The sequence below is a fragment of the Sphaeramia orbicularis genome, chromosome 2, assembly GCF_902148855.1.
Source record: "Sphaeramia orbicularis chromosome 2, fSphaOr1.1, whole genome shotgun sequence".
Classification (NCBI taxonomy): Eukaryota; Metazoa; Chordata; class Actinopteri; order Kurtiformes; family Apogonidae; genus Sphaeramia; species Sphaeramia orbicularis.
In genome coordinates, this window is record NC_043958.1 from 13,133,442 (window position 1) to 13,267,412 (window position 133,971).

At 38.8% G+C, this 133,971-nt stretch overlaps 9 protein-coding genes, 1 long non-coding RNA gene, 1 other non-coding gene and 1 pseudogene across 18 annotated transcripts; 6 read left to right on the top strand and 6 right to left on the bottom strand.

Annotated features, from left to right (window-relative positions):
- Positions 1-5,186: 5,186 nt before the first annotated feature.
- On the top strand, positions 5,187-25,699 carry LOC115435820 (collagen alpha-1(VIII) chain-like). Of its 4 annotated transcripts, XM_030158441.1 has the most exons (5): positions 5,248-5,321; positions 14,099-14,187; positions 17,824-17,977; positions 21,496-21,787; positions 22,487-25,699. In XM_030158441.1, exons 4-5 carry the CDS (start codon positions 21,502-21,504, stop codon positions 24,433-24,435), a joined length of 2,235 nt encoding a protein of 744 aa, XP_030014301.1. In that variant the 5' UTR covers positions 5,248-5,321; positions 14,099-14,187; positions 17,824-17,977; positions 21,496-21,501; the 3' UTR covers positions 24,436-25,699. The 4 variants fall into 4 exon arrangements, with proteins under 4 accessions (XP_030014295.1, XP_030014311.1, XP_030014301.1 ...); XM_030158435.1 differs by lacking the exon at positions 14,099-14,187 and having other exon boundaries at positions 5,187-5,321; XM_030158451.1 differs by lacking the exon at positions 14,099-14,187 and having other exon boundaries at positions 5,187-5,321; positions 21,499-21,787.
- A 259-nt stretch (positions 25,700-25,958) lies between these two features.
- Positions 25,959-28,558, top strand: LOC115435994 (protein jagunal homolog 1-B). The gene is made up of 5 exons (XM_030158668.1): positions 25,959-26,068; positions 26,766-26,863; positions 27,228-27,300; positions 27,414-27,831; positions 28,126-28,558. The coding sequence occupies exons 2-4, from the start codon at positions 26,775-26,777 to the stop codon at positions 27,801-27,803; spliced, it is 552 nt and encodes a 183-aa protein (XP_030014528.1). The 5' UTR covers positions 25,959-26,068; positions 26,766-26,774; the 3' UTR covers positions 27,804-27,831; positions 28,126-28,558.
- An 18,563-nt stretch (positions 28,559-47,121) lies between these two features.
- On the top strand, positions 47,122-53,498 carry LOC115436423 (macrophage mannose receptor 1-like). The gene is made up of 11 exons (XM_030159299.1): positions 47,122-47,344; positions 47,655-47,673; positions 47,941-48,035; positions 48,142-48,276; positions 48,440-48,551; positions 48,659-48,724; positions 51,769-51,825; positions 52,570-52,664; positions 52,751-52,885; positions 53,049-53,160; positions 53,271-53,498. The coding sequence occupies exons 1-11, from the start codon at positions 47,246-47,248 to the stop codon at positions 53,336-53,338; spliced, it is 993 nt and encodes a 330-aa protein (XP_030015159.1). The 5' UTR covers positions 47,122-47,245; the 3' UTR covers positions 53,339-53,498.
- On the top strand, positions 51,744-52,664 carry LOC115431126 (uncharacterized). The gene is made up of 3 exons (XR_003937052.1): positions 51,744-51,825; positions 52,189-52,207; positions 52,570-52,664. It is a non-coding gene; the product is annotated as an uncharacterized LOC115431126 (long non-coding RNA).
- Positions 53,499-54,045: 547 nt separating the features above from the next.
- On the bottom strand, positions 54,046-59,891 carry nfkbiz (nuclear factor of kappa light polypeptide gene enhancer in B-cells inhibitor, zeta). 3 transcript variants are annotated; one of them, XM_030151997.1, is made up of 11 exons: positions 59,620-59,891; positions 59,206-59,294; positions 58,747-58,823; positions 58,178-58,506; positions 57,988-58,093; positions 57,764-57,910; positions 57,067-57,130; positions 56,821-56,993; positions 55,517-55,627; positions 54,977-55,144; positions 54,046-54,868 (listed from the first exon to the last, which is right to left on the bottom strand). In XM_030151997.1, the coding sequence occupies exons 2-11, from the start codon at positions 59,252-59,254 to the stop codon at positions 54,830-54,832; spliced, it is 1,263 nt and encodes a 420-aa protein (XP_030007857.1). In that variant the 5' UTR covers positions 59,255-59,294; positions 59,620-59,891; the 3' UTR covers positions 54,046-54,829. The 3 variants fall into 3 exon arrangements, with proteins under 3 accessions (XP_030007857.1, XP_030007848.1, XP_030007839.1); XM_030151988.1 differs by having other exon boundaries at positions 59,206-59,350; XM_030151979.1 differs by having other exon boundaries at positions 59,206-59,800.
- A 189-nt stretch (positions 59,892-60,080) lies between these two features.
- On the bottom strand, positions 60,081-73,906 carry LOC115431536 (glycerol kinase). 2 transcript variants are annotated; one of them, XM_030151960.1, is made up of 21 exons: positions 73,718-73,906; positions 72,385-72,458; positions 72,179-72,285; positions 71,978-72,055; positions 71,787-71,866; positions 70,546-70,683; positions 70,352-70,461; positions 68,838-68,904; positions 68,532-68,549; positions 66,922-66,957; positions 66,760-66,827; positions 66,623-66,665; positions 66,452-66,532; positions 66,096-66,174; positions 65,294-65,390; positions 65,115-65,199; positions 64,908-65,028; positions 63,160-63,303; positions 62,982-63,068; positions 61,886-61,972; positions 60,081-61,628 (listed from the first exon to the last, which is right to left on the bottom strand). In XM_030151960.1, exons 1-21 carry the CDS (start codon positions 73,808-73,810, stop codon positions 61,618-61,620), a joined length of 1,704 nt encoding a protein of 567 aa, XP_030007820.1. In that variant the 5' UTR covers positions 73,811-73,906; the 3' UTR covers positions 60,081-61,617. The 2 variants fall into 2 exon arrangements, with proteins under 2 accessions (XP_030007820.1, XP_030007827.1); XM_030151967.1 differs by lacking the exon at positions 68,532-68,549.
- Positions 73,907-74,263: 357 nt separating this feature from the next.
- On the bottom strand, positions 74,264-74,335 carry trnae-uuc (transfer RNA glutamic acid (anticodon UUC)). Its single transcript has one exon. It is a non-coding gene; the product is annotated as a tRNA-Glu (tRNA).
- A 1,056-nt stretch (positions 74,336-75,391) lies between these two features.
- On the top strand, positions 75,392-78,727 carry wbp4 (WW domain binding protein 4). Its single transcript, XM_030157759.1, has 10 exons — positions 75,392-75,532; positions 75,693-75,765; positions 75,853-75,915; positions 76,397-76,520; positions 76,609-76,821; positions 76,911-76,978; positions 77,070-77,145; positions 77,813-78,021; positions 78,101-78,333; positions 78,416-78,727. Coding segments are annotated over exons 1-10 (1,263 nt in total). The 5' UTR covers positions 75,392-75,530; the 3' UTR covers positions 78,618-78,727.
- Positions 78,728-79,317: 590 nt separating this feature from the next.
- On the bottom strand, positions 79,318-84,277 carry mtrf1 (mitochondrial translational release factor 1). Its single transcript, XM_030157749.1, has 9 exons — positions 83,786-84,277; positions 83,498-83,595; positions 83,339-83,420; positions 83,151-83,258; positions 81,599-81,771; positions 81,388-81,505; positions 80,666-80,802; positions 80,453-80,551; positions 79,318-79,654 (listed from the first exon to the last, which is right to left on the bottom strand). Exons 1-9 carry the CDS (start codon positions 84,168-84,170, stop codon positions 79,517-79,519), a joined length of 1,338 nt encoding a protein of 445 aa, XP_030013609.1. The 5' UTR covers positions 84,171-84,277; the 3' UTR covers positions 79,318-79,516.
- Positions 84,278-84,788: 511 nt separating this feature from the next.
- ccdc122 (coiled-coil domain containing 122) lies at positions 84,789-86,541 on the top strand. Its single transcript, XM_030159309.1, has 5 exons — positions 84,789-84,917; positions 85,220-85,618; positions 85,731-85,847; positions 85,926-85,999; positions 86,178-86,541. The coding sequence occupies exons 1-5, from the start codon at positions 84,789-84,791 to the stop codon at positions 86,272-86,274; spliced, it is 816 nt and encodes a 271-aa protein (XP_030015169.1). The 3' UTR covers positions 86,275-86,541.
- A 21,050-nt stretch (positions 86,542-107,591) lies between these two features.
- LOC115433921 (TSC22 domain family protein 1-like) lies at positions 107,592-115,327 on the bottom strand. 2 transcript variants are annotated; one of them, XM_030155503.1, is made up of 3 exons: positions 114,976-115,327; positions 111,017-111,068; positions 107,592-109,474 (listed from the first exon to the last, which is right to left on the bottom strand). In XM_030155503.1, the coding sequence occupies exons 1-3, from the start codon at positions 115,071-115,073 to the stop codon at positions 109,211-109,213; spliced, it is 414 nt and encodes a 137-aa protein (XP_030011363.1). In that variant the 5' UTR covers positions 115,074-115,327; the 3' UTR covers positions 107,592-109,210. The 2 variants fall into 2 exon arrangements, with proteins under 2 accessions (XP_030011363.1, XP_030011355.1); XM_030155495.1 differs by lacking the exon at positions 114,976-115,327 and adding an exon at positions 111,464-111,768.
- Positions 115,328-127,065: 11,738 nt separating this feature from the next.
- LOC115436440 (TSC22 domain family protein 1-like) lies at positions 127,066-130,349 on the bottom strand (annotated as a pseudogene).
- Positions 130,350-133,971: the final 3,622 nt, after the last annotated feature.

The following is a 133,971-nucleotide window of genomic DNA, read 5'->3' on the forward strand; positions in this document are numbered from 1 at the left end:
AAAATATCTGTAAAACAAATAATCTTCAGTAAAGACAGTAGAAGTGACAAAAATATTAATGCATTATTGTTTCAAGTCCACAGGGCAAGGACAGCACAGATATATCAACCATGTGTTGCTGGTTCTAAAAAAAAACCTGGCTTCCTTAGACTTCATGAGACAACATTAGGTTTGTGAGTTTAGTAAAGTTCTAATGTCCACACATGCATTTCTCAGTCTCTGCATTTAGATCCAATCTGATATATTTGAAGTATGTACAGCAGGAAAAACAAAAGTTTCAGGGAAAAAACAGCTTCTAGAAATCAACTTGACTGTATTTAGTGTGACCTCCCTTTGCACTTTAAGGGGTCATATTTTGCTAAACCCACTTTTATTAGTCTTTTGTACATTTATTTGTGTATTTGGGGACCCTAATAGTTCATCAAGTTTGGATTTGAACCCTCCAGGTGCTGCACAGCTATCTTTATATTCCTTTTGACAAAAATCGAGTGGATTTCTACAACCTGTTTTAATTCCTTCTTAATTTGTTACATGTTATAACTAGTTACGTCACGACATTTGCACATATAAGGTCCAGACTTCCAACGAACATTTCTCAGAGTACGCCATAATTGTTTATCAGCAGCAGCGGTTGTAGTAAAAACTGAAAATATGTCCAAACTTTGAGCCGATTACCTAAAATGTTCATTTATTGGTTGAATGGGACAGAACAGGACAGACAACAACCTGGAGGGGGTGGGGCATGAAGTGGCTCATTTGCATTTAAAGGGCCAGCGCTCAAAACGACCTTTCTGGTGTCATTATTCAGAAATGGGGTTGAAGATGGACCTGTGGAGTTGAATTAATGAAGAATTCAGACCCAAGCACAGTATTTACAGTTTATGTAGACTGCAGGGAAATATTTTAAAATGTATAATTCCATTTAAAAAAGCAAAATATCACTCCTTTAACATGTCTTTTTGTTCAGACAAAATGAGATGGGATTTATTGTATTCATTTTCTAGTGTTTTATACCAGGTTTCATTCAACACGTCAGATGTTTGTGCTGCTTCTTGTCATGGGGTCACAATGAAATATTGGCTTTAAACTTTAGAACCCGTTTAGTTCAGTTTTCTGTGTCTTTTAAGGCTGTGAATATTCTGTAGTTCCGATATATTGTTGTTGTTTGTGAAGAAAAGAGAAACAAACACGTATGCTCATTTCCACTCTGGAAAAACAATGAAGCTAAAGTCATTTGCACAGTTTTCTATTTTGAACTTCTCTCTGGTTTGTTTTGTGTTGATGTTCTCTGTTTATAGATTTTTTTTTCTCCTGATAGGTACTTTGATTGTAGTTGCAGTTGACAACTTAAAGTAAATTTCCTTTGTTGCTGAGATGCTTGATGAACTTTTCCATTTTACCAATTAAGTTTGTGTTTCACTTTAGCTCCCAGTGACCCCTCACGCTCCCACATGTTTTCCCTTTTGTCAAAATATGGTCAGTTTTATTGAGCCAAAATGACCAAAATCCAAACTATTGGTTTCAAAATATCAGCTCAAAAACCAATGGGTGGTGTCACTTTTCAAGACTCTTCTTCTATAGTAAAAAAGTGTCATAACTACTAACAGGTTATAGCCTTACCCCCTTTTTTAACCTATAAAATTAGTCCTGTTTTGAAACTTCATTATGCATTAACTTTTTAGGGTCAAGGAAGGAAGGATGGAAGTGCTAAGACTTATCACAGAATTAATTTGGCAGCTCCAAAACCTGTGATATTTTGGCCTCATTCTTCTATAACCTTGCTTTATCTATTTTCATTTTATTCTGATGAGACAGAGGTGAGAGATTCAGGAGGAGGGTATGTTTGGTTTTGTTTTTTGGTAAATGCTTGATTTTTTCATGATTTCCGCCAAGTGTGGCCTTAAATAGCAGCATAAGTAGAGTTGTGTGTTTGATGTTTTTCAGCCAGTTGAGCCGTCTCACTCTCTGACTTCACCTCTGTCATGCTGCTACTGTTAGACACAGTGAAGCGTTGAAAAGTGAGAGGGCTAAATGATTTTCTTTCACCTTGGTGCTTTTCACACAGCCTACGGGCTTTAATGAAGGGCTGAAGACAATCTGTCGTCTCCAGAACCTTTTTGTATCCGGTTTCTCTGCGCTTGGCTGTCACCCTGCCAAATACTCAGACAATCCACCAAAGATGGAGAGGAACATTTGGAATCAAAGCAGCCTCTGAGACGACTGGATTAACAGCCAGACAGAAAAATTCAGAGGTGGTTATGAGAGAGCAAACAGCTCGTCACTGCATTAAGAAACTGGTTCCAGCAGGAATCGAGGGTTTTGCTTATTTTATTGTGAGGAAGTACTGCAGACAGCTCTGATTGATGAAGAAACCATTACTTACTTATACACCACATGTATGTTGTGACTAGGAATGTACACACAGTTCTGCCTGATCACATTAGGACCATTAGCCTTCTTACCCCACAGCTGGAACTGGAATTTAGTTTGGTTCGTTTCGTGTAATGACATCATGTAACTATAGTCGGGACCTGCATCTGTAAAGTCTTTTTCTGACAAATCTTTAAAGTACTCGCAGCACAGGACAAAAAGCAGGTCTAGGGTGTAAGAAGGACCTCTGTTAACCATTTACAAATTACTGGAGGGACAAACCCACACCAGATCTGGATGTAAACCTTGTATTTTTACTTATGCAGAAAAATGGGTGGTAGGGAAGTTGAAAGATTTCACATTTCCAGCTTGGAAAGCTACTGAAAAACAAGTGACAAAAAGGAAATTCCTTCATTTAATCTTGATTTATGACTATTTGTAACATGTCGTGCTGTTAAGACTGGAAATCCAGTTAGAGCTCATAAATATCTCCACGAGGCTTTTGAGTGAATTACAGCTGTGGGTCTATATGATGGATGAGGACTGACACGTACACTATGTAGTTCCTCTCTGATGTTTCTCATGATTGTCGGACACTTTTAGGTTTTATTGCTTTTAGCGTATTAGCATTTCAAACCACCTTTTACTTGTGCTGACAAACTGGTCCTTCTATGATATCTAATTATAGTGTTTTTTGTTTTGTGTAGACAGTTTAGTGGTAAAAGGTCAGTCGAAGGTGAGGTGAGAAAATATAAATGATTTATTTATTTGTAAGAGTAAAAATGTACTTTGTGACATTACTAATTACACTCACTAACTTCCAAATAAAAGAGCCCTCTTCTTTATTTGCCAAGTTAGTGGTTACATTTTACACAAATGAAACATATTGGCCTGAAAGTGAATTCTAACACTTTTCCAATGATTTGTAACTGACTGCCAGCACCCACTTCTTTTACCACAATCAATTTCGCAAAAAAGTTACACTGACATTTTTTAACATTTCACTTTTTTATTCCCAGGTGTACATGCAGAATTATTTTTGCAGATTTTTTCATATGGTTATTTGACTTTACTTTCATGAGATGTTCTAACAAGCAGACCTTTAAAATGATTTTTTTTTTTTTCTCCAATTTTTTCCAAAAATCCTATGGGCAAGGGGTGCTTTGGCTATATTGGTGTTACTCTCAACCCATCATGTACAGCAAGAGCAATGTGCCAGGAAAATAAGCTAAATTTCATGTATTTTTTCCAGTGTCCACTTCACTATATTTGACTGTTATGTTGATTTTGGAGTATATTATTCTTCTAATTTTGGAGGATGAATTTGTGCCCACAAACAAATTCTGTTCATGGTGACAAGGTTAATCACATTACATTACAGGAGTTGTTTTATAGTTACAGTGACATTAGGGAATAGTTTGACAAGACGCTTGATGGCAGTTCAATCAAAAAATGGTTAAATTTGCTGTGGGAGTCTTGATAAATGATAAATGTCAGCAGTAACACATGCATGAGACATGCAAATTATAATCCAATTGTGCTATTGAAACTGTTGATCCACCTGTTGACATTACTCATGACTATGAGCTGCTAGTCCCGAGATGAAAGCAGCTTGATTGAGGAACAGGAAACAGGGAGTAATAATAACTGTGGCCAAGGTTTTTTGCGCTTTTCATGTTGCTGGGGCAACTTGGCCTTAGATCTAAGTCACAGGTTAATAACACGAACAGGAAGTCTGCATGCAGACAGGTATGAGGTCAGTATTTCCACACAGCTGACTGCTTGTTGTTCAGTCTGTATGCTGGGAAAACAGTTTGCTGCTGTCCAAGGATTTATGAAACTGGAAATGATAGGAGTGAGATGAAAACTGATGATCATCAATTAAAAACATGTCAGACTGATTTCACTGCTTACACTATATTCCCATGCTCATGGCAGTTTTTTTTAGTTTGAGCAGATGCATTGCAGATGACTAACAAGCACAAATTAGCCTTGTGAGGGTTAGCACGAAGAAGCTGACAGTTAAAGCCAGTCAGCGGGGAAACCAAAATGTTTTCTTTATAAGCAATACCTGCATAGGGGGAACATGTTAAAATAGCAACAAAAACATAAAGAATATTTCCTCAAATGTGAACCAGCTGTTCAGGTGTGAATTTCTTGCTTCAACTTTGCATGTCACTGCGAACTTTGTACACCAAATGCTCTGAGGAGGAGTTGTATGTGAGGACAGAACTGTTTGTGAACACCTGGGCAGGCTGAAGCAGCATTCAGCTTGGATCAGGCTCAGTTCATCAACTGTCCATTTGAGTCTCAACTTTCAGAAGAGCACAAAGTCTGACGTATCTTTTTGAATAACATTTGACTTTAAAACCCTGAAAACTGCAGTTTGCACATCTGAATTTTGTAGTCCAGTGTAGTTGCCTACATTCTATTGTATTAACTGAGAGGTGAATGTTTTGTAAAGACTTGTTTTTGCTCTTCTGTTTGTAAGCAAAAATGCCTTTCTTTGTGAAGCTGCATTCTGACCTCAGCCAGTGCTGGCTAACCAAAGTGAGACCCTGCCCTGAAAATCTTTCTGCATGCAAAGAATGCACTGAGAGATCCAAGTTAAATGAGAATCTTCCTCCATGTGATATATAGTTGTGCAGCTGATTGAGTTTCCTTTTTCTTCTTGACTGTAAAACCATCTAATGCTGCTCTTTTTTTGCAGTTCCAGTAACATTTTCTTGCTCACATAGATCGTGTTTTCCTCTCTCCTCATTTCTCTGTCATACATACACAGACCCAGCGCTGCTGCTCTCAGCTCCTGGGGCTCCACCCACCTGCAGATAAAAGCCAAACCTTCGCCAGGGCTGCTGTTCAGCGTCTGTCCCAAACTCCTCAAAGCTCTGTGATACCTCCACCCAGCAGCAGCAGCAGCAGCAGCAGCACACACACACACACACACAAAGGTAAGTGATGCGTCACCACGGGCACAGTGTGATTTGATGATGTTTTGGTTGGCAGGGCTGCTTTGTTTAGGACTCAGTGAGAGCAGCCACAACCAAAGTTTTATTTCGTTATTCCATATGTTTCTTTGCATGGTTGCACTGCTAAATCTGATTGGAGATTAGATTATTTTCTATTTTCTCTTGGAAAACCCAAACCATGCCCTGTTTCTTGGAACAACATGGTTTTTAAGGCTTGTCATTCAAAGAACGAAGTTAAGGAAAGGAACATGGAGAGCATAAAGAAACAAAAACAACAATTTTCTAGACTCTCTGACGTCCAAAATGTTTCATAAGACATGGTACATCACTGCTGCGAAGCCTTTGCTGACAGAAGCCTCGACAGATACTGCCTGACAGTTTCCAAATGCAAAGAAAGTCCAAAGGAGGCACCTGGGAAAAATAACTCAGGCTTAAGCTTGTTAAAATAAATGCAGGGTGCAGCATCTTGACAGGATTTAGCACCACTTAATGGAATATGTTGACATTTGAAAGTTTTAGTCGCATGTCTTTCAACAGTAAAGGAAAGTGTAAGCATTTTTCACCCAATGTTTGCTGAAATAGTGAATTTAGAGTTAAAGTTTATCTAGTTTTAACTATCCAGCACAAATACAAGACAAATAAGATTATAGCCAGATTTTGAAAAGAGGCTTTCTGGCAGGAATTTGGCTGAGTTAGAAATTTAGGGTTTAGGAACCGTTTTCTTCCACTTAATCATACAGCACCAAATCTTTTCAATAATGTTTCAATCTTTTGTTTATTTGCTGAACCGGGTTTTAATAAGCTGAAGTTCATGTCAAAGATGCCAAAGATGTTAAAATATCTCTATAGTGGTCTTTGGAAAAGTTCCATTTCTGACACTGCAGTACATTTTTCAGACACTCTAGAGTATCCCATTTTTAACTCTCTCTCCTCTTAGCATAACTTGATGAGAGAATATTTGGGTTTGCACCTGCCAGGAAACAGTTGGGAGCCCCAGCTCCACCCCCGACATGGATTTATCATAACGTTAAACATGTCCAAGGTGAAACTGATGGACTGTTGCAGTCAGCGGAAAAACTTGTGTTTTATAGCTGCTGTAATCTGCAGGCAAGATTGTATAGAATATCATGGAAACAGGTTTTAGTACAAAAGTGGGAAAGACGTTCAGCTTTATTATGCTTTACTAAGCCTGTGTCAGAAACCTATTTCCTGTTAGAGACAATACAAAATGAGAACATAAATCAGAGGAAAATGTAATGTAATGAAAATGAACATACATGAGAGCAGTTGATGTGAGGCTTTTAAGAAACTGTACAAATAACTCGCAAATAGTTTGCATTTAGTGAAAACCAGCGAAACAGCATCAATGACATGTTCTCATGATACTGAACAGCATTAATCTGGAAGACCCTCACTACACAAGACTGCAGGTTGAGGAGAAAAATGCTGAGGAAGTTCATGTCTGGAGTATATATGACTAGTTTTGTTGTAGGACGTATTGGACCATGGGTTATTACAGTGTTTATATTGTTTTGTTGCATTTTGTACAGATCTCATGACAGTTGCTTATTCTTACTGTTGTGGATTGGGGAATAAATCAACTCTGGTCTTCATAAATGTGTCACAGCAGTACAAATATGTTTGTTTTTAGGTGTAATTATGCATTCATGTGTCTGTCCAAGGCCCAGAGGCTAACTGGATCTGAGTTTTGGCCAAAGATAAGCTTTAAAATTCCAAAGTAAAAGACAACAATGCAAGACTACAACTCTTTATAATGAGAGTTTGGCCCTGGAGTTTAGAGTTTTTTAAAAGCTTCCTCCTTTTGAGAGTACAGTGACAAGAACACTGCTGAAAAGGTCCTGGTATGAATAGCAAGTCACTGCCAAGCTGCCAGGCCAAACGTTTTGTGGTTTTTTTTGTTGGCTGTTGGTTATGGAGGCAGGTTAATGAGACTGCATATGTGGAGGAGAGGATCAGTTTGTCTGCCAGTGGCTTTTAATACCTAGGCTGGTTCTTAATGTAGCTGTTCCTCTGTTCATGTCCTCTGACAATATTTCCCTCTGTGTCTCCTGCTCAGACTCCTTCACAGTTCTCACCTACTGAACAGGAAGTGTTTATGTAGCTCGGAGGGAATGTGTCTTTATCCTCCAGCTGCAGATTCTGTGTGCTGCTACCGTGCAGACTTCGACTACAGCCTCCAAATATGAAATATGACTCACATTTAAACTACATCTGTTGTGATTTTGTTATTTTTTTCTCCAGTTTCTCAGTGGCTTTTATTGAGCTCGGTTGTTGTGTTTTCCAGAAGTGGATATTAATATCTGTTAAAAGCTACATAACTTCAGATTTCCTCATTTTGCTTTGCTGTCAACGTGTTTAGCAAGTAGTGCCTTGGTTTAAAAACATCACTCTGTAACTACAGCTTTAAATTTTGTAGATTTATTGCAAAGTATCTCTTATCTAAACTCCTAAGTAGACAGAGTCGTAGTTCTTATTATCCCTCGTAAATACTCTACTGTAGAAACATCTGGACAGTAGGGAAAGGGAGGCTCATATTTTTCTCTGAGTGGCATATTTTATGGTGTGACTGTATAACACATTAAGCTTCTCGGGACTGTCATCATATTCCATTACTGTCACAGATCAGGCAACGAATGCATGTTGCAGCAAAACCTAGATGATCCCAGGCTATTTTATGATCTCAATAAATTGATATGTGTAAGAAAGTAGAAGCAAACCTCAGTGATCACTTGTCGAAGCGTGTGTATAGACATAGAGACTGAAAATACTCTGTGGAAGCGATCATCAAAGTGAAATCATGAGCAATAAACCCAAAGAAACCTTCTCTAAAGCAGTATATAATCACCACCCAGTTGTTTTTAATACTAATCTGCCTCCAGTTCCTGATTTTACCAATTACTTCTCCTCTCATTGGCTTAATTTTGAGATAAAATTACATTTGTGGCACTTTTTTTTCTCTTTGGATTCACTCGAAAGGTATAGAAATAGCTTTGACAGAAGATAGGAAAATGCATGCAGCCTTTAGCGCAGTGAGGATTTTCTTTTTTCATTTCCACAGTACACAAAATGTATTTATTCAGCTGCAAATGGCCGAATTCCCCAACAGAGTCTGCGGTTTAAGCACAGTATAAGTGATCAAATCTGATTATTGGCCAAACCTTGTTAGTGCCTATAAAAATAATCATTCACTAGTGGAGTGTCCCTGTGAGAGCCAGTGCAAATACGAGAGCCAGAAAAACCACATGACACTCAGGCAGCGCTTTATGAGTGTAAAATCTCTGGTAAAACAAAAGAAACTCAAGTCTGAAAGTCTTTTCCACATGAAAACTCCTGTGTTGTATAAAATAAACAGCTCTTCAGTGGGGATGTTTAGGAGTTCAACCAGCAGGATGACTGGCTGATGTTTGCAAAAACCAGAGGTGTTTCTTCTATTAAAGGCCGTCCCCTGGCGCCCAGTCGTCTGTTTTGACAGATTTCAAGCCTAACAGAAAAATAATTCTCCTCCCTGTCCGATTTCTGCCTGAAATGAAAATCGTGGCCAGACATTCGGTGACTTGTGGTTCCCAGAACTGTAGGAGAGGGGAAAATCTGTCAATGAGGCAGGGGAAAAGGTCAGACATGTGAGTGGGAGGGAGGTGCAATTATGTGCGTGTACGTATGTGCATGTCAAAGGTCAGCGGAGCGGTAAGCAAACAGTGCGGCTGCCAATTTCAAACCAATCAGCAGCAGTCACTCAGACTCTACATCCTTTTTCGTGGTCACTCGGTTATTTGGAATATCTTTCTCAAACATGTTACCACCTTAGAGGTCAGCTGACCCGCATGTGTGACCCCCCCTTCACCTTGTCATATTTCAGCCTTCACTCTGCAAAGACATCGAGTAGGTGTGAAGGAATGCTGAATAAAAGCAAAATAGGTTGGAAAGGAACGAGAGCGGGTGGAGCAGGCGTGCATGTTTCACTTCATTTTCCAATATTCTGTGAGAAATTATATTTGCTTCCCATCAAGATAAGATGAGAAGTGGGGGGGTGTTATGTGATGACTGAGAAAATATGATTTGTGGTTTATGATAATATCGCACACAGAGCAAGAGAAAGGCTCTGTGGTTTATCAATGGAACATGGCAAAAAGGATGCAACAGAGCCAATTCAACGTATTAATTACAGAAAAATAAAATCACTCACACTGGATGAACTCTGTGTTCAAGTCACACATTCATTCATCCTTTTAGATTTTGTAGCGTATGTCTTTATCCAGTCAATTCCTGCAAAACAGTAAACAACATAAACTGATGAATTAAATATCAACTTCAAAATTGGGGTTTGGCGCCCTCTATTGAACCACCTGCCTTATTACTGACTGTGTAATTGATCACTTAAGTTGATGAGTTGAGAAGCGCATATAGGTGACCATTCTATACACCTATATTTATAATATTCAGAACATAAAAAGGGCTTTATTTTCTTGTTCATTTGGTTTATTTATTGTAAGTGGTGGAAGAAATAGTCTTACTTCACTTTAAGCAGCATATGACTTTCATCACATTTTTTTTTTTTTTTTCAAATTTGTAAAACCTGAGTGATAGCCTAATTATAACTAGTCCATTTGTCTCTCTGTGCTTATGCAACTGAATTAGCCTGGCCAGCTATCTGGTTTTCTCAGTGTATTCAATACTGAGAAAACAGTCTGGAACTGGGCCAGTCACTGTGAAATATGCAGTCAAAGTCAGTTCCTTGTCTACAAGTCTCTTTACAATTGTTGTCGGTTGTTTACTTGATTCAAAAATAAGAATTGAATTACAGATTACATCCTGTATTCTTAAATTTCTTTTACAAAAGCGTTACATCAGTCTTGTCTGTGATTGGTTTATTCGGCACCTGTTAGTCCCACCTTCACATTTGAATTCAAACCCCGTGATTCCAGACAGATTTATCATTGAGAGAGACGGACGGCTGGCCAGGCTACACTTGAGTCACTTCCCTCACAGTGAACAACTTTGAAGATGACTCCATCATAAACACAGTCCACTTGTTTACATAACAAACCGAAATGTCACTCGGGCCTTTTAGGAAATTTTGTCACGAAGTGCATTATGGGAATGGCGACCAAGCAAAAGCGGTTTCTCACAGATTTGGCAAGAAAACGAGACAGATCGCTACAATGTAGAATTATCCAGTCCACCAGGGTGGTTTTAAAGAATGAGTGTAGTCGGTGGATGGAGGTAAAGACAACATTTAGGTTCAGCACTCACAAAGAGACAGCGAAATTGCTGTTGCGTGGAATTCCCAAAATTTTCTGAAAAGGCCCAAGTGACATATTGGCTTATTATTTAAACAAGTGGACTGTGTTTATGATGGAATCATCTTTGAAGTTGTTCACCATGAGGGAAGTGATTCAGGTGAGTAAGCACAGAAAGACTAATGGATTAGTGATGATTAGGCTGTCACTGGGGTTTTACAAATGTGAAAATAAAATTGTGATGAAAATCATATGCTGCTTTAAATAAATGTACTAATACAACAATGTGTAAAATCCTATTTGTGCAAATATACTATTGAAGCTTGAGTTTGGTCCATCTGACATTAATAGTGTATTTATAGAGCTGTGTGTCACATTTAAATAGTTTAAAACAGTTTTATTTACAAGTTAGGGCAGTCAAAATTTACATATTAACACCTTAATCCATCATGATCAATCTGATTAAAAATTTAATGCAATTAACCCATCTGCAGTGCGGAATGACTCTGAACGTCTCTGACAATGCATTTCAGGCAGTTTGTCAAAGTAGAGTTACCGTTGCGTATGCGCACATGGGCAGTTAGCACATGCATGTTAATCCAAAGCAGCCCTGTGATTAATCTGAGGAGAAAAAAAAAATGTATGGTACACAAATGTATTTCCAGTTTTTTAACATTTTGACTTTGTGTTAATCAGTGATATATTGCATGATTTGAGCCCCTTTTGGAGGAAAACAATGACAGAAATTTAGTGGAAAAATCACCATTAGGAGCCAAAAGGGGCTGGAAACCACTGGTTTAATCTTGAACAATGTGTAGTTTATTTTATTTTTTGTAGTGTGAAATCTTAAAAAGTAGAAAGACGAATAAAGATAGTGGTGTGGAGAGTACAACACGCTGCTCTTTAATGCAAACATGTATAAAACAAATACTTCAAGCATCAGAACAATAGTTTTTTTATCATCAATCAGTAAAAAAAAAAGTTCAGCCTTGTAAATGAAGTGGTCTGAAAAAAGAAGCACCTCCTCTAGAGTGTGTTTACAGACCTTCGGTGTACCCAGTGACCCCAGATTTTGGAAGATCATAGGTGTTTTTAGAGAAATAAGTGGGAATGTATGTCATTGACACTAATAATTACTGATTGCTTTTCTGTAGCAACAAAAAACAGTGTCAGATCACATATTTATATTTAGAGGAAGGAGGTGTGTATTCTCCCCTGATTTCTGCCACCTACATTGACTGTTATATTATTCATTTTGTAGCATTTTAGTGTTAAAAAGCTACTAGCAATGGAATTCAAATGAATATAGTGGAGCAGAAAGTAGAACATTTTGAATTGATGTGTAAAGTACAAGTGCCTCAAACTGTGCACAGTAATTGAGTAAAAGTACCAATTTACTTTTTACCCCAGTTTATTAGTCTATGAATACTAGAAAATAGTAAAAATGCTTCACTCAGAGTATATGCTGCTTTTGGCACACAAAAAAAGCAATATTATCAAAGCTTTTTGGCCTTAAGTTCTTTCAGAGTTTGTACTCCTTCCTGCAGAAACTCTGAGTGCCACGTGAGTGCAGATGGTCGCCCATGAGAATCAGTGTCAAGGTGGAGTGTTTTTCTTATAAAGGTTAGGTAATACACAGCAGCATCTCTCACACACATTCATGCAAATTGTCACAACACACACACACACACACACACACACACATACAGGTGCATTCCACAGATGTTGCCTTGGCCTTAATGCTTCCTCTGTCAGCTGATCGTGCATTCCTTTGTGTTTGTGTGTTTTTTCAACTGTCGCACTGTAGATGGATAAACCCAAATAATACATAAAAAAATGTGTTTCTTTCAGCTTTTGTGATAGTTCAGGCAGTGTGGGCCCTTACATGCTGGTATATCTACCTATATTTGCATTTGTGTCATTTTACTCTTCTTTTTGTGTTCAGCGAGTTGCTTTTCTTCCTTGTTTTGCAGTACTTTAGCTGCCCACTCTCATTAGAAAAGAAAGACCCATTGCGATCTCGCTGAAACACAAAAACCAGCCCTGACCACAAGCAATTAAGACTGGCACTCATATCTGTAAGCAACGACATACCTCTATTCCTCACTGTTTGCTTATTGAGCGGTAGAGTCCCCATCTGGAATCGGTCAAGAGAGGAACACAGAGGAGAAATGGAAATTTGATTATTTTCAAAGCCAAGCTGGAGGTGATAAAAGACTTGTGGCTCATCCCCAAGCGAAGCCGGCTGTGGTTGTAAATGTTGGCAAAGAGGTTCAGAGGAACCAGCATCTACTCTGAAGCAAGCAAACTTTGTTGCATGGGATTGTCATCAAGGGAGGGGTGTGGAGGTGTCTGCAAAGTTTTCATTAAAGCTGAGTTCAGGCAAAGGATGAAAGACTGTTAAAAAAAAAAAAATTGAGATGTTTGAGAAATGAATTCTGCTCGGACTTGTTCCTGAGATTGGGAGAGCACGCAGTGGGATTTGGGGATGTTAACGCGAGTAGATTTTTATTGTATAGCCATTCACATGCTTTTATACAATGGGATTAGATTTCTGTGCTTCATGAACATGGTGCAGCAATAAAACAAAGCTGGAGAAAAGTACCAAGAGCTATACACTTTAAAGTAAAAATTAAATGGTATGGATTGAACACATGGCAGCAGTATGGCAACTATTGAACATTAAATTAAAGTCTTTGCTTTTTAATCAAAAGAATATGCTAAATCATACACTATACAGTCATGGAAAAAAATTATTAGACCATCAAAAGTCATCAAAAACATTATGCAATCAAGTACTAACCCCTGTGAGTATCATGTGACTAAAATAGACAGAAAAGAAGTACTGTTTTTGCTCACTACAATGCCATAGCTGTTGATGTAAGAACTAAAGTGATTTTGGTTATTATCAATAAAACATGAAAAATGGCTAGATATCAGCTCTGAAATTAAGCTCTTACGAGCTATTTTTGTTGTTAACATTATATTTGTCCAAACAAATGTACCTTTAGTTGTACCAGGCATTAAAATGAACAAGAAATTAAAGAAAATATGGGTGGTCTAATCATTTTTTCCGTGACTGCATGTATACCCATCAACAAAAACAAATGCAAGCTGATATATTAATTGTGAATGTTTTCCTCGGGTCACACCTTATTGTTGATGTTGTACATATGCAGCATAAAAAAGGGCTTTTGAATCACGTTTCATGTAGACAGAAAAGTAAAAATATTAAATTGTGAATGCAATACAGAAGAAAAACAAAATATCTAATGTTTTGTCTTCATTATACAGTCTGAGCTGTGCACATTAAAGAATGAGGAACCTGTGGGACTGTTTCTCATTAAGCAGGAGTTCAATAACTTTGTAAAAGGAGTAAAATAATTGAGATGCTTCTTGTGTCTTTTTTGTGCTGAGCTATTTGAAAGGGAGTGTGTAGAGCAGTTTGGCTGATTTATAGTCATGGACCTCAGATTATTATAATGCACTGTCTTTTCTTAGATTCTGGTCTCCACTTTCACGGATGCATAAACTTCAGGTCAAGTCCCTTGTTGATATCCCTGAGTAAACTCAACAGTTTGCAACCTCTGGTAAGAATTATTTTATCAGAAACATTGGCAGTGCTGTCAAAGATCAGAGATGACATGGAATTTCAGTTGCAGAGAGATTTTACTTTAAATAGCTTCATAAGTCTTCCCCATCACATCATGTTTGTGTGGCTCAGCTGATTTGTTACAACAGATTCAGGGTGTGAAGAATCAAATTTGCTCATGTGAGCAACAAGAAAAGCAGAATTGATATTTTTTCTTTATCGAATTTATAGTATGTGAGGGAATTAGAAGTTTACTACTGCAAGGTTTCACTTGTGTCTGTTGTGTTGAAAATGTTCATGTAAAAGACTCTTCAAACATACAGACAGGCTAATGTCCAGCTAATTTAAATCCATTCACAATTTAACATAAAATGGGTCTGTGGTCCAGACACGGTCACTCCATTCCTTTCCCATTACACTGTCTGGAAACAAAAAAAAAAAAAAAAAAATGACTAATGATATGTACTTTCTGTAATCAAACCTCTCTCTTCAAAGTAATTGGTAGCTAGAATGGAGTAAATAGCATATTTGCTTTCACATGGTGGAGGAACTCAGGCGTAACGTTCCAGTGGAAATATAAAGTAGACTAGAAATGTCATGAAGTTGTTGGAGTTCCTTTTAACCACCCCCATTTCAAAATAAACAGTGTTTGTGTGTTTGAAACCACAGAAAAGATGAGATTCTTGCTGGCAGGGGATGCTAAAAGATAACAAATGTTGCAGTGTGGCTTTACATAGTGTTAATTTAGATATTTAATTGAATGTTGTAGCTTTCAAGACATGTCAGTATATCAAACCATTGTTTATGTATGTGTTTACTGTAGCTAGGAATAAGTCAGGGTTAGTTGCATGATTTGCTGATTTAATATTGTTTTTACAAAAATAAAGTATGTATGAAACATTATATATGCATCAAGACGATGAATGCATTATCCAACATGATACATAACAGCAAAATAATGATAGTTTAGACATTAAAAAGGAAGCCAAACAGAAAAATATAAGAGATGGAAAAAATGAAAGGTCATGTCCCTGCATCAGAACAGACAGTTTCTGGTTCTTAAATGATAGGGTGTGGTGTGATAGTGATTGAAAGTGAGTTTGGTTTGTGTATCTTAGTCGTATTGCGAGCGTCCTTCACCCTGCTTGTGTCTCTTAGACATGAGGTCACCCCTGATGCAGCTCTTCCCAAAGCTCTATCCAACTTCTTAAATGAGGCCTGTTACTCATGCAGCTCATCCAGTAAATGGAATAGGATGTGTTTTTGTCTGCTCCGTCTCTGTAACCGTTGAAGATTGACGGATCCTTGGAGGTCAGACCAGACATATGTTTCAAAGCACTGCTGTGTCCTTTTTGTTGTGCTGACTTATTGTTTTATGGAGGTCGTCTCATTTCCTTGCCAAGCATATGTTCCCTTTTTGCCGGTTGTGAATGGCTTGCATTGTAAAGCTATAAGGGCTTTTGACTGGCAAAATGATGACTTTAACATGTGGAATCATGTTCAATTTGGTAGATCAATACTTATAGATTAGTCCCTCACTAGTTTTATATTTGAAAAAGATGTTTTATGAATGACTCGTACCCACTCTGAGTTTCTGGAAGCCAGGGAACCAAAAAGTTTGGCCATCGAAACACTTTCACTTAAATGTCTGTGGTAGTCAGTGGACAGCTGTTTTGTATTTATGTAGAAATATATATGTAATGTTTGCCTGTGAATTCTGTACGTTTTTATACAAATACATGAAAACACATTTTATAATGACATGTATTTGTTGGCCTGTCTCCACATCTATTCCACATCATCTAAGGTTTACATTCGGTCTCACAGGTGGGCGTTGTGCAGTCTCTGTCCATGGTGCTGGATCTGTACATTATGAGTGGCATGTGACATGGATAATGAAGTCCTATTGGCATGGCTTATTGAGCTTTTGGCTGAAAAATAGGAATTGATAGAGATGACCATCATGACTGATACAGACCCACTTGCAACACACTAACTTGTTAGATAACTTATTGTCTGTGGGTGTAAAAATTCAGGAAAGCGCTTAATTAGTCCACAACTAGAGGATGCTTTTTTTTTTTTTTCCTTTTTCCCAGGTAATGAAAACTCTGAAATACCAGTAAGAATACAGAATATAATGGACTTCCACTGGTTTCTGAACTGCCCTTTTGAAGCCAGTAGTTTGTGATTTGGCCGCCACCATGTTTGTTTTTTAGAGGGAGTGACCATATTTAAACAAAAGTGGGGGAACCGTGGAAGCCTGAGGGGTTAGAAGTGAGCTAATGCTAACTGCTAGCTTACTGACTTGATAGTAGAAAAATAAGAAGAATCTTTGTATATATTTTCCATGCAGACATGCAACACACACGGAAATCGCCCCCCTGCTTTTAACTCATTATTAGCTAAATACGCAGGAACACCCAGGGGGCAAATGAGGGGTGCCTTGCTCATGGCCACATCCACCAGCAATTTCTCAGCCGATCTGTGGAATCAAACCGGTGAATGTTTGGTCTCAAGCTGGTTCTCTGACCTAAAACTGTAAACTCAAAGCATTGCATAACAAGGTTCAATTGGTGGAATCACTAAATTACAACTGCAGTAGAATTGTCTGTCTGGACAAAATTAAGTCTGACTCAGCAGCAGCAATAATAATAATAATAATAATACAACTATTAATACAATTCTAATACTGCTGCATTGGAGCCAGGGTCCTTGCCTCGTGTTCAAAACATTGTATATAAAAACATTTATATATGCATGCTTATATGCAGCATCCTTTTTCCCTTTTTTTGCTGATCAGATTTAGGGGGATTTGTGATTTATAATAAAAGTAGAATATAAAACATGTAATCTTGGAAGTTCAAAACAAATCTGCTCAATCCAGCGTGGATAAATGAACATTTTGTACATACTAATGAAAATAGAAACTAAAAATGTCTGAAATTCAGACTATTATTATATATTATATGTGCCAGTGTCTCTCCAGGTGTTTGTACTAATACTTAAAGGTTAACTGTGTATACTGTATATATGAGCTAATGCTATGTAATGTATATGTGAATTAATGCTATGTAATGTGTGGCTGTAGCCTTAATTTTTAAAATATTTCTAATTTTATGAATGCTGGCACTTTACTTCATACCCAGGAACACCAGCTGAAAAATAGCTTTTTTGCTAATACTGGCACATTTACAGAAATGTTCATCAATGTGTACTGTCCCTGATAAATAAACAAATAAATAAATAATAAATATTCACTTAATATGCATATGCTGAAAGGCCTAGGTAAGCTGGTATGGAATGACTGTCTTACACTGACAGACTGACCTTTAAAGGAGACGACATTCCTGAAAAATGCCAGGTCCACACTGTAGTACGTAGCACTTCTCTCCATGCGAAACAAGCAGTTTAACAGCAGCTGACATTTGATTATATTCAGTCCCATGAGAATTAAAACTGATGTCCAGTTAGTCTTTGTCGGCCTGCCTTCTGCGTTCCATACATACATTTGTGTCATAGTATAGTATCACGGCCTAAATACCAGTCTATCAGGTGGAGATGGCAGCTCAGTGCTACAAACCCCAGACCGCTGTGAAAGGTCAGCACCTGACATTCATATTTTCACAACACACAGGACTCCAGGTAACACCTGGCCGGATCCTGTGCATGGCCATCATCCTACTCATGTCTTGGAAAAGACCCAGAGAAGAAACCTAAAGGCAAGGGACCGAGGAGGAGCAAACCAGAGGTGGTGACAGCCTTCGTGTGTGAGGAGCAAATATTTGGAAGTAAGTGGTTGTTATTTTTGCTGGGTGGGAGCAAAAACATGTGGCTCTTAATCACCGTACAGACAGAAGAAGAAATATGCAGTGCACTAAATGAGAGTGAATAGAGAATATTATTCACTTGTCAAGTCTTGTAGATTAGGAAATGTACACTAAAAATATTTCAACATTACTCAATTTGGCTTGTTTTGTAAAATAATTGTCCATAATTTTAGCTCTCCCAACACTTTGATCATGGCTCTGTTTCAGAACTTACAAACACTGCAGTGGAGGAAAACATACATTCACCCATCTACGTTTATTTTCACACTGTGCTCTTGGCAGTGCTTAGCCAATCTCTTTAGCACAGACATGTTTAAAGGATTAAGGATTATGTTCAATACTGACCACATCCCCTGCGGGGCCTCTTAATTACATTATGTTTTAGCAGCAAGCACTGTGTATAATTCACTTCAAGGATATGAGACTTTGAGGCTTTTACGCAGTATGTTGGAATGGATGTGTAAACAAGGGGAAAGAGGGACGAGAGGGAGATTGCCCACATTCAGGCAGGAGAGGGTTTTTGTTTCTTTTCTGGTTTGACCACAGTGGACTTCAAAAAGACTGTGTTTTCACTTCATTCTGGGATGGAAGAGCACAGCCTGCTGGTCAGGAACAGTAAGTGCTCAGGGAGAATTTACTTTGTAGCAACTATTGTTTTTGACCAGATTTTATGTGCCACAGTTGTTTTTGATGATCTTATTAAGGGTGTAAGAATTAGATAAGGTCCGCACAACGTGTGAGCTCCCAAAATTTTTTTTATTAACCACAGTAGTGATGTTTCGGGCCACAGCCTTTCATCATACATGGGACAGATCATTACGTCACATGACAGGTGATGCAAATCATTTCATATAATCAGTAACTTTTAAATAAGGATAAGTGTCTTTAAATACATATTAATTCATACATGTACACAATAATCAAATTTCTTTAAATTAGTATAAATACAGTGATCAAATTACTTTAAATTCATGCAAGTTCATGAATACATTGATCAAGTTACTTTAAATTAAAGCTTATTAAGGATGTAAGAACCTATTTGGTCAGAATAAGACACTAGATTTTTACTAAGCACATTCATTTAGAAATAACCATTCTTTGTTAGTATATATTTTGTGTGGACATGCAATACACACTGAAATTGACCAGATCACTCGCTGAACATGTAGGAACACACCACACACTGCAGACTAGGAGCAGTGGGCTGCCATGTCAGGTGCCTGGAGAGAAAATGAGGAGTTAAGTGTCTTGTTTCCATCAGCCAATAATTTCTCGAGACAGCGATCCTTTATTTTGTTTATTTTATTTCATTGGTTTATTTAACAGGGACATTCTACATTAAATGCACCAGAGTTAGCCAAATGACTATTGTTCATCTACAATCCCTGTTAAAATATCACAAGCTGCCTCTCCGACCTTCTAGGCCCCGGCTGCAGTTATTTAATTTAATTTGATTTTGAATGTAATTTGTTATTTTACAATTTAATTTTATGGGTACTATATAGTCTTAAGGCCAAAATATCAGATTTGATGCAAATCAGCTTAGCTGATATACTTAATTTCCATACGTTCCCCTATGAATCTGCAGCTGTTGTGTCGATTTGTGTTGATACTTTTATTCACCCAAAGCTAGTTTTGCATATTCACACCCATTCACAACCTCCACACTTAGTTAACACGGTGCTGTAGATAGGTCTGGTTCTGTCCACTATTGTTTTAGAGTAGGGGAAAAGATATCCAGGATGTTTGGCTAGTTCTAGGTGGCACTCATGGATGGTTGCTACAACTATTGCAAAATAATGTCCGGGGTGTCGTTTTGATGGAGCATTTGAAAGTGAGGAATGACCCTAACCCTACAAAACAAAACACCACCTTAAAAGAAATTAAAAGTCTCGTCAAATTCAGGAGTTCAGAGTGTTCTCTTCTTTCAGTGCAGAGAACTTTCAAAATGGTAACACACACACACACACACACGGGTGAAAGAAGGAGAATGATAAAATCCTGACAGAAGTATTCACACTTATTTTAGTACTTCCCACAAATTAGAGGAGAAGGGAGCTTTTACTTGTAATTGCTGCTTTTGTTGGTCTTGAATGTAATAAATTATTATTAAGCTGAGTGCCTTAACCTCCTGAGACCCAGGAAAGCAAAAGTTTGATCTTTTTTTAGATTAAACAATTGCCATGATTGGAAACAGCAGTTTTTTCAGACACATTCTTTATTTTTTTATGGAATGTCCTTTGCAGTTGACAGTGTTTTATTTATTTATTTATTTATTTATTTTTATATTTTAAGTAAAGCTGTGAACCTTGTGTCCCCTACAGAGGACAAAAATGCACTGCAGCATCTCAGGAGGTTAAGGATATAGGATGAAAAATGAGCATGTTTAAACATTTAAAGCTGTAACTTACATCTCTTTGGGAGAGAGTTAATGATCTCACGAAGGCTGATGTTGGCATTGGCCTGAAGTTTTGATGGCTGCTGTGTAACAGGACCCTATGTCAGCCCCTCCTTACTGGGAACTGTAGGATCCAGTGTTTGGAACTTGGCTACATGACTTAAGAAAGGATTTCATGCAGTTATAGTGTTGGTTAAAAAAATACATTTGACAGATGTTAAAAAATGGGAAAAATGTATTGAAAGACAAACATGTACTAGTTTATGTGTACTCATAATAGGCACAACAGGTTAAATGCTGTGTGAAGGCCTTTCTATTATAAATGTAGTTCTGCCACTTCAGTGTAAACCAGAATTAAAGTATGAATTGTTGGTGTAGTTTGTCTCTTCTGTGATACTGCTGATTGGTGATTATTCACAAATACTACAGGGTGTCCCATAAGTCTCCATACATAGGAAAAATAAACGTTTCTTGACATAAACCATTTTTATTTATATAATATGCTCTATATGACTGCCATTTTGTCGGGAACACACTTCAATGCGTGTCCTCCACTGCTGAAGAACTATAAAGAAGAAATATAAAGAAATACATGTTAGAACCATATGAATTATGTCTCCTATGTATGGAGACTTATGGGACACCCTGTATTTACCATTTCTGCTCATAAAGCCCCCTATAACTTACACCCTCTAACTTACACACTTTTCCTTTAGCCAACAGTGATGAAAAACAACCTTAATTCTTTGGTTTAACATTAGCATTATCCTTACCACTTAAGACAAGTTTTAAGGAACAATTAAAACATTCTTAAACACGTGAACATCATCAGGATACTTCCCTTATTTAGCATGAGTACAGCTGTGTTTTACATGACTAGGAAGTCAATAAATGTTTCCAAAATGTTTATAAGGCACTAGACTAACTGTTTGTAGAAGGTGGCATCTGCTTGTTATAGGAAATGCACCTCAAAATAACTAGTAAAATGTCAAGGATTTTACCATAGCTTTATAATTCTGAGTGTTTTGTATTTATAACTGCTGGAATTCATTGTGCCTTTTCTTTCTGTTGTTGTCCATAGCAGAAAATGGTGGCTGTAGCGCTCCGTTCCGTCAGCGTACTCATCTCTGTGATCCAGCTGTGCCTCCTGCGTCTGGTCCACAGTGGGGCCTATTATGGACACAAACAGCCCCCTCAGCAGCATCAGCCTTTGCCGCAGTACAATGATGGTTTTCCTCAACAACAGTTTTTGGGGAATGAGATGCCACACCTGCCTTTTGGCAAAGAAACACCAGTGCTGCCTCAGTATGGAAAAGAGCTTCCTCAGCTGCCTTTGCAAATGGGCAAAGAGAGGCCGCTGCTTGAAGGCAAAGGTAATGCCCAGTTACTAAGAACCAAGTCCACAATGGTCTTGCTGGGATCAAATTCCAGTTTTCTGTCAACTGTTTTCAGATCAAACATACCAAATCTGAAGTTATTATATTAGGTCTGCTCCACTAATAAAGTCCACTGATGTCAAACTTTGGTAAGATGACAAACTATGTTTATCCTTTAGCCGTAAAGATTAGTGTTATTTTTGATGAAGACCATGTAAAGATGTGTTCATATCATCCCCATCCTGGCATTAAGACATTTTCATAATGAAGTATTTATTATGGGATGTTTATCTTCATTTTATCTGTTTTTAATTGTATTGAACTCTCAAAGTGGAGAGTATGGAGAAGGTTCAAAAGTCTTAAGTGATGAAGATGTGAGGATTTGTTTTTCTGGTGGTTCTCCCTAACCGCTACTGTAACTAGCTGAAGCTTTGGTGTCATGTTTTACAGTCAGTCCATGGTGTTAGTTCTCTGACATCACCCCACATTCTCCTAAAGTTTCCAAAGGAGTTATATTTTGGCACAACTTATTTTTTAATTTGACTGCACAGATTTCTGAGGAGATGAGTAACCCATGGATACACATGGGAAAATGAAAAACGGATAATACAGAAGTGGAGTCGTACACTTGAGTGTCCATGTTTTCCATGTGTTCTCTTTAACACTCACCACACTGACTCATTCCTCCTGTTACAGGACAGACATTTCCCAGAGGGGCTAAAGGTCCACCTCCCCCTGGTCCTGGTGGAGAAGGTCTCAGAGAAGGACCTCAAGGAATTCAGGGCCCCCCAGGACCATCAGGACCACCAGGACCACAAGGCCCCCCTGGCCTGCCAGGCCAAGGACTGCCAGGATTACCAGGAAAACCAGGGCCACCTGGTCCCCAAGGGTACCCAGGAATTGGAAAACCTGGGATGCCTGGAGTACCAGGAAAACCTGGAGGACCTGGATTACCAGGACCAAAAGGTGAACTTGGTCCTGGCGGTGGTGAAGGACCATCTGGAATTCCTGGACCTCCAGGGCTCCCAGGTCCACCCGGACTCCCTGGAATTTCCAAAGCAGGTGGTCAGGGGCTACCAGGGCTGCCAGGGCCTTCAGGGGAACCTGGCCAAAAAGGTCTACATGGGCCTCCTGGTCCTCAAGGGCCTAAAGGAGAAAAAGGACTTGGTCTACCTGGTTTACCCGGACTAAAAGGACCAAGTGGACCACCTGGTCCACCTGGACAGGCAGGGATTCCTGGAATTGGTAAACCTGGCCTAAATGGGTTTCCTGGACAGCCAGGGATACCCGGAAAACCTGGTCCCCCTGGAGAACCAGGACCAGCAGGGCCACAAGGTGAAAGGGGCCAACCAGGACCACCGGGCCTGCTCGGAATTGGAAAACCAGGAAAAGATGGCCTCAGAGGACAACCAGGGGTTCCGGGAGGAAAAGGGGAACCAGGTCCTCCAGGTTTGCCAGGAGGACCAGGAATGCCAGGTTATGGTAAATCAGGTTTTCCAGGACCTAAAGGTCACAAGGGACACGCTGGTCTTCCTGGACCTCCAGGACCAAAGGGTGACAAAGGTCATGGGGGTCTTCCAGGGGTCATTGGTTCTACTGGTCCCAGTGGAATGCCTGGTCCACCAGGTCCAATAGGACCTCCTGGTAGTATTGGATTTCCAGGGCCAAAGGGGGAGAATGGTGCTGGAGGGCTCAAAGGAAATCCTGGATTGAAGGGTGATTTAGGGCCCCCAGGCCTACCAGGACAGCCAGGTTTGTTAGGTCAGAGTGGAGAACCAGGACCAAGGGGTTTACAAGGGCCAACTGGCCCTAAAGGAGAACCTGGTCATAGGGGTCTGCCTGGTGCCCCTGGTGGTACAGGAGTGCCTGGGCCACGGGGTGAAAGTGGACAACCTGGAGAGATGGGCCACCAGGGACCACAGGGGATTCCAGGTCTTACAGGACCAGGGGGGCCAATTGGGCCTCCTGGGATGCCTGGGCCAAAAGGTGAGACCGGCCTACATGGTAAACCTGGATATCCTGGTGAAGGAAAGCCAGGACCCCCTGGTCATATTGGTCCTCAGGGTAATCCTGGTCCCAGTGGCCCCCCTGGACTTCCTGGACAACCAGGACAACCTGGACCCCCTGGTCCTCCAGGAGTGCCAGCTGTATCTCCTGACCTCGGACAGATCCTCCCTGTGACTGGCCCATACAGCGGCCATGGCTACAAAAAACCAAAGAACGGAGCAGAACTCAGTGGAGGTGGTCTGGAGATGCCTGCCTTCACAGCCAAGCTCACAAATCCATTCCCTCCTGTCGGATCTCCCGTCATCTTTGATAAACTTCTTCACAATGGAAATCAGGACTACAATCCCCAAAGGGGTCTTTTTACCTGCAGTGTACCAGGGATCTACTATTTTGCTTATCACGTCCACTGCAAAGGTGGGAATGTGTGGGTCGCCCTCATGAAGAACAATGAGCCTGTAATGTACACGTACGATGAGTACAAAAAGGGCTTACTGGATCAGGCGTCTGGGAGTGCTGTTCTGCCCTTACGACAGGGAGACACTGTGCACATACAGCTGCCATCTGACCAGGCAGCTGGACTTTATGCTGGTCAGTATGTGCACTCAACATTTTCTGGGCACTTATTGTACCCAATGTAAGAAATGTGTATAAAGGACATAATAAAGACAGATTGATGGTAGTTTGACTATGAAGATGACGATGAAACTACTTTGGACTCAAGATAACATGTGGGTGAGGTTGAATTGGTTTTTTAGGGTGGAATAATATAATTTTATAGAAACAATGTACTTCATTGAATTATTCTTTACATTATATGCATCATCTGATATTTAGATAATTGAATGAAGTTTCTAAGCCACCATGTTAACATAAAATGTCTGGTTAGTAGCTGCATTATGATGAATGAGGATGTTTCTTGTGGGGGCTCAGTATGGTGGAAAGCAGAAGTCAAAATGACTACTGAATATCTTGGTAGTCATTACTATTTTGTTTACATTGTGCAATTATTATTATTTTTTTATAACATTTACATTTGTGTCCAAGGTACAGCTGAAATCCTTTTTGGCTTCATAGAATTATGTTCACATTTTATTCAGATTAAATGTCAGGATATCTGTGTTGAATAAAGACAGTTTTGCTTTACACTTATATTGTACTGGTCACATAAGAACCTATTGGTACCACACATTTACTCACATTTATCATAACATACAGTTGACTTATATCATTGTGTTTTCATAGGGTTCATCATACAGTAACAGTTATTAAGTTATTGAAACTGTTTTTTTACTGTATTTTGAAAATGCAGTTTTTGTCACGGTACAAAATTGTTTACACCTTCATCTGACAGCAAATAAACACTTGGATTAAAACTGTATCTGAACGTAGACTTTGTTCCCCTTCATTTCATATCTCAGTCTATTGGATAATCATGTTACTCACAACACTGCAGATGAACTCCGGAGTCAATACTTACCATTTATTTGATCCTATGAGTTTATAAATTGTATTGTTTACTGAGGATTTAGGCCTTTTATCGGTATTCCTTGTAATTTATTTGCTTGACTACTGATTCTTGGATTTGTGTTAAATTTTGTGTTGAACAATAAATGAATAAAAGACACGCTGTGGTAAAATAAAAATAAAAAATCACAAAGTTTAACAATGTGTACATTTTCATACCCAGTCATTCCAGCAAATAACTAATTTTTCTTTTCAGTTCATATCTTACTTTACTATTTCTTTCTTAATTTTTGTCTTGGCATTGGGTTGCCATTTGATTTAATGTTTTCACTTTTTCTTTTATTTTGGACAATAGCGCACAGTGTAACCAATGAGATGCCTGTGTGAATTTGGATCTCTGTTTTTATTATTGAATTCCAATAAAGATATATAAACATATGTCTTGTCATTGTTATGCTGAATTAAATATGTAAATTAAATAAACTGTAGGATGCAGTTTAGGGTTGGGTACATTTATTTATTTATCTAATGTATTTAATGTATTTATGACAACACGGAACCATGATGTCTGGTCTGTGGCCGCCGCTACACTTGTAGTAAGTGAATCACACAAAAGAGGGCGATAATAGAAAAATTAGCGGTAGAAATAAAGCCATAGAAGAAGAAGTTGGCCAATCATAACGTGACACGTCACATTACTTCCTGAACTCCTCCCCCTCATACATGGCGTACAGCTAGTGGCTCTGTGTGTGTAGCACATCAGATTTATGCTTTTTATTTAACTTATCTACAATAAATTCTCAAAAAGTAAGTACTGTCACTATCCTCCCTTGTGTTTTCTCATGTTATGTTTCAGTTTTGAAGCTTTAGTCGTTTGTTTATCAAACAGTACCGTTATGTTTTGTCACCTACCTGCTAGCTCGTACACTAATGTGAACTTTCTATATGCCAGCCTTTTAATTGAACATGCTTACTGTGATATTGTTGTATGTAATACTGTAGATGTGTTGGACTGTTCTTTTCTTTGATGTGCTTATTAAAATTCCGGTGATAAGACCCTGTAATCAAGCTAATTTAACATCATAACCCAATGACTAGTCGTAGCTCCATTCAAATGTTTAAAATGGGACCTATTTTTACCTTATTGTTGATATATTGAAACTTTGCATCTTTAAAAGTCGGAATTAATCAATTTTAAGAGAGGAGATAAGCTACTTGTGTATACACGTGGGTCACCTCTTAGCATGAGTACGAAAAATCGACCATTGGGCACAGCTGTGTTGCATTTGGCAGTTTCCAATGGGAAATCTGCAGCAACAAGTAACATGTTTTGTCCAACTGGGTGGTATTTATTAGTTTTATGCAATATAAAATACTGTAATTTCGAAGTGCGTACATGTTTACAAAACTATTAACACATCTTAGTCAGAACTAGGTTAATTGTATTTTTGCTTTTAAATTGGATATGAATCCTGATTTGAGACGGGATTTTATTTCTTTCCAGATATCTGCTATGGCTTCTCGAGCAGGTCCCAGAGCAACAGGAACAGATGGTAGTGATTTTCAACATCGGGAGCGGGTCGCCTCTCACTACCAGATGAGGTCTGTGTTTAGACAGAACATCACATCCACAGGGATGTTGTTTTTATGTACATATGACCGGTAGCAGTGCAGATGTGGCTAGATGTGTTAAATGTAAACAGAGACAGTCTAGTAAAACCTGTTCCTGATTTTGTGATGTTTACATTTAGCCTGACTTTTGTGAAAGAGTGTGTTTTCACAACGCTGAGGTCAGATCATCCATAATTTAAAATCGTTCAAAAATATGTGCAGTTCTTCTTTGTTCAACTGCAATTACAGATGAACTCTGCCAACCAATGAAAGGTTGAAGGCTCCGTTTTGAATAAGCGGAAATAATAATCCAGTAAATCAACAATCATCATGATCACCCTACTTTGTTCCCCAGTGTTGCGCTAAAGTCTGAAATCCGGAAGCTCAACATTGTCCATTTGCTCATCTGGGTGCTGATGGCAGCTCAGGTAATTTGCACACCTCAAAGGTCAACACTGTTTTTTTCTCATCAAGTGAACTGATGGTGAACTGGTTGCCATAATCTGGGCTGCAATAATCTGGGCTGTGTCTTCTTTGTCAGGTGACCGTGAGCCAGCTGAGCCTGGTGTCCCACAAAGTGGTGGCCTCTCCATACCAGTGGGAGTACCCTTACCTCCTGAGCATAATTCCCACAGTCTTCAGCTTTTTGGCATTGCCTCGTAACAACATCAGCTACTTGGTCATCTCCATGATCAGCGCAGGTCTCTTCTGTGTAGCACCGCTGATCTACGGGGGCATGGAGATGTTTCCTGTGGCACAGCAGTTGTATCGACACGGCAAAGCCTATCGCTTTATCTTTGGCTTCTCTGCCGTGTCTGTCATGTATCTGGTGATTGTCATTGCTGTGCAGGTGCATGGCTGGCAGATATACTACAGCAAGAAGCTGCTAGACCAGTGGTTTACCAGTACCCAGGAAAAGAAGAAGAAATGAGCCTAGATTTGCCACTTATATGTTTTCTGTAAGTTTATTGCTAAATCTTGGACTTTTTTCCAGTTTGCAAAGGAAATGTTGCATTGACAATTAACAGGTTAAAACAAATGACTGCGACTTTTATTGGGTTTGTGATTTTTAGACTCTGCCTTTAAAGTCAGATACCCATATAACATCATAAACTGTAGCTCTTCATATCTGTGTTCTGTAATTGAAGTGTTTTGAAATGCATGGTCCTTGTAAAACTTCACATTCATCATGTGATGTTTCATTCATTAGCCTTAAGTTTCACATCTGTTTATTACTGTGGTTTTCTCCTCAGATGCCATGTTGAGACGCATACATCCGCTTTTTAGATCTTGAGGGGAGGAATCAAAAGCACATGAAGAAAACCTGGTGCTGATATTGAATTAATATCAGCTGTAAAATGAAACCAAATTTTTAAAAAACGTAAGACACTCAGAAAAATTCTTTATTTGAAACTTTCACTACCTGAAGATGTACTTAAAGTGTTTGATTTGCAGAGAAAACACTGAACTTCACAATCCATTGAGGATTTGATCCTGCTTCTGTATTTATCCCAATGAGATGTATCTAAGTTCTGTTCAGTGTTGTACTTGTATGTACTTGTTCACTGTTGAGACAAACATTTTTAAAAATCACAAATGCCTATGATTTGATCATTTTGTTAGAATGGTTGCTTTTGTCTGTATTTGTTTTAAAATAAATAAAATAATAAATCATGAGAAATGTAAGAATGAGAGACTTGGGATTTTTTCTTTGTTTTACATGACCAGATTTCACTTTTATCCACCTTTACTTATTTCCCTCCCTTTGTAAAGACATGCAGTTTGAAATTCTTACACTTCTTAATGTTTATTATTAAATGGAGACAGTTATGACTTGGACATCACATGAACCTGTGAGTACATGCATGTCATATGCCACCAAATTGTCATATTAAGTTTATTTTGACTTGGCTTGGAATAGATGGTCTTTGTCATTACACGTGTTCTCAGTAGGATGTTGAAGTAATGCCAGGTATTTGTCTCACTTGTAGATTTCCTGCCTCAGTAGGTGAAATCCTGGAAACGGAGAACCATCATTCAAACCCTCTGAAGCTGCTGGGTGAGATATTTTATCTTTATTACTTACATGCTTTTTTGAGGTCAATGAATACTCCAATTGTGTGATGTTTTTAATCTACTGAATTGGTGATTTCCTTTACAGACTTTATTAATGCTAGGGAAGTTACTCTGGTCTGACTCTGTGTTGACTGTGAGTGCTTTATGTTTATCAATGAATGTGAGTTTACTGAATAGTCTTTTTCGAATTGAGGTAATGCTGAAACAGGTCTGTAATGTGTGAAATGATGGTGATTCCCAAATTTATGAAGGGCAAGTTTTGTTTAACATGATGCGCAATGACGTAAAGTTTACAGAATGAAAACAGTTAGTGTTTGGATTACTTACTTTGCTGACTTTCTGTGTGATATAATATTAAGGAGCAACTAAACAGTGTGCATTTTTTGTTTTGTTTATGTCAAAACAAAAAATGTAGGAATTTTGCTGGCAAATTATGAGAATGACAGAACATAACACTTGTGCCAAGATTGACTGATCATTACAAACAGTAGGTGGCAGCAGGGCGACAAGCAGCGAATAAGAGTCCTTATTTAAATAACTAACAATGAAGCAGCAAAGCCAGCGAAAACAAAATGTGTTTAAGTGTCAAAACTTCTGGCCATGGCTGTTGAATACTACATTAAACTGAACTGAAAAAAAGGACATACTAGAGCAGATCTGTGTGATATTTCTTACAGGTCTCTGCTGTTGCGGGCACTTCGTACAGAACTTTTCTGTCCACATTAAATGTCTCCCTTTTTCGTCTGATTGAGTGTTCCCAAATCCTGACCACCTTTTATTGTGGCTTTTGCACATAGTCCATAATCTAATCTTGTGTAATTTGAAAATGTGTGTGTTTACGTACAGGTGTAGTCAGTGAACGCAGCACCTTAGGGACAGTGATGGAGGTGAACAGCAGTGACTCCAACATCACATGAACATGTGAGTGTTTGTACCTGTCCTATGTACAAGTCCTCACCTCATATTTGACCCTTTAATGCAGTGATTTTCAACCTTAGGGTCGCCTGAAATTTCTAGTAATTGATGATAATAAATATATATATATATATATATATATATATATATATATATTTATTTATTTTTAATGAACAATTAAAACACCACACACTTTTCTTAATAAAAATGAAAATCAAATAAAATGCAGAATATAATATCTGAGAGGGCATATCTTGAGTGACCCAATCATGTGACCGCGAGCATTACTACTCTTCAACCTGCCTGGACACAGTTGGCTTTGCCCCCTCCAGGCTTCCACATATCTGTCAGAGAGAAACAGCTGAAATTTTACATATGAATGTGAAGTGGGCTGCCAAAGATGCAGGTCAGATAAAAAAAAAAAAAGGTTTGCATACTTTTTATTCCTACTGTGTATAGTACGCAATACGTCTTCATCATCACTGTCTCCTATTTGAATGTGATGAAGTGTTCACAAATCCTGACCAACACATATTCTCATTTTTGTAGGTGCGTCCTCATCTGTCGGTGGCGACATCACAAAGTGAAGTTCACGCATGTAAGTCATGTACATAATGTCTGTTTAATAGTAAGATTATCGAGCAACATCAGCAATGTATTATGTCATGTAGGTACATAAGTGAGACAGGTTGTTTTCATTCATTTAACCTTGTGGTTCTTAATCTTTGTCTGTGGGGGCCCCCTTTGGAGGCTGTAAAATCTCCTCAATCCCAACAACTAAATAAGAAATAAAATTGAATTGAATTGTACAAATTAAAAATAACTTAGATTTTTGCTTGAATAATACAAATAAACTCAACAAGACCACTCCCTGAGACAATATTTTTCCCAATAAAAATAGGAAATAAGCAATTTTCTTAGAACTATGACTATTCTGCCCTACTAGAACGAGAAGGTGCTTGTCTAGCTTAGCAGATAGCTAACAGGTCCTCCAATAAACACCCAGGAGTCAGATGAACATTTCGGGATATTTATGAAGGCTTTCACTTTACAGCATGAATTTTAACCTGTGAAACTGGAATACAAAAATAAAGAAAATGCACAGTATAACTGAACTGACCTCATAAAATAAACAATCAGTAATCCAAAGTAAAATGCACTAACATGTGACTTAGCATTGTTCCAGTAAAAACAAGCATTACCATTTTTAGCTGTAAACATTCATTCGATGAAATACTCTTTTTTTTAAATCAACTACAGGCACACTATGTGAACATTCTATAAACATACATGAACTTAACTGACTTACAGACATATCTTTGTTCAGGTTCCAAAAGAAGAATGAACGTAAAAGGCAGAAATCAGCAGCAACTTAAAACAGCACGTCAGAGACAGTGACTCAGCAAAACTGAAGAACAGCAGCTAATTAACTAAGTAGCACCTCCCCTACATTCTTAAAGGGACAGTGCTCCATTTCAAGTGGGGCAGCACACTCCCACCTGGTATAGTAGACTATACCACTAAGTCCCTTGCAGAAGTAGAACAACTTCAGAAGTGGGTCTCGTGTATGCTTTTGGAGAGCCGCCTTTAACAACACGTACTTCCACTTTGCGGACTTTGCTATTTTTTCCAGGAAAGGTGTTCACAATAAGGCCTGTAGGCCATTCGTTCCGTCTGACCTGGTTCTCTTTTAGAAGCACAACATCTCCAACTTGTAAGCTCCGATGATCTGTCTGCCATTTTCGTCGTGGCTGTAGTGATGCAAGATACTCTTGACGCCATCTCTTCCAGAACGAATCTGCAAGATTCTGGACTTGCTTCCACTGGCTCCTGTAGGCATCCTTAAGATCAAGACCTTCTGCTGGAGCAGAAAATGTGTCTGTTTTCTGTGTTAACAGCATGGCTGGAGTAAGTATAGCCGGTGTGTCTGGATCCGATGAAACTGGCACAATTGGTCTTGCATTTATAATAGCAGCAACTTCTGCCATCAGTGTGACTAAGACCTCGTGTGTGAGACTTGGAGACTGCACCTTGAGTAGCAGACCATCCAAAATACGACGGGAAACTCCTATCAGTCTTTCCCATACTCCCCCCATATGGGTAGAATGTGGTGCATTGAAGTCCCAAGTACAACTGTTCTCTTTAAGGTAGGACTGTAGTTCTGAAGCATTTGACGGTATGCCAAGCTCCTTGCAGGCACCTATGAAATTTGTCCCTCTGTCCGATCGGAAAAGCTTCATTGGTCCTCTGATTGCAGTGAATCTCCTGAGTGCATTTATGAAGCTTGATGTTGAGAGAGATTCAATAACTTCCAAATGAACTGCTCTTGTCACCAAACAAGTAAACAAGACAGCCCAGCGTTTGCTGTTTGAGAGGCCTCCTTTGGTCCGACGAGCACAGACTGACCATGGCCCAAACACATCTAACCCCACATGCGTAAATGGAGGAGTTTGAGTTAGACGGTCCGCAGGTAAGTCAGACATTTTCTGAGTTTCCACTCCCCTTCTTAACCTCTGACAGGATACACACCTATGAATGACTCCTGACACCAACCTCTTTCCTCCCAAGATCCACAATCCTGCTGAACAGATGGCTCCTTCAGTGATATGCCTTCCTTGGTGTGCAACCCAATCATGGTAGTGGCGTACTAACAGTGTCGCTACATGGTGGTTCCGTGGGATGATTATTGGATGTTTCTCTTCCCGACAGATGTCAGCTAATGACATGCGGCCTCCAATTCTCATAATTCCATCTGTGTCCAGATAGGATTCAGCTTTCGGAGTGAACTGCTCTTTGAGATGACATCACCTTTAGACAGATTTTCAATTTCTTCTCTGAAGACTTCATTTTGGACACTTCTGATGATCACTGTCCTTGCTTGCACAAGCTCATCATTTTCTGTCTCAGTCCTCCCTGGGGCCTTTGAACAGGACCTGGCCTTCCGTATCAAAGCAGCTATTGCACAGGTAAGTCGCTTCCAGTCAGAAAAATGCTCAAATCTGTGTGAACCCAGCTGACAATCAGAAGTAGTCGATGCGGAAGTGGTAACAACAGGACGTACATCTGTATCAGAGTCTGGGTCAACAAGTTCAAAGCTTTCCTGTTGGTGAGAAGTAGATTTCCACTCTTCTCTCAAAAAAGAAGGTCCAGAAAACCAGCTTGTGTCTCCTAACAGTGATGTTTGTGTTGGACGTGTACCGTGATCCGCTGGATTACATGAGGTACTGATGAAGTTCCACTGTTCAGGATGGGTTGACTTACGGATGCGTGCTACTCTGTTGGCGACGTAGACATAGAGCCTACGGTTAGTGTTGTAGATGTAGCCTAACACCACTCTGCTATCAGTGTAGAACTTGACATGATGTATTTCAATATCTAGCTCATCCATTAGCAAGTCAGGTACTTCCACTGCCAGTACAGCTGAGCAAAGTTCCAGACGGGGCACTGTATGGGAATGGCGTGGTGCCAGCTTGGATTTCGCCATGCAGAATCCAACATGGACTTGATTGATTTCATCTACTGCTCTTAGGTAGGCTACAGCCGAGATCACTGTTGTGGATGCATCACAGAAGATGCAAAGTTCTCTGTGTTGTGTTGTGAGTAAGGACACAGGTAAGTATGATCTTGGAATCTGAAGCCTTTCAAGTGCCAGAAGTGAGTCTTTCCAGGATATCCACTGTTTCTCTTTTTCAGCAGGTAATGGACCATCCCACTCACAATTAGCAGTACAGAATTCTCTGACAAGAGCCTTTCCTTGCACTGTAAGTTACGATGTTCCTCAGCAACTTTGAAACAATAGAACATTTGTTCTATGTCGGCAGCCACGGCAACTGGCTCCTTGCGAAAGCGCATGAGTACTCCTAAGAGTGTGTTGTTAAGATCAGGGCCACTCAACAGGACGTCATTAAGAGAAATATTGTCATACTTGGCGCTGGAATCAAACACTGCACGCACTTGTCCAGGTTTGCGTGGGTGATAGACCCCGAAAATGGGAAGATACCAACATTCCTCTGACTCAGTGAGTGGTGGGGCTGGTTCTGCATGACCCGATTTGAAAATGTTCTCCATGAAGATTAACATGTGGTCCATCAAGTCTGGCTTTTTTTTTTCAACATGCGGCGGAATGCCCTGAAGCACCTGAAGGCTTGTGGTTTGTTGTTGGGAAGCTTTCGCCTGGATTGTCTGAAGGGTAATGGTGCAATCCAGCTATTAGAGTCATCCATGAACACATGTCTGTCCATAATGTCTAAGAAGGCTCTGTCCTCAACTGACATTGCGGGCTTGTCATCCTGAGGTGTCCGCTGGAAAACTCCTTCTCCAAGGCTGTCTGTTACCCTTATCAGATGATCCTCATCAGTGATTCTCAGAGACTGGTGATGTAAGGGTGGTGAACATGCTTTCTCTTTAATGTAGAATATGTTATTACAAGGATCAAACAGAGATGCACGGCCATTGCTTAGCACGTTTGTCCTGTGAACACTCACAGTGTCTGGCTTGTGCGCTCTTCCTAAGCAAACTTCTCCAATAGTGACCCATCCGAGGTTGAGACGTTGGGCATAAGGAGCATCATGCGGTCCATTGCATTGCTCACGAACCTTGTGTGCCCTTGGTATATCACGACCAAGTAGGACGAGAATGCTTGCTGCAGAGTTCAGAGCTGGAATTTTGTCGACAACCCGTTTAAGATGGGCATAGTGATTGGCGATCTCTGGAGTGGGTATATCCGACATGTCATCAGGGAGCATATCACACTCTATTAACGCAGGGAGTGACATGCAGGTTTTGCCATCTAAAGACTCCATCACAAAATTGTAGGCTCTACGACCTCTAGTCTCAGTAACCCCTGAACATGTCTTCAATGTATAGGTGATAGTGTCTTCTCTGATGCCAAAGAGATCAAAGAACTGTGTTCTTGCCAGAGATTTATTGCTCTGCTCATCCAGGACCACGTAGGTTTTGATGGCGCTCTCCCTTTGTCCAGCTGGATATACTACGACTTGGCATATTTTAGCACATGACCTTGACTTAAAGGGAGATGCACAGATGTCTGTACATTTGGACGTGACATCTGGCTGTTTATCCACTTTTGCTCCCCGCCATGATCTCTCAATGTCTCAGAGGATGCAGTGGACCATGGAGCGGGCCCTGGATGGAGCGCAGTTGGATGCCTGTCACTGTTGCAGTCTCTGCAAATAGCACTTTTGTCACAGTCTTTAGCATGATGAGAATTTGACGCGCAACATTTATAGCAAATGTTGTTTTCTTTAAGGTATGCTTTCCTCTCATCCAAGGTCTTGCTTCAGAAACCGCGGCACCTTCTTAGAGGATGTGGTTTTTGATGAAGAGGACACTGCTTATCTGGACTCACCAGTTCTTTTTCAGTCAGATTGACACTGCTAGTTCCAAAATCGGAGACCTCTGTCTTCCTTGTATAAACTTGTGTCTTCATGTTGGGTTTGGAGACTTTATCTGTCTTAACTGAAGTTGAATAGCGATTAAGCAAAGCAAAACTCGGATCATTCAATATCTTTGCTTGCTCACAGACAAACCTCACAAAGAATGAGAATGGTGGGAATGAAACTCTGTTCCATTCTTTGTACTGAGATGCTTGCAACACCCATTTGTCTTGCAGGGTATACGGCAACTTCTGAACAATTGGATTCATGCCGCGTGATGTATCTAAGTAGTTCAGACCAGGGAGAAATCCGTCGGACTTTGCTCCTTCAATCTCTCTCAGCAGATCTCCCAACTGTCAGCTTGGGATATTCTTTGTTGTTGAGTTTTGGGAAATCCTCAGCTTTCTTGAGAAGAGCATTCTCTATCACCTCAGGTGACCCATAAGATTCCTCCAACCTTCTCCACACCATGTTCACACCCACTGATGCATCATGAATGTACACAGCTCGAATCCTCCTAGCATGCTCTGAAGAGTTTGGACCGAGCCATTTGCAAAGAAGATCAAGCTCTTCCCTTGATGTCAGATTCAAGCCATCTGTAGAGCTGCGAAATGATGCCTTCCAGGCCCAGTAATTTTCTGGTTGGTCGTCGAACTTCAACAGCCCAGAGCTTACCATTTCACGGCGTATTAAGTACTTTGCCACGTCTGTCACCGCTGATGAACTTCACTCTACTCGTCTTGTAGGTGAACCTAAGTCTGGCTGACGAGGCTGAGAAGTTCAATGGGATGGACGAAATGTTGATAGACCTTGTTGGCTGTAGGCATCTCTAAAGGGACGTGATCTATAAGAGTGGTCTGGCTCGCTATGGGAGCTCCTGCGCGAGTGCTGAGTAGCGGGTTCTATGCTGATATCTTGGTGTACATCACGTTTGAAGGGTAGGTCCTGAAATTCAGGCCCACTGGTCTCACTAACCTGATCGTTAATTTTTCCAATATGGCTAGGAACTGATTCATCACCAATCACTGGTGTCTGGTACATTGGTGGAAATGTGTGTTCTGATTGCTTAGTGTTTTGGTAAGTAGGGAAGACTGGATCTTTAGTACGGATGTACTCTGGAGTTTCCTCCCTACCTCTTGCACGATCATCATTGTCATATTCTTTCTCGAGAGCAGCTTCAAGTGATTCAGCTGCTGCCACTGCAGCTGCTGCAGTGCTTACTCGTCGCAGTTTCCGGAGATTAGCTTCTACCTCAGCCTTCTTTCTTGCCGTTTCAGCTGCAACCTTTTGTTGCTCCTCTTCAATGTAAGCCTGAGCTTTGAGCAGGTCTGCCTCCTTCTGTGCAAAAGAAGCTTGTGCGCGCGCGAGCTCTTGCTGCCACGAGGCTTTTTGATGACTGCCGGCTTGAACGTGAAGAGCTGGAGCATTGTGAATGAATTTCTAATTCGTCTGGATCGATGTAACTCATTTTGTATGAGCTTTGCTTGATAGCAGACTGTTGCGTGACTCCCTGTGGATTCAGTCTTCTGTAGCAAACCCGTTAGGTCTATGTCTTTTCACTATTCTGCCCTACTAGAAAGAAAAGGTGCTTGTCTAGCTTAGCAGATAGCTAACAGGTCCTCCAATAAACACCCAGGAGTCAGATGAATGTTTCGGGATATTTATGAAGGCTTTCACTTTACAGCTTGAATTTTAACCTGTGAAACTGGAATACAAAAATAAAGAAAATGCACAGTATAACTGAACTGACCTCATAAAATAAACAATCAGTAATCCAAAGTAAAATGCACTAACGTGACTTAGCATAGTTCCAGTGAAAACAAGCATTACCATTTTTCGCTGTAAACATTCATTCAATGAAATACTCTTTTTTTTAAATCAACTACAGGCACACTATGTGAACATTCTATAAACATACATGAACTTAACTGACTTACAGACATATCTTTGTTCAGGTTCCAAAAGAAGAATGAACGTAAAAGGCAGAAATCAGCAGCAACTTAAAACAGCACATGTCAGAGACAGTGACTCAGCAAAACTGAAGAACAGCAGCTAATTAACTAAGTAGCACCTCCCCTACATTCTTAAAGGGACAGTGCACCATTTCAAGTGGGGCAGCACAATGACAATAAAGTTTTTTTTTTTTAAGACCAACAAACAAATTTTGGTGACAAAGATGAACATTTTAACAATATCAGTTGATGTGCATCCCTAAAATGAGTCCAGGGTGCTCCAACATTAAAACATTAGTTCCACCTGTTGTGTGTTCTAACCTGGAGGGGGGGAAAAAAAAACGCAACACCCCCCCCCCAAAAAATAAATAAATAAATAAATAAATAAATAAATAAAATTAAAAAATAAATAAATAAATAAAAAATTTAATAAAATAAAATGATCCCCTGCCCATACATATTTCAAGAATTTAGACTTTAGACATATTTAGTTATTTAGACTAAAGTATAGTAGAATATAGTAAAGTAGAATGTAGTCAAGTAGACTAAAGTATAGTAGAATATAGTAAAGTAGAATGTAGTCAAGTAGACTAAAGTATAGTAGAATATAGTAAAGTAGAATAAAGTAAAGTAGACTATAGTATAGTAGAATAAAGTAGAATATAGTATAGTAGAATGTAGTATAGTAAAATAAAGGATAGTAGAATATAGTAAAGTAGACTATAGTATAGTAGAATAAAGTATAGTAGAATAAAGTACAGTAGAATATAGTAAGGTAGAATAAAGTAAAGTATAGTAGAATGTAGTAAAGTAGACTAAAGTATAGTAGACTAAAGTATAGTAGAATATAGTAAAGTAGAATAAAGTAGACTATAGTAAAGTAGAATAAAGTAAAGTAGAATATAGTATAGTAAAATAAAGTATAGTAGAATAAAGTAAAGTAGACTATAGTATAGTAGAATAAAGTAAAGTAGAATAAAGTACAGTAGAATATAGTAAGGTAGAATAAAGTAAAGTAGACTATAGTATAGTAGAATAAAGTACAGTAGAATATAGTTGTACAGTTGTATTTCTGAGGTGTCTGGTAATTGTGTTGTTTTTTGTGACATTCTTGCTTGTCCTTTTAACATTAGCTAGTGCTGTTTGAGTCCGTTGCTTCGCTCATTTTACTGCTGTTTTCTATTTTGCAGAATTTGTAGTATTAGTGATGCTTGTTGTTTGTATTTTTGTTGTACCTTATTTTTACTTTAACTTTTTGTCTTGTTTCTTCCAGGTTTTGCTGGCCGTTGACTCAAGTTATGTTATTTCTTGCTCCATGTGGGTAAGAAATAACATTTCTTGGGTCTGGAGAGGGGGGGTGCAGCGCCCCCGCCCGCCCCCGCCCCCCCCCCCCCAAAAAAAAAATTTTTTATAAAAAAGTTGTAAGATCCCCAAGGTTTCTTCCAACATCATTCACCAAGTCTTGGATTTGAACTACCAGCCAGCCTCACAGTAGTCAGTTCTCTTAACACCACCAACCTTACCACTGAGCTATCTGTGAACTGCTAATAAAGTGCTTGAACTTGTATTTATTGTGTTTTTTTTGGACCTGAAAACACAGAAAAGCATGTATGTCCTCTCTGGGTATTGAACTGGTGACCTCTTGGTGCAGAGGATTAACTTTGCACCAGTTTTTAACCACAGAGCTATCTGTCTACTGATGTTACTGTGTTGGAAGTTGTATTTATTCTGTTTCTTTCCACTCTTCTATTTTTTGGGTGAAAAACACATGCTAGAGCGGGATTTGATCTTGCAACCTTCAAATCTTTAGTGAGGTTGTCACTATTGCCCAATGCTTAAACCACTGAGCTAAACCTCAGGTCAGGGTTTTAGTTTTTAATTTACATGTATAAGAAATGCACAAACCAGAAACCTGGAGCAGCGAGAATGGAATGAAATTTTGAAAAAATAGATCCCGACGTGGGATTTGAACCCACGATCTCAAAAATTGTAGGGATATGTGACATGCTCCCTTGTCCTTAACCACTGTGCTACAGCTGATTTGTTGAGTTGAGAGGTTTTTTTTGCGCATAAGACCTGTAAACTTGAACTCTGAGTCTAGACTCTGCTGTATTTCCAACCAGGGTCTGGGCCTTTGGATCTGAGACCTCAGGAAGGGGAACTGAACCAGACCATCAGTGACATGAAGTCTCTGAGACAAAAAGCTCACCACTACACCACCCATGTGAGAGTCTAGTCGACACCAGCTCTGAATGTCAAGTGTCCTGACATTACTTTTGTTAGGACTTGGTGCCAGATAAATCAAATTGGATTTGATTTGGTTCATTTGTCTGTTTCTCTCTTTTATCCATGAACACTGATGTTCACAGTGCTGTCACAGGTTTGATGTATTACCTGCATATATTTTGCAGCCTGTTTTTTGTCACTGCTTCTGTTAAGTCCTGTACCAGTTTTAGATCACTGAACTTTTTTATTAGTTATTATTAATTGATTTCTCTGCTAATTTTTGGGGGGTAAAAAATCATATGTAACCTTACAACAGGTGGATTTGATCCTGCAAGTTTGAATTGGTAAGATCAAGGCACCTGACCTGGAACTTAACCACTGAACTATCTGTGAGTTGGTGTTACTGTGCTCGAACTTGTATTTATTGTTGGGTTTTAGGCCCTGAAAACTGAAAAGTACATATACCATGTCTGGGTATTGAACTATCAACCTTCAGACTGAAGTGCTCCCTCTTAGACCACTGAACTATCTGGTTGGTACAAATATAGTGTTTGAAGTTGTATTCATTGTTTCTGTCTACGCTTCTTTTTTAAAATGTAAACTGTAAGTAGAAAAGTAAGTAGTATAGTATCTAAGTAGAAAAGTATATAGAAAAGTAAGTAGTGAAGTACGTAAGTAGAAAAGTAAGTAGTAAAGTATGTAAGTAGAAAAGTAATTAAGTTGTAAAGTAAGCAGTAAAGTATGCAAGTAGAAAAGTAATTAAGTTGTAAAGTAAGCAGTAAAGTATGCAAGTAGAAAAGGAATTAAGTAGTAAAGTAAGTAGCAAAGTATGTAAGCAGAAAAGTAGGTAAAACAAGACATAATGCAAGTAAGTTATCTGGAACAATTTTTAATCGAAGTTGAAACAGTCAGGAATTACAATTTGGAAAACTACTCGTCTATCTATCCTCACCACTGGACCACTGGAGGGCGCTGATGACCAAACCTGTTCAATTCCTTTGGAAAAACCATGTCTAATAATGGAACAAATGATGCAAACAATGTAAGGATCCTTAAGCGTCAACCGTTCCAGATAAACAGCAGTAGAAGTCACCCAGCAGCTCCAGAAGGTCTGAATGATGGTTCTCCATTTCCAGGACTTGATCTACTGAGGCAGGAAATCTACAAGTGTGACAAATAAATTGGTGGTATTACTTAAACATCCAACAGAAAACACTTCACATACATATATAATGTCACATACGAGGGGACACCAAAGAGCCACAACAAAACCTTACAACTCCCATCTACAAACTGTGTCATCTCAACAGTAAAAGTGCAAACATAACAATAGCATTACTAATACTATTGATTCTGCTATAGCTCCTACAAACAACAATACAAAACACGAGTTAAAATTGACTGACTCAAACAGTAATAGATACTCAGTGTTAAAAGGATGAGCATTATTTGATATAACGTCACATACACACAACGCATTACTCACCAAGGGGAGAGAACTAAAAGAAATTTGTTTTACATTACAACTCCATTTACAAATAATCTGCACATGCACTGAGCAACACTTTGGAGGAAACATCACCAGTCACTGGTGACTACAAAAAAAAAAAACAATCTCTCATCATCTCCTGTTCGATAACCCCTCCCTGACAGATGTGCGTCTCTACAACACTTCGAATTGATTTCAGAAAGAAGAGGTCACCTTTTCTTACCACATTCCATTTCACTGTTCAATAAACTGTTTTGCACTTTATTGTCATTTAACTGAAAAATTCCATTTTACTTTGCACATTACAGTTTATTGGTGCACCTTACTGTTTGATTGTCCAAATTTTCTACCAGTTCTCTTTCTATACTTATTATGTATAGTGTGTTTGCTCTTGTATTCTACTTTTACTGTTTGTCATGCAGCTGCACTACAATTTCCCAGTTTGGGTTTAATAAAGTCTGTTTGTCTATCGGTCTATTAAACCATCTGAGAAAAATATGACATCTAACACATTTAACAAACTGGGCATTTACATGACACAGTCTCTGAGACATTAACTCTTCTCTTCAAAACAAAAACACTTATACGGTGTATAAATCATCAGGAATGCATTTTTCTGGATACCAACAGACTGGACTATGGCAAAATTAAAAACCACATGAAAGTTGCAGAACCCTTTATAAATCTGGGAATAACCATCATTTCACACATAATAATAATAACAATAATAATTATAACAATAATAATAATAATAATAATAATAATGGATTGGATTTCTATAGCGCTTTTCTAAGCACATTACAGACCTGTTTCAGTACTACCTCACTTCTCAAAAATTCTACAAAAACTATTCAGTGATGATGATTGATGACTATTCATTGATAAAAACAAATTAATCACTTACAGTCAATACTGATTCAGTAAGTAATTTTACTAGCATTAATAACCTCAACAGAGGAAATCACCAATTCAACAGATTTAAAAACATCACACAGTTGGAGCATTCATTGACCTCAAAAAAGCTTTTCAGTAATAAAGATAAAACATCTCACCCAGCAGCTTCAGAGGGTCTGAATGATGGTTCTCCATTTCCAGGACTTCATCTACTGGGGCACAAAATTCACAAGTGTGACAAATATCTGACATCACTTCAACATCCTACTGAGAACACATGTAATGACAAAGACCATCTATTCCAAGTTGAGTTGATTCTACTCAATAAAAAGCAAAATACTCAAAACTACATTCTTTGTGACCTTCTCTTTAAAATGTTTGTCAGAGCAGAATGCATGAAAGACAAAATATCTCACCCAGCAGCATCAGTGCATAGAAGGTGTTATCAGTTCTCTGCGATGTTCCTCCATTTCCATCATCTCATCCACTGAGGCAGTAAAACTACAAGTGTGATGAATAACAGCACACTGTCCTGAGGATGTAGACATGCTCCATACTGGCACTGTGTCATTCCTTTGATTGTCCAAGTCATGTTCAGGTCTGTCATCACTGTCTGTGTGGTGCTGCATTCACACACTAACACCTCGATATCAACACACAATCTAAAATTAGACAGGGAGATTCGTTAGATTACATATATACATACATACATACGAGGGCATTCAATAAGTAATGCCCCTGACCCACTTCCCATAGCAGTAGAGCAAAGAAACTTGGCACAGTTATTAGTCTTTCTCTACATAGGAACCACCCAGAGTTATGCATTTCTCCCATCGTTTGATGCAGCTCTGGAGACCGTTTTTGTAGAACATCCCAGGTTGGTCCTCCAACCACGACGTGACTTCAGAAATCAAGGCTGCATAATCTGGGAAACGCTTTCCTTTCAAAAACAACTTCATGGCTGGGAAGAGGTGAAAGTCAGAGGGTGCAAGGTCAGGAGAGTAGGGAGGATGGGGGAGGATTTCATAGCCACACGCCCGTGCTTCTGATCTGGCGACATGCGAGTTGTGGACCGGAGCGTTGTCCTGCAGGAGGAGGATACCTTTGCTGATCTTGCCCCGCCTCTTGATTTTGATAGCTTCTCTTAATTTCCTCAAAAGTGAAGCATAATAGGCTCCTGTAATTGTGGTACCCTTTGCCAGGAAATCTGTCATCACTACTCCGTCCTGGTCCCAGAAGACTGTGAGCATGACCTTGCCAGCGGAGGGCTGCACCCTTGCCATCTTTGGAGGTGGTGAGTCCAAGTGCTTCCACTGCATTGACTGGGCTTTGGTCTCTGGATCATTGCGATAGACCCAGGTTTCACCCTGTGTAATCAGTCTTTTGAAAAACTTTGACTCATCTTCTTGGCACATCTCCAAATTCATCCTCAAGCACTCGACGCGTTCTCGCTTGGGAAGGTGTGAGCAACCTGGGAATCCATCTGGCAGACACCTTATGCATATGCAAATGGTCATGAATGATAGTTTCCACAGACCCTGTACTAATCTTGACCTCTGGGGCTATTTGGCGAATAGTAATGCGCTGATCTTCCAAAATGGCAGCCTCAACTTGACGGACAGATGCCTCATCAATGGCAGAAGGGGGGCGACCAGGTCTGGGAGCTGTTTCCACAGACTTCCGGCCATGTTTGAATTCATGATGCCAGCGTTTTACAAGGTCATATGATGGGGCATTATCACCATAAGTTTCTTTCATTTCATCAAAAGTCTCCTGTGGTGTGCGTCCTTTCAAATACAAAAACCGGATCACTGCGCGACACTCAACAGGCTCCATTTCACACCTGACTCAGTTCAAACACCTGTAAATCAGAAACCACAATTAGTTCAGAGTTGTAATTTGCCACATAACCCACAGAGATATAAATCATTGCACATGCAAAATTTCAGCTAGATCAGACAACTGGAAGTGGGTCAGGGGCATTACTTATTGAACACCCCTCGTACATACATACATATTTATTTATTTATTTATTTAATAGTCCAATTCATTGTGATTTAGAGGTTACTGTATGTAAAGTGAATCTGTGGACACAATATCCTCTCGTCTCTTACATCTCTAACTTTGTACCCGTACCAAACCTGCGTCACTTCCATAGTTACATAATTTGATACCATATGACTCATGTGGTTGTAAACAGAAACTCAGGTTTTTTCAGACATGCCTGTGTAAACACTCAGGAGGCATACAGTACACTTTATATCAGAAAAGAGGAGCAGTAATATGTATGTAAAGTGTCTGCAACATCAGAAACTTCTAGTATTACACTATTTCTAATATAATAGATCAATCTACTGTGCACACAACAGACACAGAGCAGATGCACAACATGCATTTATTTACACATCTTAGCTTTAGCCACCTTACCTTTTCTACATGAGGTGAGCTGCTCCTGAAGACACGTGTCGTCTTTAGAGTACATGTGACAAACTGTAGCTGTTCTGTTTTAATACTCATCGTTCGCATGAAAACTGGAGGTTAAAACATGGTCTGCTTCTCTCAGTAATGTTCATTTGAATTTAGCGCGGTTAGCTTGTAGCTTCCTTGTAGCTTCCAGCTGGCTACAGTCACCTGATGTTGAGGACGAGCCATTGCGCCTGCGCATAGACAAGTCTTCATCTCGCGTTAGTTTGACGAGATGTTACGTTTTTTGTTTTTTTTTTATTGAAGCACACTATTCTACAATAGAACACACAAAAACATGACTATAACAAGAACATACAAAACATCAGACATTCCAAGACACAATAGTAACAAACTAATAATTAGGAGACATAGAACCTACAAGAATAAATAGATTATTTAAAAAAGACAAAATATAAATAAATAAATAAATAAATAAATGAGAATAAAGATGAAGTTCCAGCAACAACTAAAAATACATTTAAACAAGTAGAGAAAAATATAACAATCGTTGGCGCTGTGCTGCCATTTACTGGTTGTTGTTCGTGACGTCAAATGTGGGACAGGCAGTTTGTACTGTTAAGAGAGAGAACAGATGGACGTTGAAACACAAACTACAGTAGGTTTGCTATTCTCAAATGTTCCCACTAGATGACACTATATGTGAAGAATGGTCCTGGATTGTCACAAAATAGAAAAATTAAAAAATGGCATTTGAAAGTATGAATAATCTTGTTACAGGAAATAAAGTTGAATCTTTTTCATATCAATCAATCAACCAATCGATCAATCTTTATTTATTTAGCACTTTTCATACATTAAGGATGTAGCACAAAGTGCTTTACACATAAGTTTAAAAATCAGTACCACCCCCCACCCCTACACACACATACGCACACCCACACACACACATACGCACACCCAGAAGCACAAAACACTTAAAAAGACTAACTGAGCACGAGAGGACCAGAAAGTAAAAGTAAACTACACACCATAAATCGTACAGACACATGGACACCATGAGAACACTATGAAGCCAAAGAATCTTGATTTGTTGCCGGTGACTGGCTGCTCTATATGCTGTTGATCCCACCCCCTCCAGGTTTTTCCTGATGAAACAGAAGGGAACATGTGGTAATAGTTTATAACAAAACATTTATCTCTGTGATGTGTTTTTACTGTGACCAATGTGTCTGTGTATGATTTTAATGTTCGTATTTTAATGTTTTTATTCTAAGCTTTAATATGAACTGATCACAAGAGACTGTCAATGAAATACTGACAGGAATATATTTATTTATTTATTGATTTGAAACAGGAGGCTGTAACTACTCCAGTAGTGATGCCATTGAGGCTTGACATCCTGGACGTACAAGATCGGAGACGGACGTTCTTCTGTGTTCACATGAGGAGGAGATCATGGGTCTTTGGCACAAACAAAAGAGTTCTTCGTTGTGGACCTGGCATCATTGACAGTCATTTTCTGTGGAGAGAAGTTAAAAATGATAAACTTTTTTTTTTTTGTAAGGTAATATATGAGTCTGATCAAGAGGTAACATGTGGACACATTTCAAGTTCAACAGTCTCTGTCATGTAAGCAGAGTAACTTATATGCATGTATTATACATGCTTCATGTATAAGCACTTTAACATTATGTATAACAAAATTTGAAGAGATTACATTTTTAGGTGAAAAATGTCAAATTACTGCTCTGTAACACGTGGACTTGAAACGGACATCAATTTTTTTAAGCTTTACGCTTAAAAAATTTAGGAGATACAGCCCTTTGAAAATTAATGGGGGTTTTTTTTATTGTTTTTTTTTTAATTTTGCAAATTTGCTTTTCGGCCCACTTTGAGGAGCTATATCTCCTTAGGTATTCAAGCCACACGGCTGAAACTTACTCTCAGGCTTTCTGAAAATTGGTGATTCTGGGAAATCTTAGCTACATTTATGTCATTGACCCTTTTCAAAGGACTGTATCGCCTAAACTATTACAGATATGACATTAAAATCTTGGATGTGTTCGTAATGATTTAGTGTGAATTTTTTCAGAATTTTCTGAGTGGGTAATGTGGGGACCATTGGTTGAATTGCCATGGAATGACCCACTGGGTCTCTTTTTGTTCTATTAATAATTTTTACAATTAAATTAGTTATCAGCTCACCCTTTACTACACCATTGACAAAAGGTAGGTGTTTAGCATTTGTTTTCTGTAATAATTTATGTCTTGTGTGTGTACAGTGTAAACTTTATGCAAAAAGACAAAAAAAAAAATGTGACAAGATAAAAATAAATTGAGAAGTATTTACATTTTTCCTTCAAGCATATAGACAAGAAAATATTATTTTTTTGTTTTTTTTAATCAAATCTGCAGTTTTATCATCTTTAGGTTGTGGATATTTCTAACAAAAATGGAATTGTTCCTAATCAGTTGAGGTCATGCAAATTCAGCATCAAGAAGATTATGTTTTGGCAGCGCTAGACAAGTCACTGTCAACCATGACTAAAGTATGATAAAGGGTAAATGATTCCAGAATTAGTCCAAATTAAGCTGCATTACAGACAACTTATTTTAAGATTACTGATTGTATTGAGACTGTACCTTTTCTAGCTCTGACACTTGAACCGACACTTCCTGGAGTATTTTCAGATTACTTACCCTTGGTCTTTTTTTCCCTGCTGTGTTGATGACCTGCTCTGCTCTCATGTGCTTCAGCTGTGTTTCATTGTTTTCTCACGCCTTCTAGGGTACTTAATGTGTCCCCCCCCCTTGTCTCTGAAAATTGTGTTTGTCAATCATTCTATGCATCATTTCCCTAATGTAAGTTTCTGTGTGGTTTGATTGTCTTATGTTGCACTGACATTGTGTTTTTTGATACCTTTACATATTTTAATTGGCTTTTGAGTATTGACTGGATTCCATTTAATATCACCGCTTATTCCAGTTAAAGACAAACATGTGTACAGTGTATTTACTCATTAGGTTTCTCTTTATGCAGATGGCATTAGCTCTAGTTGTAGGTGTGTTCCTCTCTGGAGTGTGGCTTGGACCTCATGTAAGTAAAGTTTGTTGGTTTCTTTTACTGTGATCTTCAATTGTAAGTTTCTGTTCTATTAATTCTGATATTCTACCATGTTACAGGTCACAGTAGTTGTAAGAAATAGTGAAGAAAAACACTTTTCATACTCAAGATTGTTTGACTTCCTTGACTAATTTTACATGACCACATTGCACCATTCAACTAAATATCTACTTAAAACATTTAGCGGCCAAGGAGTCAATAGGGTCAGTTTTAGTACATGTGTCAGACTAAGGTGAGTTTTCAAGTTCTACTTAATATTCACTCGTGCTCTCTGCATCCACAGGTGCAGGCACAACAACTAGGTTGGTATCTCTGAAATTCACTATGCTTAATAATAAACAACAGCCACCACCTTGGATTTGCACTAATTGATTTAATTTGGGGAAGAAAAAAACTTTAAACTCAGGCCTACAGTTTGATGAATCCTCAGAATTTACTTTAGACCCAAATTTCAGGATCTTAGTAAAATGGCTGCTATTTAAGCCTTATTGGAAACTGTACCTGCAAAATGTGATACTCAGGGGAATGTTGTTGGGCAGGATTAACTTAACATCATTGCTCTGTTGTAGATAAAACCTGTAAAGTCTGTCCTTCTGGCTGGGCAGTGTTTGATGGACGCTGCTACTTATTCAACATGCAGGAAAAGGAATGGATCGACGCTGAGGTAACAGTCGACCCTTCTCCAGTTGTCTGTATAGATTTCATATATGGTTGCCTTTTTTTTTTTTTTTTTTTTTAATGCTTTTGTTTGCATTGCCTTGTCTATACAGCGTACCTGCACTTCCCTTGGTGCAAACCTGGCCTCTTTGCGCAATGCCAGAGTTCTCAAGTTCATCACAGACATGATCTACACAGCCACTGGCTCATCTAAAAAAACATGGGTTGGAGGGCATGATGCAGTCAAGGTGAGGGCATATGGAAGCTGGCAAATTCTCTAGTGTCGTCTGCAATAGTGTACAACACTAGGTACTGTAGGCTTAGAGTCTGCAACGTCATCAAAAGAATGGTGTCAGCACAACAGACAACAAAACAAACTTGACTTAATCCTTAAATATGACTTTCCTTCAGGAGGGGTTGTGGCTGTGGAGTGATGGTTCCCACTTTGCTTTCAAAGACTGGGCTAAAGGGGAGCCCAATAATGAAAAGGAAAAAGAGCATTGCATGGAGATGAATTTCAAAGGTAAGTTGCACTCAAAACAAAACGAGAACTTTAATATTTATATGCTGCACATCTATGCGATTTCCTCAAACATGTTTCCAAACATTATGTTCAATTTCCTCCTACAGGAAAGTATGTCAATGATGAGAGCTGCTCAATGAAGAACTCTTATGTTTGTGCCAAAGACATGATTTGAACACGAGGACATCTTTTTCACTGAGATCTGTTCTATCCAGGATGTATCACTACTGGAAAAGCTGGAATCTTCTCAGAAACGTCAATAAAAAATATTAACCTTCAATACATGAGGTCTGAGGTCATATTTAAAATGTTGTGGATGAAACTTGGAAAACATGTTAAGTGAAATGCATAAGAACAGCCTTGTGCTGCAGGTAAATTGAACCACAGCTGAGGGAAGTATTAAAGGGAAATGCTGCCCCCTGCTGCTGGACTACTGACTACTTATGTTTCAGCTCACTTCATTAGTCCAGTGTTTTTCAACCTTGGTCACCTGAAATTTCTAGTAATTGAAGGATAAATATATGGTGAGTTGAGACAATCGCAATAAGACGTGACAAACTCTGAAGCTGAAGCACATGTGGTACTGTGTCTTTTCAATCCATAATATAAATTATAGTGTAAAATTAACATTTGTACAGCAAACATTACATGATCAAAAAATTAATTTTAGCAAAAAGTCTAGATTTTGAATGTCTGATGTTGCCAGAAATTTGATTAAAGTGGGGTCATGAGGCAAAACGGTTTAATCACTGGTTACTTCCTGAATCTCTGCAATTTTAAATATGTTAATACGTGTAGATTTGCTACCAACACACAGGGAATATTCTAGAGACAAAAGCAGGAAAATCACATCTGAAGCATAGAAGAAAGGGAGAATTGTCCACCTTTGTCTCTAAATGGATTCTTTATTTTCAGAAATCATTATCACATGTAACTTAGAGGTGACTACTACTTACTACCAAAATGTGTAAATATCAATTATTACTGAAACGGCAAAAAACCAAACTGAACTTGACTATCAATGTTCTTGGTAAGATACATAGGCAAAATGCATAACAAATATGATAAAACTTTACAAATCATTTCAGAACATTTTCAGTACTTTCCCCTCTACATTACAGCTGCTGTTTATAGTTAGTTTTTCTATTTTTAATATTTTTCTACTATGTTCATTGCTGCTCTATGGGTCCCGTGGGGAGCTTTGCAAATTCAGTCTTCTATTTGTGCTGTACATTTGAAAAACTGACAATAAAGCTGACTTTGAGCTGAAACAGACATCTGCATGTCATGTCGCTGTGACTTTTAAGAAAAATGTTCATTTTTAGCAAAGTTTATTATAATTGGAAACAGAAGAGTTGGTCCAGTCCACTATATATTGTTAGTTTTTCCCATCACATGAAGAATCAGAGGTCATGATAAACTGCAGGTACACATTAACTCACCAGAAAACCTCATCACCACTGGCATCCTGGTGCCTAATCAGTGTCATCTTGTTTTAAACCACATTTCCCGGTGGTCTAATATCAGCAACTAAACAATAAGTCAAACATAAACATCCACAAAGTTTACAATGTTAAGTTGACTCGTGATATCAACATGTCCTTCAGTTATTTCTTTAGAGCAGTCTTTGTTTAGTAGCTGAACCTTATGGGATAATGGAAAAAAAATTCTCAAAGTTCTGATTCTCGTTAGATAATATTATTGTCCAGTCTGCTGAACAGCATCTGTAGTGCATATTAACCCATAGATAAAAGAAGACACCAGGGACTGAAGCGTCATCTGACAAGAATTGAACAACTTCAGTACATTGTTAGATGTTGCTCTGCATCACAGTCGGCTTTTATTATGTCAAGGAAACTGCTGACAGTGTTGACAAAGAAACACCCTGCTGGCATCCAAGTTGAAAGATGAAAAATATGAAGCCTCTTTAACAAACAAAGCTGGATATGCTCATCATCAACTTAGAAGGGTAATAGTACAAAGATTAATCAGCCTTCCTGAGATTCTGACCCATAACAATCTATCAACTGTCCTCTACAATTGGTTTTTATTCAAAGTTCCCAACAAATGATGTAAGATGAACAAAAAAAGCAGATTTTTTTTTTATTTTTTTTTTTACTTAAGCTCCATAATTTTGGTGAGACAGGATATCTGCAGGTGTCAATAACAACACTAGATATTTTACTGAAAAACTTGAATGGAGGTTATATAAAAGCACAGTTTAAATGGACAGTTTAATTGCGCACCACCCTGGATCTGTCTGTGCCAGTGGATGGAAGTAGTCAAATGTCAGAAATTACACAGTTACAGAGCTGCGTCACACTAGGTTCAGACCTGAACCACATGGAGAATGTCTGAGATGAACTGGAGATGATGTTTGCAATGGTCTGACGCTCCAAACAATGTATGCAGCTTTAAACGGAAATACAGGGTGGGGAAGCAAAATTTACAGTATTTTGAGGCAGGGATTGAAAGACAGTGTATGACCAATTACTTTGTTGAAAGTCATGAGAATTTATTTGCCACAAGAAAATTGACATAATAGAAAATGTTTTTATTCTATGTGTCCTCCTTCTTTCTCAATAACTGCCTTCACACACTTCCTGAAACTTGCGCAAGTGTTCCTCAAATATTCGGGTGACAACTTCTCCCATTCTTCTTTAATAGTATCTTCCAGACTTTCTCGTAATAGTTTTGCTCATAGTCATTCTTTTCTTTACATTATAAACAGTCTTTATGGACACTCCAACTATTTTTGAAATCTCCTTTGGTGTGACGAGTGCATTCAGCAAATCACACACTCTTTGACGTTTGCTTTCCTGATTACTCATATGGGCAAAAGTTTCTGAAAAGGTATGGATAATAGTGTTAGGTATGATTATGACATCAATATATGTTTGGTTTCAAAACAATTGACGTAGTGCCTGCTGAGAAAAAACAACTAAATGTTCATTGTAAATTTCACTTCCCCACCCTGTACATGTTTTCACATTGCATGAGTTTATTGAAACAATGCTGCAGCAATTGTGTGCTGTAATCTGAGCTAAAGGATGTTCAACAAAATGACGTGGGGACTGTTTTTGTGTAAATTATTAATGACAGGACAGTCACATCATGTTTACCTAACTAGAATCATTCACTTTCAATGTCACAGCTTATTCCATTTAAAGACAAACATGTGTACAGTGTAGTACGCATTGTGTTTCTCTCTACACAGATGGCATCAGCTCTAGTTGTCGGTGTGCTCCTCTGTGGGGTGTGGCTTGGACCCCATGTAAGTAAAGCTTGTTAGTTTCTTTTAATGTGATTTTCAATTGTAAGTTTCTGTTCCATTAATTTTGACATTTTACCACATTACAGTTCACAGTAGTAGTAGGAAATGATGAAAACACTTTTCATATTCAAGATTGTTTTACTTCTGTGACTAATTTTACATGACCACATTACACCATTCAACTACATAGTCGACTTAAAACATTTAGCATCCAAGCATGTATGGTCAATGACAGGACATGTGCCTTACTAAGTGTTGTAGGGATATAAGAACAACTAATGCTACCCAGATGGTTTTACATATCAGACTAGGGTGAATTTAAGTTCTATTTAATGTTCATTCATGTGTTCTCTGCATCCACAGGTGCAGGCACAAGAACTAGGTTTGTATCTCTGAAATTCATTATGATAATCAGACAATAGCTGTCACATTGGATTTGCTCTTTTTACCTCCGCCAAGTGAAATGGCGGAGGTTATGTTTTCGGTTTGTTTGTCTGTTTGTCTGTTCGTAAGATAACTCAAAAAGTTATGGATGGATTTTCATGAAATTTTCAGGAAATGTTGATATTGGCACAAGGAAGAAATGATTAAATTTTGGCGGTTGTCGGAGGGGGGGGCAGATCTGTCTTGGCAGAGGTCTGTGCTCTCCGAGTGCTTTTCTTGTTGGAAAATGTACTTACAAAATGGGATACTTTAGGGAGTGTTGTTGGGCAGGATTAACTTAACATCATTGCTCTGTTGTAGATAAAACCTGTAAAGTCTGTCCTTCTGGCTGGGCAGTGTTTGATGGACGCTGCTACTTATTCAACATGCAGGAAAAGGAATGGATCGACGCTGAGGTAACAGTCGACCCTTCTCCAATTGTCTGTATAGATTTCATATATGGTGTTTTAATGCTTTTGTTTGCATTGCCTTGTCTATACAGCTTACCTGCACTTCCCTTGGTGCAAACCTGGCCTCTTTGCGCGATATCAGAGTTCTCAAGTTCATCACAGACATGATCTACACAGCCACTGGCTCATCTAAAAAAACATGGGTTGGAGGGCATGATGCAGTCAAGGTGAGGGCATATGGAAGCTGGCAAATTCTCTAGTGTCTTCTGCAATAGTGTACAACACTGGCTACTGTTGGCTTAGAGTCTGCAACATCATCAAAAGAATGGTGTCAGCACAACAGACAACAAAACAAACTTGACTTAATCCTTAAATATGACTTTCCTTCAGGAGGGGTTGTGGCTGTGGAGTGATGGTTCCCACTTTGCTTTCAAAGACTGGGCTAAAGGGGAGCCCAATAATGAAAATGGAAAAGAGCATTGCATGGAGATGAATTTCAAAGGTAAGTTGCACTCAAAACAAAACGAGAACTTCATCATTTATAAGCTGCTGCACATCGATGCCATTTCCTCCAACATGTTTCCAAACATTATGTTCAATTTCCTCCTACAGGAAAGTATGTCAATGATGAGAAGTGCTCAACGAAGAACTCTTATGTTTGTGCCAAAGACATGATTTGAACACGAGGACATCTTTTTCACTGAGATCTGTTCTATCCAGGATGTTATCACTACCGGAAAAGCTGGAATCTTCTCAGAAACGTCAATAAAAAATATTAACCTTCAATACATGAGGTCTGAGGTCATATTTAAAATGTTGTGGATGAAACTTGGAAAACATGTTAAGTGAAATGCATAAGAATACCCTTGTGCTGCAGGTAAATTTAACCACAGGTGAGGGAAGTATTAAAGGGAAATGCTGCCCCCTGCTGCTGGACTACTGACTACTTATGTTTCAGCTCACTTCATTAGTCCAGTGTTTTTCAACCTTGGTCACCTGAAATTTCTAGTAATTGAAGGATAAATATATGGTGAGTTGAGACAATCGCAATAAGACGTGACAAACTCTGAAGCTGAAGCACATGTGGTACTGTGTCTTTTCAATCCATAATATAAATTATAGTGTAAAATTAACATTTGTACAGCAAACATTACATGATCAAAAAATTAATTTTAGCAAAAAGTCTAGATTTTGAATGTCTGATGTTGCCAGAAATTTGATTAAAGTGGGGTCATGAGGCAAAACGGTTTAATCACTGGTTACTTCCTGAATCTCTGCAATTTTAAATATGTTAATACGTGTAGATTTGCTACCAACACACAGGGAATATTCTAGAGACAAAAGCAGGAAACTCACAACTGAAGCATGGAGGAAAGGGAGAATTGTCCACCTTTGTCTCTAAATGGATTCTTTATTTTCAGAAATCATAATCACATGTAACTTAGAGGTGACTACTACTTACTACTAAAATGTGTAAATATCAATTATTACTGAAACGCCAAAAAACCAAACTGAACTTGACTATCAATGTTCTTGGTAAGATACATAGGCAACATGCATAACAAATATGATAAAACTTTACAAATCCTTTCAAAAGATTTTCAGTACTTTCACCTCTACATATTTAAACCCCTAAAAAAATAAATGGTCATGTAAAACACTTAGACAAGCTTATCATTTCTCAATTCTTAAAACAATCAGGTGCCATTATGAAGATTTGCTCACTATAAAAGTTCTTGGTAAGATACATAGGCAACATGCATAACAAATACGGTAAAACTTTACAAGTCATTTCAGAAGATTTTATCAGTACTTTCACCAACATATTTAAACCCCTAAAAAATAAATGATCATGCAAAACACTTAATAGACAGGTTTATCATTTCTCAATTTAAACAATCAGGTGCCATTATGATTTGCACTCATAATCATGTATGTTATATACAGTGTCATTTCTGCACAAAAAGACTAAAAATAGTGTACTTATGTTTTAACAAATACAAAGGATGTTAATCAGAAAGTTCTCGAAATCCCAAAACAAAGGTAAGTAAATGAGAAAGACATTACATGGTAATGAACATACAAAAAGTTTCACTGAAACAACTTCCATCTGCCTTGTGGCAAATACTCTTTAGTTGGACTGTCTGACTGACAGTGTTCTCGAGCTTCATTTAAGCATGAACATATTTCCCTTTAAGGATCCGTCGCACCTGGAACACAGCACACATCATCATGGCAGTATTGGAAACACCACTTATTAGTTTTCACGACTTTTTATACTTCTTTAATTTAGTGATCATAACATAGTCCTACTGTACCTTTTCTCCAGTGGGTCCTTCAGGCACCAGCTGAGACGGCAGCTCATTCTCACTGTTTCTGCTTCCAGGATCGGCTCCTTTCCTCATCAATAGTCGCACCGCTTCCACTTGAGCTTTATGGTTTTGCAAAGAGCTGACAATATGCAGCGCTGTGTTTCCACTAAAAGTCTGAGACACACCAACATAAATTTTCTGAGGGATTTTGGATTAGTTATTTTTATTTGCAGCAGCTTTCATGACTATTTTCCAGAAAAGTGCATCTGACTTGAGCTGATTCTCCTGTTCTGGGATGTTTGGATCAGATGTGTCAACAGCACTTACAGTTAAATGAAGGCTTTAAGGTTATGCTCTGCATCCGTAAACAAGCATCAAACTAAACTGTATCTGTATTGTAAGACACCTGTGTGTGTCTGCCTATGTGACCAGTACACATATTATTTCAGTCCTATTCGTAATCTGTCATTTTGTCTTACCGCTACTATTATACTAGGCTATGGAACTCACAAACAGTACATCACTAATGTCAAAAAAACAACTAACCTTCTGTTTCACTAAGGACAGAAAAGACGGCTGCTCAAGGAACAGATGTAGCAGCTCCATGTTTGCCTCCTCTGCCGCCATATGAAGACATGTACGTCCACTTTTACGTTCCTGTGGAGACATACTTTAAAGTGTAGTTTTACCCCCATTCTGAGTTTAACTACATTCACTGCATCATTCTGAAAACTGACACAAAGTCAGAAAATGTGTGCTGATAAGTGATAAATGCCCTGGTGTTGTGAATCACTGAACACTTAGGTAGAATCGTATGAAGCTCTGAAAGGGTTCATTTGAGTTTTTGTCCTTGTTTTACCACCTAAGACCCACCTAAAACCAGTATCTGTTTATGTGTATAACTGAATATTTTCTATGCTTTTTCTTGCTATCGTACAGTACTTTTTCATGGGGAACTGAAGCCCTCAAACCTCTTAAAATGACCAGAGTTGTCAGACAAAAAGATAAATTCTGCCCGTGTCATGTCATGTGTTTTCAAATTACTTGCAAGCTGATAAATTAACCAACCAAGCACCAGCATTTCAAGTGACTTCAGACAAGTGATAAATATAAAAAAAAAATAAAATAAAATGGCTCTAGTTTGAACTATTGGATGGAAAACGAATGAGATTTGGGAGAATCCGACTGAAGGACAAGTGGGAAGAACTCTTCTGGTCAGAGGATGTAACAGACTTTTTTAGTTCCAGTTTCATGACAGAGTTGTACTGAAACCCTATTAAAAGTATGACTAATGCCATGACATGGATGGGAAGATTTTCAAACAGGAAGTGATGAGTTGAGCTGTTTCCACCTATTGACTTTGAGGTGCATTATCACCAGCACTGACTCATTACAGCTGAGTCATATGATTGTGTTTACAGCTCAAAAAACATGTTTTGCTGTTTAGTGTAATAATAAATGACTTCCATATTCTTTTTAGAGATGATGCTCCTCAAATGACAGCATGGTGAGGCAACTCCTGCTTACATTTGAGCTTTTTGTCACTTTTAAGCACTTGTTTCTTTTGTGTTTAAGTGGTTTTCTGCTTTAACATAAGTGGTACTGCAGGTCCTTCCTTCCTGCTGATGTCAGACTTTATAACCAGTAAAACATACACACCCATACACACAGCAATACGGACTTTTTTCTTTATCTGAAATGTTTCCTGACAATGTACATTTACAATAAAATATATGGCCAGACCTAATGTAAATGTTCATAGTTTGTTTTTGGTTTTTTTTACATTTTTCTGAACTTATTTATTTTCCTATCCCTTAGAAAGCATATTGCCCACTACTTGTAATACCGACCTTTGTCTCACAGGAGGCACCCATGTGCAGCAGAGTCTTGATACATTCCAGATACATGTATCTCCTTTTCACCTGCCTTTCTGTGGCCATGCATGTGGTGGATTTATCCAGACTTCGAAGGTCTTTGATGACAGCGTTGTGAGACAGGACGGCTGCATGAAGCGGGGTTAAACCTGCAGAGAGCAGCAGTGTTTTGAGATCACTTTGTTCCATCAAGCAAGAACAGATGACTTAAAACATACTTACCATCATAATTAAACATTTCAACAACAAGTGGCTGACCGGTCTCTGTTAAGGTCCTGCAGATACTCTGAGGAGAGAGGAAACAGCAGATTAGACATTTAATAAGATACAGTAATCTTCTATGGCACTGGCATTCTGGTGCCTAATCTATATAATCTTGTTTTAAACCACATTTCCTGGTGGTATAATATCAGGAACTAAACAATAAGTCAAACATAAACATCCATAAAGTTTAAAATGTTAAGTTGACTCATGATATCAACATGTCCTTCAGTTATTTCTTTAGAGCAGTCTTTGTTTAGTAGCTGAGCCTTGTGGGATAATGGAAAAAAAATTCTCAAAGTTCTGATTCTCATTAGATGACATTATTGTCCAGTCTGCTGAACAGCATCTGTAGTGCATATTAACCAATAGATAAAAGAAGACACCAGGGATTGAAGTGTCATCTGACAAGAACTGAACAACTACATTGTTAGACGCTGCTCTGCATCACAGTCGGCTTTTATTATGTCAAGGAAACTGCTGATAGTGTTGACAAAGAAACACCCTGCTGGCACCCAAGTTGAAATATGAAGCCTCTTTTACAAACAAAGCTGGATATACTTGAGCTAAAGTTTACATTGGATATAAAAACATGCTCTGTTTACATCTAACATTTTCTACGTGATTACTTTTTATGAAGCACTAAGTACATTCTTACCTGAAGACATGGGAAGTAGCCTTTCTCAGCACACACATGTAAAGGAGAGCGGCCCCAGAGGTCTTGGGTGTTCACTTTAGCTCCACATACAAGCAGGTCAGAGACAATAAGGTGCTGATTAGTGGCAGCTGCTATCTGAAGTGCAGTCTGTATTAAGAGAAAGACTTTAAGAATCCAGTTGTGTAAAGGAATATGTGTAAATGTTATTAAAATGTAAAGCATACCTGTCCATTGTGCTCTTTGATATCCAATGAACCATTCAGACCCATTTTTGCAGCAAGCACATACGCCAAAGCCCGTCTACCTTGAGCCACTGCTATGTGAAGAAATCTTACAGAAAGAAGAGCAGTATGACCCAAACTGTAAACTATAAATATGACCAAAACTGTGACTTTCTGTTTTTATAATACATACGTGTCACCGTCTGCATCTTGCATGTTCAGCTGCTCAGGTGAAACTCCTTCCATTTTCATTGCCTCCTGCTGGATTTGCCAGTTAAATAAAGTCATTTTAACCTCTACAGTTGGAGCTGCTTGTCCCTGCAGCAGAGAGGGATATTGCAGTTGTTGTGAGGTGAAGAGACTGTTCCCAGGAGCAGCATTCAGGACATAATCAGGGATATTTGGGTTTACTGCCAGTGGAGTGGTTAAAGGTTGAAGACTGGAATCGTTAGGGAAAGCTTCTGATCTTGTATATTTTAATTTATGCTCTGGGATGTTGTCTTCCTCTGAGCATTTCCATTTCTGAAAGAGATATAAAAGTAGGTTGTTATTCTGAGTCTGCTGCCCTCTTTATTGAAGCCACACCTAAATGTTTTGCATACTAGTCGTTAATGTTGTTTGTCCTTCCTCATAGACATAATCAGGTGTTGCACATAGACAGCATATTCTTCCAACTAACAGATAAAATGAGTGATCATAATTAACAAAAACCTAATAACAAATCTCATATTAAACCTGTTTTCCTTTTTAATATTAACTCACTTGGCGTCTCAGCATTAGCAGCTCTTTCACGGTGTTCCTTCTATGCACAGATGGTCTGGGATCAGTAATAATAAAGTCTAAACCACAGTTAAAAACACAAAGATGAGCACAGAAAAGGAAAGGTCTCAATGTGTCAAAGATCATGTCTTTAAGTGAACTCATTTTATAACAGTTTTATTTTATTTATTTACTTTTTTTATTACAAGTGGTCTGCAAATAAAATTTACTGCATAGAAAACCTTATTTTACATGATGTTCTGTAAAATAAATGTAGTTTTTTTCTGCTGTTTTTAATTGTTCAGTTACTTTGCAGTATTTTAAACTTGCTGATTCCAAAAGTAAACAACAGAAGTCCAACACACCAGTAAAACTTCCTCATTCCCTTGCAACATGGGTAGTTGATGTTTCATACCTTTACATATCCCATTACGATACTAAAAATGAATAAAAACTCCTGACCTTCAAAATTCTGGCTTCCACCGCTGTCTCTCCAAGTTGGATCCAACATCTTTAAGGGATCATGAACACTGAGCTCTCCAGGAAGTGTTCTGTCAACACAGTGTCGTGAGGTATTAATGACTTCAGCATATACATGACTCACTCCCTGCATGTCACCACAAGATCAGAAATGAGGAACAAAGGCCACAAACTGTCCCTCACCTGCCCCAACTTCCTGATTGCAAAAACTAAAAGTGACTGCACCTTAAAGCTCATCCTGTTTTTTTTTTTTTTTGTTTTTTTTTAACACACATTAAATACTGTAATAATATTAACCATTACAATATTTTATGAATCTTAAAATTTATAGAGAAAAACCTGGTTTGTAAATTGACAATAATTTTCAAGTTCTACAAAGTGAAGTTAGAAGCTTACAAATTAAGATGAACGACACCACTGGAACATGTGCATGGTTTCTGAGAGCTGAAACAGTCTGTATAATGAATGCTGAAGTGCAGGTATCGAATTCCGTTTAGTTAGAACAAACCACTCCCTCGTTATCTGCTTCGATTTGTTGGGTTTTTCCCCCTGAGGAAAGGCAGGTTTTGCTTGGACTGCAGCCAAACTTCACGTGTGCTAGTTTGAGTGTATCTGACAGCAGCGGACAGGCTTTTCTGTAAACACTTAACAAATTCCTCTATGGATTTACAACTTAATGATCAGAAATGAGGTGATTACATGATCACAACATAATTTTTAATCTCTTTTTATAATGTGACTGTATAAAATCCAAGCACAGTGTCACATTTTGTCTCTTATGGTACATAGTTTGCATAACTTGTACAAGGATATACACGGTTTCCTCATATTCAACCTCTGACTGCTCACTTGTTATATTCTACTTTCTTTTCATCAATCGACACATGTATACTTGAACATATTTAATGTGTTACAAGCTTAAAAAGAAAAAAGAATTATATACATTCTTAAAGGTTAGGAATACAGTGTGGATGAGGTAAAGGGAACAACATGCAGTGAGTGAAACCACGGTAACATTGTTTTGACAATATGACAGAAAAAAATCCCAATGACTTCACAGTTGAAAGGTCTTGAATGATATTTTCCTGCTTGTAAAAATTCAACATTTTTTGACAATAACTCACTTCAAGCTTTTATTCAGTACAAATACGTCCCTTTGTTAAAATTCATAATTACCAAAAGAACCTTTGGACGCTCATTTCATACCTTGACCTGACAACACAGTTCCGTAAATAACTGCTTAACTATACAAAGCAACACAAAACCACTTAGTGAACAAAACACTGGCTCTACTTCCAACCTTCATGTCACATTAGTTGTACTAACCTCCACACAGACGACAAACATGACGGATGTCAGGCAGCAGAATAAATACTGACACATTTCTATTGTCTTAAGATTAATTTTTAACCTTGACAATTTGTCAGAGAGCTTGTTTCATAAGTCACATTTGTGTGATTTATAAAGCTCTACTTACATTTAAATTAAATTTACCCAAAAGAACAATGGCCCTTCATTTTAGTGCAATAAACCTTCAGTGACAGCAGTCTGAGAAGTTAAATCATATTTGCATACAAATCTTTGCATAACGTTTTAGATTACTACAGATAAAGTAGCGACAAGTCAGTTAAATGCAAAAACATATTAACAGGATCTAGTTTAGAGAAACATTAATCTGTAAAGTTTGCAAATGTAGTCAATGTTTCTCTTCACACTTGTGTCTAATTCATTCTTGCCCTTCATTGCATGTTTGTGTATTACATAAAACAGTGCTGAAGTCTAACATTAATCCATTTACAAAAACAACCTTTGAATCTGTTCCCTTCCTGTTTTTCTTTCACCCAACCCTAACTGTGTTCACTTTCTGTCTGTTAATACACAGCTCCAAAACAAATAAAAAAACCAAACATATAAAGTGCTCTAAAAATTGTTCCTGTAGCTCATAGTGGATGGTCTTGCAAAAAAACAAAAACAAAAAAAGAAGCATGACCGCTAAAGGGTAATAAAGCAATAATGCATCTAAACAGTGTACCTCTGTTGACAGTCATGAAGAGATTCCAACTACACATTTTATCACTAGTAGTTTCTACATAAATAGGCTCAGAAATTCATACAGAATCAACATAATTTAAAAAAAAATACTGCATGCACACCGCTAAAATGAATGTACCAATGTGTTCTTCACTGTTGCACAGAACCATTATATCAAAAATAAAGTCTCATTAGTCAGTTTAGATTTCACTTAGATTTTCCAGCAGGTGGGAGGATTCAGCAGCAGTGACTCGACTCTTTCTTCTGGAATGCCTGATAGAAATGAGTGCAACCAAGAATCCAAGCGGTGGTCCATTGTCAGTCCATGTTCCTCTCTGCTTTGATGCCTCCTGCCGTCACAGTCTAGTTGGGACCTGATGTGAGAAGAATTCAGAAGATTAACAGTCTGATAGATTTTCTGTTGGTATTAATAACAAAGGCAAGTCAACTACATGCTTTTAAATGTCTTATTACAAATGTGCATTATGGTATAGGCACAGCTAAGGATCTAAATTAATCAATACAGCAGCAGTAGTAGTAATTAAATGTGTAAAATACTTAAAAATGTCATCTTTGACATATAAATAAATATCTTTGATCATGAGTAGAAAGCAGAAAAGCAGACACTGACCTGCGATGTATTTTGCGCCAACTAACATTAACATGCTGCCCATGATGTAAAAGCCCAGAGGCACGCTGCTGAAGATACTAGTTTCACCTGGAGGCCGTTTCAAAGAAAGGGAAGAACAAAAACAAAAAACAAACCAAATGTTGCTGTCAGAGTGGTATTCACAAATAATCTCTGTCTGAGACCTCTGTTACCCTCCATATTTAACCACTGTATTTAATTTAGCTTCTATTGGAACACCCTTTAGTTCCATCTGCTTGGCTAGTGCTGCATAAATAAAGTGGATGGCATCAACATACGTAATCATATTTCCCTTCTGACCTGTTATTTCTGCTTGAACATCTATAACAGCCTACAATTTTGCATTTCTATATAAAACATTATATAGTTCCCAGAGTGTGTAAAAGTACAGTAGGAGCTAGAGCCTTTAGTTACCAAGCTCCTCCCCCACCCTCACCTGCCTCATCTGATTAGATGGACTCTCTCATGTGCCCCCACCCTACTGCATATTTACAGACTGGAACGACATCCTCAAATGGACGTCCATGGAAGTGGATCTCTCCTTCACTGTGGTTCTCCCTGAGGTTTCTCTTTTCCCACTGGGTTTTTGGAGTTTTTCCTTGCCAAGAAGGAGGGTCTAAGGACAAGGGATGCCTGGGACATTCATTTCCTTCATCTACTGTTTATTTGACTGTTTGCTTTCATATCCAACTAATTCTGTAAAGCCCTATGAGGCAACCTTGTTGTGATACAGGGCTCTACAAATAAAACTGAATTGAATTGAATACCTACATTTTCAGAGTTTTAGTGACTTAAATTGTACTATCAAACAACCCAGCTGTACCACAAAGTAATGTGACCCGCGGGTGCATTCACAGCCCTAACACTGCATATCCAACTATTCGGTATAAATTCATCTGTAAGCTACTATTAGAAGATTAATGTGATCCTGGACCAAATTCAGCCCTTTGAAAGTATTGGGGAACTCTGATACAAAGCTTGTTGATTCATTCTCTAATATCAGTTCAAGGGGTCACACATTTTTCAGGTTTTCCAGGTTTAGATTTCAAAGCTTGATTTCTAAAAACAGGTTTCCTACCGTTTCCATTACACACAGGCTCTGTTGTCTCCCAGTTCATGGATTTCTGAACAGCCTTCTTCCATCGAGCGTATCGAAACTCGCTCTCTGCAGATACAGACACCACACCACTGAGTTATTAAATAAACTATGCTTATTTTAGTGTTCCAGGAGTGCAGAGGAGGAGGGACTGCGGTACCTTCAGTGTTGATCTGAGGCTCAAACTTTTCAGAAGTGACTTCACTCAGGTCCTCTGGGTTCAGACTCCACACACTCACACCCTCTGCTGCTCCAGCTGCCATCGCTGCCCCGAGAGCAGTCGTCTCAGGCATGGAGGGCTTCACTAGAAATATTAATCATCATGGCTGTTACTCAGATACCCACATTACAACAAATGTTTTGATGTTTTGCTGTCGAGCACTGAGTTGAGAAGTATTCCATCACATAACTAAAGACAGTCGAGCTCACACATAAAAGCCAGGCTGAAACTGGCCTCATCTCACAATTAAGAAGAAGTTGTTCCACTAACACTATCTAGCCCCATCCAATCAAAGCTGACCTGAGATCAGCTTACATAGCCTCGTTTTGTGCACGTACAAGGGTTATATAAGACATCCAAATGAATGGATGAATGAAAACATGATCAAATGAGTCACAGAAAGGGGAGAGTCACTGTGATGTTCTTTTCAGCAGCTGGACAAATGCTGCTGATGAACCATTATGAAATATTTAAATATATTATTAGTTTAAAAAAAAAAAAAAAAAAAGACAATACTGAATATAAATACTTAAGTTATGCAAGTGTTACATGTGTATTCCACTTTACATTGTTCTGTGCTCTTTAATCTCCCATAAAGCTGCACAATAGATGGACTTTGAGACAAGTAGATTATGTTTCTATATAACCAGCTGCCTGGAGAAATGTGTCACGGAGAAAGTCATTCTTTGCCAGATAAAATTTCAGAAATGACCATGACACGCACGCACTTGAAAACCCTCAGCCTGACTTTTCAGGTGCACTACTTTCCTTTTTTTTTTTTTTTTTTAAAACACCAACACTAGTATTCCAAACATTTAGTAAAATATCTGTGGATGTTGAATGTAGAGTGCTGAAAAGGAGTCTGTCCCAATTAAAAGTCATTTTGTCCAGAATACAGTCACTAATTCTGTATCAATTTTAAGCCAAGTTATTTTTGGACAGACCCAGAACAAGTTGCATGCTAGGAGTCAATTCCTCCAGCAGCTGGAAAAGCCTGAGCAGTTAAAGCTGTAAGCTCCTAAAATCCTCTATATATTCTTGAAATGACTTAAAGACCTGACTCTACTCTATAGATAAGATAAGATAAGATAAGATAAGATAAGATAAGATAAGATAAGATAAGATAAGATAAGTCCTTTATTAGTCCCACAAGGGGAAATTTCAGATTTACAGCAGCAATAGTGAAGTAAAAACAAAGCACACAAGACCAAAAAAGAGCTAAATCAAAATAGACCAATCAAAAAAGATATAAATACTATTTCCAGCTGTGCACATGATGATCATGCCTAGCTGTAAATAGTATTCATATTAATTGTATTTATTTTTTGATTCGTCTTTATTTTTTATTTTGCTCAAGACTCCTATAAAACATGTGCTAAGGTGCATTTCAAACATGTTTTGATGCACATAAAACTGTTGATGCACATAAAACTGTTGAAGTGACGATGTATCTGAAGAGGAATGTCTTCACTTCTAAAAGGTTAGTCCTAGCCTGTGAAAACACTGAGGTGGCAGATAAAACACACTGTCTGTGTATTTCTTCTTAATAATCATCTCATAAGAGTGTAAAAATAGGTTATGGGCGTCAGCGTGAGCATGTGGCCTCAAACCAGTTTGAGCTTTCTTAATCGGTGATAGACTCTATACTGATGATAAAAAATGATAATTATGACAGATGGGAGTCATACCAACAGGGATGCAGAGTATGTCAGCCTGTAATTGCATCAGCAGCCTGTTGGACGTCATCCCTCCATCCACCTGGAGCTGAGTTAGTGGGATCCCACTGTCCTGGTTCATAGCATCCATTATCTGCATCAAAACAAATATCACCAGTAGGAGCCCTGTTTTATGGCAGACAGCAGGACCTTTCTCAGGCTTTCTCAGAGACATCTTACCTCTCGTGTCTGGAAACAGACAGCTTCCAGTGCAGCAAATGCAAGGTGACTCTTATTAGTAAACTGGGTTAACCCACAGATGATCCTGTAACACAGACAGACACAGATTGAGTGCATGACTGAGTGACTGAGGCTAAAGAGGAGGCTACTGCAGCTGTGGATGGTGTTGTCTGACTTACCCTCTTGCACTCGGCTCCCAGTAGGGTGCATAAAGACCAGAAAATGCAGGGACAAAGTAACAACCATAAGATGTGCCGACTGATGCAGCCAACTTCTCTGCATAGAAAAAAAGGATACAAACTTTAAGATTAAAGAAAGACGGCACTCCTGTATTTTCCTAAATATGAAGTTTTTGGTAATCATTAAGGATCCTTGGCTTGTTAGTAACCATTTTTAAAAAAAAAACAAATTGCAGTGCAATTTATTTTATTACATTTATTTACAGTTCACAGTGGTGTGACATGAAATTAGCAAATCTTCTGTGACCAAGACAGGACTTTCAATGATCAGCCTGAGCAATGCCTGAAACTAGGCATTTCCCTGCAATTCTATGTCAGTGTGGGCCTATTAAAATTTATCTGCACTGGCATGAGTCATTTCTACATTATTTTACTTTTCACAGATTCATGCATTTTTTTACATGAATCTGCTCCATTAAAACTCTTTCCATGTCAGTGATGGGTAGCATGATATGTTCAGGATGAAAAACAGGTCATATAAATAATATGTTTATAGCACTGACAGAATAATATGCAGGTTAACTCCCATGTTTGTTATGGTATAAGTCTGATCAATTTTGTCAAGATTTAATCACATCTCATTATAAAAATGAACTCTAACGATTTTATATTTCTTTACTGTAAATGATTTGTCGAGATCCCCTGCAGAACCTTCCCCGGCCACTAGGTGTCTATGCACCACAATAGATATGAATTGGTCTGTCTGCAAAAATATATGTATATATTCAAAACACAAACAAACCAAGTTCCTCAGATGATCCAATGATGCCAAGATTGTCCTGCAGCCAACGAACCACAGCTCCAGCAATGGCAACTGAGCCCTATTTAAAAAAGTATGAGAAAAGAAGAGAGACATGTGAAGATGCCTTTACAGGAAAAGAGTATGACTCCAGCTTTAAACTGTTCTTCCTCTGAAAACATACACATTTCTGAAAATAACACACAGATTTTTTATATTCCAAGCATATTTTTTTAATAAAATAAAACAAGTGGCAATGTCAGGGACAGATCTGTGAGACTTGTTCGATTTACTCTCTCTGATTAAGAAGGCTAGAGTCATTCTTCTAGAACAGGGAACATTAAAAGTATTTAAAATACCTCTAATGCATAGCACGCAGGTTTGTCTCGACCAAGCTTGTACGCCACAGTGGTTAGAAGACCATGATCAGACATTACAGGCTGAAAAACAGTAGAGGCAATGGTATTTAAAGCTCTGCAACCAGATTTGTAGGCTGATAAAGAAACAGATAAATACATCAGTGAATATACCTTGGAGCCAGTGTTCCGCAGTAAAAAACAGCCTGTTCCATACCTAAAACATGTTGGAAATCAAACAAACAAAAGCATAATTTCAGCTGATTTTTACAGACAGACACCGTTTTTCTGAAATGCACAAAGACACTTACGTATTTTTAGCTTGGCCGTCCTGAAAACACATCTGTCCAACAAGTGCAGCTGACTGATCGCCGAGACACTGTGACGAACACGCAGGTTTATCAGATACTGCATATGCCAGTTCCTTGTCACATAAATGTAAACAATGTTGGCCAAGTCCAATGTAAACTTACCCCAGAAATAGGAATACCTGAGAGGGCTCCCGATTTCTGTCAGAGGGAAAGATGAACATTGTATTTAATCATTCAGTTTATTTCTTAAACAATACTAAGTGCGTGTTTGTGGTTAAAAAAGCATGATGGAAATTTCAGTTACCCCATCAGTGTAGCAAAAGTGTAAGAAAATGTGAATAAACAGCTGTGACTTGCTCGTGTGAAATTTTCAGTCAGAAGTTGAAAAAAACTTGAAATTATACACCTGAATATAATTCAAGTTTATCATTTAAATATCAAAGAACAATCCATCGAACATTAATCACTATCAGCAACAACACTTAAACCACCGAAGAATGTACGTGTATTATTTGACTGTACAAAGTCAAATAACAGAGATAAATGTTAATTCTACAGCAAAATGTGTATACAAAACATAGTGTAATAGTCAAGATACTGTGAGGAAATACAAGGGCAAGTATGAACCTGGACAAACTCAAATGTCTTCACTCCTGTGTGAGGCTGCTGCTGAGGTTTGGTGTTTAGAGGCAGAAGATTAGCTTGGTTAAATCAAAGAGTGAAGACATTTAGGTGACAGCAATGGTGAGTCAGGAGAGCTGTGGGAAACATGAGCCGAGCAGCATGCCACAACAGAAGCAGAGGACAGGGACCATCCAGTACATTTCCAAAGGAGGGAAAATGATAAGCTAAGGCTCTGTTCAAGCTGCTATAATACAAGCTGATAAATGACAAGGATGCAGTCTGTTCCTAACATGCTTGGCTGGTCAAAAAAATAATCACTAATATTAAATCTAATATTAACAAATAGCTCTTGACCACATGACCTAATTTTTTTTAAAGCTTTTAGCAGCAAATGGATCTAGAATCACATTCTTTATACTTTTAGTCAAAATCAGCTTAAATTTAGATTTTTTTTAGGTTCCAATGAATTTATTCACTGCAGATACTAAATTAAAGTCATCCATTTCAATACTTTTTATAATATTATTTTATTTCATTGTATATTGTTCAAAAAGTGACAATAAACCATGTTAGTTTCTATTTTGTTATAATACTGAAATTAGAGCTAAGCAGTAAAACAAATGTGATAGTTATTGCGCTATTTTTAATTAATATATTGTTATATATTACAATATTATAGCAATATACCCATTATTTGCATCCATTTGAGTAATCCTCGATCATTTTACTCACATTTCAAGATAAAATGAAACATTTTCACTTGAGTTTGATGTTTTTCTGCATCACATTCTATAGTAAACTGAAGATTTTTCAGTTTGGTACGTCTAGTTGATTAAAAAAGAGAATTTTAACACATCACCTTGGACTGGCTAAGTTACACATTTCCCTAATTTTGACATTTACAGGTTAAACATTAATGAGTCAATGGCCATAATAATCCACTGGTCATCAATAATCAAATGACTGTTAGTAGCAGGCCGGTTCTGTCGGTCAGCAATAAGGGTAACTAAACAAAACACTCATTTACTGAATCACTTGCCTTTACATGCATTTTGGAAATGCACTGTGTGATGGTACATTGGCCACAGAGAAGCGGGACAGGTTACTTTGCGTAAAGAGGAAAAATAGTGCTGACAAGTATTACTTACCCTACTAGAACATATTTTCTATCAGTGAGAGAAGAGAGACAATGGCACACAAAAAAATGCCTAAAAGAATTTCTCAATCAACCTTCATGCACTTAGTCTTAAAAGAATGGTCTCAAATTAAAGACAAAAAACCCCATAATTTTATTAGTGATCTGTTGCATGAGACGTTTCACTCTTTCAACACAATACTAGAAACACACTAGACGTAGCAATGAAATCATTGTGATTTAAAAGTTAATTCTTATTAAGGTGCAGCTGGAAGTATGATCTGGATTTGGCTGAGAAACAGAGATGATGCATGCTTACCATGAGGCCATATATTTCTGAAGAACTTCTCACTCTTGGCAAGACCTCCATTGGAATACCAAAATATCTGATCAAGATAAAGAAAATGCAGATTATAAGCTTTTCTTGTACAGGGTTCCTACAGGTTTCAACAAGTTGAATTTAAGACTTTTTTTATTACTTTAATTTTTATTGATATTTTCAGCATTTATGAACAACAATAACCATACCATACCAACTTTAGCACTTTAAGAACTTTGCAGTTGGCCAAACTGCCATACACTAATCATAAAACAAGGGAATAAATAAGTAAAAACAGTGATAACACAGGGTGCAAAGCGGGCTAAGAACAAAATACAACCATCATAAAAACAAAGACAAATTAAAATCTGGTAAAAGCAACAGAGGAAATCTAAAACAAAACCATCTCACTCATTGATTAAAAGCCAACAGGAAAAAGTGTATTTTTAGACGTGATTTAAAGACAGGCAGAGATTGAGCCTGCCTAACATCTAACGGCAACTGGTTCCACAGCTTTGGGGCAACAACAGAAAAGGCACGGTCCCCGCAAAGCTTCATTTTAGTTTTTGGAACCACAGGCTGCAGCTGATCTGCTGACCTGAGAGCACAAGGGGGGCATAGGGGTGGATCAGGTCAGACAGGTAGGAGGGGGCAAGGCCATTCAAACATTTAAAAGCAAACAGAAGAATTTTAAGATCAACCCTAAAATGCACTGGTAACCAATGAAGTGAAGCTAAAACCGGTGAGATATATATAACAACAACGCTGTATGGGAGTCACATTATTAATAGTCCATCCATTCTTTGCTTCTTCAGTTATAAATTTAAGACTTTTTAAGACCTTTTTAAGACTACTTAGCACTGAATTTAATGCCCATTTAACAGCCTACTTCGTGGTCATACTGGCAAAAATTTGTGTCTCCTAGAATTTAGGAAAATGCATTCATTTACTCCAATGCCTTAATTCTCATCGTTCCAAGTTGGACTGATTTCTTGTACAAGGCGCAGTGAACTTCAAACACGATCCCCTCCACTCGTGTCAACCAGGTTGTGAATTACCTTTTCTCCAACCAGACATTATTAAATTTGCACTTCCTCATGCTTACTTTGTTCTTGCGAGCCGTCTCTTAAAGTTGCCAAAGTCAGGTTTCTCGGGCAACACACGTCACAAATGGCTGCACGTGTGTTGGGCGGAATGTTCTGTGATAATTTCTGCAAAGTTAGTGATAACTGGTTCCTAATTTCAGTATAAATTCTCAAGTTGGAATGGGCGGAAGTGAGTAGACTAACATTACTTTCTTTGCAGTTTGGACATTTCCCAGACACATTTAAACACAATACAGTGAACAAGTATATGGCAACATAACTTAAGACCTACCATATCAAATTTCATACCCTTTAAAGACTTTTTTAAGGTATTAAATGCAGATATGTAAATTAAAGACTTAAGACTTCTTAAGACTCCGTGGAAACCCTGTTTTATCAAACTACTCAGACAAAACACTGCAGTCATACTTGCAAAGCTCTGGGTCCCAGTCCATGGTGTGAATGTTGAAGAGCATGGTTCTGCTGGCGTTGGTTACATCTGTGCAGTGGACACCACCAGACTTCCCTCCTGTCAAACACTGTTGGACACAAAACAGCATTTTACTTAAAGTGCCATGTCTCAAATATACATTTTTCTGTGGCAACAGAAAGCACTGAATTACCCAAATGAGCCAGGAATCAACGGTTCCAAACATGGCACGGTGAGACACAACAGCTTCACGGACTTCATCCACATTGTCCATCAGCCATCGCAGCTTCACTGCACTGAAGTAAGTGCTGATTGGAAGCCCTGTTTTATGCTGCAAGATAACAGTGATATTTAGAGATAATCATTATCCACTACAATGTTATTAAATGTTAGATATTTTTTACCATTAATACAATACATTTGATTTTTTTCAACCATTATAAGACTATGATCTCAGTTGCTTTAGAGGTCACAGATACTTCATCAGCCTGATCTAAATATTTTTTCCAGGTAAAAAATCTGTCATTTACAAGACAGAAACTAGAAGCACTCGGAGAGCGCAGATCTCCACCAAGGCAGATCAGTGGCCCCCCCCGTGGGCCCCCCCCACCCCCGATCACCACCAAAATTTAATCATTTCTTCCTTATCCCATTTCCAACAAACCCTGAAAATTTCATCCAAATCTGTCCATAACTTTTTGAGTTATGTTGCACACTAACGGACAGACAAACAAACAAACAAACAAACAGACAAACAGACAAACAAACAAACCCTGGCAAAAACATAACCTCCTTGGCGGAGGTAATTATATGGTGATAATAACAAAATAACAAATATTCAATGTCATGATGATAAGCTCAGAAAGACAGTGTGGAAATGTAAACTTTCAAAGGAAGCAAGCTGTCAAGTTATTAAGAATATATCAACACTTACTCCCCAAAATGTGAAAGTAAGACTACACCACCACCCACCAAGTGCCGAATCCCTCCAGAAAATGAAAAAAAATAAAAACACTAATTCAGTGGTAAGGTGAGCAGAAAAATCGAGGGGATAAAAGTAATAAAGGACTGAAGAAATCTCTTGGTTGAGACGAAACATTTTCAGAAGAGCTAAACCAGTTCAGTTGAACTGAGAAAAACTACCAAAAATGATGACCTAGGCAAATGAGAACCTACACAGCCACAAAAGTAATAATAACAATACAATAATATAAGAGACAAACAAAAGGAGAAATATACATGTACAGTACATACTCACTATGCAGTAACAATGACTTTTAGCACCAAAAGCATGATGTATAATTCAAATACAAAAACAGAGAGTCGAAGCATTTCATACAAAATGTCAAATCAAGTGCATTGTCGTAAAATACTAGAAGAACCCTCTGGGCCTACATGAACAACAGAAGACGGCAGAACAGAAAAAGCACTCACCTTCAGATGGTTCTTGTTCCTTCCTGGAGTTTTGTTGATTAAATGTTCAACTGTAGATTGGGTCCGCAAATCAAGCCACACTGAAAAAAAACATTACACCTCAGATTAACGTAAATGTTCTGCCACACTTACACTGAATAATTGGGTAATGATACTCAACAAAACAGCAGAACAGACTTGCAAAACTTTACCAATTGCATTGTAGAGCGGTTCTCCTGTTTCTTTGTCCCACACGATTGTTGTCTCTCTTTGATTGGTCACTCCAATAGCTACAAAATATAAAACAAGAAGTGAAAGTAGCTAATTGTGCAGATCTGTCAAGTATTTTGAACACTCTCTTCAATTCCTGCCTCATAAGATGAAGTAGCAACATCAAGCCATTGTCCACATACCTTTAATGTTTGAGATATCAATGTTAAGCTGGGTCAGTTTCTCACATGTCCGCTCCATGCACTCATACACCGACTGCAGGATTTCTTTGGGGTCCTCCTCCACCCATCTAAATAAGAGATAAAAAAAAAAAAACAAGTAATGAATAGCAACTTGATATATTTAATGGACCATAAGATGTTAGAACTTGGATGACTGTGAAACTCACCCTTCTTTGGGGAAGCTTTGTTTGATTTCCACCTGGTGATGACTGAGAAGCTCTGATGTTTTTGAATTGAACACCTTCATGAGCAGAAAGTTGTACAAGAGAAACAAACAATGGTGCTTTAGTGTATTTATTTTAATATTAATTCATCCAAGGAAAGTTCAGGTTTCAGTTACTATCTCCGCTATAGCCTCTTTGTAATGGTCCATTATTATTTCAAATCAGCCTCCCTTGGGATATTTAATAGGTGTGATGCAATCTAACAACATAAGAATTACTGACCTGCTTTTCTAGACAGAAGGATTAAAGTGTTAAGTAATTGTGAAATTAATTAGTAAATTAAATGTTCCTGTTCCTTTTTTTATGTAAGCAGAGAAATATGTCGTACCTGGCCATATGACCAGACACACCTTTAAATATTAGACCCTGAATATTGCCCAAACTGCAACTAGTAGAGGACAAATTCTGGTATCTGCATGTATAAGTTAAATGGATTTCTGAAGAAAAGAAGGGCTGCATAGAACAACAGCTGTGGTGTTACTAAGCATGGCCAGCTCACCTTTTCATGCTGCAGTTATCACATATATAAATATCACTGTACATGTTCTGTTACACATTTCAAATTATGTAAGACACCATCATCATTGCTAAACTTTAAGATGATGACATCATATCCAACTGCAAAAGGTACAAGGGCAAACTGTTACAACATTGTTTCAAAAATGTCATTTTCAACTATTTGTTCGTCAGAATGAAGGCAATGTCTGCATTGTGCACAAACTGTGTGACTCACGCCTGGCTCTGAGCCTTGGCCACTCCCTGGAAAAATATCTCAAAGAAAAATCTGTTCCATATATTGTGAGACCCAAAACAAAAAAAAAAAGATGAGCCTCATGTCCTGTAACTAAAATGATAAATGCAGTGCACTTACTACTTGAAATACAAGCTAGACACAACTTTCTCCATTTAAATATTTAATACACTTGAAATTGAATCGTTGCATTGTTGCGTTTGCAAAGAACTGAAATGTTGAATGTATAACAGCAACCACAAAGAAACCCAGTCATCTGCCCTCCCACTCAGAGTTCATTCATAGCACTGTACAACAATATGAAAAAAAACCAAAACATTTAATTCATCGACCTTTAAAACAAAAAAAATTAAAAACTTGTGACTTCTCCGAGACGGTTTAAGAGCATGGTTTAAAACTAAATGTGCTCAGATCTGAAATCAAACTGTCAGATACATCCAAAGACTAAACCCGCAGCAACGCCTTCATGAGCTCCATATCAAATAAACAGAGCTAGCTTGACCTGACTGTCCCTGTGAGTCTTACCAAAAACCGAGTGGAGCTTGTGCCCTGGTCAATGGCAGCAACCAGCGGCCCCAGCATGATCCTGTGTGAGGACGCGGCCATGGCGCCGTTCATGGGCAGCCCTAGAGCTTTGGCACCTACAAGGATAGGAAACCGATTATCGCCGGCAGAGCGGCTCAAGTGTAACCCAAGTCGGCCTGTCGGTCAGTCGCGGCCTTCGCACGTAACCGTCTCTCGGTGATGACGCAATCACTGTCGTACTTTGTGCTGTCAGATACAAAACAGGTTTTTACCTTTTGTTTCTTACACCTAGCTCTCTTTAAGATGTATCCATGACGCGTTGCTTTTTTTTACTCCACACAATTCATTCGCTTAGTAAGTTATATCGAGTTTTTACAACAAATATTTTTGACACTCACTGACACTCTACCTGTACTAAGTTCTTAGTTTGTTTGTACTATATTGCACTTGTCACCTTCTTCATAGCAACTTCTTACAGCTGCACATCTTTAATTACTTTTACATTCAGACTGACTCCATCCAAGTCACTGAAAAAGAAAAAACTTGTTCCCATACCGGGAGTCGAACCCGGGCCGCCTGGGTGAAAACCAGGAATCCTAACCGCTAGACCATATGGGAAGCCATGCACGAATCGGTCGAGCGGAGAATAATAAAGGTACTGGTAGTAGATGTGTTTCTGTTAGATGTCCGGAATATAATGATTTCGGGTCAATGATTGTTCTCTAGTGAGGGGAATTCCGGCTCTTTTTAGAGAACCAGTTCTTTTGGCTCGGCTCATTAAGAAGAGCCGGCTCTTTCTGCTCCAAAGTGGCTCTTCAGATTTTTTGGTGCTTAAATTAATTTATTACCAACAATAATGTAAAGTTATGCGCAATATGAATTACTAATGTAAAAAAAAAACATGCACCATGTCAAATGTTTATGTAAATGTAAATACACCTTTACTTATACACTACAGAGTGATTAAAAATAAATAAATTAGAAAGTGCAAAAAGATTTGAGCTGGCTCACAGGGCTTCTCTGAGAAGTCAAAAGTGAATTAAGCATAATATTCAACCACACAGGAATGCAAGTAAACAATAATTTCTCTTGTTAATCAAGAAATAAGAGTGTGCTTTTTTGGTACATTTGAAAATTGATTATAACGAAATAATTATATTTTATCATTAAAAATATCAATCCAGTTCAGTTACTATATCTGTCTAAATGCCGTTTATATATGCACACAACAAGAAGAAGATATATGACAGAAACAAACTTAGGACCAGGAAATATTCCACAAAAAGCTAACTGATAATTTCAGAAAATGAAAGCAAATATGTGTGTGTGCTTCCAAGCGAGTAAAAAGGCAAGAGTCGTTTTTGTGACAATTGTAGCAAAGTAAATAATGATACATACAAAAAACAAATATACACAGAAGCAGAAGAGCATCTATTCAAAGTCACAAGTACAGTATTATCTGGATCTTCTTTGTGATGTTAATTTCTCTTACTCCACAAGGGGTCAGTAAAACATCACAAAGGTTTTGAGTTTTTTTTTCCATGGTAAACAGTGACTACAGGGCTATTAAGCTTGTACTTGGGCAAATCTGTTTCATTATTCATGTCACCATGTCCTATTCTTATTTCCTTATGCATTATTTTAAAACATCTCATTAGACTTCAACCCGCAGGCTCTTGCTTTCCGTTGACGGACTATGATGTCATCACTAGGGGACGGTGTTGTCAGTACTTGAAATGTGTGAAACGATTGTTTTCTTTTCTTATTTCATTGTACATTTGTAACTGATAGCTTGTTACTTCCGAAACATAAGATGTAAGTAATAACAAACATTTTTTATTTGTGATGTTGGAAATATGGCTCATAATGCAGTGCATTCACACTACTTACTCATAAATATAGCCAGTGGTTAAAGTTAGCTTTCCAGGCTAATCTTATTCATGCTATGCTGGTTTATTATGCTTATTTTTTTTAGGGCTGACTACTGGAAGTCACAGCCCAGGAAATTCTGTCAATACTGCAAATGCTGGATCGCGGACAACAAGCCTGTGAGTGTGCTATGAAACGCAGCAGTCGTGTAGATGAAAATAACGTCCATGCAATGCTAATATGCTTTCATGTTTTTTGGTCTGCAGAGCATTGAGTTTCACGAAAGAGGGAAGAATCATAAAGAAAATGTGGCTGCCAAAATTTCAGAGGTATTTGTAAATTTGTCTCCCATTCTGTGTTAGGATGAATGAACTGAAATGAAATGAATACTGAATGAACCTACATGCTTATAGTATGAACCTCAGAATCAAGAGTAGTATTGCTGTAATAAATTAACATGATGTGGTGATGCTATGAATTAATATACCTGATTAGAATTCCATGTTTGGAATCTTCTTTTCCTGTTAATAGTAATATCCTTGGTGTAAGTGCTCCCTCACAATACATTTTAATTAATGATATGCATAAACATATATTCGCTATTGGGGAGCATATTTTTTATTCACGCTACTTATCATAAATACTTACAAGTTAAAAAAAAAAAAAAAAAAAAAAAACTGCCCCTCTTGGCACCACTCTCAGGACTGGCAGGAAAGATAAGGTCCAGACACAACACTTTCGACTTGAAAGCTGTTATCCTCGTGGTCACTTGCAGATGCCTCTCAGCTAATCATATGGTTTTCTCTGCAGATTAAAAAGAAGAGTATTGAGAAGGCAAAGCAAGAGGAGCGTATGTCAAAAGAGTTTGCAGCAATGGAGGAGGCTGCACTGAAGGCATATCAGGAAGATCTGAAGAGGATGGAAAGGGAATCAGGTACATGTGTGCCATTTTATTAATGTATGTGTATTGTTAAAGCAGTAGCATTAGTCTGTGATTCTACTGAAATTTGTTTTTGTTTTAGGGTCAGGTTCACAAGCTCAAACAACAACAATAACACCACCACCACCAATAAGAAAGCCACAGGTCCAACCTCAGAAACAGCCTCAGGCTAAAAAAAAGCACAAGCAAGCAGAGAAGAAAGACAAGAAGCCCAGAGAGCAAACAGAAGCACAGGTCTGGGTTAAAGGAAAGACAGATGATGGCCATGTGTACTATTACAACACAATAACTGGAGGTGAGAGTAACTATGATTATGGCAATATGTCATGTGTAATATGCTTTGTTTGGAGTTGGAGTTGCTGATTATGCTCTATTACTGTTTAGAATCTCAATGGGAAAATCCAGAGGGGTTTCAGGAGGGGAGCTCTTCCTCACAATATGGAAACACAGAGGTTAGTTTTTCTTTATGTATTCAAATTAAGTTTACTCTGTTCCATAATAATAATAATAATCTGCACTGACAACCTCATTATTTCTCTGCAGAGCTCCTCAGGATGTGCTTGGATGGAAGCAGTCAGTCCTGAGGGTTATACTTATTACTACAACACAGAGACTGGAGGTTGGGTCATTTTTAAACGCTTAAACTCTTTTGTTTGCTCTTTTGTTTTGTGTGTCTTTTGTCATTTCTTCAAGGACATAGTCAGTGCATTTGCATAAACATGTTATGGACATTTTGAAGTTGTACATTTGAATACTTAGGGAAATCTGCAAAGTTTCCTCAACTTCGCAAAAGAAATTATGCTCACTTGAAGTGGTTATTGCCTTTTTCGCAAAGTAGCTAATGGATGTAATGAGAAATATAAACACTTTTTTCAGATAAGTTGTGAGATACTGAACAACTCATCTCACATGGTTGATGTATTTATTATAGCGCCATAAAGCACTAAAATGTGTATAATAGTGGCTAAGATGCAACAGGCGATGTGTACAAATGTGAAGAGACCATATTATTTATTGATCTTATCCATGAAAAAAGTATTGCAGCTATTTTAGATGGAAATAAAGAACAGGAATGTTCTACATCTGTTCTGTGTATTACAGTCATGTGTAACGTTATCTGTAGCTCCACCTTTTAATGACTCCATGACGCCAAGTTTATTCACCCCAAACCTGTTTATGGAAATACACTTAATCTGAATTTACTTTTAATGCTTTGATATGCCTGTTTTGAATTCACTTGATTATGGAAACCAGGCAATATATGCTTTACCTTCCTCACCTCTCAGAATCCAGCTGGGAGAAGCCAGCAGACTTTCCTTCTGATGAAACCAGTGGGTTGAACACAGACGAGGAGAGTCAGGAGGAGCCTTCAACCGCCCAAGCAGAGCCACTTTCAGGAGAAGAAGAGAACTCGAATGGAGCCCAGGCACCTCAGGAAGTCACAGCCACTGAACAAGACACCCAGCAACCCAAAGTCCCAAAGATCAGCTTTAGGGTGAGAGAAATCCTGCCAAAGAGTATTACCTTGCTATTATCCAGATTAAGAGTTTAGTCTGACAAACTTTCCCTTTCAGAAAAGAAAAGCAGAGGTCGAACCCTCAGTGGAAGAGGGAGAGGATAAAGCAGGTGATGGTTGTCTGAAAGAAGACACTGAAGAGCAGAAAAAGGAAGAAGAGATCCAAACCACAACAGCTGAGCCTGACGTGAAAAAAGAAGAAGAAAAGCCAGTACAGATACAAGCCAAGAGACCAAAAGCAGCCAATCCATATGGAGCCTGGGAACAAATCCAGGAGGAGGAAGATCCATAGTAAGTATCCACTATAAGAAATTAGGAGTTCACACTGTCCAAATCTAGTTTCAAGTCTTAAATTGTTTTCTTTCCTCCCCAGTGTGAAGGTGGACTTACAGTTGCCACAGGTTGAGGGAGCTGAAGCCACAGCTCAAGCAGAACTTCCACCAGAGCCAAAACACAAGTTCAAAGAACGCGTCATTACCTCCCTTGGTGACGAAGGTGGCTCTGCTTCATTCAGAAAAAACAAGACACAGAATGGGAAATCCAGAAGCCTCCGACAGAGAGACAATGATGACTGATATGTACTTCATGTCAGAGATGTGGACAATGAGACTTTTACACAAGTTTGCCCTTTCTGAAGCATATTTGTCATTTAGTTGCACCATTAAAATGTTAAAGTTTATTAGGATTTTGTTTTTCATCTCTGAGAACTTTTAAGTATAAAATCACTCATTTTCTTTTAAAGACAAAAACTAAGTTTGGCTATAATACCTTTTCTTTCCTTTGACAGGAATTGAAATGACAAAATATGACTATAGATAATTGGTGTTATCTCATGTATGAAATACTAGTGTGGTAATCACACATTTCTGTGCAGATACAAGCCTCAGGGGGAATTAAAATATATTTTACCAGTCTAAATCATTAAAGAGAGTAATGCATTTTTTGTGATTACTTCAGTAGTTGTCATATTTGGTCAGCAAAATACTTGTAAATAAAATTGAATGAAAGGTAGATTTTATGGAGGGAAACATATTGGAGGTCTGATGGTCAGTTGGTCTACAAATGCAGGGAGTGACTTGATTCTGATCGTGTGTGTATTAAGGAGATACGTAGGTGGTGCTACCGCACCCACTTGGCAAGAAGCATCAATGGCACTAATGTCTGTTCAGAGTCAATGTAAAATGTCAGCTGTACAAGATTTTACCAGACTGTTTTCCAGGTTGAAATAATAGTTGTTTTCACCAAAAGCTGAAGTGCAATTTAAAAAAACTGTCATAACACAAAAACATTTTTAATTTTTATTTTAAAAATATCTTAAATTATTTCTGAGGAAAGGATGCAGTTTTTCTTGTACTGCAATATTTGCAAAGCAACACAATGCACATACATGTCCATAAATATGAATACAATATAGATCAGCTCTGGTGTGCAATGAACAACAGTAGTTACCAGTTACTGTGTTCAGTGGTGGCTATCAGTCTGCATTTGTTTCAGACTCATTTCTTTTCAGGCTGATGCTGTTCTCCACCAGCTCCAGAAGAGACTCCCTCTCAGCATGTTCCAGGACATCAGAGATCAGATCACCAAGAGCCTCCCCTCCTCTCATGAACTCCTAAGTATTGACCATAGCAGATTAAATATCAGTGACTGACCTTACAGAAAGAAAATATATTCATAATGTACATTAGTTTGGATACACTGGTAAATGCCTGTTGTGGTGTAAAACCATGATAATCTGTCATTGAGGTTGGAAGGTTTCACACAATTTGGCTAAATGTTTTCAAATTTTTCACAGTTCCTAACTTTTCATATTCAGAGTCAATGTCCTTTTACTTGCCAACATGAGAAAATCTTGTGAAATTAGCCAAGATCTTATTAAAAGTCTACTGCCAGTCCAGTTTGTCCTGGAGAAGAAGTTTCAAATGTCTGAAAGTGACAGTCATCTGTTCAAATAACAGTACATAAATATGATATGAATAAATAAATATGAATTACTGCATCCAAAGACATGGATAATAAAGCTTAGACAAAAATGAACATGTATAGGAAGACGATCTTTAGCATGGCTCCTAAAATGGTACCAACATGCCTTAAGACCAACAAAGTCAATCTGAACAAACATAACATTTGTGAGCTGCATTAGTTCAAACATTTCTGCATAGTTTGGTTTGAAGTTGATGGAAGGTTACCAATTCAACAGACCATTTAACGGCAATGCCACCAAATTTTGAGTAAATCTGATCAAATAAATTCCAGATTTTCATATCATCAAATTATGTGACATATCAGAATTTTACTTGAACTGACTGAACTATCAGAGAGAATACAAAGTGAAATGAAGCCTGGAATTGTGAAAACTTTAAATGCCTTTAGCCACTCTGTAAACTTCCAACCTCCATTGGAGACATACCTTTATATCTCTGGTAACATAGCCAGTCCTGTGGTCTGTGACACGATCCTGGCTAAAGTTGTATGTACGGATCCTGTCAGACTGAGAGCGTGTCCTCACCTGTAATAAATGGCATGGGTGTAAGGAAGTAAAAAAAGAGAAGAAGGTTTACATCCCTGAAATTTCCTAATAGAGAGAATTTAGATGATAAATCTGCCTTGTGGGTTCAATCACCTGCTGCTTCCGTGCTGTGTCCCTTTGCTCAGTCTCTTTACCCATCATGCTCTGGTAAAGCCGGGCCGTCAGCATGCGCATGGCAGTGTCTCTGTTCTGAAGCTGAGAGCGGGACTGCTGGCACTCCGCTGTGATACCTAGAGGGAGGGAAGAATGTTATAAAACAGATGGCAAAAGATACATGTATGTATGTATGCATAAATGCCCAGAAATCTAAAGGCTTGATCACTTGACTTGTCCAGAACTAAAAGATCAGAGCATATTACTCCGGTTCTAAAAGTCTTTACACTGACTCCCAGTCAGCTACAAAATAGATTTTAAAGTTCTGCTCCTGGTCTACAAGTCACTGAATGGTTTAGGTCCAGAATACATGAATGAGATGTTAATAGAATATAAACCCAGTAGGGCTGAGGTCAACTGAGCCCCAGATGTGAACATTTTTAAATCCAGGTTAAAAACCTTCCTCTTTTCATGTGTTTATGAGTAAACTCTTTCTAATCTTGTCTTTTAAATGCACTTTTTTATTTTAATGTCTTGCTTTACTCTATTTTAATTTTAATGTTAATTTTAATGTTTGATTTTATTGCATTTTAAAATCACGTTTTATCTCTGATGATTTTAATGTCTTTTTTTCCCCTTTTTTATTTTTAATGTAATAGCACTTTGAGTTACCCTGTGTATGAATAGTGCTATACAAATAAACTTGCCTTGCCTCATCTCACCTGTGGGAAGATGAACAATGCGCACTGCACTGTCTGTGGTGTTGACACTTTGGCCCCCTGCACCTCTGGATCTGAATGTGTCGATGCGAAGATCCTTTTGATCAATGCTAATGTCCAACTATGAAAGCAATACAGCTGTTAATAACATTAAAACACAGAAAACAAAGTTGTGATCAAAGGGCAGACCATGAGGAGAACAATGTTAGTGTACCTCAGTCGGCTGAGGCAGGACGATGACAGTCATGGTCCCTGTGTGGATGCGTTGCATCCTGGAGGAAAGACCCACCTCAGGGATTCTCTGCACCCGGTGTGTTCCCCCCTCATGCTTCAAATGCCTGTAAACATTCTCCCCAGCTATTCGAACCGCTGCATGGTGCAAACCACCTGAGAGACAGTTAATTAATTATAGACCCAAACATCCATAATCGACCAAAACTATCTGCTGATCTAAACTGTTTAATACCTGTTGATCCACTAATTCTATTAATATATGTTTTGGGAACTAAAATAAAAGTAGCACTGGGTCTTTATGGGTTAATCTACATCTGAGGTCTACTGAGATAAAATAAACATCTGCAGAAGGAGTCATAAAAAATTTGGGGGTGAAATCAGTCCTTTCATTTTTTACATACATCAGTACAAAACATACATGGTGATTATATAAAAAAAAGACTGGTCACGATTCTCAAGCTTGTTTGTCAATTCAAAGAGACCTGAGTGGGTTGAGTCACCTGTCAGTGGTGGTGGTGGTGAGGGTGGGGGGTTATTACTGCTGTCTATTGTTCAGATCCTTTTGTCTTAGATCAAGCTGTAACATCAGTGAGTTTGGAGTTATTCTGCTCACGTGTTTTACATGGTTAGTTGTTTATATCCTTTGTATTATATCAACATCTTTTCCATCATAATTTAATCTGTGTATGGAATTCCTGACAGACACGACTCCTCTTACCCAGAGTGCTTGTGAAGCTGACAGAGATAGACAGTCCATATTGCAGTCAGAGGAGAGGACTTAAAAGCAATGAAACTTGTTTATCTGCTTAAAGCAGATACATACTGTCTAACTATAGTCCTAATCTATTTTACCATATTTTTCAAAATATTAGAAAACACATTTTGATTCTAACTTAGTTGTTTTTTGTTTTGTTTTTACAAACACCAGTATGGTTTAGTGTTAGGAGCATTTCATACACTTAATTGTGTTTTATTCAAAAAAACTGAGGAAATATGGACTTTTTTTTCATCTGCCAGAAAAATATTACAAATGATGATAAATGATTAATTTAATTGTTGTGTTGAAACTACCTTTCCCACGTATTATACATACAACTTTTATTTATTTCAGTTACATACACATGATATTTCCCCATATTTGACTCAATAAGTTGATGTTTTCTGATCTTTCCCACAGTTAATTTCTTATACTTGTGTATTTTTTCCTGAATATTACTTGTTTGCAAAGAATCATCTATTCAATCGATCCTCTATAAAAATAAATGTTTATTGAATCATTGTGTTTAAATATGCACACATTAGTGGTATGAGTCCCCTCATCCACACACCCCCTAAGCTACTGTTGCTCCCTTTAGGAGTCATCACAGCAAAACATCTGCTTCCATCTGACCCTGTCCCCTGCATATCCTCCTTCATCACATCCATAAATCTCCTCTATGGTCTTCCTCTTCCTTATAAAATCATATCCCCCAAATGATACTCTAAATTATACTGCACCTCTATGTAAAATTGCAGACTGAAATATCACTCACCAAACTCTGCATGTGTGTAGTTTAACACTTCAAAATCCCAGTTTTTGTAGCTGGCAAATCCCTCATACATGTCAAACATTTCTCTGGTGAACTGCTGACAGATGTCGCCTGAAAAAACATAGGGTGTGAAACAACAAAGCACCCAGGGTATATTCCACATCTCAACAAGGTGGAGCTCTTTCACTTGCCTCCAGTTGTCCGTCCTGATACAACTTCCATCATAATATTGCTGGAGTCAAGAGGATCCACAGGCACAAGAGCTTTAATCAGCTGGAGAGAAGTATTTTACACTTAAAAACATTACCTGAACACCTCATCATATATTTGTACGTGTTTAGTGTACTTACATCTTTTCTTAGAGCTAAAATGCCCTTAGAGATCTCTGCTTCCTCCTCTTTCAATAATTGGTTCAACTGTTTGTCTTCATCTTTGGAACCAGCTGCACCTGCAGGTTAGCAAATAATTTTTGATCCAAATGAATACAAACAGTCAAAAGCAGCATGACTTATGAACTGTGCCTATGAATAGTGAATGGGTCATAAATATTAACAATTATACTGCATTTAGATTTCCATGATATCAACACAGATCTTATTCCTTTACAACCTGAAATAAACAAAGTCAAAGATGCTCACTATGTATAAGAGACAAGACTTCTTCAAGGTCTTTCAAGGCTTGTTCAATACTCTGATATATATTTGCCAGTGGCAGCAGCTTTGCATGTTTACTGATCATCACTTTTCTCTCTGAGTCGCTCAAACATGCATGCTGTAACTTCTCGCTGAGGTCAGTGTACTCCTCCATGTGCTGCTTTAGATACCTCCGGACCGACTCATTCTTGTACAAGTCTCCTAAATCACTGTGACACAGGCGTTTAGGTGATGTTGTAGTCCACTGTTGGGCTTGTGTAAGGTGTGCATATTTCACACTGGAGTGTCCTAAAAGTGTCCTCCATCCTCCCCCCTCGGTTCTTACTTTTCCGCAGAAAGCACACAGACGAAGCCAACGTTGGACGCGCATTTGGCTACATTTAAAGAGTCAAAAATATATTTACATGTGGGGTTTAACTGTCTGACCCAACTGTTTAAGAACATACTGCTACTGTGGCTAGCAGCAAGAACCGGAAGTAATTTAGAAAACAAGGTCGATTGGGATCGGAGCGGGGAACTCTGGGAATCGTAGTTTTCATGAATAGGCTGTTGAGCTGAAAAGTACTTTAATAATTTGTCGAGCTATCGCTATGGGACAATAGTACTTAAAAACGAATGTAATATAATAAATCAAATTAATAATGAATCAATTTATTAAAAAAAAATAATAATCAAGATATGAAAACAGACTCCACACTAGGCTACATTATTCAAATTTCCAACGTACGCCTGTTTGTTTTAGTGCTAACAAAATGTCCGGACCCCGTGAAAATGGTAATAAGATAATTTAATAACCTACGACACAAATGTGTTAAATAACATTTACTGTGGTGTTAGCATTTTGCTATCAAAGGCATTTAATTTAAAAGCTGAGAAACAAGCTACAAGCTAGCCGTACCTACTTCTTGGCTATCAGTTTATGAATTAGAGGTTATTATAATGTGACTGGAAAAATTCAATATTCTAACAACTTTGACACGGCTTTATAATGTGCTTCTCAGGAATACAGGAGGATCCAGATTTTACTTTATCTAAGGCAGTGGAGGATGTCAGTCAGCACAGCCATGCACAGACTGAGGCCCTGAAGCAGAAACAGAAGACACTGAAGTCCCTGCAGGTTTTACTCTTCATTTACAAACTTAAGATTACATTTACTATGTCAGTTACATATGATCTCTTTATTATGTAGTTATATTTTAAATAAATACATATAAATACTTAAATACCTGTTGTTTTTCACTCAAAGTACAATACATGACTAATAAAAGACCTATTGTTGTCTTGATAAAACAAAAAAGAAGTAATTTACTGTGCCTTTATCAGAGACAAATATTATTGTCAGATACCTGTGTGTTTCAAAAATACATTTTAGGAAGATACACACTGTTTTGTTTGGAACTTTCATTCACACCTCCACAGACAACTCTGTCAGGCATTGAGGAGAAATGTAAGAGTGCAGTGGTGGCCCTGAGAGCTCAAATGAGGGAGCGACTCATACTGGAGGATGATATGGAGAACCTAGAACAACACAGACAAGTCCTCTTTGCTCGCTGCACATCCATCACTATGGAAATCACAGATGTCCAGAGTTGTATAAGGGAGGAGGTGGAGAAGGTGTCCAAGGCACAGGCAGGGTACAACACTTACCGAAAAAAGATGGAGGGTCATAGAGCTGCTGTTTTCCATGTAGCCAATCAGACAAAGGCCCACAAAGAGCTGGAGGAGAAGAGAGTGATGGTCATGATGTTGACACAGGAGAAAGAGGAACTAAAGAGGGATTTGGAGAACCCCAATGGAAACTCTGTGCAAATGGAAAAGGTGGAAGAGCTGACTGAATTTTATATCTCAAGTTATTTTTTTGGTAGTTACTTCCTCTCAATGACCAATTTCCCCCCTCAATTTTGTTGTTGTTCTTTATTTTTATCTCTAGGAAGAAACTAATGCTTTGAAGGAGGAGATTTCAGTCATGAATAAGATTATGGCACAAAAGAGAGAGCAATTGCGGAAGGAGTCTGAGAGTCATATCCAGTTTAAGAGGGAAATAGAGGTATGCAGAGATGCCTGGATATGTTAGCCTTTTTGCCTATTTTTTATTTCTAATGTAGGGACCTCTCATCTGCTGCAGATCCAGCAAAGGCGTTTTGAAGCCATTGGAAAGCGTCTCCGCTGCCAGCTAAGCAAGGCTCATGCTGTCCACAGGTAACAAGTGCACCTGTGATGATGCCCTTTGCCACTGTACTGTATACAATCATGAAGTGCTCATGTATATTTATGAGCAAGACAAAGGCATTCATGGTTTCCTGGTCTAGTTCATATGCTGTAAATTAACTGCAGGCTCTTGGTAATCAAATTACTAATGTGTGTCTGCTTTACTCAGGCAAATGACTGCAGATATCTACCACATGGAAAGACAGATAGCTGAGCTGAAGAGGCAGCTGGAGTCGTCACAGGGCCCTGTGGTCAGTGGTCATTAAATAAAGCCTTTCTTATTTGTAGTGCTTTCTTGTGTCGATGTAACCTTGTGTGTTTGATGAAAATCTTTGTTGGTTGAAAGTAGTCTGTTTTTTGGGAAGATTATAGACTCTCAAACTAGACATTAGGGGGCAGCAGTGTCAACTAAATATCCATGTATGTTCAACTCATGCTTTACAGTATTCTCCACCAGACCTTTATACATCAGTTTGATATCACTTATCAGCCAACCTATTTTCATGAACTGTTTTGTCAGAATGAAAGTGAAAATATTAAAGTACTTCTCTGTTATCACATGATTGTCTTTCTTTTATTGCTGCACAGTGTGTAAAAGTGTTTTGCTCTCATGCAGCCCATTTTAGGAAATATTTTGTGGCAACACCAGCTGAGCGTGGGATGGGATTTTAGGTCGGGTGGTGTCAGGGCATGGCTGGTCCATTTGGTGTCTACAATAGTGACCCACCCAGAACAAAAGGCAAGTGTCCACTCTAACTGTCAGGGAGATGCTGTTGTTTTGGTACATGCTGTTCCAACTTCTGCTTCACTGGGTCAGTTGATGGTCTGTGAGATGACACTTCCACTGACGGCTAACAAGGGTGCAACTGTGCTACTTCATCCATAACTCTAAACTAATTAATCAACAAAACTGCCATTTCAAAGCAATTTCATCGGTCTCTGACAAGGGTATATATCGTGATATCAAATGTATTGAGTAGATTCTCATATTCTTCATGCCTGAGTTGTGCTTTGTTTGGCTATATGTTTCCTTGCGTGACTGGAACAGCTATGTAAAACCAAGAAGGTAATGCACATGCACAGATTGGCAAAAGACATATACAGAGATATTTTAAAGGCATGGATTTTGAAGGAGTAATAATTAAATTCTAGTATAATCATATTTCTGAAATCACCAGCAGTCAGTGCACTGAGCCATTATGCCTACAGCTTACATTTACAATTAGGGTCAAACTAAAGGACAACGTTTGATGAATTGCCGAGATATTGGGACTGTTTTCATCAGCCGTTCAACCACAAATATAGTTTAGTAGGCCATTTTCTTAAATGTGCACCAGGGGAGCCCAGCCAGCCTTTCTGGACAACTGTTGTATTGCAGTTCTTTGCTGAATGACCTCAATAGCTTGTTCCCAGTCTGACAGGCCTCTGCCCTGTCCTAGTAATGCTGGACAGGTCAACTGAGCACATCAAAACAGTATAAACACAACATGTTACACTAAAGAATATTTTAGAATAAGAAGTTCAGCACACATAGAGTCACGCTTTGCTGTATGAAGTATGACTCAGTCCAATCTCAGCCACAGTGTGACCTTTTAGCGCTGCAATTTCTTAACATCAAATCTCATCTCATGGATGAAAATAGCATCTTGGTATGTAGTAGTGGGGAGCTCTTAAATGAAACTCTGTGTGCAGCTTTTGTTTTGACCTCAGTAGTTATGCATTGTCAAGCTCAGTATGTTGCACTTACATAACTAGGGTTTTCCATTCTTTAGAGCAGTTCCTTGCAGAGAGTCCTTTGTATGAAACTCTTAATATAAATGCCTTCCATATTATTCCAGTCCAAGCTAATTAAGCCTTGCTGCTTATGGAATGATTTTAGCACCAGTCTTCTACCACATGCTGCCTTTATTTATTTGGCTGACACATTTGTGTGCTTCTCTTTGGCATCAGTTGCTGTTTAAAAATACACTTGGCGGCTGAAATGATGGAAATAAAAAGTGGGGTGTGGTTATTTTTAAGCCACCAGAAACTAAAAACAAAAAACATGAACTGATAAACATATGTTGGAGAATTCTTTTTCCTGCAAAACACAAAACGTTTTTAAAGTTTTATATCTCTGAGATGGTATTTTTTTTTTTACAACAAAAGGATGACTACTTGATATTCTCATCTTGAAAGGAGATTTATAAGTAGTGTCAGAACATTATGACCTGTGTTTTCTGATTTTTAAGACTAATCACGCTGCTGCAGTTGCACTTTGTTAATATTCTTTATCAGCTTGGGACTTGTCTCACTCCAGGAATCGCTCTCACCTCACATTGGCCTTCCTCTACATAAATGTGCCAATGCAACAAACCTGCCAAGATTTGAGTTGTACTGCAGAAGCGCTGTGCTCATTTGTTTCTCTGTGCAACTGCTTCACTCGATGCAGTATGCCGTTTGTAGCTCTATGTAACAATTGCAGCTAGAGACAAAACAGAGGAAGTGAGCAAAGAAAAGGTACAAAATTGCCGGTCAGTATAGAGACAGTAGACTTTCAGTTCTCATTTTGTGTAATAATTTGTCAGACCACTCTACTTAGGCTCTGTCACTGCAACATTACCATTATTTTCTAAGTGTCTGACCTGAACAGCCTTGGTATCAAATAGTAGAAGAGGTGATGAAATGAGCATCTTCTCTGTATGCAGACTTCTTCTTCTTCCTTCTGCTAACAACATTACGTAGGGCCTAATTCAGTTTGCTGAAGATGTCAAGCTTTAAATCATTAAAGGAACTAAACATGCTGCAGGAGCTGAACTGAGCATGACAAGCTCTGAATGCAGTCTGGTCTAAGCCGGTATTTGCTCTCTTCGCACCTCCTATTAACATGCACTTCATCCTGTGCGTGATTGAGTATGTCTGACTGCCACATTTTAGCTCTTTGCACCTCATCTGGCTCACTTCCAGTGTGTACTGCAGCGAGGCAAAGGCAGCTGACCTGAAGTGTATGAGAAATCGTTATGTGCATGCCTTGAATGCTGGGTTGTGTGTAGTAAATACCTGAATACCTGAACTGTTACTACTGTAGGCTGTGTTGTATCTGCTGCAGAGTTTGACTGAGTGGCAGGCTCTGCAGAACGCTGTAGAACTGTAAAAAATAAAATAAAATAAAGACATGGGTGCTTGTTGATTTTGCTGGTTGTGTGGGTGTGTATGCTATCTAAGACGGATGAAAATTGCATTTGGGGATAGTTTTACCTTTAATGTGTTCTTGCGTGTATTGGCACCGCCTAATATCTGATTACCACATCCTATCTTTGTAATTTTATCTCACCTACACATTAAGTTTGTATGTGAGAGTGCTTGTGCAAGAGTGTGCAGGTGCATTCTGGGTTGTTATCTTTAACTGATCTGAAAAGTTTTTGAGAACAAGCAGAGAAACTCCATTCACAGTGCTGTCATTCATCAGCATAGGAGTGAACACATCACATCTATTAACTATAGATGTCTATCATCTGCCGTCGCTACCTGCTGACTTTTTAAAAGACATGCTCTGTGTGCCAGTGTGTGTCAGGCTTCACAGTGAAATATGCCTGAAGCCTGTTCCAAAAACCACTTATCTGGAAAATGTTCCCATGGAAAAACATAACAAAGTTATCCTGGACAGCTCATAACACTGCTTCTCAAACAGGACAATGTACACAGTAGTTCAAATATTATTTATACCTCATTAGTCAGACATAATCACTACTATACATAACAAAATCATTTTTTTATGTTTCAGGATTGTAATCTATTATAACATCTGCTGCAGTGCACAGCTCTTCTATATTTGATTTTTGATCCTTTTTCAGGAAAAGTAAGAACTTTTTGTGCTCTTAAGTAGTCATTAACCATTTTAGCAGTTTATTACAACCAGTAAAATCACAATGTAAGTGTTCCATCCTGCAAAACACCTGCTAAATCATTCAGAATCAAAAAGGGAATATTGGCCGAACAGTTTTGTGCATTGTTAAAAATGGATCACATTTCTAATACTGTCTGTCCCTTTCACATGCCTCCCTCCCTGTCTAGTATCTGGTGAACAGCATGCCACATTTCACCTTAGCTGATCCGACTGGTGCATAAACAGACCATGCCACAGTTTTCCTCTGTGACATCAGCGGTGTAAAGGTGAGGTGAGATTTCTCAGAACAGGAGTAAATGTGTCCCAGGTGACCTGCCTTAGTTCAGGGTTATCTCCCTGAGCTCCTTGTTGTTACACAGACTCACAACTCAGGAGACAACAATAGATTTGTTTATCTTCAACTTTGTTTCAATGGATGAACAAAATAATTCCCAGGGAAACCTTTATTGCCACTGGTAATTGTTAAACCACGTCTATAAGAAGCTTAGTGCCCTATAGACCCTCCAGGCAAAAGCTTAGTCAAGTAGAGTGTGGATTTACCTCTGGAGACCTGACAGACTCAGTTTGCCTTCTTTTGTTTGTACAAGTAATTATTGTCTCTGTAAACTGATCCAGACAACTTAAGAAGTATCTGTTTGACAAAGAATGAGGCGGGTCACTGATCTGTTTCGGTACACTGGAAATAAGTGTGTACTTTGTGTGTGGCTAACCAAATTAAAAAAGAAGTGAGGAGGGGATACCCCTTAGAAGGTGGGGGTGAGCACTCAGGAGAACCCACCATGACTCTGCTGGCCTCTAATTACTCCCATCGGTCCTTGTTAGACTAAACAACAGGCTCACCCGTTCACCACCATAACCTGCTGACATTTACACCTTTAAACATCCTGCCTGATTTTGCTGATGCTTCTATTTGGTCCAAAAAAAAATTCTGCTAATTTGTGTCATATGCTTCAATGTGAGGAAACATTGATGATTAAACTTTTCTTCTCAGTTCTTTTAAATACAACAAGTGCTCTGTGTGAGTCAGAAGACCTTTTAGTCTGGGTTTCTACTTCCCTTTAGAGCTTTGTCCTCCTCTTGGCATCATAAACTGAAACCAGGTAAAGGTGTTCAGAGCTGCTTTGGGGCGTGGTTGTGCTTCTGTCTGAGGATTGTTTTCGTGCAGACACGAAACACTCCAAAGGTCATTGTGAGTTTGTTTCAGGAATGTGGGATGAAGGAATTTTAGACTATGACGTGGCTAAAAGGTCTGGGTGAACTCTCAAACAAAAATAGATTGATAATAAATGAAACCTTCAACCCACAAAGACTGTAATGGAGCCCCACCCTGCTATGTACCTGAGCAACGCAAACAAAAACAGACACACACATACTGGTATCCACGGCACACGAGTGGAAAAGAGAGATACATGTTATGGCACATTATGAAAAAAAAAAACAAAACTTGTGGGTGGTATGTCCATATTGTGCTTTAATACAACCACTTTCCTCCACATAGTGAAAAATTGTGACTTTAATCATTTTTACATACACCAGAACACACATTATCATACATAAACATATAAACTCCACAGTATATTATGTATCCGGCTCCCCTGTCATTTGGAGGCGTGCAGAGTCAGTTCCTCCCACCCACCACCGAGTCATCTTTGTAAATGCTGCTCAGCGTTGTGTCATCTTTCAGCACGAGCTCCTGCTGGAGCAAAATATTTGCCTCATCTGTCCACCCTGTATGATTCACTGCACGGTACACTTTGTATGTTTGATAGGCAAATACGCACATTTGAAACATAAATTCACCCCCTTCTCTTGGTAAACGTTCTCATTACTCCTGATGACTCCGGAGCTCACTGCAGTAGGTATATTGAACACTGGGTTGTGTAATGTTAGCAGAAGTCCCAGATGCTTGACTCTGTACATTAAATATGTATTACAGCTGTTCTCTTCTCCTCCTACACTGAGCAGAGCATGTTTGTCTTTGCTAAAGTGATCAGATTGGGTAGGAGTATATCAAGAAAAATCAACACTGGCGTATTATGCTGTATATGGAAATTTTACTGGATGTTTACATTATACATGGACTGTTTTCTGATATGATTCGACAGAGGTAATAGAAAGAGAAAGGGAAAACTCTGTTGCCAGGCCACCCTTTCTTTTAATAAAATGTCCTAAAAATTAGAACTGAACTAATACTAGCCTAGTATCTGATCATAAATGCATGTAGCCCCAGCTGCTTCCCTCCTTATAAACAGTATAGTAAATATACAGTTCAAACTAGGACACTACAGCATGTCATATGTATGTATGCTAGACCGTAAAATCTGGCCTCCCTTCTTATAAAAAAACTGCAGCACTCAAGATGAACACACTGATTTTATTCCACAGCCAGAAAGTAGGACAGCAAGGGGGAGCAGCAGGGAGTCCCAGGTCATTCATTACGTCAGAAGAACAAGTGTGCGTGCAATTGTGAAGAGGGGGGGCTTGCCTTAGCTTGTTTCCTTTAAGTAGACTAATTGCAGACGGATCTGTGGCACATGAAGTTATGAATTAAACCAAAAAGGAAGTAGTGGTTAGCAGGAAGAGAACCTCTAATATTGTTCCTCTAGTGCTTGTCTTCTTTGTCCTCTTCTTCTTTTTACCCTCACATAAAGGGGTGGAAAAGCCCTGTTCTGTCTCTGAACATACTGTTCCCTATTTACTTCCCCTCACACAGACACAGAAACCACAGCTGCAGTTTTATCACTCCACAGCGATTTTTTTTTTTACATGGCATTGAACATCGGCAGTAAACCTAAACCCTTCTCTTTATATGCTCTATACTGCTTAAACTGTAAAGAAAAAAATGTCATCTTGCATAACCTTTTATGTAAGTTGCTTTTTTTTTTTTTTGCTCTTTTGCTACTTCACATACAGTTGTCATCTGTGTAGCCTCTGCTCAAATACTAGACACACTGAAAACCACATTCAAGTTTTGTTTGTTTGAGAGAATGCTCCAACCATCCAAAATATTCACAATGATGCACAAATAAACCACAAACAAATCCACAAAAATAAAATTATGATTAATTCTTGGTAGGTTTCAATCAAAATTTGTGCCACAGACTGATGATAAAACTGTCCCGTTCATATTAAAAGACTCTTCTAAAATCAGCCACACATGATGATAAAAAGCTTAGTTTTTATGTATCATGTAGCAGTTTGTAAAGTCTGTAAATATCGGTTACATGTTAGACATCTGTGTTGCTACAGGCAACAAAAACTATCAACAAAGGAGAGACAAATCTGTAAAAACTAGACTTAACATTGACTGTGAATTTCCAGTTTCGTTTAAAGAGGCTGAAATAAACCACAACATGCAAACAAACCTTTTTCAACTCTTGCATGTGAAGAGGCTTCTTGTTTACCGCTCAGAACTATACACCAGGTGTGTGTGGGAGTGTTTAGACACCAATATTTGCCTTTGTCCTACTGCAGAGCATCAGTGGTCTGAATGACTGCAGGCCCCTCAAACCACTCACTTCCCCAAATTTGCATTAAAAGGAAAAAAAAAAACAAGCATTGCAAGCTACACTAGAAGAAAATAAATAACAAGCTCATATTCAGGTTTTTCACTGTGCTGGAGTTCATTGTTCACTGCTTCATGCCCTCAGGAAACAATAACATGCCGCATTAGAATCTTCACTGTCACCGTCTACTTATGCAGGGTGTCTTTATGACGCCAAGTTGGGTTTGAGAAATTTGACACAGATCCAAAAAGAAGAAGGAACAAACCTGATATGTGCTGCTTTTGTTGTTTTAAACACTTGAGATTTTACACATGCTGCCCACACTCTGCTGCATCGTGACTGAGATGCTGAAACACTGACCCTTCTTCTGCTTTTGTTTGCCGTCGCTCAGTGCTTCTTCTATAGCCGGTGTGCGTGTGTGTTCGTGAGCATCAATTCCCACATTTCTAGAGTTACCAATACAGATGTGAGCATTCGACAGAGACCACAAATCACTTACTGAGAACATTTTAACGTGAGTTGTAATAAAATCACACAAACAACCATGTCCTGTGTAGAAGAGACAATGTGTTAATTATATTAAACTATTTGAGCAGGAAAGTGATGACAGACATGCTTCTTGTTTAAGTTGTAAGGTATAATTATGTGCTAATAAATCAAAACATTCAATATGTCTGCCAGAAAAGCATTAAATGGAAATAGAAAATGAAGTTGTATCTCATTATCAGTCATAAAATGAGCTATTAGTCCTAGGAGTGTGTACTCTGTTGCTGCTCTGATATATTTATTTCTAAAAAAGGAAAAACTGCAGCATTAAGGGATTAAAGGTTTCATTTTTTGGCAGCAGTTTTGATTGCATGTCATACTCGCATTCAACTGAAACTGTAGTAAAAAAAGTAAAAATTACATTTAAAAAAAAGTATAAATTCAAGCATAGCGTTCTTATATACAGAACAAAGTGCAGTACATTTGTGCCATATGCATATTCTGCAGGCTTTTTGTGTGCCAAGCCTGGATACTTAATGCATATTTAATACTCTCTGCACCTGTTCTCTAAGGATTGATTAGGACATTATGTACTGTACGGCTCCGCTGATGGGACTGTTCAAAACAATGCAAAGACCAGAAAAGCTGTGTGTGAAAAGGAGATGGGCGGCCGCATTCTGATGCATGTAGTGTGTACATGCCAATCGACTCAATATGAACAGACTGTGCTAGAACACACTGTGCTTCACAAAGCCGAAAACCCCTCAGCTAAAGAGAGAAGAGGAGGAGGAGCAGGGGTTTGGGTCACCACTGGGTGGTGTGACCTAAATATGAACCCTGTGTGCCACATACATGTATATCATGTACAGTGTATATGTACAAGCTTTTGTGTGTGCCATTGTGATGAGAAAAGATACTGTATTACTAAAAATACTGAGGTAGTATCTAATAACCTTCTGAAAATAATGCAACAACATCTCAACATTGTGGTATCATATCTCAAATAACAAATAAATACCATAATATCTCAAGGGACTAAGCACTAGGAATCTTAAAATACTTAGTATCTCATTATTTTCAGATACTAAATCAACATTTTCATGTACTTTTTTAAAACCTTTATTTAACCCATAAAGACCCAGTGCAACTTTCATGTCAGTTCCCCAATGAAATCTTCTCTATATGTAACCTTTCTTAACTGATTTATCACCTTTTATTTATAATATTATCCTCTGTATTTTGTATTTTATCAATATAAATCAGGTATTTTCTTGTATTTGCTGACTGATCATGAGGATGTTCATATAGTGAGCCTATATGAACATCCTCATGATCAGTCAGCAAATACAAGAAAATACCTGATTAACGTTGAGGGTTATTATATCAAAAAGCAGAGAAAAATTAAGAAAAACTGACTTTTTCAGTCAAATATATCATGAAGTGAACATAAACCAAGCATTTCCATCCACTGTCATTGATCAAACTTCATGGGTGTTACTGGAGAAACAATGTTGTAGAAGATGACGGTGTTTCCATGTTCACCACAGAGAATCTGAACGTCCAAATGGGTCATATCTGATGACCATGAAAAGATGGAAAACTGCATTTTACACCAATTACTTCAACATATTGATGAGATTAGTGGATCAACAGGTATTAACAGTTTAGGTCAGTAGATGCTTTTGGTCGGTGATTGGTGTTCTTTATAGGTTAATCAGGTAATTCAGTTGAGAACCAATTCTCATTTCCACTAATGACCTGGCCAAGAGGCAGCAGCATGAGGTAAATTGTACAAAAGCGATAATAGTCGTACAAAACCACTTATGAGCAGTCAGAAGCAAGTACGCTGATCAGAAACTGTAGTTGGTAATGAATTAATGAAAGTGGATTATGCTACAAAGGTATGAAGCTTTAATGGTTTTTGCAACTCATTCCAGTCATTAGGAGCAGCAGAATGAAATGAGAAACACTAAAGGACGTGTGGACTGATAAATTTACTGGAGCGTAAGTTGTGGTTATTGTTGGAGACGCTGAGTAGTGAGAGAAAGTATACACAGGGTTTGCCAATGATGATTTTGAATACTATCTTTGTTTGTTAGATTTATTTCAGATACAAACATAATACAAAAAAACAAGAAAAAAGGTAAACAAAACAAGACAAAACTAAAAAAAATTGAAAATGGAACAATTGTTGTTCCTCCCTTTTAAGACAAGACACTTTTAGTAGAAGTGTAATATATATTTTTGAGATTGTGCGTCATTTTGTTCAGCTAAATGCACAGTCATGATATTTGGAAAGTGTTATTTTGAGGTAACAATTGTGACAATTATCCCTGTGATAATAGTCTTATCTCAAAATAATGAATACTAACTAACTCACTGCTTTGACATATCGGTGGAAAAGGCTTCCACACTTTTTCTTTCACTTTATCAACAAACATTGGTATGCACTTGTGTGATTTGCTTAAATAGATCATGATGATAATGTTACAAAAATAAGACAAAAAGACACAAGTGGAGCTGCACACTTGTCCTTCCATCATCTCTAGTAATAATAATAATACATTTTATTTGTATAGGGCTTTTCAAAGTACTCAAAGACACTTGACATGTATTACAACAAATGATTTTTTTAAAAAACATTTTTCATCACCCACACAGCTTTCCTTTTACATAAGAAAATCCCAAACAGTAACCACTCACCTATTCATGCTGGTTTCATTTCATAGATGTTCACTACATTGGATATTTACTGAATTTACTGTCATGACTTCAAAAATCAGAAAAAAAATGTTTCCGCAAGCTGTCTGTTATCATCTGATCAGACCTGATTAGGATCAGATACTGGTGGTCCAAGTCACCTGAGAGTCACATGCTAGTCAGTGATTGGCTGTTGAGCTGTTGTATCAAATGAATGCATCTGTCTATTGATGCACAGTTCAGCGCTTCAAATTCAGTCACTTCCCCCTCCCTACTGCTGCTCCGTCCTTGCTCTTCTTGCCTCTGTCCACATTTTTTTTTTCCTGCTGATGCTGGCTCCACGTGCCGTTTGCGACCTTAAACGTGAGAGATAACCACACATTGAAAGAGGGAAGAATTTAAAGAAACACGTCTGATTCAGAGGGAGGGTGTTCAGCTGACGTTCACTGACTGATTACATGTGATCTACTGTTATTATTCTGTGCATCATCCAAATGATGACGACATAAGTGGGTGAAGAAGAGGGTTGGTGGGATAAAAAGGAAGATGCTATTTTAATGTCAGTGTGTTGAAAAAACAGCCTGAGTGAAAGAAATTATTTGACATTGATGGTGGACAAGATGAAATGGAAGTGGAAGTGGAAATGAGAGTGACTGCGGGGTAAAAGTAAGCTTCCTGTCTCAAAAATAGGAAGCAAACAGGAAACACTGCAGTTGACCTCAGTCTGTATTTATGTTTGCATAAGAGTGTATGTGTGTGGTATGGCACCAGATACAGAAATAGAACATTACAAGGTCAGTAAATGAATGAAGACTGGATGTGTGTAATGTATTTTTACACATGTATCTGTGCCTGTAGCGCTCCATCCTAGTTAATTTGTTTTTGAATGTAAGCTGTAGAAGAGTAAAAAAGCTAAATTACTCTCTGGCTGTTGCAACAATAAGGAAAAGAGATGCAAATTATGCAGAGCAGTGTCTGCAGTAGAATGCAAATGGCTCCTTAAAATGGACCAAAGAAGATCTCAGAGCAAATATGCTTTTAGGGAAAATACTTTGCTGTGTTGAATTATCTGCACACTGAGCACGCTCACACGCAGCCCCTGTAAACACAAAGTAGGATTTGTGAATCTCTGGGAAAAAGCTTTGCACATCCTTGCAGAGGCGACAGGCAGGCAGATGTCAACCAGATGATGTGTCCAGATTTACCCATTTACACAAGTGTATCTGCACTGATCTGGGGTCAGTTTGGAAAGACTCTTAGTAGATAGGTTAGGCTTTTTACACCATCTGGCACACACCTGCTCAAACACAGCCAGTGTAGCGAATAGAGTCCAGAAACTGTACACCTGGGTTATTAGAGTTAAACTCAAAGTAGGGCAGGGTAATATAACCACACAAAATATTTTCGGTAAAATCATTCATTTCATTTTCCATGCTGATATGCACTGTGGGTATGATACAACTTCATCCCAATGAAAAGGATATAAAAAGGAGATGACACAAGCTTTCCTGAAATACCAGCAAAACTAAATAAAGAACTAAAGTCAATTCCTCAAAAGAAGAATTCCAAAACTAAAACTAATCTACAAAGAAAACTAATGGGCATTTTAAAACTCTAATAACCCCATGGTGCATTGCGTTGTCAAGGTCAGACTATTTTCGAGGTTGCTGTGGTTTTAGGTCACATTACTGTCACACCAGTTCGACACTTCTGCTTCCTGTCGTCTGCACTCTGGGTGCTGAGTGTCCATGTGTGGAGGCCGCAGAAGGACGTATTTAGTGCTCACGCCGGCATAGCGTGCCCTGTGATTGTTGCTGATCAGCACACTGTCTGCACTCCACTTCATGAAACCGAGTCTGAGCAGGATGGAAATCAAATACTACCACAGTGTCACATCGACTAGAAGTCCTCCTTCTAATGAACTGTGTCCACCTCTGTCATAAACAACCTGATTAAGAGGAAAGTGCTGTTGAGCCTGATCCTGCCTCTCCTGCTGTGAGAGTTTACCAATGGTGTCTGACTGCTGTGAGACTAAGCACATACTTTCACACATAGCAAAAGTCTTTATTTTATTTATTTATTTTAATTTAAGTGAGCAGTACATAACAAAACATGTGAAAGACATGACAACAAATAAGACACAACAAAAACAGATACTAATCACATATTCATCATTATACATTGGTGTGTGTGTGTGTGTGTGTGTGTGTGTGTGTGTGTGTGTGTGTATATGTGTGTGTGTTTGTGAGTCATAGAGAGAGAGAGACAGAGAGAGAGAGAAAATGAAAGGAAAAGATGGAGTTGGTAAAAACAATAAATGATAATAAAAAAAGAAGAAGAAAACATCCTTATCATTAGCAACAGAGGTAATTATAGTGATGATATTAACATAATAAACCATAATGAACAAATATACATAACTAAATGACCAATGACAATAATAATAACTTTGAAAAGCCTCCACCGGGCAGATCAGTCCCCCCCCCCCCCCCCCCCCCCCCCCCAACACCAACAAAATTTAATAATTTGTTCCTTGTGCTAGTATCAACATTTCCTGAAAATTTCATCCAAATCTGTCCATAACTTTTTGAGTTATCTTGCTAACAGACAAACAAACAAACAGACAGACAGACCCCAATGAAAACATAACCTCCGCTGTTCCTTGGCGGAGGTAATAACAGCCGGATAAAGGGTATTGATAGAAACTGATAATTGTAATGTTGTGGTTGTACAGGGGGTGCCTCTTACAGAGACAAATATCAATGGTCACTGGTTTTTAGGCAATTTGCTGAGTAAAGAAAATAAGAGAAAGAGAAGAAAAAAATGAACTGTGTCCACCTCTGCCATAAACAACCTGATTAGAAGGAAAGTGCTATTGTGCCCAATCCTGCGTCTCCTGCTGTGAGAGTTTACCAATGGTGTAATGACTGTCTGACTGCTGTGAGACTAAGCACATACTGTCACACATAGCACAAGTCTTTAAGTATGTCAGCCAAAACAAACAGAGGAATTACAGTGAAATGCAACTAAGGATAATACAGGTGACACTAAGCTCCTTCCTGTCTATCGTTTTTCCAGAACCTGTAACGAAAGTGGTGCTTGTTTGTAGGGCAGCATAAAAAAAAAAAACCTGCTTCACAAGATTTGACAGTGATTGTTTAAATTTCCCTGCAGGGGTTGATTGTTGTTTGTGTTCATTACTAATAACCAGGGAGAAACTCAGCAGGAATGCAACCGTTTTTTTCACACAGTGACATCGCCAAAAAACACAATGACGCAGCCATTTACCAAACCTGCCAAACTAGAGTGGCATAATAAAGGCTTTTAAACAGACATCTGATGAGAGAAGACAACCCATTACCAATGAAGCATCCATTGTATAGAATTCCCCCTCCAATCATGAGTCATGCACATATTTAATCTTCTCATCTGCTTGTTGGTATGTGATTTTAGGGATACAAGTCCTTCCTTTTTTTGTCAGTGCATACAGTGTGAGAAGCTGCTCAGGGGAGGAAAACTGGAGGACACTAGAGGGCTGTAATCCCCCATAATCCCCTTCCCTCCCCAGTAGGGTGCGAGCTACTGTGTGTGCTTCTTTCTGTGCGCTTTGCTCTGCGGCTTGTTTTTGAAATTTCAGTGAGCTCTCATCTCGCTCGGCTGCGTGGCACGTGTCTCTCAGAAATGTGGCTTTGAAGAGAGGACAAGCAAGGACAGGGATGTACTAAAGAACAGGGCACACTCTGACCCAGCCCTTCATAAAACATAAAACAGTAAAGGCCCTTGAAAAATGTGGATATATGCTTGCGTAAGTGTGTAAAATATAAACTGCACGTACAGTACTAACATGCTTTTTTTTGGTTTGTTTTTTTGACCTTTTTCTGTTTTTTGGGTTATTTGTTTTACTTTATTTATAGAATATTTTGAACATTTTAGATAGAATGATACACACCATAGGGTATAAAAAATAAACAAAATAAACATTGATTGTCACACCTAGTTAGTTTTTCTAAAAGGTTGAGAATTTTCATATTTACCCAAGAATAACTGAGCTATTACACATCCTATAGTGACATAATCTAGACGGTTTGTTTTCCTTTTGTTTGTTGTGGAGCTGTTTTTTGTTTCTGTTTTATATTTATTTATTTATTTATTTATTTATTTTCTGTCGTTGTTGTTGTTGGTATTATTATTGTTATTGTAATTGTTTTTGTATTGTGTGCTGTTGTTGATTTTTGTTTTTTGTGTTGTTGTGTTGAGTGTATGTACATCCTGTTTGTGAGCGAGTTGTGGGAAATTGTGGTGCTTTGTTTTTATGTTGTTAATGACCCCAGGAAGAGTGGCTGCTGTGGTGTGCAGCAGCTAATGGGGATCAAACTAACCAATAAACTAATAAACCTGAATGTCAACTCCCTTCTCACCCACCACCCACTACCCAAGGCCAATCACTCAAAACCCAAATAGAAAAACAAAGAAATGGTTATAGAAAACAAGAGGTATACACACAAACTATTATAAATCAAGAAGGAATAAATAATATTAAATAAAATGAATAGCAAAAAGTAAATAATAAGTACACATATCAATCATTAAACTCCGAGGATAAGTCCAGCGAATGTATGTAGTTCAAAAAAGGATACCAAGTAACATGAAATGATTTCACCGAGCCTTTTAATGTAAACCTTTTCCTGTTTTTCTTTGATTAACCCATAAAGACCCAGTGCTACTTTTGTGGCTGTTCCCAAATTACTTTTTCTCTGTATTTAACCTGTCTTAAGTGATTTATCATCATTTATTATAATATTATCCTCTGTATTTTGCATTTTTCAGTATGAATCCTCTCTTGCTGTGAGAGTTTACCAATGGTGTAATGACTGTCTGACTGCATTTTTGCATTTTCAGTATGAATCAGGTATTTTTTTTCCTATATCTAATTTACTGATCATGTAGATGTTCATAAAACCCCACGGAAAATTCAAATATTATTATTTTACAACAGAGAAAACTGAAGAAAAAGTGACTTTTTCAACAAGAACATCAATGACTGAACATAAAACATCCAACTCCATGGGTTTTATTGGTGAATCACTGTTGTAGAAGATGACGGTGTTTCCACGTTCACTACGGAGCCTCTGAACATCCAAATGGGTCATATCTGATGACAATGAAAGGATGACAAACTGCATTTTACACCAATTATTTACATGGATTGATAGGATTAGTGGATCAGAAGTTATGAAACAGTTTAGATCAGTAGATGGTTTTGGTCACCAGTGGCTGTTTGGATTTTTATGGGTTAATCATGCACAGGCACAAACAGTAAAGTCAGGCTGTAGTAGAGGGTATGGATTCTTCCTTCATTTTGTCACTTTTAATGAGCTGTACAATTGGAGATCCTCCTCAGCCCTTCTATTGGTTTAATGTTTACTTGGACAGTAAACATCTTAATAAGTGTTGGCAACAGAGGTGAGAAACCAAAAATGACACCTCCAGCATGTGAATATGAACAACCATGGGAAGAATTAAAAAGAAAAAATACATATTTCATCAAAAATTCAAGAGTATCAACCAATACAGCACATTTCCCAGTTGAGATGCACTTAAGTGGGGATGTTTTTTGAAGTAGATTGTTCTGCAGAGATGATCCTTGGTATGTCAGGAAATAACGATTAGTAGAAACATAATACTGAAGATGAAAGCTCTTAGACTGGATGAATAACTGTGAAAGTCCTGAGGTGAACACAAGGCTGATAGATGTTCATGTTTAATGTTGAGATAAGTTTATCTTTTCTGACAAGAAGAGCAGATGAGGTCCATCTTTTTAGCAAAGCTGATCATTGTCATAAATGTCAGATTTAAAAAAACAATCTTGGTCAGAGAAGTTTGACATTTGGCAGTCCAAACTGTGTTAAAATAGATTGCAGGAACAAATTAAGTTTTCATAAAAGGTTAAAATAAATGATGATGATGATGATGATGACTGTGGATCAAATCTGAACAGTCTTTGAGTTCCTTAATAAGCAATAAAAAAAAATAAAAAATCTGATTATCCACTGTTTGATTTTCCAAGCAGTGTATTATTCATCCTTCACCACAATATGTATACTTAGTTGAATGTTTTATACTTTCACTGCATTTAAGTTACAATGTAAAAATAGTGTCACCCGTTTCTTTAAAAGTTGGTGTAAAGTATTTATTTTAGTTCTTACAATGAACAGAACAGGCTTTTTAGGGGACATTTTATGTATTCCTCTGTATAAACAACCCAGAATTACCACAGTACAGTTCCATTTGAAGGCATTTTAAAAATAAAAAATGACCAAAATGTGTTTTGTTGTAATCAGTACACTGTTTCTGTAGGTGTAATGAAAATCCTTGGTCCACACAAAAAGCATGTTTCACTCATCTAAAATTAAAAGGGGTCAAATATGTTGCTCCTTCTCAGATGTCAACGTCTTCTTATAGACTTCAGCCTCCTGCAGGTGAAGGAGTTCATATGATGAGTGTGACTTTCGTTGTCTCTGAGCTCTGTTTGGGTGCAGCTGTGTGATCACACCTCTTCTCAACCTCTTCCAAAACACACAGACATGACCTACATGTAGCCTTTTTCATTCAATCAGCAGGACATCCAATTAGCTGAGGCCAGCGTAGTAGAACTGGTAACTTCCCAGGAATGTCCACACATGTTCTAAGACTTTCCTGTATTAGCATCACATGATGCATCAAATGACTCACTGTTCTCCTGTGTTTTGTGTGTAAGTCAATGTTCAGTTCGGTGCAGATTTGCAATGGAAAGCCATGGGGCGGCAGCTGACTTTTATTGGAGTTAAGGATGATTGAGTGCACATGTGTGCTGGTGTGTGTCTATGTGTGTGAAAGCAGACTCCACAGGCGGTCTATTTGAGTGGATGCTCCAGATATTGAAGACCACTGAACTGACTGATCATGTGCGTGCATGCTATCAAAATGAAATAGAACATTAAATTATGTCTAGTCTGTGGACAAGTCACCATTTCCCTGTCTGAGCTCACAGGTTTAAAAGTTGCTTTTCAGGCCTCATCATTGTTACACAACTCCAAAATATGTAATATGGCAGTACTTGAAACATTAACAAGACTTCCTCATATCATTGCTTCCTTTTTTTATTTAGCAAAGATGAGCAACTCTTTCCCATCTCTGCATCACCCAGTCAGACTCAAACCAATCAGCCTGTTTCTTAAACACATGCTTTTTACTTGAGAGGAAAATATATTGTCTCAAGATAACTTATGGTTGTCAAAAGTCCAAATATGACATTTATTCTCCCTGTACAGTCATGGAAAAAATTATCAGACCACCCTTGCTTTCTTCAATTTCTTGTTCATTTTAATGCCTGGTACAACTAAAGGTACATTTGTTTGGACAAATATCATAATAACAACAAAAATAGCTCATAAGAGTTTAATTTCAGAGCTGATATCTAACCATTTTCCATGTTTTCCAAAATCACTTCAGTTCTTACATCAATAGCTATGGCATTGTACTGACAAAAACAGTGCTTTTAGGTATTCCATGTTTTCTTTTCTGTGTGTTTTAGTCACATGATACACACAGGAGTTAGTACTTGATTGCCTAACCATTGCTTCTGATGACTTTTGATGGTCTAATAATTTTTTCCATGACTGTATGTCCCTTTAATCTCCTACATATGGACTAAAAAAGGTTGATGGTAGCAGTGAATCAGCTGCAGTGACCACAGGTTAAATGTTGGATTTTCGCTCCTGCTCAGCTCAGTTCCACAATCTGGCTTAAGCCTTTGTGTATTTGGGTCTTTTCATGCGATAGGTGTGATGTTAACACACTCCAGCATCTTTTTTCTTTGTTGTGTACAGACATGAAGTGCTGATGCCTGGATAGCGGACAGGCTAATCCCAGTGGCGCAGGGTGGCGTGGGCCCTCAGCAGGAGGAGGAGGAGCATTAACTCGCGCACTGTCTGGACAACCAGGGTTTAAACCAGCAGGACACCTGCTTTCTCAGCAATAAGGAATACATCAACATCACAGAGGGAGGTCCAGTCGAGGGGGTGTAAAGAGGATTTTGAGGGGAGCAGTTTTAGGGCAGGCGGTGTTTAAATGTCTGGGAACAGTACACTTACTGTAAATTGTAAATTCATAAATTTAAATTTAAATTTTGGAAATAGCTCTGGGCTGTGTGAAAGTATCTCCTGAGTGCAAACACTGTGTCCATTGTCAATACAAAACATAAATAAATGCCTTCAGGCTTAAAGACTTTCTAGATGGATCACTGCTCATAATGTACATAATTGCCCTCTATATTTGCTGCCTGTAAACATCACCAGTGGCACAAATAGAGGATCTAAATCCACATGTGATCCCTTGGCCTTAGAGAACATCCTGTACTCCCGTCGGCCTGCTTGAAGAAAACACCTTTTGTCAATGAAATGGGATTTGCGAAAGTGCCATCTGGAGACATGAGTAGGAGTGTCTGATCCACTGCGCCAGCCACCCCAAGGTCAGGCCTGGGATCAGACTGACCTGAGGTGGAAGCAGTGAGGACGGGGGGGCAGACGGAGCAGGTCGAAGCCTTCTAAATAGAAACATGTTTGTAGATCAGGTTGGATTGAATGTCTGGAGCTGGAGCACTGTATCATTTTCTGATGTAATAATAATCTATACTAGGAATGAAGACTGTAATTATGATATATTTCGGGGTTGATATTATTTTTATAACTGCTTCTAGTACTAATGTTGTTTATGTTGAGAATTTATATCTAGGGACCCTTATTTTGGAATTTTATTTTGCCATTACATGTTGCTTCTCTTTCCCTTCATCCTCTCTTTGTGCTCAGTAAAGTTATCGATGCACAAACCACTGAATATTACTGCTTCAAAGTTCATTTAACACAGTCACTCAATTCTCTCTTACTTGTTAAAGTGACTACTAAGTCAAATAACAATAACAGTTTTCTGTTGAAATTATTATGGCCATGGATGTTCTTTATTAATCCATGTTGTCTTGCTAAATACAATAAAACATGGAAAAAAAGAGAAAAACAGGAATGTAAATGCACTATTAGACATTACTGTAAAACAAAAGTGAACACATTCCTAATGTTCTAAATGTAAGTGGATTTCAAAATACTTTGGAATGGTATCTAATGAGTTCATGTTTTATGTTAACTCCCTGTTATCTTGCTATAATCTAGGATGCAGAATAAACACTGAAATAAATGAATTAATAGCCTATTTTTTTAACACACATACAGCAAAAAATACGTGCAAAAGTCTTAGGCTATCTTTAGCTTTGTCGTTCCTGCAAGGCTGAAATGAGCAGACGTATTTATTTTACATTCTCTTCTCTTCACATACAACAAGCAAATGCAGGAAATATGTGCATAACCTTAAAAAAAAAAACACAAAAAATTGAACTAAATAGGTTCTAAAGGTTAAAATCACTATTTAGTATGACCCCTGACCTCAGCACAAATAGAAACATCTGACGTGTGTTGAATGCAACCCGGAATAAAACATCTGAAAATGAATGCAATAAATCTCATATTGTCTGAACAAAAGGGTTACAGACATGTTTTAGTGCAAAGGGAGATCAGACTAAATATGACCACTTTGATTTATAGAAGCCTTTTTAACTCCCTGGAATTTTTGTTTTTACTGCTGTACATACTTCACATATATCAGATTGTATCTTAATATAGAGACTTAGAAATGCATATGTGTCGTCATTAGAACTTTACCAAACCAAGAAAACCCTTACATCAACAACAGACTATTGCACAGTGCTGTATATATATTTAAGACCACCTCCTACAATGAGTCATGAGATAAACAAACAGATAAATGACAAAAAGTTCTGTTGTGTTGACTCCATATGTTATAGGCATGATGAACTGACAGTTAAGTACTGCATTATGTTGAAGGTTGTGTTATGTAAGGCTGCACAACATGGTTTCCATTTGCGGCTCTGGTGATACAGTATATACTCTGTAAAATATCTGTGCAACCAGAACAGATGTTATGTACATTTCTGTTTGGAGATTATAAAAACAGAGAAATCCTATCATAAGATTAGCTTTACATTCATATTATACAAGCATCACAGCATGAGGGAGATTAAATGTACAGTAGCTATTGCAGACTGCAGTCTAAGAGTGCTTGGTTTTGCTTCTCCATTCTATGTAATTAAACGCACCAGAACTCAATGTACAGAAACCTAGTTACTAATGGGTATAAAATTGCCGAAATTGAATTAAATACATCCTAAGTGCTTTTCTACGTCAACACATTTGAGACTCGCGCACCAAGATCCAGCCTGACAGAATGCTCGTGCACGCTCAGCTCTGCTCAGACAGTCGCGCTCACGTGACTTAAGCCGCAATACATACAGCGTGTGGGACCACGTGAGCGAGGAGGCGCGCGGGTAAACTATAGGAAGACCTATATGGGGGTCTGTCCTGTTATGGCCAATCAGAGGAGACCACATTGATAAGTGTTTACGCAGACGTCCACGTGTGCGCATGCGTAATGAGGCATGTCGAATCAGCGGCCATTCATTCCCATTGTCGGGGATGCTGCAATGCTGGGATTACATTATACCGCTGGGCAACTGTACTAATATTTGTATCTGTAGAAGATGCAGCTTTTCTTGTAGTCTACCAACATGTTGTGGCAAAAAATCATTGTTTCTAGAATCTTAAGAAAATTGCTGTTTATTTCCACAAATCAAGTTTAAAGGGAGTGTGGAAATGGATTATATCTTTGCCTTTTTCCTCTTTTAGTGAGTGGTATTCAGTATGGAGGTGCAGAACTATCACCCACAGTGTTTTAACAAAAGAGCTGCGTATCAGAGCATTCAGTTTGTTTGCATATTTTACAACTACACTATTAGGTAGCAGTAAACTCAGTATGACACACTTAACCTTTAAACATTGATGTTTCTAAAGAATTCATCAAATTTCTTCCTGCAAATGAAAGAGAACAGCAAACAGTCCAGTTTATGTTTTTTACTTTTAGTTTTTATTTGAGGTGCAACTGTCTAGTGCAATTGTAACGTCACATTTGTGATGGGCTGAGGAACATGCACAAAACAATGACATAATTCTGCTAGGCATTTTCCTTTTTGCCAAGTGTCCCATTATTATGTTCAGCACTTCAGTTGCCCTACCAGCAACTCAAACACTTGGCTGTACAAAAGACAAAGTAAAACAAAAAAAACCATAAACCATCATTCATTATAAAAGAACTACACACATCCCCAAATGTTGAAACAGTCCAGATCATTTGAGTGAGTGAATTAAGCGACCGCAGAGGAGAGTTCACATACAGTACAAGGCCGTGTGTCACTGCAGGAGAGACAGCATCTTAGTGTCGAGGTAACGGTCCTCTTCTGTTCCCACCCTGAGTAATGACATCACAGGTAGTTCCAAACCTGGTGAAACCATAGATATATATACACGTACATATTGAATAAAACAACTTAAAAAAGGCTCTATATATGTATCTATGGTTAAAAACCAGGCACTTGGCAGAGTTTAATTGGAAATTTAACTGTACAAAGTCCACTACCTATAAACAGTCATGTCCTATTTATTCTTTCTTAGTTATATTTTACAGTTCACTAGGACATAAAGTACATCAAGAAGATCAAGAACATAAACAGACAAAAACAAACTGCAATCCTAAACCTTCCCAGCCCTCCCTAAAAAACATTGATTCCCTGCATAAATGTTTAATGCTCCATCCAACAGGGGTAGAGTGTGTGAGGGTGGGGACATCGACGAAAAAAATAAGTTCTTAAAGTGGACAACGAGGCGCTGATAATATATACTCAGACTTTTTATACCCCCCCCTCTCAACCCACAATATTGACTCTTATCTTCAAGATGCTCATTAGCCAGCTGTGAGGATAGAGAACCAGAAAAAAACTGAGCTGAACTCCCATTCCAGATGGGTCGTTTGGTTTGTCTGTTCAAAGTCTGTCCACTGTCACCATTTTTGAAAGATGTTGGTGAAAAAAGTGCATAAACCACAGCACTGAAAAAGAGCAAAAAATCTGAATGATAATACAAGAAGATGCTGTGTAAAAAAATTGAAACTGCTGATGGACAGTGCTGGGTTGAGGCGGGGTAGGGTGGGGTAAGAGGATGGCACAATTTCGACGAATCACTGCGAGGGGATTTGACGGCACTGACAAGAGCGCACAGCGTGCTCAGGGCGCCCCTAATTAGCCACACCCTTAATTAGCTTCACCCTCCTCAGAGAAGCTGAACAACAGTGGTGGTTGTAAAGTCAGTTCTTGTCAGCTCTGTCCTCCCCATCATCAACACGATGACGACCACCACCACGACAAAGACGATTGTCTGAAGCAGGTAAAAGTTGGAGACAAAGCTGACACACATACACACACCGGTGCAACTCCCAAGTCATTTAAATAAAATGTGCAACAAAAGAAAGTTGTTTCGTCCTCCGGTTAGCTGTAGTGTGTGCTCTGCGAGACTGTGGCATAGTCGGTCTTGATGGTAGAGTCAGTTCACAGTATGGCAAAACTCCCTCCTCCTCTTCCTCATCTTTCTTCCTCCCCTTTTTATCTTCTGCAGGGGGCTTTCCAGTGTGTTACGCAGACATGCCGGAGTTCTGTGTAGAGACTTGTGTTGTTCCGGCTGAGCCCGGGACCGGAGGCTGGGCGGTGCTGGTTGGGGAGCCGCCGGTCTGGACTTGAGCCTGGAACTGAGCCATCTGTTCGGGGCTGGCCAGGTTCTTGAGCAGGTTGTTCTCCTGCTCCAGCTGAGTGTTACGCTCGATCAGCTCTTTGATCTGCTCTTTCAGCACCTCCACCTCCTCGCGCACAGCATACATCAGGTGACTTTTCACCAGGTCCTGAGGACAGAGAAACACAGCAAGACAAGCTTAGTTAAATAATTAATCTGATTCCTTCTTCTATGTTTACCCTAAGAGAGAAGAGAACATCTTGTCCAAACCGCATGTCCATTTCTGACTGGGACTCTTTATTCATGGCTGATGGCATGATTCTTTTAGTGTTTAAAAGGTTAAGTCATAGTAGTGTTTCAAACTTTAAACAGATTCATCCTTCAATATCAAACTAATTTGCTGTTATTTTAACAAAATGAATCAACATACTGGTCATTTCAGAAGTAAATTTATGTTTGTGTCAAATAGGTTTCTCAATTTTACATCAACATACACTTCAACCGAACAGTTAGAATTGTGTTTGGTGTGTTTTTTTAGACTACATGATTTGGAACAGCTCCACACACGACTCATGTATACTTTGAACTTCCTAAACCACAGTGTCCATGCTTAACATCCCGTCTATTTGAGAGAGGTATATTTTTGCATTCACATTTTTATTTATGTCTCCATGATTAATATTAAGGACATGCACAAAAGAACCCGCAGGAGAATCTGAGTTGCAAAGTTGCCATTAGGGGAAATGTGTGACATAGCACAATACAATAACTAATGTTGCATTGTAAACCTCCTCCGGGCCTTGCTCAGCACATGCCACCTGTCACAGTGAATGGCAGGTGAAAGCCACGGAATGCACACATAACGCAAATCCCTGCATAAACAACCATACAACGTATATTTACCAGAAAATAAGCACTGTTGTGTGCACTCATGATGATGTCTGAGCAGCCTGCTGAAAGGAGATTTGCGCTTAATAATCTGAGCATCCCTTCCTCTGTGGGCCAACCCCTCCCTTTCCCTCCTCCTCGTCCCTGCCCCAGTAGCAGCAAGAGAACAAAATGTTCCTGCACCGTGGTGGGAGGAGCCAATCACTGAGTGAGTTATTTATATGAGCGGAGGGGAGGCTGCTGCTTGCCTAGCAACACGGAATAGAGGGAGAGGGACTATGTATATGCATGAGGGAGGGGAGAGAGAGGATAGCGTGTGAACCTTAGCCTGGCCCACATCAAGTTGCCAATGAGCCGGAGGTCATCGGTCCAAATCGTGACAGAGCAGGAAGCTCCTGTTGCTGTTCTTAAGTCTAATGCACATAGCAGCATATGTGCACATCACTAACAATTCTGTGTTTTTAATGCAGCTGCATCCTGCTTTAATTCAGTCGCAGCTCCCATACAGCAGACCACCATGCTTTTCATACATTCATTCATTCATTCATTGGTCACAGGACATTACTGGTATAAGATTCCCTTTATATGTCAACCTAACATCATATCACATATATCATTTAACAGGCTATTAATACAGGACTAAACGGAAGCGAAAGGGTGTAATATGGTTGTATTTCATCTATATTGAGCAGAGGCTACAGTGTTGCTCAGGTTACATAACACCAGAGGCAGCACATACATGTCCAACATGAGACAGGGGCCTATTTACAAACACTCTGCAGCTTGGATTATTGCTTGTGAGATGGTTTAAAATGTCGCTTACCATTGCTTGTTCAATCTTGTTATCAATGGCCACCACACTTGCACCCGAAGAGCTGGAAGACAGGGAAGAAAAACAGGTCGATTGTTAATAGATGTGTAATAAGCTCTAGGATGGGACACGGTGTCTGAGCTCTGCAGAGTCTGAGGGTGTTATTTCATGTAAAGGTGCCTCAGTTCTAGGTGCTGAGGCATGACTGGCATTTACGGTTTTATTACTGCGCCCTGAGAGGCTGCCAGGCGCAAAATACATTCACAATGAAAACCATTTTAAAAGTGTCATGAGAGAAAGACGGTAAATTTGCGTCCGCATCAAATCGAATAGAGGTCGAGATGTTTGACTTTGATGGCGGAGAATCAATGAGACGGTGCACAGTCTGCTCAGCTCAATCTGCCGCAAATCTCACCAACGGGCACCGCACGACAAAGCGCAAAAACAGATGACATTTACCTATTGTCAACCCTGACTGATGCACTCTCCTTCCCAAGCACAGAGGACAAAAACGATATAGAGAAATTCCTCAGTTGACAAACGCCAAGGTCCATCGCCACTGTGTAACACTGGGAATTCATGCTATCCCGTCCATCAAAACCCCAAGACGCGATCCTTCAGCTGTACAAACTGGAAATCCAGCAGGTAGAAAAGTAGAAAAAAATAACGCATTCTTGGGTTGAGGACGTTCGGTGTGCTCTCCGGGCGACGCAGAGCCTCGCTGCCGGGACGGAGCACAAAGACTGAAGCGGCGGGCTGCAGCTCCGCAGACCGCGGCTCCCTCTGCGGATAATCCATGCAGGGAAGCAGCGCGAGCCGAGCCCTGATTGGTCCGCAGCCGCTCATTTGCATAAAACATGCAGCACACAGGCAGTGCGGCATCCCTGATTGGACCACAGAGAGCTCATTATCATAATGCATGCAACATCTTTCTACCTGGCGCACTGTCCTCCATAAAACGCTGCATCCAAGTCCACCACATCACAAAAGCAGCACCAACAGCACAAACACAAGGCGCTTCATCCTTTAGCTGCATTCTGTTAATAAAAAGGCTATTGCATGTGTTGTGGTGAGCCAAATGGCTCTATTTGCATAACGCAGAGGCAGGTAATGTGGCAACTTCGGTTTTGCAGTCACAGTTACGGTTACACGCAACAATGTCTCCACCTATTGGTTATTAATCATACTAAGAGGAGCAAACACTGACTCATACAAAGGCTTCAAGTCATTTGAGGGCTTCTATATGGGCTAAGCAGGGGCCTGAGGATAGAGCCTGAGGTCCAAGAGTGAAAAGATGACAAGGGCATTGACTGGCTGTCACCTGTGAGGGTAAATAAACTGAAAAGTATGAGGAGTGTGTTGTCAACAAAAGAAGAGGGGGGTCGTATGGCAGGAAGTGTGGAAGCAAAGCTCCTTTGTCCCCTACAGATCAGCAGTTTGAGTGAAACGAGAACACACTGTTCTAGGAAAGTAGGACCACTCCCCAAATCCACAAGATTAATATCAAATCAGAAAATGGGAACGAACCCGCAGCTTTACATAGGGGTGTACTATGACTTGGGCAACTTCGGAAACAATAGCTGTCCAACAGATTAAACAACTGTGATGTTCAAGAAACGTTTTAATACAGAAGATTACTTTAAAAACATATTCCATCCCTCCCATGATTTTCCAACTCTGGAAGAAGTTATTTTCAGATACAAAGATCAAATTGCATCTTGTGGTAGTGACATGCTCATAGAAATTCAATAAACAGCCAGGAATTAGTTCAAAAATGATAAAGTATGTAATTACAAATGGAACAACACCATAAGGGAAACCAAAGGAATTAGAAAAAGAACCATGAGGATTAAATAGTTCAGTCATATTTTTGAAAAAAAATTGGAAAAATGTCTGAGGTGTATATCATATAATAATGGTAGTAACTTCCAGTGGATGGGATAACTGCGATGTGATAGTACTATGCATGGACATGTGTGTACCCAGGGTCATGTGTGCACCATACAGATGCATTCATGTATGTATGTATCTGTTTTCACATTTGCTGTTCCTAGACTGGTTTTATGTAACCTGTGTGGGAAATAGTCTACATCATCATAAATGTACTCACTAATTTATTACCATCTTATGTTCTCCCTTACTTGCTCCATTTTCTTTTGTTCTTTGTATGTTATTAACATGTTGTGTACTTTCTAAAAATACGAATAAAAGAAAATATCAATGTCAGTTACTGCAGCCTGAAACAGACATAATGGTAGAGAACTGCTAGAAATGTCAACAAAAATTTAAGTATTTAAAGTCTGTGGGACATCAAACCATCCTTTCCACCCACTAGATTATACCTAATGTAAAAATGAAGGAGTGCAAATTACTTCTGCCTTTTTCCATAATTATTTTGGTTGTTGTTTTGTGTAATAATCTGAAAATGTCACACAGCAGACATTTTCAGATTATTATTATTATTCATTTAGGGACAGAATCCTATTTTAACAGAAAAAGAAACAACAACAGAGGGGAAGTAAGAGGACTAAAATTAAAACCATTACGTGTACAAGAACAGACGATGAATAACTATAACCAGGAGGGTGTGGCTTCTCTATCGCCATGCGTTTTATTTGTGTGACCGCTAACGGCTGCTCACCTTTGTACCTTTGGTTCACTCTGAGATGAGCAAAGGGACACATGTGAGCTCCACAACTATCTAAAGCGGTTCACACCAACGGCATGGAGCTCCTTTTCAGACACCTGTGCTGCCTTAAGCACATTACTGGTGTTATATCTGTCTCCGACTGGAACATTCAGAGTGGGCCTGAGTGTAATGTGTTTCACTGTGGGAATGTGGCAATCACAAACCTGTCTGAGGGGTCAGGACTTCCTCTAAGCTCACTAATATCAAGATATTAAGTTCCTGCAACTAACTTTGGCCATAAAATCAAGGGAACATTGAAGGGACTGTGGAGACTTTTAGAGAAGTGGGATGGACACTTCTCTGTTTCCTTTATCCATTGTGTCACATTGACACAATGGTGTATTTTGTCTGAATGGTATATTAATAAATAAGTATGTATTATGACTTCAGTGGGAATGGTAACTTTTCCATTTGATTAAAAGTGTAAATCAATAAAATGTGGCTTTTTTGCTGGACTCGGCACCATGCATGTTCCCTTACATATGTATGTGATGATAATATGATTTGTAGCCACACAATGCTTAATTTACAATGGAATGTTGTGACACATTTTTACCTTCATCAGGAAATTGCAGATATGCTTTAAATTAACTGTACAGGTCTAGTGTATATCATATATGCTTATGCAAGAATACTCCAAAACTGTAATGGGCAAAAAAGGGCTGTAATTGGTGAAAAATAAAATTATAGCTACAAAAATGTTTTATTCATGAGAGAATGGGCTAAATTAGTTTGTAAGGCCTAAGCCTGTTGGTGGGCTGATTTATTTCTGAAAGTGTAAAAATTCAACAAAAGGCAGCAGATTTCGTTCTAGTCAGATGTGTATGTTAAAGTGAACCATCATGAGCCAGACACGCTTTCATGTATAGTCAAACATACCATCGTGCACGTGAAGAACGCAAGAACATTGTGTCCTCTTCCACACTGCTACCCCTTCAGGGCAGCAGAACAGTTAGGACATGCTAAGGTGTAAATGTATGTACTGCTGCAGGTGGAGAGGGGCACCTGTTTCACATGCTGATGTTTTAAGATGCAATTGACAACTTAAGATGTCAAATTTCCACAGACCGTCCGGACATCTGGAAGGCCGACATGCACTTTTTGCCCTCCCGAACAACATGTAGATGACAGGACGGCACCACATCAACATCAATCGCACGGATACACAAACATAAAACAAAAGCCCTGTGGCGTCTGTTCTCATTAAGCCACAGGACCCTGACCCCACCATACCCATAGCACTGCCGACCCCCTCCCTCGATAACACTACAGTCATCGTTACCTCTTCAGATGCTTCTCCAGCTCCCAGAAGAACAGCTTTACGGCCATGGCGTTCCTGCCCTGCGCTCCTCCTGACCCAGCCAGCCCCTTCTCTCTCATTGATGCTGTCAGGCTAAATCACACGACCAAGCAGAGGGCCCCTACCCGCACCCCAAAAACAGCCAAAACAAACACCACCTCCACCCTCCACCACCACTGCACCTCCTCTGTCCTCCTGACCTGCGCCCTTTGGCCCCGACCCCCCTCGGCTTCACATTGGGGAGACTGACCAACAATAGAGGACAGGACGGAGCTGTGTAAAACAGGGATGGGAGTGTGTATACACCGGGAGCGCGCGTTTGTGTGTTAAGTCCCTCTGATTGCCCCCTTACTAAGCCGCCCTGTTCCTGAATAACATATAGACGCTCAAATGATTGGGCATAGAGCATGACGGTGGGCTGTGATGTCACTGCATTAAGAATCGCGCCACCTCCCCCTCAGTCGTTATGTAAAATGTCAACAGAGATTAGACTGATTCCGTCCAATGGGATGAGCCATTTTTGACCACACACCCTATCGGCATGTGCATAAGCCCCTCCCTCTGGTCACTTATTTCCTGCAACATCCTCTCTATAGAGGTGATGGTACGCAGTCAACTGTATTTAAAGTGTGTGCATTCATCAGTCACCATCAACCCTGAAAAGACAACACACATCCACTTCTCAAAAGATGTGTGTATTATACCAGGAGTGCCTTGAGTTGTCCTGTCACTCCTCATCAGTGGATGCACCATGGACACCCACTCTCAGTGTGCTTCTTCAATGGAACATGCCTCACGTGTACCTCCAAACAAGACAGAAAACTGCCATGCACCCGCACACAGTCAACAGAACAGTGTGAACAAAGCGATCAAAACAAAGTGGATGCGTAGACTGCACATGACACAAAAAGTCTCAAAACAGCATCTTAGTTCTGAGAAAGTGCACTCACTGCAGAGAACAAAGAGGAGAGCTGATGCTGATCGGGGACTGCAGTGGGGGACCACAAAATGGCGGCGAGCGGCACGCACAACCAGTTTGTGGAGGAATTTAGCTCAACGCACACAGAGAAATTATTAACCTCATTAGGCCGAGGTCACATCTTCCATTCTTCCCCTCACTGTATGTGTCACTAATCCAAGAAACACTAGTGGACACCAAGCGGACAGACGTGAAAATAAAGTTACGCGGAGATATAAAATGTCTCCAGAATGTTGTTATGTGGTCAACTTATGACTCGAGGAACCTACAAATCGACTCAAACGTGACAAAGTGGTGTCGTGAAAACACAAATGTTCTCGTTCTCATTGATCTGTACATCGTGTTCCAGCAGATTTGAGGGTCAGTGTGCGCATGCTCACTTAGAACAAAAGACTCCAAATGGGTCTGAGGGAAGACGTTACTTTCAGCCAATGGAACATAGCGCAACAATCTTGGCAGCCAATGTAAAGAGACCTTGACACTGTGACGTCACAGATTGCCCAGATGGGATGCTCTCATTCATTATGTATCCACGTCCATCTAAAGCTTGTATATACAGTGTGTGCATGGCATGTACAAAGGGCCTGACCCATATATTACCTAACTGGTATGTTAAACCTCTCTGTGGATGCAGACAACACTCAGGGACGTCTATCCAGGCAGGAGTAGTTTGCCATAATCCTGACCACAACAGCTTAGATCAAAGTCACTCTAATGCTAAATATAAGTCTTCAGCATTGACTAAGCTACCTTGTTGCTTGACTTTTTTTTAGTTAAGTATTGAGGTCTCATCTCTGCCAAACACTGGATGAAATACTTAACAGTCAGAGCTCATTTAAACTCCTCTTCCAGTCTTTAACAGATATGTGATGTATGGGATCCTCATCCATCACAAAACCTTCCAGTGATTTTAAAATATTTTATGACTTAACCTGATGTCAGCTGCAAGAATCTGAGCAGATCCACTCAGAAAAGACAATGGTGGTGGTGTAGACCTTCACCACACCCTGTGCAGCTTATATAAGGGTGGATGTGGAGCCGCGGTGTGGCAGTGGTTAATCTAGATGTGGAGAAAACAGAGCAGATGGTGCTCACTTTGCCCACAGTTAAAAACACAGACTTGCACTGCAAACACAGAAATAAAAAAAAGTGAGACCTGTGCTTAGACGTAAACATGTTACAGACTAAAAGTGGGTTGAAAAAATGCTGATTTAACAAAATCTGTACATGAAGCTTTGGCAGAATATAATTTTTCCATTTTTAGAGAATATGAAACATCAAAAACGAAAATGGGACAGCTAGATGAAGATGACGAGAAGTAATGGTCATCACAGTGTGTTTTCTATAATACTGTAGAAGTGTGAAATCAGTTTTTTAAATGCACATAATCACAAAGGATGACATGAGGATGAATGCTGAATGCTTTCTGCTGTAGCTTCTGTACACTTATGTTCTGCCTGCCTTTTACCTCCAGCCCGTCTTTATCCGTGTTCCCTCTCACAAAAGCGCCCAGCTGAGTGTAAGTAACGCTTCCGCCTCACTGTATTATGTGCTTTGAGTGAAAGCAGTGTGTGGTCCTGAAAAGGAGCCAACGTGACCAGAACTGTAACTTACTGGAAAATTAAACTAAAACTGTGGAAGTGAAGTCGTCAGTTTGACAGGCAGGAACATCAGATGTTAACACATGAGCCCACCTCACAGCACTATCCACATAAACACAACATCATCCCTATTTGTTTTCCTAAGATGCGCTGTGATTCGCTCGCCTCCCAATGCATCACTTCTCCTCAAGCGGTTGGGAGACATGAGCTTCTGTGTGTCTGAGCGGGACCGTACATCACCCATGTGTGTGTTCTTGTATCAGCCGGTGTGTGTATGTGTGAGTGAGGCTGTGTAGACTGGCGGAATCCGGTTTTGGAGGGCTTTTAACGTTGGCATTTATACAGCGGAGGACCAAGGCCGACAGCAAGATCAAATCCTACTGCACCACACACACACAGACACTACAATTGAGTGAAAGACGCATGTATTTATTTTGGAAATGTGTAAAATAAAAAAAACAAGCAGTGGAAAGAATGTGCAACATGCAATCATTGTCCATTTCCAAGGTATAATTCTGGGATTGCAAACCAATTAAGGTAGCATTCAAAATCCACCTTCTTCTTGATTACAAGGAGGAGGAGGAGCTCCTTGATCTTTTCCCAAATACAGACACAACAAAACAAACGCCCAAGCATTTCTCATGGCATCACAGAGCTTGAGGGCAGCGGCTCCTTGGAGCGTAAATGAAACGTTCTCTGCCATGCACGCAATGCCTTACATAACAGCCTTGGTGCCATATGGACCATGGGAGAGAGACTGAAAGAGAAGAGTGAAGGAGAAGAGGCTCCTGCTGGCCTGTCAGATCTAATGGCTCTACGAGTACTATGCAGACATGCCTTTTTGTTCAGATGGATGAGGTATTGACTTTCAGTACCCCCCCCGACACATTCCCACACTACTATGAGAATACCTCTTAAAGGGCAAAAATAAGTGGGCAGGTTTGCAGCTTTTTTCATTTACTGTGGACTGTAGAAATCATCAAAAAATACTCCAAATACCAATACAGAGGCCTTTTGAATACCCATGCAGAGTCATCTTTTGTCAAAAAGCACATATGGGCACATGACCAAGGGAAGGTTAACATCTAGATCAAAAAATAAATTGAAAATCACCTTCTGTAGACTTATGTATTTTGAAAGTACATTACTACTAGTGTCCAGTACAAGTTCTGCTTTTTTAGAAAAATGTAAAAAAAAAAAAAAAAATACTTGGATTGCATTATATTCAGCCTAAATTTGTGTTGTCTGTCAGTACAATTCAAAGCATAACTATAATCCACTACTATTGGACCTATATTGAAATAATAATAATAATAATAATAATGATGATAATGATAATGATAATAATAATAATAATAATAATAATAATAAAACCTTTTGCGACTCTTTTTACAGTGGTTACAAATATCTAATAAACTAAGATAAATATATGATAAAATATATTAAATTAGTTTGTTAAGGTATTGACGTTGTAGATATTATATATACAGAAGGTTTTACTAATAAATATGCTGAACAAACAATTCAAACTTGTAATTATTCTCCCTTGTCCATCAGTTACCATAATGGCTGTGCTCATCAGTTACTGAAACACTTAGCTAAACTCTTGCTATTTTATGCCCTTATATATTGAAAAAATACAAACTGTTTACTGTTTTGCAAAATAGACACTCTGGAGGATTTTACAATTTTATGAAAATTGGAACCACAATTTAAGGCAAGTTTTACAAAGTACTCAAAAACATTTGTTAATTTTCTGTCCATCTGTTAGAGAGGTTTTTTTTTTTTTTTTTTTTTTTTTAAACTGTTTTTAAGCCAGAAAATTAGGTTAAACCTTTTTTCAATCACACATCTAAACGTGCTCATTATTCCCTGCAAAATGAGGTATCATTTATCTTTCTACTATAAATAGTTGTGAAAGGGCAAACAAAAATGTATGTCCAATCCGCTGCCACATGGTCAGCCCCATACACAAAACATGTTTTTTATGATTTTTTTGTCATTATAAATTTGGGTTTTGCCATTTACAGAGAAAAAACAACTTTGAGCAAAATTTTGTTTCCTCAGAGTTGAGAAAAGTACATACATTCTTTATTTATGTAGTACTTATTTAAAACATATACTCTGGGTTTCCTATAATTGCTGATACCTCTTCTATTTTATGATACGTTAATTCCTTTAGAACAAGGGTGTCAAACTCATTTTGGCTCAGGGGCCACATTTAGACCATTTTGATCTTAAGTGGGCCAGACCAGTAAAATAATGATATAATAGCCTATAAATAATGACAACTCCAAATTTTTCTCTTTGTTTTAGTACAAAAAACCCCCATTAAATTATGAAAATATTTACATTCTACAAAAAAGATGTGTATAACCCAAAAAAAAAAAAAAAAATTCATTAGAAACATTTGTGCAATTTTGACAGTATTATGCTTCAACTTATTATTTATACATGTACACACAATTGCTACACAAACATTTGGTAACAGGCAAAATATTGTTAAAATTGTGGAGTTTGGAACTGAAACAAGAACAGTTTCTTCAATATGACATCTCAGCTTATTATTAACCCAACTTACAAATCATAGTGGATCTACAGTTTTTATTTTTTCACTTAAATTTTTTTTAACATAATTTTGAAGAAGAAAATTTGTTTTTGTCATTATTTATAGGTTATTATGTTACTATTTTACTTGAGATCACATTGGTCTGTAAGTGGAACATGAACTAAAAGGATTTTGACAACCTTGACTGTTAATATCTTCAGTGTAATTTTTACACTTTCATCCTGTGGGCCAGACTGGAATCTTTGGCGGGCCGCTTTTGGCCCGCGAGGCGTGTGTTTGAGACCCCTGTTTTAGAATGTCTTTGCTCAACTTTCAATATGGACACGATGAGGATGCTAAAATCCATGGACTGCCCTCTAGTTCATGTACACTTTTGGTATAACTGTGAAGATACAAGCGAGTATATTGTTTTGCTAGACTGCACTTTATAAAAAAAATAAATTTTTAACATCATGATGCCTGTGTGATATGTAATATTTACCCATGGATACACCAAGAATAGTTTTGTTCCCCCACCCATCTGCCTTAGCATAGCACAAAGCGTTAGCACATAGTACATGTTAAGAGCCCTTGAAAGCCTTTTTTTTAATGCCAGAGGAAACCAGCGGAAGCGCCAACCACTACGCTGCCACACTGCCCAAATCATGCATTATAATAGTAACACTGCAAAATAACCCATTATTCTCCTCAAATACTTAAAACTGAACTACAATATCACAACTAATAATAAAACCAGCAGTCTCATTTACTGACATTTAAGGCCTTAATTTACCCCTGCTCTAACTCCACCCACCATATGATTCAGAAAACAGATACAAAATGTGTGAGATGAAGATGATAAGTGGTTCAATGTGCATGTGAGACAGGAGTAGTCTAGGGTCAAACATATGAGAAAATCACAAGACACTTAGGCATACAGAACCAAATGAAGGTTTAGTCTGGCTATTTCTACTGGTTTTATCATGTGATAAACTTATATAGTATATTATTAATATTTTTTATATTAAATATAGCTTTAATTAAAAGAAAAAATCCATGATGTAGAGTTGTACTAAAACAATACTTAAACAGGGTTTCTGCAGGTATCTGCAAATCTAATTTATTGCTTTTTATTTCCACTTTAAACAAATTTAATGCCCATTGCAAACTGCAGATACAGTTTTATGGCGGTTTACCATCGACAGGCTTTAACCAGGTTCTAAATAATTCCTCCTCCACCCACTTCTACTGAAACTTGCATTTTCCCATTTTTCTGACATTTGTTAATATTCCCTCCGCTCTTTCGCCACAGCATGAGCACGCTCACAGCACATTACATTCCAAGCATCCGGTGATGTGACTGTGTATTGGCCATAAACAATAGCCAATTAAAGGGTTTCACCTGTCAATCATCACACTATACTTCCAATCAAAATTATTAAATGTTTATATAATCAAAATAAATCGTGAATAACAATGCTTTTTTCCATGAAGTGTATGCAATTTTTTAATGCCTCTGGACATTGAATTTAATGCTTTTTAATGCCATTTAAGGCCTTTCACAAAATCTATTTGTCTTTTAATGGTTTTTAATGACCTGCAGAAACCGTGTTAAAGACCTATCATGAAATGGGAGGGAGGATTCACAGAAAATAAAAATTACCAACAGGAAGTGGAGTATTGAGCTGTTTTCATGTTTAAAACTCATATTTGTGCTCAAAACACATGTTCTAGAGTTTAGCGTCACTTTAAGGAGTTGAGAGTACAGACATTTGTATTAAAATATGGAAAATATGTACAACACTTTGTATCTTGCTCTTGGATAAATAGATGCTATTTATATATTCCATACACAAGGTGTAATCTTCTTATCAAAATAAAGATTACACAATCAATATTACGAAATGCTGACAACATTTCACGTCACATGTAGGTGCTGACCTTCAATCACGTGGGTCCACACAGTGTGTACGTCAATGTAAACAGAGTCAGAAAGCTAACTCAGTACATAAATATTGAGCTTTGTCTCAGCAGTTGTGAAATTTTGCTCAGGCTCTGTGTAGTGTCAGTGGGAGTCAAGCAGCACTTTGATTGTGTTGTAACAGTAGGAAGGGTCAAGTGTCGAATGTAAAACAACGAAAACTGGCTTTCACAGAATCATATGTTTTTGTCTCTACTAGGAAGCATAACTTCCAGGTGGAATAAATGTTTTTCCTATGGTAAGCACTGGGATGTTCATGTTACTGTGTAAGACTTTGATGATTCCTTCCAGGACAGACTGAGGGTATATGATGCAAGTCAAGTAATCAATAAATACTTGACAGGACAAGTAGTACATTCCGCTCCAGCTGTTTTTCTGGGTATTTAGACACCGAAGGCACAAGTATGGGAACTGAAATATAACCCCAAGTCCTCCCTCTTTTAAGAGCAATAGAAATGCCCCAGGGCAAAATTATGTCAGTTAAAGAAAATAACAGTACAGGTGTGTGCATAGTGAACATAACCAGCTACAACCAAAAATGTTTTGTCCTCTCGGAGTGAAAGCCTACAGGGCACACACAGTTAAAAGCAAATTTGTTAACATCAGTGAGTCACACCAGGCACATGGATACGTACAGTACTGCATCTTCTGTGACCTGTGTGACCCACCCTCAAGAATCTGCAGCTTTGCATGAGGGCACAAGGCAAGCAAACGTGACAGATGACTACTTTGCCCTACATCCCAAAACGTCCACCAGAGCGGCCTAAACCTATCAGAGCCCAATGATGTCCTTATCTCAGTAACATTCACATCCATTACATCCATAATGCAAACATTTATTCTTATGACTTGTGCACATACCAGCCAATATAACAGAGTAAATTCAAATTGCACTGATTGCACGGTTGGGGGGCCTTTTGCCACCAATAACAGACGTGACCCATCATACCCTGACTGTGGACACGAAGGATCAAAGTGTTCTAATACATGTACTCATTTGTCACTGATTCATTCTTTGCGTGCAGCGAGGAACATATCCACTAAGCTGCAAGGCACATTTTAGGTCAGCAACTCTCAAAGCACATTATGTTATATAAACAGCTGTCCTTCATGAGGACTATTCATGAGTCAACCCTGCCACCTTGTGGGGAAACGGCAGTACAACATGAGGAATTAGAATTCACATTCCTACCAAGGCATAGGTTTTATCATATCTAGCAATCATGGAAATGATTTAACTTAATTTCAGGTATGGTTTTGTGTAAATGAAAACAGTAGCTTCCTCCCAGGCAAATTAGACATTTGACATAACTTTACTTCCACTCAAGAAGACCAATAAAACACACATAGGAGGAGGGTACTAAAAGCTTACCTCATTTTATCAAAACAAAATCTGACAGATGAACGCTGTCTGTTTAAAGACTAGAGATGTAGTGTATTCCTAAATAGGAGGATGTGTATAATAATTAAAGTGGTTCATTCCAATGATTAGTTGCTCTCAAATATGCATATTTCACATTTCATTTCTAACTTCTAAAAGTTCAAAACATCATAAACATGTTGACCAAGGTTAGAAAAGTAAAAACTGCTTGTTTTTGTACGTTGCATGCCCTCCAGAATCCCTCCAGGGAAAACCACTGCCTGCAGAAGACAGCCTGGTTTCTTGTCATTCAGCAGAGTAGACTCCAGCACAGCAGGACCATATTTGGTCTCAGTTGACTGTACACTTATGAAAGCTCAGTTACGGATGCCAAGTATACTGAAGCAGGTGTGTCGATATTAAACACAAATTATAAGTTAAAGCCGGAGGGTAACAGTGTTTGGCAAGTGCTTATTATCGTGAGAACCATAGATCATCAGAGACTGAAGCTACATGAAAGGACAACAGCTGTCAGACATGCTGATGTTAAACACAAAGAAGAGGAAGGGTTTAAAAGAGGCAAATATTTCTTGTGATCTGATGAATAGGGAAAACAGACCTGTTACATCTGACATAAAAACTGCTAGAAGCTCTACCTTGTGATCCAATCATGTACTGATTAAGCTTTCTTAATATGCCAACGCACACCTCGACTTTGAGCTGTCACATAACGACTCTTTACTGACTCACTACCTTTACTTGACTTTGTTCATTCACAGAGCATGCTCCAGGCATAAAAATGTCAAGACAGCATATGACAGTTTTGCGAGCACATATTTACAATGCTGCACTTTTATGGCTTCAATGAGTTCAAAACAAAGTCAGTAAAATGTATTAAAGATATTTTGGACAAATAACACATCTGTTTACGCTTCTGCTTATCATAAACAAATATTGTACATTCTTGTTTGAGAATATTTTAATTAAGCCCAAAATAATTCATTGAGGAGTGCTCAGTAGATTTTTGCAAACATGCATTTTATGAGATGTAATTTTGGTTTAGGGTAAGTCAGGGTTTCAGCAGGTTTCAACAAGTTATATTAAAGTAATTTTAAAGACATTTTAAAAGGCCATTATGAATGCAATTTAAGAAACATGTCAAGTTTAAACTGGCAAAAGACTGCATGAAAGATATAAAACTGCCTGACTTCTGGTAGGATAATGTTTCCAGTGTGAATACAGAAAGTTACTGGATGGTAGTAGGCAATTAGTGGTTGTTTTTTACCATGGCTTTTTGTTTTTCAGACATACCAATGGAACTCTTTTTACCAAAAGTCTGTGCATGCGATAGACTTCAAAAACGCACTTAACACACAGCAAACTAGATTGGTACAATGTGATTTTGAATTAAGAGCATATTGGTTGTGTGTTGCTTTTGTTTTGTTGTTTTAATCCAGTGTTATCAATTCACACATAAAATGCATCATTCTATCTATAAAAGGTAAAACTAACTGTATTACAAAGTCTGCTTTTATGAAAACTAAAAGTTGTAGATATAAAAACATGTATGAAAGCCTAAATACATGGAAATTTGACAGGCTGCAAAATTCTGGCTGTGCTTTAAGTGTACAGTCTCACCCATGACACTTATGATGAGCATTATTACTATTAACAGGCTAATAAATTCTTACAAACAGGGCTACTTTATGTGGTGCACACATTTCTTACAGCTGTCGTAAAGCTACAAACTACAGTAAGCAGTAATATCATAATTCTCAGCATAGAAAAGCATGAGCATTATACATTTAATAAGTACAGTGTTGTCAGTGTGTGTTGTAACTGTGAGTGCCATTCTTTACAGAACCAGTGCGGGCAACCATCCAGAAGTCCAATTATACTAGCAGCAACCTGCTGACTGAAATTCCACCTGAGGAGGCACAAGGATGCGATGAAAGCATTGATTCATATCTGCGTCCATAATGCACTTTGACAGCCATCAGCCTCATGACAGATTGAAGGACAGGTGAGAAGGAAGTGCAACAGCCACACCCACATGCCCATTTTACAGCCTAGCAGCCACAATGCACTGATCAGACTGGGTGTTTCCATAGCACCTGCAATATAAAACCATATTAACTGTCGAAATGAAAACGAATCTTGGGTAACTAGCTGTTCTTCCGGTTACTCAAGATCACAGACTAACCTCTAATCCCTCATACTTTTCGATTCACTCACTACATTACAATTACACCATGCAAAATATTTACACCCTTACATACTTAAATAGTACAAAAGAATTAATATCACCATTGTTATTGAGGAAATGAAGCAGATCACTGCAGGGGTAGAGGCATAGCTGACACATACATACTGAGACTGTCTACTGTCACTACAGCAAGCAAAACAGTGGACGATTCACAGCAGGGAAACAGTCCCAAGAACAGACGGGGGAAACACATTCACTGACAAACGAAGGCAGACAGAGGCCATGAAAATACACAAGGCAGTGACAGGGGTCCATGCACAGCTGACAAAAGCCTCCACTCAGACTTACAGCTGCGGTCTGTGTGCAGCTGAAAATGACTGAGAATACATCACCATTAAGACATCAGTTTTTGCACCCACTGTAACTTAACAGCTGAAATTACTTGTTTAGAGTGACTGAAGTGCCCCATTCTATCTGCTCTGACCACTGTTGATGTTCTAGTTTAGTGGTGATAATTTAGGGAAACAACTTTACATTTGTTGCCAGCAGCTAAATAAAACTCACAATATGTTCCGTTTTTGTGGTTATGAGTGTCTGGCAGAGGCTGGCAAACACCACCCAAACCCTATGGGCATTATTGTTGTATTCACAAACATGAATTGCCTGCCTAACCAGAACACTGGACAGTACTGTGGTAACACTAGACTGCCCCTACAACAGTACTCTATTTCTTTGCAACCAGACTTTAGTGACCCCGACTCCTGATCAGAACTCTCTCAAATACCACTATCTGCAGCCGCAGTAACTGTTCTTGTGCAGCAAAACAAACTGGGGGAAGAGAATGTAGTAACTGTGCACATAAAACAAAACACAGTTCCCTTGGAGCAGAACAAATCAATAGAGTCTAATGAAAACTAAAACATGGGGGGGTACAAAGGCAGAAAGCGGCCTGGCACAAAAGTTAATAGATGCGAATGTGAGGGTAGGGGGTCGACTGGGGCACTGCATCTGCTGAGTCACTGGCTCCATCAGTGACTCAGATGATATTTTCACAAACACAATGTCCAGTGTGTTGGGTTTTTTTCCCCTGTTGAATGAAGGTTGACAGAGTGACCTCATAAGATCAAGGATCAAGTGATATGCAACACTGCTGTTGACCTCTAGCACCAATAGAAAGTTGATTATCTTGGCTACTATTGGGATACTTAAAGTCATTTCACTAAGAAACTAAAAAGAGGCACATCTGAACGCTTGATAAAGGGGAGTGAATATCTCTTGATGTGAATGAGAGGAGTTTCAATCTTTGTTTCTAAGCTCTTTCAGCATAAGATATGTTGGACATTACAAAAAAGCACAAATATACAAGTCTTTGGACCAGCTACATCTAAAACAATTCACTACATGACTTTTCCTGGGAGGAAAAGAGGGAAAAATTTTAAAAAATAAACATGATTGACAAGGGGGCACACCTTTTTGTGTATTCAACATATAGCCTAACTATATTAAATCCACAGGTGAAATATGAATGAAGCACTGCTGTTTTCAAAGACGACCTTAGTGGGATGAACACTGTTATGCTACCCTAACCTGGGATCAGTTTGCATTAGTCATTTCCTCATGTACATCTTAGTTTCTCAGCTCTTGCAGCTAAACATTCTAACACTTTAATTACAAAATGTGTTATTATATTGTTAAGTCATCATGTGAAGTTAGTGTAGTATGATCTTCAGTGTAACAAGAAAAACAAGTTGCACTCCCTGAAATTTCCCATCTACAAAACTTAGCATCTACAAAGCTAGTATGAGAGGGAAAGTTAGGGGCTCAGTCTGTGTGTTCTCACCTGTCCTCCTCTCCTTCAACATGCTGACTTCTGAGACCTGCAGCAGCAACAGCCATGAAAGCACTGGCCTCGACTGACATCCCATGTGGGCGAGTGTTCCAGCAGCACTGTGGGCCTCCATAGACCCCTCCCCACCTGGTGCTGTCCCCAGCCTGGGCAGACCCAGCAGGGTTTGGTGCTGGAGCAGAAGTCTCTGGGCATCCTCCAGCTGTGAAGTTTTTAGAGTGCTCCCTCCTCCAGGGATTTGGGTCAAAGTGGCACCTGGTGCCAAGAGGGGCTGAAGGTCAGCATGCAGCGCAGTGAGAGGTATACCCTGAGTTACCTGGGTGGATGCACCTGGGACTGCAGCAGGGACAGACTGAGCTTGGGTCTGTGGGTGATGTTGCTGTTGGGGATGAGCTGGTATGGTGGGTGGCTGACCTGCAGGGAAAGTTGTCTGAACAAGCGGGACAACTTGAGCTTGATGGGGCAGTTGTTGAGAAAGTCCGACTGATGATGCCTGACCTGTGACCCCAGGACCTGGTGTTACAGGAATTCCTGTTGTAATGTGAGGCAGAGGAGGCTGGACCTGGGTTTGGAAGGGAGCCGTGGGCTGGATAAAGTCTGGCTGCCGCACAGTTCCCTGTGCCATGACCCCTGCATGGAGCTGAGTTGCAGAGTAACCCCCCTGAGGCTGAGCCTGTAGGGGGTCAACAGCATAGGGCAACTGTTGAGACAGGACATTAAGAGGCTGACTTAACCCGACCCCTGTAGCCCCCTGTGGTGTTGCTGTAGGTACAGTGATGGGTGCAACTGGTTTCTGCATGTGAACCCCACCAATAACTTCTTGAGGTGAAACATATGTCAGAGGGGTAGTTAAAGCAACTCCCTGCGGAGGGCTCTGCATGGCTTGTGGACTTGTGAAGTCCTGGCTCGGTGGTGGATAGGGCTGCAGCGTGTGAGGTGGCTGTGCAGTAGGTAGGCCTTGACTAATCCCAGTATTGCCTGCTTCAGTCTCTACAGCTGCCTCTGTACCTTTTGGTGTCTCAGACGACGTTGCATGAGGAATTTCCTTTTCATAATACTCTGTACATGTCCATCTACCTTACGGAAAGGCTCGAGTTAGTGTCTAGTTTGACCACCCTGAAACGAGACCCTGTAGCTGTCTGAGTTTGGGTGTGCTGGGTTTGACTGTTGTTGGCAGGAGCAGACGGTCCTGTTACTTGCCCACTGACATTAGTGTCAAAACCTGCTGGACCAGATGAAGGTGCTGCAGGTGCACTGACAGCAGACATATTAGAAATGTTCATACTGCCCTGTAGATGTGCATCAGTTGTTGCAGCACTGATATTAGCAGTTAATGGTTTTGTTGTCCCACCTGAAGATTGAGTGTTGTCCATCAGTAGAGGCCTCTGAGACTGGTTAGTTCCACCTTTGGAAACCATAGCCGGACTGGAAGTTGCCAGGGGTGCAATGGGGAGAGATGGCAACGGTGGTTCACCTCCTCCCAAGCTGTCAGAGTGATGATGGTGGGACTGATTGTGTTGCTGAGAATAATGAGGATGTATACTGCCATTTACCATAGAAGAGTGCGACTGAGAACCCTGAGGAATCGAGTGAGGATGAAGAGGCTCATTAGGTGACACAAGACCGGGTGTATCGACCCCATGAAGACTGTTCAATGTCTCGTCAGAAGAGCTTCTCTCTGGTACACCTGTATCCGTAGCTTTGGACACAGACACATCCAGCATGTCTGAGGAAGAGAGGTCCTCTGTGTGGGACTCATCCATATCATCATAGCTCTCGGTATCATCAGCTAAACTGTTGTTACCACTAACGTTTATCTGAGCTGAGGTGACACTTGTTATCTGGAAGCCACTCTTTTTCTTCACCTGAGCGCCAGGCACCTGGGATTGGGCCTGATGATGGAGAGCCGGTGAAGAGGACCCAGCTTGGGCTGGATGGTCGTCCGTGTTCACGGTAGTTGCACCGGTCGCGCCTGAGGAAGACGCACCGCTGCTACCCCTTCTGAAGTGGTAGGGCCGATTTCCGACTGCCGGTCCCAGGCGATTCTCCAGAAAAGTCTTGGTGGTGCATCTTTATCGTCAAAGAGTTTCAAAAAACCAAAAAAGGCTGTGGGTTTTTGCTCTACCTACTAGCTAACGCAGATGCTAGCTAGCTGGGTCAGCTGCAATACCGCGATACTAACGAGCCATAAGTGAGAAGTCAGATGGTTTATGTCCTTTAAAATCAAGCTAAACGTCCAGACCTTGTGTCCAGCAGGAAGGCTAGCTTAAAAGCAATGTTGCTCTCTTATCACACACATTCACTTTGTCCCCAACAGCTAAAAACGACGTTCTTAGTTGATCAAGTAAAATAAACAAAGAATGCGAAATCCAGCTAGCCACTGGTTAGCTTAAAGCGGTACTGGGTCGCCTGTGGCGATTAGCAGAAGCGCTCCCCCTTCACTTGCCTTAACGCTTTCTACAGACGAAAAACTATATTTATTAAAGACAAATCTCTGTTACATACAGGAAGATATAGACAAGTCCATCAGTGAATTGACCAGCTTGTACTGAAGTGAATGTAGAAGCTTCCTAGCTGGCCGGTGTATGTCGCAGGAAATCCTTCGTCGCATCCATTCCTTTACCAGACTCGAGTCCTCTTTCAAGCCGAAAAATACGTTCTCCTGACTGACAGTAACACACGTCTGTTATCAGTTGTCAATAACGTATGAATAATATCCGTCTTTGTAGTGGAAAAAACTGTTCGATAAGTCCATGTCGGTGTGCCTTACCGACTGTGTTTGCTGTCTCATTGCCGGTGAGCAGCAGCAGCAGCTAACGGGCTGTCAGTCTCAGAGGGGAGGAGGAACGCATACACCGCCGCCTGCGCATGCGCGTATCTGCCCATTTCTTTCGACTGGCGCAACATTCGAGGTCCGCCACTAAATCGGCTTTTGCATATTCCATGTATTCAAGACCGTGAGGTAGATGTTTTGCCAGTAATCTGTTATTTTACCCATTACCGCCTTTTAAGATGAACAAATGTTTTTGGTAGTCGTTATATAAAATGCGATACGTTTTCTCAGCAATACATGACTTTGAACACACTTTTCCAATCACACTGCCCCTGTTACTGAGTAAATGAATGCATCATGAAACTCTGGGTTGTTCTTTCTTGTTTGAGAAGCAGCAATACATGCATACTACATCTACTCAGCAATATTGATGAACAGCATAAAAAATTATACTATCTTGCCAAACAAGTCCTGACACAAAGATACCAAATCTTCTTTGACAGAACAAGTTAGTTCAGCTTGCTGGGGCTCATTCAACCACAGCTTACAAATAAACTACACAGTAAATATTACGTCCCCCCAAGGTTGTTCAATGTTCTTTCCTTGCCTGTCTTTTAGCGATGTAGTCATGTCATACATGTCACAAGGACAGCAAGTATGAATGGCGAACACAAAAATCAAAGAGTTAAGACATGCCTGTCAAAGCTCATCCAACATGTCAGCATCAGTTTCTATTCATAAACGCAGCACATGCACCTGTAGGGGAGGGCGAGCTCTGGGAAAGTTCCACTCTGAGGAGTGATTCCAAAAGTTGCGTAATGTTGAAACAGCATAAGGTAAACAGGCAGACATAAACCATGCTTTCAATAAACACTCAACCTGAATGTCATGGCTGTTCCTGGACTGCTTCTTCTGAAGGTATTTCAACAATACTAATTACCTGGTGCAGTATACCACAAAAATCACAATATACTATTTAAAGCAAGCAAAGACTTGTACATTGTTCTGCCACATCACAGGCCATTTAATTTGTACAAGAAAAAAATTACAGTGTTTGTGATTGACACGATCAATAACACACTATTGCAAAAACCTCAAATTACCATTACGCTAATGTTATGGGTTGTGGTCATGCTTAAATAAATACATAGATGCCTCCAAGTCTTCATGGTTCCCAGAAAACCTAATAATGCGAAATAATTATTTTGCATTAACAGTGGTGTATTGTGTAACTATACAAATACATATCACCAGAAGTTGATCTGATGTACCTGTCAGCTTCCTCATCACATCTGATCATTTCTACATGAATAGATAGATAGATAGATAGATAGATAGATAGATAGATAGATAGATAGATAGATAGATAGATAGATAGATAGATAGATAGATTGATTCTGGTTCTAGTTCTATGGCTTTTTGTGGTATAATGCATACATAATTAGCAAAATGCAAGAATGAATCTTAAAATGAAAACTAATGTCCCTTGAAGTCCTCTGTATTGTCCATTCAGTCTCCAACAGGCTTGGTGTTCAAAGGCTTGTATTATATACACACAGCATGATGACATTTTGGTCATTGAATGCTGCGGCCTCCTGTCCTCTGTAGTCACTGCAAACTCCTCTCTGTTTGCCTGTTTCCACCTCCAAAGGCTATGCTGTTGGAACCCTGCCCAGGAAGGCTCCCTGGCACCTTTCAACAGGTTTTATAGATGTGGATGGCTGTAACACAGGAGAAAACACTTAAAATAGAAATACATTTTTCCATGGTGAAATGTACTATTGTGGACTCATCTAATCATCTGGTTCATCTCTCAGTTGGGACTTTATTTACATTTCTCCTAGCAACCTGAACATCAGTGGAAGTCTTATTATGGGAATATGCACACACATCTCAAAGGCCCACTTAGATGATGTTACTGGGATAAAGGAGAAAGACAAAGTCACTCAAAATATGTTTTTTATTCACCAAATGACGCTCTGAATTAAGTTATTGCAGCTGGAATCAATTATGTAAAACCCATATCAAAACCTGCTTTCATGAGCAGAGATTGGACTGAAGATCTAAATCTGGATGTTGACGAGGCGATACGAGAATGGATATGGGAATCAGCAAACAATATCTCGGTCTGTAATAGGGCAAGAGAAACCCAATTTAGACTTCTTCACCATCTACAGATTACTCCCCAGTTTAGACAAACTGGATAACAGTAAATCAGAAATGTGCACTAAATGTAATATTGAGGTGGGGAGTTTTATTCATTGTGTCTGGACTTGTAGATGTATTGATAAATACTGGAAAGATGTTGAAAATTGACTACATTTATTCTTTGACATTAAACCTAAAAAAGACCCAACGTGTCTACTGTTTGGACTCATGGACACACAACTTAAAAGTACACATTCCAAAAGACTTCCTCTATTCTCACTTTTTGTGCAAGGAAGAACATATTACTGAAGTGGATAGATTGTAAATCCCCCGCAATAGCTGGATGGCATAAGGTTATTTTTGACATGCTACCTATGGAATACTTAACATACAGGTCTAGATGTATCTCTGAAGTTTTCTACAGAATCTGGTTCTCATTCCTGACTTATATTGGTACTAGACTAACTACCATTGTGTTGAAGGGCCTGGTGGACCATAAGTGAGAAAGTACAGTACAGATCAACACAAAGCAGGTTACCTGAATTACTATGCACTTGATGATAATGATGCTACTGTGGTCCCATGTATAAAAAAACAAAACTGGATGCTGTCTTTGGGGGATTCCCCCTACTCTCATTTCTGTGTATTACATATGATTTTTTTGTTTATGTATGGTATGACCCCATCCCCTGTTGTATTCATTGTTATGGTTGTTTTTGTCAAAGACAGCGCTGTTTGTTTATGTGCTTATCTATGTTGGTTTGTGTCTTTGTATATTTGGCTGTTCATAATGACGTTGTATGTGTGTCAAGGAACAGAAACTATTTTATTTTTTGTTACGTACGGCATAACCTTCCATTCATGTCTCTCCAGCCTCTTGCTTTATATTTGTATTGATTCTTTTTCTATATTTTTTGTGTGTTATATGAAAAAACTCAATAAAGATATTGAGAAAAAAAACATCAAATTATAAAAAGTAAAGCAGTTGTAGTGTGTTAAAATAGTTCCTCGCAATGTCTTCCAATTATATACAGAATAAGATTTGTATGCAGGATGTACATAAGAGCAATATGGGCATCCTACTATATAATGCACGTTCTGTGTCCGTCCGATCGATGTTGCAGCACAGGAGGGCGTTTGTACGGATCTTCCTCAGAATTCACAAGCCCTATCGCCGCCAAACTCGCCAAATGAATAGAAACATTACCTTACTATCTACTAGGCACAATTGTATGTCTGTATTCAAATGCTGTGAGGTATGCTGGGCGATTTTAGCCTCTCCCTACCTTGAATTCTTCATCCCTGCCGCCACACTTGATTTTCGGAAGTGGTTATGCTGGCGTTCATGAAATTTCTACTGCTGGCAGACGATGCTACAATGTGAGGCTGCAGTTCACTACTGCGGTATGAATTTAATCATGCTTGACAGGCCAAACAAATACATGCTCTTCCCTTCATGCCTCACATGTTGGCTTAAATTATTACCAGCACAATGCATGGTTAAATGGTAGTTTACAAATGGATAGTGGTGGCAGA

Bases quoted from the DNA above. Each gene is read 5' to 3' on its own strand.
- LOC115435820 (XM_030158435.1), top strand. From the start codon at position 21,502: ATGGTGGCTGTAGCGCTCCGTTCCGTCAGCGTACTCATCTCTGTGATC. The intron at 21,788-22,486 runs GTAATGCCCAGT...CTCCTGTTACAG, and splicing joins GCCGCTGCTTGAAGGCAAAG to GACAGACATTTCCCAGAGGG.
- LOC115435994 (XM_030158668.1), top strand. From the start codon at position 26,775: ATGGCTTCTCGAGCAGGTCCCAGAGCAACAGGAACAGATGGTAGTGAT. The intron at 26,864-27,227 runs GTCTGTGTTTAG...TTTGTTCCCCAG, and splicing joins GCCTCTCACTACCAGATGAG to TGTTGCGCTAAAGTCTGAAA. The intron at 27,301-27,413 runs GTAATTTGCACA...CTTCTTTGTCAG, and splicing joins GGGTGCTGATGGCAGCTCAG to GTGACCGTGAGCCAGCTGAG.
- LOC115436423 (XM_030159299.1), top strand. From the start codon at position 47,246: ATGTGTACAGTGTATTTACTCATTAGGTTTCTCTTTATGCAGATGGCA. The intron at 48,036-48,141 runs GTAACAGTCGAC...TTGTCTATACAG, and splicing joins AGGAATGGATCGACGCTGAG to CGTACCTGCACTTCCCTTGG. The intron at 48,725-51,768 runs GAACACGAGGAC...CTCTCTACACAG, and splicing joins TTGTGCCAAAGACATGATTT to ATGGCATCAGCTCTAGTTGT.
- nfkbiz (XM_030151979.1), bottom strand. From the start codon at position 59,356: ATGCAGGGAGTGAGTCATGTATATGCTGAAGTCATTAATACCTCACGA. The intron at 58,094-58,177 runs GTATGTATTATA...TCTTTCTGTAAG, and splicing joins CAAGATGCAGACGGTGACAC to ATTTCTTCACATAGCAGTGG. The intron at 57,131-57,763 runs GTAAGAATGTAC...CTCTCTCCTCAG, and splicing joins GCTACTTCCCATGTCTTCAG to AGTATCTGCAGGACCTTAAC.
- LOC115431536 (XM_030151960.1), bottom strand. From the start codon at position 73,810: ATGAACGGCGCCATGGCCGCGTCCTCACACAGGATCATGCTGGGGCCG. The intron at 68,905-70,351 runs GTATGACTGCAG...TATCTTGATCAG, and splicing joins TGGGACCCAGAGCTTTGCAA to ATATTTTGGTATTCCAATGG. The intron at 66,533-66,622 runs GTATATTCACTG...ACTGTTTTTCAG, and splicing joins TGCGGAACACTGGCTCCAAG to CCTGTAATGTCTGATCATGG.
- wbp4 (XM_030157759.1), top strand. The intron at 75,766-75,852 runs GTGAGTGTGCTA...TTTGGTCTGCAG, and splicing joins GGATCGCGGACAACAAGCCT to AGCATTGAGTTTCACGAAAG. The intron at 77,146-77,812 runs GTTGGGTCATTT...CTCACCTCTCAG, and splicing joins CTACAACACAGAGACTGGAG to AATCCAGCTGGGAGAAGCCA.
- mtrf1 (XM_030157749.1), bottom strand. From the start codon at position 84,170: ATGCGCGTCCAACGTTGGCTTCGTCTGTGTGCTTTCTGCGGAAAAGTA. The intron at 83,421-83,497 runs GTAAGTACACTA...ACTTCTCTCCAG, and splicing joins TTTTAGCTCTAAGAAAAGAT to CTGATTAAAGCTCTTGTGCC. The intron at 81,772-83,150 runs GTGAGTGATATT...ACTGTCTCTCAG, and splicing joins CTACACACATGCAGAGTTTG to GTGGTTTGCACCATGCAGCG.
- ccdc122 (XM_030159309.1), top strand. From the start codon at position 84,789: ATGTGCTTCTCAGGAATACAGGAGGATCCAGATTTTACTTTATCTAAG. The intron at 84,918-85,219 runs GTTTTACTCTTC...ACACCTCCACAG, and splicing joins AGACACTGAAGTCCCTGCAG to ACAACTCTGTCAGGCATTGA. The intron at 85,848-85,925 runs GTATGCAGAGAT...CATCTGCTGCAG, and splicing joins AGTTTAAGAGGGAAATAGAG to ATCCAGCAAAGGCGTTTTGA.
- LOC115433921 (XM_030155495.1), bottom strand. From the start codon at position 111,585: ATGAATTCCCAGTGTTACACAGTGGCGATGGACCTTGGCGTTTGTCAA. The intron at 111,069-111,463 runs GTAAATGTCATC...CCTGTCTTCCAG, and splicing joins TCAGTCAGGGTTGACAATAG to CTCTTCGGGTGCAAGTGTGG. The intron at 109,475-111,016 runs GTAAGCGACATT...CTCTGTCCTCAG, and splicing joins ACAAGATTGAACAAGCAATG to GACCTGGTGAAAAGTCACCT.